A 138,740-nucleotide genomic window follows, 5' to 3' on the forward strand; every position below is an offset into this window, starting at 1 on the left:
GGACGCCACCTCCTCACCACGAGGAAGGACGGCTCGGCTGCAGCCTGGTGGGTCTCTCCCCGTCCTCTACCCGCGGCTTAGGCAGGCAGCGGGCCCCATTCTGAGGACGACAGCGACACCTGCTGGGCTTTGGGGGGACGTGTCCCACGTCCTGGGTGACTGCGGTCAGGGAGGACGGCGGGCCCCGGGGGTCCCAGCAGAGGCGCTCTGTGTCACGGCCTGGCCCGCGCGCTGTCCTGGATGACGGCGAATCACACCGGAAACGCCCTGCTCTGAGGCGGGAGAGAGGCTCGTCCTGCTCTGGAATTTTCCCTGCGGAGGAAGGAACGGATTCGGGCCATGTTTTCCACATCGCCCCAAATGACAGGTGTTGATATGGTGAATCCATTTTTTCTGTGTCCAAAGAAAGAGAGGGAACGAAAAAGAAATTGGTATTTTGGGCTGAAAAGACCAGGGTGGGCGTCTGAGGGGGCCGGCGCCGGTGCAGACCTGGACACCCTCCTGGGTGCTTGGGCCGTGCTTACGGGGGTCCCTGGGTGGGGGGGCCGCTATGCATGTGGGAGAGTGACGGGAAACACGGGGTCCCCAAGCATGGAAAGGACCCCCCGCTCTGCGCTGAGGAGGAGCTTCAGCATGGCGGCCGGCCTGTCGCTGCCCCCTCCGGGCCCCTACCTGCAGGACCAGGCGGCCAGGTCCCAGCCCCCCGCCGGGCGACGCTGTGCCCTGAGCACCGCGTGCCACGTGCCCTTGGGGCTGTCGTCTTGTCGCTGTCCCGGGGACCCTCCATGGGTGACAGAAGCCACATGCGCAGTCAGGGCACCTGCACTTGGTGCAGACCTCTCGGGGGACGGGGACGGCGGCCGGTGGCAGTGGGCGTCACACGCGGCCCCTCCGCTGTGGCCACCCCTGAAAGGACAGAGCTGCCCCTACAGACCACCCTGCAGGGGCTCCGCTTGTCAACGCCCCTGTGCCTGGCGGCCAAGGTCACCCTTCCTTGGGGGTCGGTGGGCATGACGCGCCATGGAGGCCACACTCGGCCCCACGCTGGCATCTCCGGGAGCCCACTCCGCGCGGGCCCCCCTGCAGGCCTCGTGGGGGGCCTTCTGGGAGGCCTGAGGGCGGGGAGTCAGGGGTGGGGGCGGGGCCGGGAGCTGGGGGGCGGGGGGTGCCTTCTCACCCAAACCCACACCATGTCGGGCGGAGGGGCGGGGGGCGCTGCGCACCTGCGCACTGTGGCTACCGGGCGCGTAGTCGGGGGGCAGGGTCGGCGCCGGGCACCCGGAGACCGTCCCTCTGCCCAGTCCTGAAGCCGGGGCCTGACCGCCACCACCCCCCCCACCCCCCCGCCAGCAGCAGGTGTCGGGGGGCGAGCCTGAGCGAGCGAGCGAGGGGACGATGCAGCCAGGGACGAACGGACAGACGAGCACAGGAACGGACAGACAGACGAACAAACGAAAGGAAAGCGTGCGCGAGCGAACGCGGGACCGGACGGGCGGATGTTCCCGCGCGGAGCCTCCGTCCCCGGGCGCCCCGCCCTGGCGTCCCCCACACCCCCCACCCCCCCCCCCCCCCGGGGCCCTGCCACCCCGCCCCCCACCTCGGCGCCCCCCCCAAGCAGAAGCTCCGGCGTCGCCATGAAGTGGAGGCGGCAGAGGGGTCTCGGGGGTCGGGTGCGCCCCAAGCGTGACACTCGGCCCTCGGGGGCACGTCAGACACAAAACTCAGCCATCGAGGTAACGGCGTGCTAACGCCGTAGTTAAAAACATCAGAATCCGTGCAAAAGCCCTGCCGACTAACGGACGTTTTTCAAGAAGGCGGGATCTCCATCCTGATGTCCCCCGGCCCCGGCCGGAGGCCTGTGTCCTGCGGCGACCTCCTCGGCGTTCATCTCCATGTTCCCACGGGTTGCGTCAGGGTCGAGTTGTCTCGGTTCCGGAGGGTTGTGTTAGTTTGGCGCCTCCTCGAGCTTCACTCCAAGGGGCCGCCCGGCCTCTGATGAGCGAGCGCGTCCCCTGCACCGGGGGCTCCCGCCCCCGCCTGTCCCTTCGCTCTCCGCCTGGAAAGTAATCGAGGCCGAACGAACGGCCATTTTGCCTTTTCTCTCTTTTCCCGAGCGCGCGCATTCCGTCGGTTTTCACGAAATCTTAACCATCAGGGAACGGTTCGTCCCTCCGCTTTCGCCTTGCCCCAGACCGGCCACCTTGCCGGTCACCTGCCCCCGGCTCGGTCGGCATGCCCCCACCTGGGCTCCTTCGCTGCCCCTGCCCGCATTCCCGCCCTCCGGCCTCCTGGTGGACCAGCTCAGACCTGACCGCACGGAGTTTCCCTTCAAACGGTCCCCACTGCGCGTCCACAGCACGAGCAAGGGCTGCGTCCCTAACGACCAGACCCCAGCCCACCCCCACGGGCACGTCATCCCGGCGGACACGGAGACCTTCTGTCCCCCGAGTGAAGACACGGCACGAAGGCCGGAAAGCTGAGCCTCCCACGAGCCGCTTCCTGGGGACGGAGCTCTTCGTAGAACACATGGCGGACGTCGGGCCCCCCATGGGACAGAAACGGGCTCCTGCTCACCCTCGGCCTCTGCGCCGAACCCCGCAAGTCTCAGAGCAGATGTTGTTAAGCTCGGAAAAGGAATGACGGATCTTGGCTTTCCAGAAACGGCGTGCTGTTCTGAAAAACCGCCCCGCACTGTCACTCTCCTGACTCTGGAGCATCCCTGGGGAAGATGAGTCAGCGTCACCGTGACGGTCACTGCGGGCGAGGAGCTGGGGACTCCAAACAGGCAGCATGAACGTTTTCTGTGCGCGGCGAAGGGCGCATGCCGTGCACGTGCTAGTGAGCAGCCCCAGGGGACGGAGGGAGGGACGGGGAGGGGGCCGCGGACGGGGCAGCATCGGCCGAGGGCTGACAGCGCGAAGACCCGGCTGGCGAAGACCCGGCTGGCGAAGACCCGGCTGGCGAAGACCGGCTGGCGAAGACGGGCTCGGCTTGCCGTCCGCGTGTGCGCCTGGCTGAGATCTTCCGTACGAACGCTTCTCTTTTCTTCCACATCTGTCTCTGGAGTCGCGCCAGCAACTCCCTCCCCTGTGGCAGAAGCAGATCCCATCTGTCGTCCTCGGGACTCGCGAGAACCAACCTTCAGGCTGCTGTGTTCGTCTGATTCCAGAAACAGGGCTGCACCTTGACCGCGCTGCGCCTGGGGTCGTTGGGCAATCACGGCCGTGCGCACGTGTCCAGGGCCGTTTAGGAGCGTGGGAAGCGAGCCAGAGCAGAGAGAATCTCTCCGCTTACCGACATCAACTCTACGTGGTTGGTCCCAAACCCATGTATTTATGAGCAAACTGTCCGAGACTCACGATATTCATGTCCAGGGGCAGAATGTCTTGTCTTAGCCCAGCGGAGAGGAGGAGAGAGAAGGAGAGATGGGCAGGGAGGAGAGGACGTTCCCGGCGGGGTGACCGTGAGCCGCTCGCCAGCCTGACCTCAGGCGGCCGCCGCAGGGTGCAGAGTCATAACGGCAGAGCCCGCGGGTCTCTGGGGAGGGCCCGGCTCACGGGGGAACAGAGCCAGGCAGACGTGCCCCGGGCGGCGAGGGGCGGGCTCCACGCAGCCGGGTCCACGCAGCGGGGTCCACGCAGCGGGGTCCACGCAGCGGCGCCGTCAGCCGAAAGGCCGGGAGGCCGCAGCGTTCGAGCAGGGGCCGCGCTGCTTCCGGCTCGTCCCTCCCTCCGCGTTCCTGCCGGCACCGCGGTCTCGGCCAGGAATTATCCCCTCAGGGTTCGTCTCTTGCAAGAAGAGTCTAAAGGCGCTTGCAAAAATACGTGGACTTTGACAAGGATGACGCGAACGGTGAAACCCGCCTGAGGGGAAAGGAGGCAGCGGCAGCAGCGTCCCTGGCTCTCCGGACGCGCGCCGAGGCCCCTGCGTGCCCGAGGGGCGGGCCGCGGTGGGCCCCGAGCCGCCCCAGGCACTCCGAGGAGGGAGGCTCGCCAGCCACAGGCCGCGGAGGGCCCAGGAGACGCATCTGAACCGCCTGCTGGGGGCCGGCAGGGCGCCTGGCGCGGCCCGCTCTCGGAGAGGGGGGGCGCGCTCGTCTCTCACGGGTGCGTGCGCGGTGGGCACGAGGAAGGAGTTCATGGCGCAGACGTTCCAAACGCAAAGCGACTGTGGCGATCACAACTGCTCTTCGGAGAGTGGGGTTTACGAGCAGCAGCATGCACAGGGCATCATGGGCTCTGCCACCCTTAGCCACGTGCCGACCGCTGGAGTCCTGTGGAGCGCGTGCGTGGGCAGCCGGCCTTCTCCGCTCCCGGCGTTGTTTTGTGAAATGGCCTGGGCCAGGGGTCCCCAACCTCAGGGCCATGGACTGGTACCGGTACCAAGAGGCGCAGCAGAAGGTGACCAGTGGGTGATCGCGCGAAGCTTCATCTGTACCTGCAGCCGCAGCTCCGCCTCGGACCCTCAGGCGGTCGGTTCTCAGCGGTCCCTGGTGCCACAGAGGTTGGGGACTGCCCGCCTAGGCCCCAGGGCCTGGTGCTAACCCATCACCAATGACATCACCATGGAGACCGGCCCGACTCGGCGTGGCCGCGCCCCTTGCTGCCCTTTGCCGTCGGGAAGCCCGGCTTGGAGAGCCGGCCTCGCCCACGCGAGCGCCGGGGTGCGCTTCCCGTCCCGTCTCAGCGAGCAAGGCTTATTTAAGTTGTTTGCAGTGTCTGACTCTGTTTAAAGGAAAAACGTCAAATGCGATTGCAGTCGCAGCAGAGCTGACCTATTTTAAACTTGATTTCATTTAAAAGTGATCCGTTTTCTCCCAAACTGTTGGTATCTTAGAGTGAATCGAGTTCCGCGACCCTTTCGGTAATGCGCTGAGCGCCGAAAAATCTACATACACATGTCGAGCCCCACGAACTGAAGTTTGTACACGGACAGATTTTGAGAAAATGTATTTAATCAAATGCCCCTCGCGTGATTATATACATTCTGTCATCGAGCTGCAGCTATTACCACAGCTACGGCCAAAAGTCTCAGTAAAAATTCGGATGCGCATGATTTTTTAAAATCTACCTTAACAGAAAAAAAAAGGGCCTGGGGCGAGGGGTGGACAGGCGGCACTCGGGGACGTTGAGGACGGTGGCACCGTAGTGGTGGACACGCGACGTCACGCGCCGTGCCCGACCCACGGAAGGGTCCCCGCCGAGAGGGACCCCGGTGTCCGCTGCGGACTCCGGGTGGTGGCGCCGAGTCGGCACAGGGTCATGGGGGGTCACCAACGTGCCACCTGGCGGGACCTCGAAGGCAGGAGGCTGTGAGTGTGGGGGAACCTCTGTTTTGCTGGGAACATAAAACTGCTCCCAAAAAAGAGAGCCCTGTTCTCCCATCGAAAGCACCCTAACATGGAACCGAATCCTAGGGTGTCTCGCGTTTGAGGGCGGCACGGTTAGAAGGTGCAAAGGGACAGAGCGAAAATGCTCCCTAGCTCTGATCTATACACAGCTATCGAGACATACAATACAGCGATTCTTTTCTGCGGAAAAGCCCGCGGGTCAGACGCTCTGGCTGGGGAGAGTCGCCCCACCCAGTTCTCTCAAAGCCCCCTGGAGCCGGGGCTGTCGCCCGCCTGTTCAAACGGGTTTTGCTTTCGCAAGGTGACTCTTTGTGGGCCCGTCGCTGGCCGTCTCCGGCCGTGGGTGGCAGAGGCCGCACCGCCGGCCACCTGTAACCCGAAGGGGCCAGGCTCACGGGGCTCTCGTCCAGGAGCCCCGGGACCACGGGCTCTATCCCCACTGCAGCCCACATTTTTGACTGACCGTCGTTTTTTGCGTCTGTCGATAATGAGGAAAATGGGCAGAGCGTGCATACACCGGGCGCCGAGTAGGGACTAATTAGCCGTCGGCTCGTGCTGGTTCCGCGGCGCCCACCGGTGGGAGCCCGCGGGCCTCCGCCGTGGCCCTTCGAGTTGCCGGGCGTCACCTCGCGGGCGCTGGCCGTTTCTGCCCTCGCCGGGCCTGCCGAGTGTCGCCTCTTCCTCTTCCTCCTTCGCCCCTTTGTCTTCACACCGTCGTTATAGATCCCAAGCTCGCTCTTTTCATGTTACACCCATCTTTACTGAAGGGAGTCTTTCCGGAACAGCTACTTACACAGGATAGAAATGGGACCAGGTCAGTCCCCCCTGGTTAGAAATGAAGCTCCCTGTGACTCGAGGCTGTGTGTGTGTGTGTGCGCGCGCACACGTGCACATGTGAGCATGCGTGTGCACGTGTGTGCGTATTAGTTTAGTTGTGACTTCTCCTCAGCTAACAGAATGAGGGCCGTGGCTGCTCCCAGTCCGGAGTCCCTGTCCCCTGAGCTCCCTGCAGCGGTCACTTGGTGGAGTCGTATCTCCAGGGCCTGGCACCGTGCCTGGCACAGGGCGAGCTCCCCAGCAGCGCCGTCGTGACCCCTTTTCTCGGCTTGGTCTCTCCCACCCCTCCACGGCTTGCGGGGAGGTTTCTGCAGCTCCCGCCTCAGACCCCACCCTTCGGGACAGGGGTCCTCGTCCTCCCTTGGAGGCCGAGGCTGCAGAGACCTGTGGGAAAGCCAGGGGCTGCCGGGCGCGCACGGGCGCCCTCCCGCGGGGCTGGGGCGCCTCGCACGTGCTCTGCGGCTTGCGCGTGGCTCACGGCCACGCTGTCTCATGGAAGACAGAGCGCGCTTCCTGACTTCCGTCCTTCTCATTCTTGGGGGTAATGAGGAAATAAAGGCGTCTTTACTGAGCTGTCGTAAAGCAGACGCAGCATGTTGTTCTGGTTTTTGTTTTTACGAAGTGAAAAAGACCAGCTCTTACAAGACATTCGTGTATTCATCCACCATGCAAGGAAAGTCGATCTTGTGTCGACGCTGGTGGCTTTGGTCAGCGCTAGGCATACAAAGAAATAAGACCCCAAAGAATCAAGAGCAGGGGCTTGGGCCGACGTCTGCGCTCCACGTTCCCAGCAGCACCCTTCACAGTCGCCCGGAGGCGGGGGGGGGGGGGGGGGGGGCTCCAGCATCCGCCAGCAGATGGCGGCGCACACAGCGTGTGAACACACGACGGGCCGTGACTCGGCCTTAAGAAGGAGGACGTGGTGACCCAGGTGCCGCGTGGCGGGTCCCGGAGGACGCTGTGAGCTCGGTGAGCCCGATGCGAAGGGACAGGCGCCGTGGGATCCGCTCGCCGGAGTCCCCGGAGGTCAGGTTCATAGAGGAAGTGGGAGGGCGGGAGCCGGGCGGGAGTTGGGGGGCACGGGGAGGGGAGGGAGTCATCGTCCGGTGATGCCGTTTCGGTCCGAGGTGACGAGTGTGCCCGACGCCCCCGAAATGGGGCCGGGGCGGTCGCTGTCGTGCTGTGTGTCTTTCACACAGTTAAAAATGAGTAAACGAAGCTGAGTAAGCGAATAGGACGCAGGTCCAGGCCCCGGGGCGAGACCCCCTCGGACTTGCCCCATGCGAGCCCCAGCTCGGCCGCCGCGCCCCGGGTCCCCCGGTATTCTGTGCATCACTTCTTCGCCCCCTAGAAGGACTGTCAATCTGACCAAGTCCTGACTGTGAAACTTCCGGAGGGCGCGTCATCAGGCCGGCCGGTCTCAGAGGGCCGCACCTGCTAACCGCGCTGTCGCAGCTTCTCCGCACCTGCACCGCCACCAAAGCCCCCCAGGGGCCCCCGTCACCGCCCGGAGGAAGCACTCTCATCGTAGTGCCTAGACCGGGACACCGAAGGAGAAGATGTCCCCAAAAGGAGGAAATCCAGGAGACACGCGTCTCTTTCGCGCTTTCATTGCACAACCGTCTAGCGGACGTGCCGCACCATGAGCCGCCCACGGAGCGGGGGTCCAGGGGTCCAAGGGGGAGGAGCCCCGAGAAGCAGAGGAGGAGGGTCTTTGGGAGCAGAGCGCGCGGCTGGGGCGGAGCTGTGGATGTGCGCCCCGGGGCTCATGTGCGTCCCCCCCCCGCCCCGCCCCCATCACACGCGATTCCCTGCAGACACCCCTAGTCACGGGGTTCCCCTGGAGCGCTCTGAGACCGCAGCGTTACCGCCTTGCGGACCTCGCGGCAAACTTTTCCAAACGCTCGCGGAGGCTGGTTCACCCGCGTTTCCCTGTCGCACGCGTCACCCCCGTGTTGGCTGGAAGCGCGTCACTGCGGCTGGGGGTCTGCAGCAAAGGGTGTACTCGGGTGCCCGGCGGCGTGGTGACCAGTCGCCAAGGCCGCACCCTGACGGTGGGCTCCCAGAAAGCGTGGGGCCGCCGCAGCCTGGGGGTGGGGGGCCAGCAGGAGCCTGCGGGCCGCACGCCGGGGCCCGGCAGAGAGCCCACCGCCCTCACGCGAGCGGCCGGAGCGGCCGGAGCGGCCGGCCACCTCGGGGGTGACCACTTCCCGGATGTCGCGGCGCCCCGCGGCTCTTCTGGAAACTGGCCGTCCCGCCCCAGACGGCAGGGGCCGCGCGGGCCTTTACATCGCGCTCAGGTACCGAAGAATGAACGGGAAATGCAATATTTAAAGGGAAAACAAAGTTTGAATCATGTCCATGGCCCACGAGCAGCTGATCGATGGACTGGATTTTCACGCTCGCGAATAGCTGGTGCCTGCGCACAGTAGGCGGCGCCCCGCGCACAGTAGGGACCCGGAGCCGCCTTCGGGGGGTCGCGTGGCCAGCGCCCGGGGCGGCGTCTGCGCCGTTCGATCCGCAGTCGACACGCGCCCCCCGGGCGCGGGATTCGGCCCAGGCCCCCCGCCGGCGGAGCGACCCCATCCGGAGGGCGCGTCCCGCCTCTTCTCCAGGGACGGCAGGCACAGACCTTTGTCCCTGGTAAGCCTGGTTAGTCGTCTCCGGGCTGCGGGAGGGTCCCCGGGGAGACCGCGCCGCGGCGCCCCCCTTCGTGGGGCGTCCCCTGCCGCGGTGCGCGCGGCGCTAACGGGGCGCGTGAGCCCGGGGCGCGGCCCGCGCGCGGCTCCCGGCCGGTCCGCTGGGCCTTGCTGCCCCCTAGTGGCCCTTGGCTGGGAGCTCCGGGGACACCTGCCGCCGGGGGCCGCGGCCGCAACACCGGGTCCGAGCCGCTGGGCTCCGGGACCGGGTCAGGCTCCTGCGCCCCAGGGCCGGGGCTGGCGACGCGGACGCCCGGGGGGTGCGGCGGAGACGCCGGGGGGCGGCGGCGGGGACGCCGGGGGGCGGCGGCGGGGACGCCGGGGGGCGGCGGGGGGGACGCCCGGGGGCGGCGGCGGGGGGGGGACGCCGGGGGGTGCGGCGGGGGGGACGCCGGGGGGTGCGGCGGGGGCGCCCGGGGGCGGCGGCGGGGCGCCCCTGTCGGCCGCTCGCGGCGCTGCGGGGACGGGAACGCGGGGTCCCGAGGAAGCGCGGGCACTATAAAGCACAGGCATGGTGTCGCCCCTGTGAGGAAAGCCACGATCTGGCCCGAAGCAGTGAGGGGATTCAGGGACGCCACAGCCGTGCAGGAGCTATGCTCAGGTGCTCCCCGGAAACCCCCCCCCCCCCCCGCCCCGGCCCTCTGCGGGGGGCTGCGAGCCCCAGCGTGTGACTGCCCGGTCCCCAGGGCCCGCATTTCCGGTTCTGACAGGTGCACGTCTCATTCGCATTCACGGACCCAGTAAGGCAACCGCCGGTTTGGCTTTGCCAGCCAACACGGGTAAGTCTCAGTAATGCAACACTAGTGCCAAGGACAAGCCCCCAAAAGCTATCCGCCGTGGGCTATTGCTATAAGATTAAAACCAACTAATGTGAGAAGCACCTGTACTTTAGGATGGCGCACAGATGTAATGAAAATTTGTGAAAAGAAAGTAAGGAAAGAGTTTTCTTGGGTCAAGGAGGGAGGGGGCATTATCAGGGAACAAAATCATCGCTGTCAGGATTTTAAAATAAATATACAGAACGTACTTGTACGATAGAGGTGTCTCGGCGCGGTCTGTTTCTCGGCAGAATTCACGTCGTGTCTGGCGCTAAGCCTGGTCCGAGCTGCTTCGGGAGGGTTCGGGAGGGTTCAGGAGGACAGGAGGGTGCGCGGTTCCTTTCCCGCCAAAGGTTTGGAAGGAAAGAACGGCGCTTGTTACACGTTGGGGTTCTCGCCAGGCTAATCACGGCCGCATAGTGAACTCCTATGGTTAGAACAGAAAGGGACCTTAGAGGCCTGCGTGGACCTCTTTAGTTCCCAGAATGGGACGCTGGAGCCCAGAGAGGGTGTGTGCACTTCCCAAAGCCACACAGCGGGGCAGGAGCGGTGCTTGTGGAAGCCACCTGCCGACTACCATTCAAGATCTGAATCGTGTCCGTGACCTTGTTGACATTCACTTGACACTTACAAAATGCCTGCCAAAAACCTAGGAGAGAAGTTTGTGGAATCACAAACAGCACACATGCTATTTGTGGACCAGCGTGATTTTGGGGGTAATCGAATGGAATTGACTCCTTTTCCTTGCAACAGGCTTCGTTAAAATATTTCCACTTGCAGACCCGTTTGGATTAGATTGCCTACCTTCGATTTCTATGTGAACTGCTGTGGATCGACTGTCGCGTGATATGTTTAAATAGTTGTCATTGAAACGTGAGGAAAATGTCCGTCTTCAGAAAAGAGGGAAAACAATCTGTGACAGTCAATATTTGTGGAAAATAAAATAAAATGATACCAAACATAAGGATCCGGGTAACATACGATCGATATCAACATGGACCCGGCACCTATGTTTTTACATAGCATTCGGCTTTGCATTTTGTTGTTAAAGGCAGCCAAGGATTTCACAAAGGAGAGGGCGTTAATGATTCGTGTCGCCTTGGTTTTGGAAAGCCTGCAGCACGATTCATCCACAGCCAGAACGGTCCAGCCAGAACGGTCCAGCCCGCCTTGCCCCGGCCTGACTCAGCGCTGCCCTCTGGTGGCCTGCTGGCTGGATCCGCTCACATCAGTCACGAGGGATAAATAGGGATGAGAAGTACAAATTAGTAGTTACAAAACAGTCTTGGCGATTCAGAGCATAGAACGGGGTATAAAATTTATTTATTTTTTTTTAAAAAAGGAAGGTAGATCCATCGTAAGCATTGCTTTTTTATGAGGCAGGAAAGAGTGAATCTCAGAGATATGTTTTTAAAGCCATATGCGGGCCAGCCCGCATGGAAGGCAGCTGTATGGTGGTCCGGGGAGGGACCCTGGGCCTGCGCCCTGTCCGACGGAGTCCAGGTGCTCTGCCCATTCTCACACGCCCTTCCTCACTCCCTCCTGGCTTAGTCTCTCTGATTTCCAATATCGCCGTTAGGAGAGGCCTTCTGCCAGGCTAAGCTCATAACTGTCAGTTAATAACCTTTGGGCGGAGGCTTGGGCATCCGGTCACATCACAGACGTGAGGCCAGCCTGCGGAGGGACGGTCACTGGTTCCAGGGCCCGCTTCTAAATCCGCGACGAGGCCTATCGAATGAACATAAATCAGTCTTTTGAAACCCAGTCCCATTTTACGCAATGATTGATCATGGACAAGCAAGTGAATTCTAACCAGGTTTTGCAATGAAATAAATTGATCTGTAAAGTCACCACATACTGGTTTGGAGGCTGAGTCTTTACAATGCAGTCAAGGAGCTCTGCTGGGATTCACTTAGAACAGTGGTCCCCAACCTTTGTGGCACCAGGGACTGGTGCTCCTGTGAGCATCTGATACCTGAGGCGGTGATGCTGGCGCTGGGGAGCGGCTGCAGATACAGAAGAAGCTTCGCTCCCTCCCCTGCTTGCTGCTGCTCACCTTCCACTGTGTGGCCCGGGTCCTAACAGGCCATGGACCGGTACCAGTACCACGGCCTGGGAATTGGGGACCCCTGATTCAGAAGATCCCAAGGCAATGAATCCCATCACAGGTGGTTCATCCAGATCATTTGTGATGACAACCAGGAGAGCTCAACAATTTCTCTGATTACACATATACTTTCCCTGAAGATTGGGTTTCATGTCCTTCTTCGCAATACTCTAAGACTTTGAATATTTAAGATGTCTCCTAAAAACCAGAATATGTGTTTAAATAGTTTATATGTAATTTATATTGAAGGAGACAAAAATCTAAATGAGATGTATCAATTCGATGATTAGATTAATACAAATGCATTTAAAACATGCTCAACAGCGAGCACAGTGCGAATTAGCGGAAGTTATCATGGGGGCTACATATTTATACCTCATGGGAAAACAATTTATCAAATCTGGATAATTTCCTAAATGTATCCATCTGTATGTTAACATTGTAACTGAAGTGTCAGGAACTGTTTCACAAGCCTTGCTGAAGCCCGCCCCGGGCAGGACGGCCTGGAGAGTGGCATTCTAGAAATGCCAAGGACTGCGGTGGGCTCCAACAAGGGAACGAGTAAAGCGTTATCACAAGAGCTGTTCTGTGGCCCTGTGGTTAGCCCTCCGGACACATTACCTCCTTAAATTCTAGCAAAACCCGATGGGGAGGGTTCCGTGATGGCTGGCCCCACTCCATTTTACAAAGGAGAGAGCGTTTTGGGGTTTAAAAGGTGATCATCTGTCTCGAAAAGTCCGCAGTAATCTCTTCTTCAGGGTTAATTGAAACTACCTCTAGCATATGAAGATCTAATTTAAATTTTCATGAGAGAAGAAACTTCTTGTTTATCCAAGTTACAAAGAAACAGTGGATTAGAAGAAACTGTTGTGTTCTGTTCCCAGAGCGGAGTCCGCACGGAGTCTGAGTTAGATTGAAATCCTGATGGTGGGAGTCGTGAACATCAGCTCTCCAGCTCTTAAAGTACCATTTATCCAGTTCCCACTGTCCAAACGACACTGCGCTGAATACTTCCGATTTTCTATCAGTAGCATGGAATTGGTAAAGGAGTGATTTTAACGATCAGTATGTCGAGAGGTCGATGAAACGAATCTCCTGAAATGATGACGAGTCCTCTGCATTTAAAACAAAATCGATCGGGAGATAACAAGGGCAGCTTCTCTGCCGAGCGCTATGCTGCGGAAATACGCTGTTACTCTGGCTTCCGCCAGTAAAGCACTTCGCGAGTGCGTCTTTATCTACTGCCACAAACGATGATGCATCGAATGCTGAGTAAGTGACGTCGCGGACGTTTTTCCCGTCCTCTGTCCTCTGATATGCACCCAGTTATTCTTTCTCTGACTGACAGGTATTTGTTTCAAAGCTCCAAAAAGTGATGTTTGAAAATTCAACCACAGTATTCATTTCCTTCTGTTTCTGGCATGTTAAAATTCCTCCTTCACGCACGTCAGCTAGACTCTTTGTAGAACGTTTTGCTGAAAAGACCAACCGTTGGCAATAGAACTTCATATTTATCCTGTGAGATAATGGTTTTGGCCAGTAAATGAAACTCAGGAACAAAGCTCAGGGAAAAAGCTAGGCGGGGTAGTGAATGCATAACAATGGATACCTCGTTTTAGGAACATACCTAAAATTTTATTCTAAACTATTATCAACGGAGTAGGAGGACATTAATTTTAACAAGTAAGTATTTTATTTTTGAAGACTCCTCCAGCATGTCGCAACACAGACGGAAGATTTATTTCCACGTTGCAGTGGACAGCACAGTGGCCCCGAACATGCCACACGCGAGCACCCAGGCCTGTGACGTGTTGGGATATGAGGCAAGGAGGGACTGAGCCGCCAATCGGATGAGCTTCAAGTACAGAGACGACCTCGGGCCACCTGGCCGGGCTGTCTGTAAGCACCGGGGGCCTTAAGCAGGGAAGCCCAGGCTAGAGCCAGTGACCCATCGCTGTCCGGCCGGGCCTCGCCTCCAGCGCCCGCCTGTCGAGCCGGTCTCTCAACTCCTCCTCGAATCTCAGCAGCAGCTAAAGCATGTGGCCCATCCCGGGAGCTTGATGCGAATTGATCCGAACCAGAGGGATTCTGAACACGTCGCACGCCTGCTTTGGAAACCAATGACGAAAGCACTCTAACGTGTTACAAGTTGGAAAATGGCTGGTCACGCGGAGGACGGGACCCACGGCCGCAGAGCGCAACAAGTCCGAACACAGCAGTGCCGTGTCGCAGCCACCCGGGTGACGTCGGGCCGGTCACACCAGCCTCCGAGGCAGTCTCGCGGCAGCAGGGGCCTCTGAGCCGCCAAGACGCCGGAACCGCACGACACGTTTGGAACTGCAGTGGCGGCCGGCCTGAGAAAAGGAACGTTGGAAGCAAATGTTGTTGTCTTGGGGAATTTCCACGGTTTGCTCCTTCCTCTTCGTTTTATCCTCTATTCTTGTTATCTATCTCTTTTCCCTGTAATTTCCCTTACGACATCATTCAGAGTCGTTCGCTCTCGACGAGAACTTAAGAAAACTGGTATTTGCATTTCAAGCGTCTTGCTCAGTTCAAAACACTGCTAAACTAGGCCGGCCATCGGCACCTGCCTGCCAGGGGCGAAGTGTGGGTGGACATCCTTCCTCTGCCTCGACGTCAAGCCTGGACTCGCCCCGTGAGTCGAGAATGCGACCTAACGACTTATTCCGAGGTCATCGTATCCCTGAGGGTTTTTCTATTACAGGAAGTAGAAACAGAACTCGGACCATGTGCCTCGGCCAGAAGAGCAAGGTTTCCAAGTCCTCAGAGCACACGGCACGTCGCCGTGGCCAGAGCAGCAGCGGAGTGATTCGAAGCCGCCGTTCAATTGCGTTTTCCACAGAAATGACGAGGTGGTTGCCTCTGTCCTCCAGCGACCGACTTCTAGGTGTCCGCTCCTGGCTTTTTCTGTGTTCAGCTTCTTTGCCTCAACCTCTGTGCTAATATGCACTGCCTTATCTGCTGTAGTTTTAAGACTTCCTAAGTCTGAGCGTTCTTAATAACGAGATGTGTCTTAATTTCTGCTAAAGATGAGCTTCCCACGTGGTTCTTCTTCAGAACCACCTTAGCTGCTCTCGACTCTTTTCCCGTTCAGCTGTATCGTGGGGTCCCTTCATGCCCCCAACCTGATGGGCTTCTCGTCAGAATCGAAGCGCATCGTTTTGGTGAGAAATGACGTCTTCGTCATACTGAGCTTCCTCCCTATGAACATGGAATGTCTCGGTCTCGCCGTTTATTTAGATCTTCCCAAATGCCTGTCATTTAAGCACTATGTTAAGGTTTGAAATCTAATCTCCTTTCGGCTTGCTCTGCTCAAATGGAAGTACGTTTTTCTCACTCAGCTGAGAGCGTCAGCCTGTATCTGGCTTGTTTTTATCTTTTGCTTACTTTTTTTTTTTCTTACTCATATATATACCTGCACACACACATATTTATATGTTTCGCCACCCCGAAATGTGCCTTTTGGCACATTAATTTTAAGCTGGTTATTTAGAAACAAAAGACTCAGAAAGAAGCTCGGACCCTCCCCTTTCTGGCCCGAGAGAGTTAGGTGACAGGACCTGCTCCAGGAAGGGTCCCTCAGCACAGCCTCTGAGAGTGTTCACTGCAGCGGATCTGAACCGGGTTCGGTGAGCAGGAAGGACCCACGAGGGGGCCCGTGCCCTGGACTGCCGTCTCCTGTCTCCGGGCGGCCTGGCGGGAACTCGCTTGCTCCTTTCTCTTTCTCATCCACTGGTGACTTGCTTACTTCTCCTTCGAAATCTCAAGCACCCCCCTCCACCTTTGTCCAAAACGGCATGTAGACCTCAGCGCTCACTGCCTCTGCGGGCCTCATGTTACGGATCCCCAATCTACATCCATAGTAATAAACCGTGGACATTTTCTCCAGTTCATCTATGTGAATGCAATCATTAGCCCAGCTAGAAGAATTTAGAAGATGGGAAGAAAAAAATGACCTTTTGAACCTCCATCACACACACACACACACACACACACACATACATATAACAATGACGTGTATCGCTATTTTTTAGTGTCTGGATAGTATTTAGTTGTATGTGTTGTGGAGACGGTTTAGAAGAAGAGCCGGAGTCTGGAAATGCTTTTACTCACGTGGGTAAGGGAGACGAGGGATGGCCAGGAACGGCAATGCCAGCAGCCCCCACCCCTGTCTCCACGGCTTTTTAGTCTCCCTCACAAAGCCGGCCCTGTAATTTATAATTAGTTACTATCAGGTTAGTAATTACAAACTACAGCCCATTCCCAGACTCGGCCTCAAGGCCACGACCGGGTTTTCAGCTATTTCTTCTCAGGTATCTTCTTCCCATCCTTGTCCCTAGAGCGAGAAGTCCCAGAATGGGTCAGGCCTGTGCGCCCTCCCTGGAATGTGTCCTTGTGTGCAAGTCCACATCTGCTCTGATGACCTCGTTGCTCCGAGCCCTAGGCATCGCGCCAGGACTGCAGGCATCTCTCACAACGACGTGGACATGTAACATTTTACTTAGGAAAACTCCTCTTTGGTAGACTTCCTGTTGTTCGATACTTGTCATAGTCAAAGTGATGAAGGAGACGATGCCATTGACGCAGCACTGCGCCCCGAGAGAGCACAGCTGTGGGGGCGTCTTCATGACACCGCCAACAAAAGAACGTCCCGCCGAAAAACGTCTTAGGAGTTTGTGTGAGCCAAACACTGACAACAATGCCCGGGAAGCAAAACCTCAACGGGCTGAGGAAACACTCCGGAGAGCGGTCCTCCTGTAGCTTGTTTCACGCACTAGAGTCAGAGGAGGAGCCGTGAGGGGGTCCGTGACGTCCACTGGTGGCAGATCAGGGGGCTGGGAGAAAGCAAGGCGGGGCCGTCGCCGGGACTGGGTGAGAAGCCAACGCAGAGAGCCAGCCGGGAGAGCCAGCCGGGAGAGCTGCTTGATGTTCGCGGCGCGTGGAGCTAGTGGGCAGGGGACGGGGTTGGAGGGACGTGGGGGGGGGGGGGCTCCGTGGTCTCGGCTCTGGTGCACGGCTGTGCCCCCGGAGGTCACGCTGACACTTCAGAGGCATGCATGTGATCTCCAAGGCACAAAGACGACAGGCAGGCTCACTTCGGGCGAAGACCGACCTTTGCCGGGAGAGCCTCAGGCCCGGGACGTGCCTGCCCGCCGCGGCCCGCTTTCCTTAGGGATTTTATGTTCGGACTGTCCCGTGGGATTGCTTTCGGTCTCTGAGTTTGTAGGGTCTGTCATGTGGGCCTCCCCTGGGCTTGTCAGGTTTAATATGTGGCCCCTTTTTCGTCCGCAAAGTGAAGTTTCAGGTGAAAGAGCGCGCGCATTTAAAACTTGTATGAATATGCCGTATCCTTGTATAAATGAGTCCTAAACCAGGAAGCTTAAAACAGAACCTTGCTGTCTCGCAGCCCCGAGGCCGAGATCGAGGCGTTGGCAGCCTGCGTCCTGGCGAGGCGACGAGGGTCCCTCCGGCCGCGCCCCTCCCCCAGCCCCCGGCCTCGCCAGCGACCGTGGTGTGCAGGTTTGGTGTGCGGCCGCATGCCCCGCCTGCGCCTCCATCCTCACGCGTGGGCACCGGCGCGCCCGAACACCCCCTTTTTATGAAGAGAGTAGCCATACTGGATCAGGGCCCCCCTCAAGGCCTCATTCTACCTCCATCAGCTCTACAAGACCGTTTCTAAATGAGGTCACACTCAGAGGTCCTGGGGACTAGGACCCCAGAATAGCTTTGGGGGGGGGTACACAATTCAACCCACAACTCTCCAGTATTCACTCAAATGCCTTTCTAAGTCCCAGTCCCGTCGCTTCTGACCAATGCTTGCTTGCCGATCCCCCTGAAGCAATGAGTCTCATTACAGCGCAGGATGTGTTTTTGTAATGTAGAATATTATGGCGGTGACAATTTTTTAATTTCACATTGCAATGATTTGTGTTAATATAAATCAATATTACATAGGAGCGGAAAAGTTATATTGGGCGCTGCTCAAAATAATCATTTATAAACTCTTATTCTGTGGGTGTGTGTGTAGGCCAGCCCTCAGGGAGGCTGCGCGCTGTGGGAACGCGCTCATAAGTGGCAATTACTGGATTTATACAGCATCTGTTTTTCAGAGAGATCAAAACGTTCTACTCCCCCCGCTGCCTCAGTTTCCTGCAATCTCAGTAGGGTTAATAACACCCCAAGGTCACAGAGCTGCGAGGTGACGCATCTGTCACACCGACTCCCAGCAGAAGGGTCTGGCCGAGGGTACTGGTATCAGCATCTCGCCATGGCCCTTGCTCGTTCTGGTTCAGCTGGCTGTCCTCGGAATGGAGCGTTTGGGTGCCTGCAGACTCTGTTGCGCTGCTGCGAGTGTTTGGCGGTCCCTGGTGGCTTTCCCTCAGGGTGTTACACTCTACGTCGCTGCTGAAGCTTTTAGGGGTCCAGGCCCCGCATACCTGGCTACTTGGCCTTCTTCCTTTAGAACCTGGAAGAAGGGGCAGGGAGATTCGGGTCCGTTAGCTTAGTGAGCGAGAGGGAAGCAAACAGGGAGCCAGAGAAGGAGGTGAGAGTTCTGAGAGCTGGGGTCGGTGGGTTCCCCCTTCCTCACACCTCATTCCGGAGGGCCCAGGTGTGGTTCATCCTAGATGGCCCTCTCAGCCCATAGGGCAGTGCAGGGCACCCCCGCCTGTTCCGCCTTCCTTAAGGCTCTTCTCTGGTTCAAGAAGGGCACATGGGTGCTTTGGAAATCTTTAAAATCACGTGCTTAGTCTCCCCAATGTAGTGGGGAGAACAGTGGGCTAACACACATCTGTGCTTTGAGCTGTTCTGCGGGGTCACTGAGGACTTGTGGGCGGGGCCATCTGTAAAGAGCGAGACCCCGTGGAATCGTGGCCTTGGAAACCGTGTGGCCTGGCCCTCAACGTTATGCACGAGGCCACCCAGCTGGGCTAAGGCACCTGCCAGGGGCCTCCAACTGGATGCCCTTTACTCTGACCTCGATGCGCGAGCCCACAGATGGACGCGTGAGCATCAGAGATGCAGGCGCACAACGTCCACCCGGGAGCCCAACGCCCACACCCAGCCGGGGGCCTACGGCGCTCGCCGCGCCCAGCCCGAGCCCGCCGGTCGCCCCGCCGCGTCCACCCAGCTGGGGCCGCCGTCCGCACCGGCCTTGCGCCGCGCCCCGCCCGCGCGTGCGCCCCGCCCCGCCCACAGCGGGGCCACGAGGCCCCGCCCACCTCGTGCGCAGGGCGGTGCGCGGCCCGCAGCCCCGCCCCGTTCCTCGCCAGCCTATGGGAGGGGGCGTCGCCGCGCGCGCTGGCCAATGGGGTCGCGGCCTCGTGCCACGCCCCCGCGCGGGGCGTCGGGATAAGTGGCAGCAGTTGCCGGCCCTTCTCCGGTCACACGCCATGTGGCGCTGCAGTCGGCCTGTTCCTGTCGCGCTGCGGCGGCTGAGCGGCCGGTGAGACGCGGGCGGGAGCGTGGAAGGAAGGAGGGGAGGAGGAGAAGGGGGCGACGGCGGGCTGCGGGCCGCGCGGCGGGCTTCAGGGTCCCTCTGGGCCGCGGGCGCTGCGCCACAGCTCCGTGGGCCGGGGGCTCCCGCACCCCGAGGCTCCCGCACCCCGACGCCCCTCCCGAGGCCAGCCCGAGGACCCCTCGAGCGCCTCCGCAGCCCAGCACCCGCTTCCCCAAGGGCGGGCCGCCCGGTAAGCCGGGCCGCGGAGACCAGCCGCGAGGTGCGGAGCAGCAGGACCTGCGCCCCTCTCCCGGGGGCCTCAGGCGGGGCCGCCGTGGGTGGCCCTGTGAGCAGGTCGTCAGGGCTTTGGAAGTGAAGGTGGCGGTTATGTGGGCTTTAATACGCGTGGTTAAAGTAACTGGCAGGTTACGGGTCCCATTAAGTGGTTCGTTTTTAGTTGTGGGCGGAGAGTCCGTAAGAAACCCGAGGCTCCCACACCACGTGGGTAAACTTCTGCAACTAAGTTTTTAATAAAATTGTAGCTTCCAGGATTTGAGCTTTTTTTAAAACGGCTATTTGTAGAAAAAGATTACATTTAGTTTTCAACAATGGGCGAGTTTGAAAAATGTAACATTTTACTTCTTACCGAAAGCTCAGCTGTGTCCTTTTATCCTAATTCACAAAACTTGTTTAATTTATGGTGACCTCGGCCCAGGTGAGGAAATAGTGGAGCGCGTGTTCTCGGGGCGCCCTGGGGGTGTGTTTGGTGTTGTTCATCAGGGCTGTTACCGTGTCCCTGCGGACACAGCCCTGGCTTGTCATAGACTTAAAGTGTAAGCATTCGCTTTTCGTGATAGTGTTCTTGATGATAAATAGCTTCTTGAGTTAGTGGGCTTTTTCCTTTTCTGCTCCCGTCTTCTTTAAAGGAAATGTTTCTGTGAGGTATGTTAATATAGAAAATCCTGTAAAACATAATAAATACTGCTGAGAGAAATTTTCTTTAAAAATAAGCTGTCACCATTACTCAGCATAAGATTACTCTGAACTGGTCATAACTCACCCTCCCTCTTAGATGTAATCTCTCACTTGGTTTACAGAAACGATCTTGCTTTTCTATGTATGTTCCTACAAGACAGCGTTACCTGTTTACGGTAACACTGTGTCTGTCGTCTGGTTCGGGGTTTCTGGTTCAGCGTGGCGACCCACACCTTTGTTACGTGCAGTTGCAGTTGGTTTGTTCTTATGGCTAGTTTATTGATTTACCCATTTCAGTTCTCTGTTGGTAGACATCTGGGTTGGTGGAGTCTGGGGCTCTAAGGAATGGTGCCCACACTTGACCGTGTGCGCTGGTACACCAGGCATCTACAGGTGTCCCCCACCGCCTGGAAGCAGGCGGGCTCCTGCGAAACCTTTCCCTAAGCCAAAGTGGCCTGAAGCACATGAGGCGCGCGAGCTGCCACTTAATGCCCAGTGCTGTCCCGGACCCACTGTCCCGGCTCGCACACCCAGGAGGCCGGTGAGGGTCCTGGTAGCGCCCGCGCACAGCCCGCCCGCACCCCCTTTGGCAGGTGCCTGCCGGCACTGCGTCGTAGTCTGGGCTCCCTGAGATACCGTGATGGAAGGAGCCATTTTGTCACAGCGGGGTTTTTTAATGCAGTTAAGGGAAATTAGTGTCATAATCGAATTATAGTTACAACCCTGTACAAATAAAAGGTTTTTAGCAGTTAATCATTGACATAAAGCTTTAGCTGAACTGAGATAAAAGACCATTAAAATCGAAAGAACTGTACTAGAAGTTAGTTTTCTGCAATGTGTTTGGAAGATACAAGGTTTAATTTTTCTTGGAATTAGCTTTGTCACATGACAATATTTTCATCATGTCGCTGAATTACGTGTGCCAGTTTTCCAGCGATCACCTGACCTTGATGGCTTTCTGTGCATGCAGCAGTGCCGAGCTCAGAGCATGGAGGTGGGGGAGCACCACGGCCTGCGAGAGGGCGCTGCAGTACCGAGTCGGGGAGAAGATGCACGGGTACACCGTGAGCCAGGTGCGGCGGGGCCTGGCGCGGGCGGGGTGGGGGGGGGGGTGTTGCCTGGGGGTCAGGGCGCCCACCTGACTCCTTCCAGCTGCAGAGCGCAGCAGGCCTGACGCTTTCACCTGGGCCGCAGGCTGCTTCCTCCTCCGCAGCAGGTGCTCCCCTGAATGGGGTTTAGAAGGCGGGTCAGACTCACTACCGTTTTGCCTCCAGAGTCTGAGCGTTCACACTGAGTGTGATACGCAATGACCCCGAGTGCCCCACGTCCACTGGGTCAGGCTTTACCATCGAACACACGTGCTGTGGGCCTGTGCCGTCTGGGTTTTAGAGCTGTGGAAAAGGGATGGTGATCCTGTACTCACTTGGCTCTATGTTAAAATGGATTCCATTTGCTCCTTGTTGTGCTTAAACTTTCACGTCATTTCTTCTTTAATAAGGTAAGTGAGACGCGTACTAAACATAATTGGTGGCTGGCGGCTCCCCACTGTGCGCCGCCCAGCAGAGGCCCCGGGGCTGTGATGCAGGGCGCCTGGGGGCCGGCAGGGGGAGGGGCGGGCTGCCGCCCCTCCAGGCCACGGGGGCAGGGCCAGCACGGGCGCCCTGGTGGCCTCACGTTTCTAGTACCGAGATGGTGACGAGGGCCTTCCCCAGGGGAGCCGACTCTTCCCTTTAGGTGCCTAGTTTGTTCACCAGTTTTATTGGGAACCGAGTGACATAAATCCTCGTGCGAGTTTAAGGCGCACAGCATGACGCTTTGATGTACGTCCAGTGGAATGGTTGAGGGGTTGAGCTCACATCGCCTCGCCGTGTCTTCACGCTCCGTGGAAACGCATGATAGCCAGGCTCGCTCTGGCGTGAGGCGCGGTGACGGGCAGCCCTCGCGCGTCTGCGGCCGCGGCGCTCCTCCCCCGCGGAGCACGGTGCGCTCTGCGCGAGGAGTGGCGTGCGAGCCCTAAGTCGCACAGGCCCCAGAGAGCCACTTCAGCGTGCCATCTGTGTCGGGGCCCCCCGAGTGGCTCAGGACACCCCAGCCTAGGCTCTGCCCTGCCAGCGGCTCCGCTGTATCAGCGCAGCAGACGGCTTACTTCCACGGCCTCTGAAAAGTGGGGCGGGGCGCTGCGCGTGTCCCAGGGACGTGCGCTGTGACGGGGGGGGGTGGGGGGGGGTGTCTTCAGTTCCCAGGACCGGAGACCAGGAGAGTCTGACTCCCGGAGGACTGCCCTCAGGGCTGCCGCATTCCTTTTTATTGTCCCCTCCTGGGCTCCCTGACTAGGAACAAGTCATGGCCAAGTGAGGCCAAACTGGCCCCCGAGGGCCCCAGCCGCCCGGGCCAAGGTGCGTTGCAGCATTAGCCTCCCATGAGCATCCTGACGGCCGGCGGCCTGGCGTGACCGCGGCGTCTGAAGCCCGGCTGGCCGTCGGCCGCGCCTCCGCGTTTCCATTGGTTCCTGGGGGCGAGGGCTGTTTGGTGAACGCCCAAGGACCCAAGGACGGCACGTGTCCTAGAAAGGAAGGGCCCGCCTTATCGCCAGCCCGGCTCCCTGTCCCGTGCTCATCTGAGGTCCGGGTGTCAGGCCGGCGACCCCGTGCGGTCTTCGGTAAGGCAGGTGATCTGCCGTAGCCATTCTGAGTGGCCCTCCTTCCGGCTTAGCGGCTCGTATTCGTGTCGATTAGGTAACGCCTGTCCCTGAGCTGTTCCTGACCGCCGTGAAGCTCGACCATGACGGCACGGGAGCGAGGCACCTGCACCTGGCCCGGGAAGACTCCAACAACCTGTTCAGGTACGTGCACCCCGAGAGCCCCTCGAAGCCCCTGCTCAGGGACCCGCCGAGGTTTAACGCGGTGGTGATGGCGGCGCCCACTAGTGCGGGGACAAGGTTAGGCGAGTTCACCTCCTCAGCTGTGAACGGCGACCGCGGACGGTCGGGGTCAGTGGTTGCACACGTCACAGCCAGACGTCTCCACGAGAGGCCACGAGGCTGAAATGGCGCGCGCCAGCAGCCGAGCGAGGCGGAAGCCCAGCCGAGGAGGCGCGGGCCTCACCCGGCCGCCGCCCCTCCCGGCCGCAGCGTGCAGTTCCGCACCACGCCCATGGACAGCACTGGGGTCCCCCACATCCTGGAGCACACGGTCCTGTGCGGCTCGCAGAAGTACCCGTGCCGAGATCCGTTCTTCAAGATGTTGAACCGGTCGCTGTCCACCTTCATGAACGCCTTCACCGGTAGGCGCGCGTCCGGCCCCGGGGTGCGGCGGGGCGTCTCCGGGACGGGGCGAGCACGGACTCGCACGCTGGGCACAGAGGCGTGGGGACCGGGCCTTGAGGAAGCCGGGCAGGATGGCGGGGCCGGGGCCGTGGGGGAGGGCACCGCAGGCGGCGGCTAGCATCCTGTCCTGGGGGCGGGGCAGGGGCGGGCTGCGGCGGGGCGGTGTGAGGGCAAGCCAGTCAGGGGACAGAGGATGTGGCCTCCCGCGGACAGCCGTCTCCCGGCCCGACGTCACTGCCCGGCCCGGCCCGCCAGCCGGAGCTGGGGCCGGAGCTGGGGCCGGGCGCAGCCCCACGCGCCGGCAGCAGGGCTCCCGTCAGCTGCAGCGTCGTGGCGGGGCCGTCCCCGTGGGGGCCGCCGTCTGAGAGCCGCCTGTTCGTTTGCTCCCAGCTAGCGACTACACCATGTACCCGTTCTCCACGCAAAACCCCAAGGACTTCCAGAACCTGCTGTCCGTGTACCTGGACGCGGCCTTCTTCCCCTGCCTGCGAGAGCTGGACTTCTGGTAGGTGGGCCGGGCCTGGCGTGGACTCGCCGCCAGAGGCGCTGCCGCTGCCACCGCCTGTCCTCTCTCAGGCAGGAGGGGTGGCGGCTGGAGCACGAGGACCCCACTGACCCCAAGACAGCCCTGGTCTTCAAGGGGGTCGTCTTCAACGAGATGAAGGGAGCCTTCGTGAGTGTTTTCCTCTTTGCATTGTGGGACAATGGCCTCACTCTGCAATGCTGGTGCGTGAGTAGCCCGGGACAACAGCCAGCGTTCTGGGCTCGTTACCCAGCCGAGCGGGGCAGCGCCGGGAGCGGCACCCCAGGGCCGCAGAGCCGGGCTCCTGGGTGCCCTCGAACCCACTTTTCTAGGCAAGTGGTTATAACTGGTCTGGGGACTCCTGCTTGTTACCTGCAGCAGGTCTGCAAGAGAGGGACTGTCTCCATGACGACACTGGGGCATTGCCCCCCCCCCCCCCCCGTGTACAGTGGAGCCCCCCACGGCTGCCGCGCAGAGTGAGGTCTCTGTGTCAGCACAGACGCACACGGGGTACCCACCGCCTTCTCAGAAGCCGGATGCGAGCGAGGTTCCCGAAATGTGTAAAACTGTTCTCAGTCCTTTTTTATATGAAAACTATGTCTCAAAAAATACTTAACATTGTAACAATGGTTAATGAATGAATGTAACTATTTTTACAATGTTGCAGCTAATTTTTAATACAGAGTAATTATGTACACCCCCCCATGTGACCAAGAAGCCCACGCCATCGAAAGTTCTTTAGGGACCTCACTAACGTTTAGGGGACGGAGGATCTGAGACCGGGCGAGGCTGTCCAGGGCCTTGTCCTCGTGGTCCCTTTGCAGCTAGAGGCTCGTCCTTACCTCTGATGCTCGGTTAAGGCATCATTTCTTCCAAGCGCCTTTTTTAAACTGAACTTGAGGTGACAGCGGACACCCTGGGACCCCACGTCCTGCAGCCCTGCGGTGCTGGTCACCAGCGTGCACTGTGAGGGCCGTCCCTCCTGTTCCAGGAGCCAGTCCCCGGGTCCCGCGTGCGGGTGGTGGCGGATCGAGCGGGCCATCACGCGGCGCCCGCGTGGACGTCCTCACGTGCCGTGGAGACGGCTCCCTTGCGAGGGTGCGCTTCACATCACCGTGTGCGCCTCTTTCGATTGAAGGCGGACAGCGAGAGGGTCTTCTCACAGCACCTGCAGAACCAGCTGCTCCCCGACCACACGTACGCGGCCGTGTCGGGCGGCGCCCCGCTGTGCATCCCGGACCTCACGTGGGAGCAGCTCAGGGAGTTCCACGCGAAGCACTACCACCCCAGCAACGCCAGGTGAGCTTCCGCCAGGTGAGCGCCCGCCAGGTGACCGCCCGCTCGCCGGGGCTCGGTGACGAGCTGGCGCGTGTGCGCTTTCCTGCGCTCCAGGACGCGCTGCGGACGTCGGGCCGCGCGTGTGTGCCCTCGGGGAGCGCTCTTCCAGGCCGTCTGTCTCAGCCGCCTGCACGCTCGGTCCGAGGGCCCTCGGCGACCTCCACACCCAGCGCAGTGCCGCGCCGCGCCTCGGGGCCTCCCGTGGGCCAGCGACAGGGCGCTGGGAGGTCCCGGCAGCACTCCAGGACAGCGCGCCACCAGTGCAAGCCGTCAGCCCCCTTCGCGTAGGGCAGGGCAGGGCCTCCCCGTCCCACCGTGTTCCACTGAAGTTGACGGAAGCGGGCGCCCGGGCCCCTCTGGCACTGGCGGACGTGGTCCTGTGCTTCAGAGCTGGGCTGGGCTCCCCGCGCCTGTCGCCTGCAGAGTGATGCCTGCACCCTGCTGGGCCCCGTCCAGCGCTGTGGGGCGCTGCAGCGACAGCGCCACCCCCACCCGAGAGTGCTTCTCCCGCAGACCCCGGCGCCGGCCCCTGGTCCTCACTCCCCCAGCGCTGCCGCCTGAGCGGGCCTCGGCGGGGCCTCCTCACCTCTCGCCACCCAACGCGCCTCCCTGTCTGCGGCCGGGGCATCACCCCGAGTGCGGCTCCGGTGGGGAGGGCGGGCTTATATATGTCTACGTCTGAGGTTGTGGCATCCGACAGAAGTTTTTAACTTACGTGTTAGGCTCACACCGTCTCGCTGTGGCCGAGGGGCCTGCAAGCTCAGCCCGTCTCCGCGGGTGCGAGGCTTCAGTAAGGCCCGTGTCGGTCCCTGCCACGGTCCACGCCCACCCTGTGCGAGGCTGCAGCTGGTCCAGTCCCACGGCGTCCGTGACTGGCGGGCAGGCGTGACAGACCAGTGTCTGCACAGGCGCCAGGGTGCCACGGCTTAGCGCCCTCTAAACCTCTGAGCGGGGCTTTCGCAAGTCTTTCCGATCCGAGTGCCCGCAGTGTTAATGCGGGAGTGACGAGCTCACCGCCGCCATCGTAGTCTTTCCCGGCCGGGTAAACTGTATTCGCCCGTCTTCGGTGGCTGTCGGCGCTGTGGCTAAGGTCACAGGGCTCTATCATACAGCTTCCCTGGTTTTTGTAACACCTTGACCGGACCTTTAGAGCAGAGAGCAGCTGTCGCCAGGCATATGTTAATCACCCCGTCCCGTGTGGGGCTCCAGCCAGCTAGTGTCGCACAGGAAGGAGAGCCCGTAGGGCCCGTAGGCCGGCCTGAAGCGGGCCTCCTGCGGGGCGGCCGCGCGGCAGCTGCTGGAGACACGCCGCCTCCCGCAGACGGCCATCTGTGCCCGCTCCTGGTCCTCGAAACTCGAACAGACTGCTGTACCCTCTCCACATTTCAGGTTCTTAACCTACGGCAACTTCCCGTTGGAGGAGCACCTGAGACAGATTCATGAAGAGGCGCTGAGTAAATTTCAGAGAATTGAGCCCAACACCGCGGTGCCGCCTCAGCAGCGCTGGGAGATGCCGGTGAGCGCCCGTCCCGTCCCGAGGGCCGTGCTGAGGCGCCCGCCTCTCCCGCGTGGGGAGGGGGCGCCAGCCCTGGGCTCTCCGCGCCTGGCGCAGAGGAGCCCAAGCCCGGAGGCGGTTATCTGTTTGAAAAGGAAGCTGATCAGCGAAAAGCATCTCTTGGCCCATTTTGTTGGTTTGTCTTATTTTCCCCAGCGCCCTCCGCCCTCCCCTTTGGCTACCGTCAGCTTGTCCTCCCTGCCGAGCTCTTTGGTTCTGTTTATTCGTCTCTGTCCTTGTTCTAGATTCCACATGTTAGCCAGACCCAGGAGTAGTCGCCATTGTCTGACTTATTTCCCTGGGACTATTAACCTCCAGATCCACCCATGTTGTCGCAAATGGCAAGGTTTCAGTCCTTTTTGTGGCCGAGTAATAACAGTCCGTCGTCTGGAGGTACCACGGCCTCTTTGTCCAGCCGTCCACTGACGGCCACTTAGGTTGCTTCCAGCTCTTGGCTGTTGTAAATAATACTGCAGTGAACATAAGGGTGCATGAGTCGGTGTCTGGAAATTCTTCAGGTAAATACCCCGAGGTGGAACTGCTGGGCGATCAGGCAGTTCTGCTTTCAGTTTTTTGAGACGCCTCGGGACCCTGTCCCACCGAGGCTGCAGCAGTGCGCAGTCCCCCAGCAGAGCGCGAGGGCCCCGCCCTCCCCGCCCTCCCCGCCCTCGCCGCCCTTGCCGGCACTTGCTGTCCTTTGATTCACCAATGGCGGCCATGCCGACGGGCGCGAGGTGCTGCCTCTTTGTGATGTAATTTGCGTTTTCGTGCTGATTAGTGGCCTTGAGCATCTGTTGGTCATCCGTATGTCCTCTTTGGAGAAATCCGCTTAGGTCTTTTGCCCATTTTTTAGATTTTTTTTTTTTTTTTGCTGTTAAATTGTATGAGTTCCTTATGTAGTTTGGGTATTAACCCCTTATCGGCTATGCCATTTGTGAACATCTCCCATTCTGTGGGTTCTTCGTTTTGTTGATGGTTTCCTTTGCTGTGCAAAACCTTTTTAGTTTGATGAAGTCTCTTTTGTTTCTTTTTTCTTCTGTTCCCCTGGCCCAAGGGGACACATCCAAAAAGGCCTTGCTAAGACCGATGTCAAAGGGTTTGCGGCCTAGGTTTTCTCCAGGGAGTTCTATGGTTTCCGGTCCTGCATTTAAGTCTGATCCATTCTGAGTTTATTTTCGTATATAGTGTAAGAAAGTGATCTTGTGTGCTTTTGTATGCTTCTGTCCAGTTTTCCCACCGCCACTCACTGAAGAGACTGTCCTTACCTGATTGGATGTTCTTGCCTCCTTTGTCACAGACGAATAGACCTTGTCTGTGTGAGACGCGGGCTCATTTCTGGGCTCTCCGTCCTGCTCCATTGATGTATGTGTCTGTTTTTATGCCAGTGCCGTGCTGTTTTGATTACTACAGCCTTGTAGCATAGTTTGACATCAGGGAGCTTGATACCTCCAACTCTGTTCTTCCTCAAGATTGCTTTTGCTGTTTTGGGTCGTTTGTGGTTCCAGATAAATTTTACGGTCATTTGTTTCAGTTCTGTGAAGAACGCCATCGGCGCTTTGACAGGGGTCGCATGGACTCTGTAGGTCGCTCTGGGCACTATGGCCGTTTTGACCATGCTGCTCCTTCCCGCCCCCAGGCATGGTGCACGCCTCCATTTGTTCACATCTCCTCCAGTTCCTCTCTTCGGTGCCTTACAGCTTTCTGAGTGCAGGTCTTTCCTCGCTAGTTAGGTGTGTCTTGGCGTTTGCTCCTTCGGGCACACCTGTCAGTGGGGTGCTGTCTTGATGTCTCCTGGTCACTTGGTGGTGGTGCGTAGGGTGCACCCTGTGCTGCATTGACTGTCCTACGTGGCTGAGAGCAGTTTTCAGTTCTAGTAGCTTGGGGGGGGGGTCTTTCTTGGGTCGTTTCCTGCACCCCGACCACCGCTCTGACCTGAACTTGCTCACGGCCCCCGCGTGCTGCAGAGGGAGCACCATGTCCACTGTGCGCCGGATGCGCTGGCCGCCGGGTCCCCCAGACAGACGACGGTCAGCGTCAGCTTCCTCCTGCCAGAGTGAGTGCCCCGCGCGAGCAGGCCCGGGTCGTTCGGGTCGGAGCAGGGGGGTGTGGGTGGGTGGGGTTCGGGGTAATAGGGAGTTTTTCTCCTCCGGGCGGTTTTAGAGGAAGTCGCGTTGGGTCGCTGTCCGGAGGAAAAGTCCGTCGCACGTTCACGGGCTCCGAATGGCAGCGGGTACCGTTCGGGGTCACGGGCAGCCCCGACCGTGAGGCCCTGGCCCCCGAGGGCCTGTGGCTGGGAGGCCATCGGGCTGTCGGCCCTGGGCAGTGGCACGGCTGACCTGCCGCCCCCTCTGTGCGAGTCTCCCGTCTGCTGGGCAGACTGGAAGTCACATGGCAGGGTGCTCGGCACCCCTCCCGCCACAGCCCTTGCGGTGCCCCGAGCTGACTTGCGGCCGGCGCCCCCCAGTGCGTGCGCACCGCAGTGAGCAGCAGGGGCACGTGCTCGGACACGGGCCCGCCGGAGGCGGGGCGCAGAGCGCGCGTTCCCGGGAGAACCCCCGCGCTCCTCCGGAAGTGCTTGTCAGCGCCCCCTCCCCTCCCCCCCTTCCCCCCGGCACGCAGCATCACAGACACCGCGGAAGCCTTCGCCTTGACCCTGCTGTCCACGCTCCTGGTCAGCGGGCCCAGCGCGCCCTTCTACAAGGCCTTGATCGAGTCTGGGCTCGGCTCGGATTTCTCGCCTGACGTGGGGTGAGTCCTGTCGCCGCTGGGCGCGGCTTCGGCGTGGGGCAGCGTGCGGACACATCTCTGGCTGTCGCAGCGGGCGGGGGCGGGGGGTGGGGGGGAACTGGAGTCGGGGGGCCGGGCGGGGACGTGGGGGGCCCTTCCCACGCCGGCACGGAGCTGGGTGGTAGAGCGCGGCTTCAGCACAGGCTACTCGGGTCCCCTGCGGGGCGTGCAGGGGTGCGTGGGGGGAGGATTTAAGAAAGGCGGGGCCGCACCGCTGCCCGTTTGAAAGGCCAGGCCATCAGACGGCCCTTAAGTCTTAAGCTGCTGTGGAAGTGCAGCTCCCGCCCCGGGTCCACCTGGCGCCGTCCGGACAGGCTCGAGGGCGCGGCGGCCGCAGCGGGCACCCGAGGACCCGCCCTGCGGCGCGGCTGACCTTGGCCGGAAGCGCTCGGTGTGCGCGTGGCGGGAGCCGGCCCGGCCGCAGGTGACCTGCGTCTGTGTCCCAGGTACAACGGCCACACCAGGGACGCCTACTTCAGCGTGGGCCTGCAGGGCGTCGCCGAGGCCGACGTGGCCCGGGTCCGGGACATCATCGACAGGACGCTGGACGACGTCATCGCGTGCGTGAGGCCCTGCGCTGCCCCCGCGTCCGCCCCGCCCCGCCCCGCCCCGCCCACGGGCGTCCGTGCAGACGCGCCTATCCCTGCTGGGCCGCCGGGCCGGGCGTCCGGTCCTTGGAGGCGCTGGCGGCCGGTGCAGGCCCTCAGCCCCCAGACCCCCGCGGCCCTGGCCCCGCGGCCTCCTGCGCCCCGCGGCCTCCTGCGCGTTGACGCGGCTGCGCCTTTTCCTGCCTGGGGCGCTCAGCGTCTCCTGAGCGCGGACTGGCCTGGCCCCTGTGTGCCTCGGGAGAAGCGTGTGATCACAGTCCAGTCGGCTTTTTATCGTTTCACGTGGCTTTTTTATTGTAGGATTATAAAAGTTATTTAGACGTTCCAGATGCAAGGCCCTCACTAGAGAGGTGATTCGTGAATATTCTCTCACAGGGCTTGTGTTTCCACTTTCTTGGTTGTGTCCTTCGAAGCACCAAAGGTTTTACTTTCGATGTCGTTTTACCTTTGCGCCTTGCGCTCTTGAAACCGCGGCCTGACGCAGGGCTACAGAGTTTTACTCCTGTGTTTCATCCGAGGATTTCGTGGTCCCTTTTGGTGAGCCGGTTGGGGTGACGCTGGTTGGTGACGTTGCGTGCGTTCCGTGAGGCAGCACCTGCACGTTGCGTTGCGGGCTCGCCACCCAGGCTAGCCGCCGCCTTCTCCACGGACCCGGCCCCCTCGGCCCTCATCTGCCCCCTGCCCCCTGCCCCCGTCCGCTCTGGCCGCCACCGCGCTGTCTGAGGTTGTCGGTGTGTTGCTTTCTGTTTTCTGTCCCACGTGTGAACGAAGTCGTGTGGTTCTTGCCCTTCTCGGCCTGAATCAGCACGCTTATCTCAAGGCCCATCCATGGTGTGGCCGAGTTTCCCCTTTCCTGCGGCTGAGTGATACCCCGCTGTACTCATGTGCCACCCCTCCACCCAGCCTCTTAGCGAGGGCCCTGTCCCGGCCGCCATGAGGAATGCTGCAGTGAAGTCAGGGTGCATGTACAGTTATGGACGCATGCTTTCATAGGTCCCCAGAAGAGAGAGTTCTGGGCCGTATGGTAATTCTAGGCTTCATTTGTCAAGGACCCGCCACACCGTTTCCCACGGCGGCTGCACCGGCTCGCGCACCCGGCCGCAGCGGGGGGGCCCCCTCCGCCCCACGTCCTCGCCAGCAGCTGCTGTCTTTGTGATGCTGGCCAATCGGACAGGTGTGAGGCGGCGTCTCACTGTGGGTTCGACGTGCGTTGCCCTGATGAGTAGTGATGCTGAGCGTCTCTTCGTGTGTCTGTTGTCCATCCGTGCGTCTCCTGAGAGGTGTCGGTTCAGGTGCTCGCCCGTTTTTTAATCGGAGGGTTTGTTTTGTTGTCGGGTGGGTTATTAGCCCCTTGTACTGGGGGCGTCGTTCGCAAGTACCTTCTCCCACTCCGATGGCCGTCTCTTTGCCTTGTCGAGGGTTTCTTTGGCTGTGCAGGAGCTTTTTAGTTTGATGATAATCCTGTTTATTTTTGCTTTTACATCCCTTGCCTTTGAGGTTAAATTCGTGAAATCCTTTGTAAGACCAAGGTCCATAAGGCGCTGCCTCTATTTACGTCTGTGTATTTCGTTGTTTCCGGTCTCACATTTAGGCCCTCGATCCATTTGGGGTTAGTTTTGCCGTGTGATGAGCAGTGGCCTAGTTTCTAACGTGGCTGTTCAGTTTTCCCAGCGCCTCAAGGAAGAGCCTTTTCTTCACCGTATGTTTTGGAACCTTTGTCAAAAGCCAGTTGCCCACGTGCAGGGGGTTTATCCCTGGGCCCCCAGTCCTGTCCCGTGGTCCGTGTGTCCGTCCGCCTGCCAGCGCCAGGCTGTTTTGATGACTGTAGCTTTGCAGTACAGAAAAACCTTTATTCCCTTCACCATCTGTGTTCTCGATATTTCTTCAGGAACGGATTTGAAGACGATCAAATCGAAGCTTTGCTCCACAAAATCGAAATACGGATGAAGCACCAGTCCGTCAGCTTCGGCCTCGCCCTGGCGTCTGTGCGTGACTTCCCGCCCGCCTCGCTGCTTTCTCGTCGCTTTCGTACTTAGTGGTTTCTCGAAAATGTAGAGGTTGATTCATAGCACCTTTCGTTTGAGCCTTGAAAGTTATGTCATTTCGTATCTGATATAAATTTAATTTTGTTTAGGCCAATTGGCTTTTTGATAGCTTGTGTTATGTGAAATAGATTTACGCAGAGCACTTCCAGCGGGTGGGGATATGGGAACTGTTGATCTGGGGGTGCTCACAATCTAAACACGCTTTTTTATTAGAGGAAATAGGTTTAAATGAGTTAAGTTTTCCTTCTAAATGAAAAATGACTAGATTTTTGTCAGTCACCTGGTATTTTTAAACCGAAACGGGGATCTCAGTAAAATGCCGCGACTTCGGCGTGTATCGCGCCAACGGAGCAGTAAACGCGCGACGTGCTTCACGGGTTTAAATTCCGTCGCAGCACATCGCGTCCTGCTGGAATCACGACGGGGACCCCGTGGAGCTCCTGCAGCTGGGGGCCCAGGTGGCGCAGTTCAGGCGGCGGCTTGAGGAGAACCCGGAGTTCCTGCAGGAAAAAGTGAAACAGTATTTCAAGGTAAGAAAATTGGAGAATTTAGGTCTGCACCTTCGAAGCTGAATTTTATAATAATGAAAAGAGTATTAGGAATGACACTTACATTATCTAAGTGAATTCCGTTAATGAAAAGGTGATATAACTTCTTAATTAAAAATGTAAATGCTCATGTTAAAGTAAAAATTCGATTTTCTAGATCAGATGCGAGTTAGTTTTTTCATGAGGAAGTATGTGTGTGTTTATATGTGACCGCGTGTGCGTTACCGAGCGTGCGCACATATTTTGGTCCTAGTGAGTAGGACACGAGCACCAGTCACCTGGGCGTGTGCACATTCTGGCTTCGTGAAGGACCTTCTTGTCACTCCCTTGTTCGCTTGAGTTTCTGGGCATTTTCACTGGGCGTTTGTTCCCTTGTCAAAGCCGTCAGTGGGCGAGAACTTCTTAGAAGGCCCGGCCATGGCCGGTGCGGGGCCGTGTCGCACTCTGTGCCGTTGCTTCGGCCTGGGCGTCTTTCAGCCATTCACCTGCCCTCTAAGTTATTTTGCATAAAGGTTTTGTTGTTCTAATTCTCCCTCTCCTCTATAGTGTTACATGTGAGCATTTCGTGAGTGTTTTTCGTTGTTGAAATACATTAGGGAAGCAATTAAGTCACCTAATTGTCATTACGTTAAGTCGACATCTGTTCTCTTAATGTATGGGTGTGTTGAATGAGAATGGCCGCAGTCGTCATCCCAGTGGCGACTGAGCTCACGCGAACTGCGCAGCTCCGCGTAGCAGGCGTGGCGCGTGAACGCCATCTGGCTCACGTGCCTTCTACCACGCCACCTCCACGCCGCCCTCCGTGGTCACCGCTGAGCGCGTCGGAAGGTGGCGGCCAGGGCGGAGGGCTCTGGCGGAGGCCGGCCGCGTGTCGGCCTTCGCGGAGGCTCACTGTGACGCGGGCTTTCTGGCGTTGGTTGCAGAACAATCGGCATAAGCTGACTCTGTCCATGAGACCCGATGACCAGTACTCCGAGAAGCAGATGCAGCTGGAGACGGAGAAGCTGAGGCAGAAGGTCAGCTCGCTGTCCTCGGAGGACAAGCGGCAGGTCTACGAGAAAGGTGAGTGCGCCCCGCGCCCAGTGGCCCCCAGACGTCTGCTGGGCCGTCACGTGAGAGCCAGGGCACCGGCTCAGCCCACGACGGGCTCTGTCCGCGTGCGCATGTGCGTGTGCGTGTGCGATCGCGGTGCGTGCGACGCTGGTCTCCAGCGGGCAGCACAGGGGACGTCCCGCACAGGAAGCCTAGTCAGCGTCTGTTGCCACGGTCCCCGGTCTTTTCTGACCAGGAGGACTTGTAGGGCTTACGCTCTGACCTTGGAATACGCAGCACGGCGCCGTGGCCTGGCCGTGGCACGTCCGTGTGTCGCGCCTCCGGCCCCGCCGGTCCGGGCGCGTCCTGTTGGTCTCCGAGGTCAGGATTCCACAGGCAAGCGAGCGCACACGGCGCTGGTTCTTCTCTGACTTCCCTCGCTTAGTGAGACGCCCTCCAGGTCAATCCGTGCTGTCACAAACGGCAGAACGTCGATCGTTTTAATGAATGAATGATGTCCCGTCGTATATGTGTACCACATTTTCTTCAACAGTTTTTCGCTATTTCGAAATTCGCTTTTCAGTCATAGTTGACATACAATGTTAGTTTTGGGTGCACAGCACAGTGGCTAGACGTTTACGGCCCTTACAGAGCGACCCCCACGAAGTCCGGTCGCCCCCGGCACCGCACCCAGCCGTCTCAGAGTGTCTGTCGGACCCCGCGCCCCATGGCCGTCTCCGTAGCTGGCCATTCGTACATCTCGCTCCTTCCCCTTCTTGTCTCAGCTCCCAAACCCACTTCTCATGTGACCACCGTCAAAACGTTCTCTGTACCTATGGGTTTATTTCTGGTTGTTTTGTTCATTTATTTCGTTTTTTAGATTCCGCATGTAAGTGGAATCATGGTATGTGGCTTTCTCTGACTTACGTCACTTAGCTTACTACTCTCTCGGTCCACCCGTGTTGTCACCAGGGGCAAGATCTCACGCTTTCTATGGCCGAGCGACGCTCCTCTGTGCGCGCGCCCGTTCACCCAGCCGCCGCGGACGGGCCCCGAGGCGCTTCCGTGGCCGGGCTGTCGGCAGCGCCGCCGCGGTGAACACGGTGCGCGTGTCTTTCCACACCGATGTCTTGGTTTCCTTCAGGTGCATACCCAGGAGTAGAGTTGCTAGGCCATGCTGTGGTTTAATTTTTAACTTTCCGAGGGACCTCCATCCTGTTCTCCATAGTTTCTGCACCGATTCGCAGTCCTTCCAACAGCGCAAGGGCTCCCTTTCTCCAAGTCCTTGAGAGCACTTGCTGCTGTTTGATTGTAGCCGTTCTGACGGTGAGGTGGTATCTCACTGTGGTTCGATTTTCATTTCCCTGCTGATTCGTGACCTTGAGCACCGTTTTGTGTGTCTGTTGGCCGTCTGCATTTCCTCTTCAGAGAAATGCCTATCCCATGCCTGTGTTTTAACCGGGTTGTTTGTTTTTCTGGCAGTGGTTTGTGAGTTCTTCATTCCTTTTGGATGTTAACCCCCGATCGGATATATCATTGGCGATTATCTCCCATTCGGCAGATTGTCTTTTCGTGTGGGGATGCCTTCCTTCACAGTAAAAACAAACAAAAACTTGGTTCGGTGTGGTTCCATCTGATGATTCTTGTGTTTCGCTTGCCCAGGGAGACACATTTAAGAAACATTAAGAGCGACGTCAAAGAGTCGCCGCCCGTGTCTTCTGCGTTTTGGGTCTTTTTAAGCACTTCGTCCATCTTCCGTGTGTGTGTGTGTGCGCGCGCGCGTGCGTGTAGTGTAAGAAAGCGGTCCACGTTTACTCACTTGCGAGTATCTGTCCGGTTTTCCCAGCACCTCTCACTGAAGGGAGCGTCCGCGCCCCGTCGTACGTTCCTGTGTCCTTCACCATGGCTCAAGCGACCGTGTAGATGAGGGTTTATTTCTGGGCTCTCCGTCCTGCTCCACGGAGCTGCGTGTCTGACTCGACACCAGCGCCGTGCTGTTTCGACTACTGCAGCCTTGCAGTATAGTTCGGTATCAGGGAGCATGATCCCTCCAGCTTCGTTGTTCTTTCTCAGGATTGCTTTTACTCTTCAGGGTCTTTTTTGTGGTTTCATATAAATTTTAGTACTCTTCATTGTAGTTCTGGGAAAAACGCCGTTGGTACTTTGACGGGCCACGCGGGCTCTGCAGATCCCTTGGGCGACGCGGCCGTTTCAGCGCTGCCGCTTGTGTCTGTAGGCACGGCGCGTGTTACGGCTTTCCGAGTACAGGTCGTGGTTACATGTAGTCTTAGGTATGTGTTTGATGCAACTATAAAATGGAATTATTCTTGATTTTCATTTCAGATAGTCACTAGTGTATGCAAATGCAACCAATTTCTGGAGTCATTTTTTTCTAATAGTTTTTTGTGGAATCTCTAGAGTTCTCTGTGTGTAGAAGCGTGTCATCTGCAGACGTGACAGTTTTACCCCTTCCTCTCCTATTGCGATTCATTTCATGTCCTGTCTGATTGCTGTGCCAGGGCTGGAAGTGGTGATGATGAGCGTCTCTGTCCTGTCCTGATCCTAAGGAACAATCTTTCCCTTTCCGTCTTGGAGAGTGCTGGCAGCTGCAGGCTCGTCATAGCGTGGCCGCGATCATTCTGAGCCGCGCTCCTTCCGCCCCCTCTGCGCCGAGAGTTCTTGTCGCACGCGGACGCTGCATTTCGCCACGCGCGCGTGCCGCATGCGTCGCTGTGCCCAGGACGCGTCCCCTGCGTTCCGGGTGTGCGGTGCATCACGTGACGAGGTCCGAGGGTGTCGCACCAGCCCTGCACCCCTGGAGTAACCCCCGCCTGGGCACGGGCACGGTCTTTCTGATGTGCTACTGGGTTCAGTTCGCTAATGTTTTGTTGACTATTTTTGCATCTATGTTCATCAGAAATATTGGCCTATAATTTTTGTTTTTCTTTTTTTCCTTCTTTTTTCCTTTTTTTGGTAGTGTCTTTGGTTTCAGAGTCAGTGTAACACTGGCCTCTTAAAGCGAGATTGGGAGGCTTCCCTTCGCTTCGGTTTTCTGGAATAGTTTGAGGATAGGCATTAGTTCTTATGTGCATGTTCGGTAAAGCTCACCGGTGACAGCATCCGGTCCCGGACTTCAGTGTGTGGGGGGTTTTGATTACTGGTTTGATGTCACTGGTAGCAATCAGGCTGTTCCGGTTTTCTGTTCTTCCTGATTCAGCCTTGGAAGATTGTCTTTTTCCAGGAATTTACCCATTCTTCCCAGAGCGTCTGATTGATGGCCACACGACAGCCCATAGTATTCCCTGATATTCTGTGGTGTTTCCGTGGTGTCGGTTGCCACTTCTCTTTCATTTTTTATTTTACTTATTTGGGCCTGTTTTTTTCCTTGATGAGTCTGGCTAAGGTTTATCGATTTTGTTCATCTTTTCAAAGAACCATTTCTTGGTTTTAATAATGATTTCTATTGTTTTTTCTTTAAATTTCTACTCTGATCTTGATTTTCTTTCTTTTCTCTTTGGACTGTGTTTGTTCTTTTCCTTCCAGTCCCTTTGGGTTTAGGGTTAGATGGTTTGAGATTTTTCTTGTATCTTGAGGTCGGCCTGCATTGCTGCGAATTTCCCCCTTAGAACTGCTTTGGCCGTGTTCCATGTTTTGGGGTCACTGTGTTTCCATTTTCGTTTGTCTCAAGGTCTCTTTTGATTTCTTCCTCGATCTCATTGTTTACCCATTCGCTGTTCCTCCATGTGTTTGTGTGGTTTTCCAGTTTCCTTCTTATGACCGATTTCTAGTTTCAAACCATTGTGATCAGAGAAGTTGCCTGATATGATGTCAGCCTTTTTGAGTTTACTGAGCCTTGTTTTGTGGCCTGATGTGGTCTGTCCTTGAGAGTACCCTGTGTGCACTTGAAAAGAGTATGTCTTCTGCTGCTTTGTGCGAAACGCCCTGAGCACATCCGCTAAGTCAGTCTGATGGGACGTGTCACTGAGGCCACTGTGTCCCCGTCGCTGTTCTGTCGGGGCGACCTGCCACTGCCGCCAGTGGCCCTCAGCCCCCCCCGCGGACTCTGGGCCTGTCGCTGTCCCCCAGGTCCCTCAGCATGTGCTTCCCATACCCGGGTGCTCCTGCGCGGGGCGCGCAGTCGTGTGATAAGGGCTGTAGCCGCTCGTTGGGTTGATTCCTTTATCGTTGCGAAGCGCCTTGCTTCATCACTACAGGCTTAGTTTCAAAGTCCGCTTTGCCGGATGACAGTAGCGCTGCTACCCCAGCTCTCTCTTCGTTTCCATTCGTATAAACGACCTTTTTCCACCTCTTTTCTCCCGGGCTGCATGTCCCCTGGCTGAAAGCGGGTCTCCGGTGGGCAGGCGCGCGTGGGCGGCGCTTCGTATTTTTGTCCCTCAGCCGCCCCGTGTCGTAATCGGAGCGTTTAGTCCCTTCACAGTCACAGGGGTCACCGCCGTGTCGCCGTCCCTGACCGCGGCGCCCCCCGCGGCCCTCGGATCCCCGCCCGGCGCCGCCCGGCTCGCCCGTCTCACGCGGCTCACTGCCGTCCTCATCTCCACGTGGCTCCAGTACGTCGACAGTCTCTGGAACCGGATGGCACCATTCTGCCTACAGCGCTCTGCGTTTGGCCGTCTGAGCGCCGGAAGTGTCAAATCCCTGGGAAACCGGACCTCTGGAATTTCCAGGGTTCCTACGCTCCACGTTACATGAGCGCTGGCGGCGAGCTGCACCCCGTTTTCCTACGGGGGAAGAAACGTTTTTCTCGGCGCCGTTCCGATTGGGCCTTTCCCGCCCCCCGGTCCCCCAGATCACGCTTAGCCCCAGGCCTCTCCGCGGCTGTTCCCGCCGGAGCACCCCTCGGCGCAGCTTCCCTGCTCCTTTCTGACCGAGTCTCCGCTTTCCGCCTCCGTTTCCTGCCTCCTGTCCCCTAGTCGGTCTCACCCAGATCCCCTCCGCCCCCCCCCCGCGTCGCCGCGTTTTCCCCGGAGTCGTGTCCTCGTCTTACTCTGGGGCAGGCGCCTTTGTCCCCCCACACGGCCGCCTCCTTGTGCCTGTTTCTGTGTGCGAGGTGGGGTGCCACGCCTCCCGGGCGCGGAAGGGTGGCCCTGCGTGGCGGGCATCCGGGGGGCCCGGGGCACGGGCTCCAGGGTGGGCCTCGTGTGGGTCGCGTGTCCTCCTGGCGGCCCGCCAGGGGGTGGGGCTGACCGTGGGAGCTGGCTGTGACTGCGGGGGACAGGCCGCTGTGTGGGGGCTGACACCAGGGCGCACTGGTCACTTTAGCGGGGGTCTGGTGCCTGGCGCGTCGCCCCCGGGGTGCGTCACTTGCGAGGCTGGGTGGGCAGCGCTCTGCTGTGGGCTGAAGCCAGCCCCCGGGTGTGTTGGTTCTGGAGTCTCTCGGGATGGGCTCCAGGGCAGGCCAAGGTCAGCGCCATTCGCGCCCAGCCTGGGGCCACCTGGTGGGGGCTGCGAAGTTATCTGTGGTTGGCTGCCACTTGTGCTGGCCTCGGAGGTGCTTGGGAGAGGCCACCCTGGGAGCCGAGGCCGCTGTCACTCACGCCGGGTGGGGACCTTGGCGGGCACCACGGTGCGAGCCCCATCACCACCTCTTGCGCCAGGTTTGTGGCTACTTAGTTGAAGCTACATCCCAGGCCAACACTGGCCACAGCTTATGCCAGGACGGGGGCCACCTGATAGGAGTCAAATGCAAGCTAAGACTGGTTGCCACTTGCACTGGGCTCGGGGCCACTTAGCGAGAGGTACGGGACAAAGCCAGACACTCCTCGTCAGGAGCTTGTGGACCTTTGAGAGCTCTTGGTAAGTCTAAAGCATGCGCCGAGGCCGGCTGTTTCTGTGGAAAAGCCCCTGGAAGCAGCTTGGGCCGGGCACGTGAGTTGGGAGGGACAAGGCCTCAGGGCATCACCAGAGTGGGGCGGATGGTGGCAGTCAGGTCAGGAGAGGCGCAGGTTAGGCGCCCGCCCGCCAGCTGGGTGGGGGGAAGACTCCACGAAGGAGCAGTGGCGCCGGCCAGCACACGTCCGTCCCCGAGAGAGCTGCCGGCCCTGCCCCTCCAGCCCTCGCCTGGAGCCAGACAGTCCGGCTCCTCCTCGTCTGTCCCTGGCGCTCGTCGGGCTGGTGCCCCGCATGGAGCCCAGAGCCAGTGCGTCTGTGGGAGAGAGAGGCTGCGCACGGCCCCTCGAGGGGACACCCCGGGCCCCCCAGCCCCCAGCTCACCGGGACAGAGTCCCCGCTGGTTTCACAGCCAGGTGTTGTGGGGACTCCTCTTCCTGGCCCTGAGCCCTGAGTGGGGGGCCTGATGTGGGGCTGGGACCCCTCATTCTGGGGGCCTTCCTCAGCCATAACGTCCCTCCCGATTCTCGATCACTGCACACGGTGTGACGTGGGACCTGCCTTCTCTGCGTCTCTGTCGCTCCTGCCAGTCTCGACGTGGCTGCTTCTGTGTGTCCTTAGTTCTAGGGCTTCTGTTCAGCGAGTCTTCAGGGGGTTCTCAAGGGTGGTGGTTCTGTGGGTTGGCTGTGATTTTGGCATGACCACATACCATATTTCCTTCATTCGTGAAGTGATGGATATTTATGTTGCTTCCACATCTTGTCTGTAGTAGATAATGCTGTGACGGACATAGGCGTGCACGTTTTTCAAGTCAGTATTTCCATTTTATTCAGATAACGATCCTGAAGATAAGTTGCCGGGTCATAAAGTAGTTGTGATTTTAACCTTCAAGGACCCTCCGTACCGTCTCCCAGCCGCACACGGCTTCGCTCACGCCAGCAGTGCCCGAGCGCCCCCTTTTCTCCACGCCTCCACCAGCACCTGCTCGTCGGGTTACGACGCCCCATCCGGCAGGTGTGAGGTGGTGTCTCATTGCGATTTTGATTTGCATTTCCCTGGTGATGCGTGATGTTGAGCATCTTTTCATGTCCGTTGGCTGTCTGTGTGTCCTCTTTGGAGAAATGTCTATTCAGGTGCTCTGTCCATTTTTTAAGTGGAAGGTTTGTTTTTTGGTATTAAGTTGTGAGAATTCTTAGTTTGGATAGTAATCCCTTCTATGATAGATGATTTGTAAATATGTCCTCTCGTTCTGTAAGTTGCTTTTTCATCTCGTTGACGATTTTCTTTACTGTGTACAAGCTTTTTAGTGTGACGGAACCCCACTATTTTCCGTTGGGCTGGCTCGGGGTTTATTTTGCTATTGTTACAGAGACATTTTTAAATTAAACGTATCGAGACACACCGGTGAATAGCATTGCACAAGTGTGAGGGGCACAGCCGGTCCATCACGCGCTCGCCCCCCAAGTCTAGTTTCCATCCGTTACTATATATCTGACCCCCTCTCCCTGCTCTGTTCCCCCCCGAGCTCCCATCCCTGGAAACCACCAATCTTTGTGTCTGTGTCTTTTTGTTCATTCATTACTTTTTATATTCCGCAAACGCGTGAAATCGCACGGTTTTCGTCCTGTCCTGACTTACGTTAGTGACAGGACGATGCTCACAGGACCCGTCCTTATCGTTGCCAGTGGCGATTAGACTGCGGCAGCCAGTATGGAAACCGCGGCCGAGGGTCCCTGACACTCAGCACCGGAGCCACCATGTCTTCCGGGAATTCACCCAGCGAACAGCAGACTGGTTTATAGACGCGTGCGCCCCGTGTGCGGGCACCCTGTTCGCAGCAGCCCGGGCACAGCCATGGCCAGCTCCCCCACTAGGTGGCGCCACCAGTGCAGGAGATGGTGCCACGCTCAAGCCCTCGCTCCCCGGGCGACCAGGCCGCACCGCAAGCGACCAGCCGGAGGGCGCCAGGGAGGTGTTTTCCGTGGGCGGGACACAGGGCTATGTGTTGGTGGCTCCCGCAGGCCTCGGAGGGAACCAGAGTCCAGAGCTCAGGGCGGCTCCAGGGGGAGCAGGCGGGGGTTTCTAGCACATTCCACGCCCCAGAGTACCTCCCCGTTGGGGTCAGTGGCGGGGGACTGTGGCCCTGCCATCCGGAGGCCACCGCCTGGCTGGGGAGGAGACGATGCTGGGTTCCTGTGCATTCACAGAGGGATGGGGCGTTGCAGAGGGCGAAGGGGGGTGGCCCCGTGGACTGTCACCAGGCCCTGACCGGTGCAGGGGCACGAGGCCCCGGCGTCTTCAGGTCACACAGCACTAGGAAGTGTCTGTAAGGGGCAAGGGTCGGCGCACGTGGGGCTGACGACCAGGTGACGAGGGCTGTGAGCGCCAGAGGCGTGCGCGCGACGTGCACTGGGCCCAGCTCAGCCCGCCCTGAGTCCCCCGTGCGTGTGGGGGCCAGGCCCATGGTCGCCCGGGGACTGGCGTGCGGTCGGGGAGCCTGTCGTGTGCGGTGACACAGGTGTGTGCTTGACGGCGCTTTGGCCTGCATGCCGCCCGGCTGTGGCTGGTCCCCGGGGCCGTGGGCCCTGCCGAGGGGGCGGTCTGCACGGAGGCGGACATGGGGTCCCTCCCCCTCCAGTCACACCAGTGGAGGAGGAAGCCCTAAACATGGGCACGCAAGCATTTTTATAACTTGTGAAACATGGTGATTATGTAAGCATTTTGTCAAGGTTAGTGAATATGAAATAAGTAGTAACACAAGTTGCTAAACTTCAGTCCAGCGAGAGAAGGTTTGAGAGCCCTAAAAGTGAGTCCCATCTCCCCACGGCAGCTGGGGCAGGAGCTGACCACTCCGTGGTCACTGGGGGGCGCTGGGAGGGCCCCCGAGCGGGCGCTTACGTGTGCCCTGTACTGTACCTGCGCCCCGGTGACAGGAGGTGACGGGGTGACATGCCCTGAGCCTCCCCCTTCCCGCCCCCGTCCTCCTAGGGCTGCAGCTGCAGACTCAGCAGAGCGAGGCTCAGGACGCGTCGTGTCTGCCGGCGCTGAAGGTGTCGGACATTGAGCCCAGCATGCCCTGCACGGAGCTGGCGGTGGCCCTGGCGGGTCAGTGCTGAGCGGCCGCGACCACGCGGGTTCAGGCGCCACAGGGAGCACCCCGCTTCCCACATCTGCCCGCCCTCAACGATGCCTGAGATGGCTCAGTGACAGCGGGCTTCTCCCCGGGGGCGCGGGGGTGTGTCCTCTGCTCCGAACACTGTGACCGGCCCTGCGACCCCCACTCTGGAGTCAGGGCCTGGGTGCTGCTGCGGCTGCATGGGGTGCAGCTGGCTCTCAAAGGATAACGAGCCTTTCTGCATCATCACTGGGGCAGGTGACACACCTGGACGGGCCCGGGAAGGCTGCACGGCACTCTCTGCTGAGGCGGGGGGCGGCAGGCGCCGGCATCGCGTGTTAGGTCCCCGAGGCCCCCCCAGCGTCACGGCTGCTGCTGGCTTCTGGTGCGAGGCACAGGGTCTCAGGGGACAGGGTCCTCGTCCGGGCGTGTGCATCCCCACAGGGCTGGCTGGCGGCACAGCGGGGCCCGTCCAGATCTGGGTGCCTAGTGCCACTCGGGGGTGCTGAGCAGCTCGCTGCCCCGAGCGGCGCCCCTCTCCCACTCCTGGGTCGGGGTGTCCCCTCGCCTCAGCTAGGGCGAGTCCCGCTGACCCTTGGACCTGCCAGGCGGGGTCTGTCCGTGGCCGTTAGTGTCCGTGACGGGACTCGTAAGGGCGGTTCACCGGGCCACGCAGATGCAGCGCACAGAGCGCCCTCCGAGGCGGCCGGTGTGCCCTACCGCAGACACCCCGTGCTGGGCCGTCGGGACCTGGGGCCTTGTCGGGGCCCGTGAGTGGCATCGGGTGGGGTGACGCCTGGGGTCACCTGTCTCAGGGCAGGGCGCACACAGCAGCCTGCACGGCGGGCCCTGGGCCCTCAGCGCCGGGACTGTCCCCCTGCCCGGGGCCAGGGGCGCGGGCGGGATGTGTAAGGCGCAGCGACCGGAAACGTGAAGCCTCCGCCCGCAGAGCGGCCGCCCCGCTAACCCCTGCCGGGGAGCGTCTGAGGCCCTGCCCTGTCCCCGCAGCCGGCAACGTCGCGCTGCAGTCCTGCGGGCAGCCCACCAACGGCGTGACCTACGTCCGGGCCTTCTGCAGCCTGCCCGCCCTGCCCGCCGCGCTGCGGCCCTACGTGCCGCTCTTCTGCAGCGTCCTCACCAAGTAAGGCCGCCGGGGCGCAGGGGCGGGGCGGGGCGCGGGGGCGGGGCGGGCGCGGGGCGCAGGGGGGCGGGGGGGCGCGGGGGCGGGGCACGGGGCGCGGGGGGGGGGGGGCGGGGGGGCGGGGCACCGAGGTGTTCCCTGTGACAGCCGGGCTTTCTCACGGGGATGCGGAGCTGCGCGGCGCTCGGAGCCCCGAGTGTGCGGTGGGGGAGGCGCGTCCCCCGGAGGCGGGTCTCCGTTCTGCGTCGGGTCACCTGAGCACGGGGCCTGCCCCGTGGGCCTGGGGCGGCTCGTGGGTTCCGGCTGGTGCCCGCCCGGCCTGAATCGGTTCTCACGGGGAGCTGCGGGAGACCCTACGGAAGCCTCGTCCGCGGTGGCGTGACTTCGGGCTTTCTTAATGCAGAAAGGCTCGTCATCCAAATGTCCCCGCGAGACGCCCAAATAAGCGGGCAGGTGGCCGGTGCCGGCCGCTCTGACCGGGCGGACGCGGGGCGTCTCCGCAGGCAGCTGACAGGCGGCCCTGGGGCCGCGGCTCCGGGTCGGGGCGTGCTGGGGAGCCCTGGGCAGGGTCCCCGGTCCCCGGGGCGGGCCGGGCAGACGGCCTGCCGTGTGCATGGGGGCAGGGGGCGGGCCGTGCGCCCCGTGACGGGGAGCCCGCTCTGCTGCCCCCAGGCTGGGCTGCGGCATCCTCGACTACCGGCAGCAGGCGCAGCAGATAGAGCTGAAGACGGGCGGGATCGCGGTGACCCCGCAAGTGCTCCCCGACAGCTCGCACCTGGACACCTACGAGCAGGTGGCGCTCCCGCGCGGGCCGGCGGCTCCCCCTGGTGTCCGCGGTTCCCCTTCGAGCGGCCCTGACGCGTGTCGTCCGCCTTCTCCCCGGGCCCAGGGTGTGCTGTTCTCGTCGTTCTGCCTCGAGCGCAACCTGCAGGACATGATGCACCTGTGGGGCGAGATCTTCAACAGGTGACTAGGGGCGCGGGGCGCGGCCCTGGGCGCGAGCCGGGCGGGCGGCCGGCTTCGGAGCCCGACTGCCTGGCATTCCTTGGCTCGCGGCATCTGACGAGCCTTCCACGACATGCAGGGGTCTGGGATCTGGGGCGGGGTCCAGAGGGGTGTCCGGGGGCTCAGCGCGCTCCGCATCCATAGCCCGCGCTTCGAAGAAGAGCAGCACTTCAGGGTCCTGGTCAAGATGGCCGCTCAGGAGCTGGCCAACGGGGTCCCAGACTCGGGACACCTGTACGCGTCCATCCGCGCGAACAAGACCCTGACGCCCGCGGGGGACCTGCAGGAGACCTTCAGCGGGATGGAGCAGGTGCCTGGGCGGCCGGGGTCACTCGGGCCTCCCAGGGTGGCTGGCATTCTCCCTGAGGGACCACGTTTCGCGGGAAGCCAACGTTTTGGACGAGCACCCTCACTCCTCCTCCAGCCCCCCACATGCAGCAGAGCACGGCCCTGGGCGGGGCGGGACGCGGGGCCCCCTGCCCCGGGGTGTCCGTCACTATGCGTCGGTCCCCTGGCCCAGGTGAGGCTGATGAAGAGCATCGCGGAAATGGCGGACGTCAAGCCCGTGCTGAGCCAGCTCCTGCTCATCAAGGACCACATGCTGGACCGCGAGAACATGAGGTAGGCCGCGTGGGCTCCGGCACGCCCGCCGCCCGGCCCCTCGCCACAGGCGTGTGCCAGTGCCAGCACGCGGGGCCCAAGCGTCCCGGGATCCGTCAGTGTGGGGGGCTGACCGCACGCCCCGTGGCCGGCCCAGGGGGAGGCGCGGGCCGGCGGCCGCCTGAGTTCACAGCTGACAGCTGGTGGGCTCCGGCACGCCCCTCGCGACGCGGTGTTGGGCTCGCTCGGGGCGGTACGTGGGGAGTCCCCACCTCCCGGCCATCCTCGGGGACCACCAGTAGGGGCCCTGACATCTGGTGCAAGGAGGGGTGTCCGCCGGCTCCCGCGGCGCCTAGGGGTGCAGCCAGGGGCCCCTCGCCGTCCCCCGTGAAGCGCTGCCGGGCACGCGGCGTGGCTTCGCGTTGCCGCCGTCAGCTCCCTCGAAGCGAACTCGGAGTCGGCAGAGCAGGGGCGCCCCGCGCTGGCCGCAGCCACGTGGGCTGTGCCGTGGGGGCCTCCGGTGGCAGCTCGGCTTCCGATCACTGGGGCGACCACGTCCCGCGTGCGCGCTGCGGCCGTCCCTCGGGGCCGGGGAGCGGCGCGTCGGTCGGGGCGGCGTCGGCGGACATTCTCCTTGCGTCCTCACAGCGGAGTTTAGCGCGAACGCCACCTGCGTCTGGAGGCCGCGGGGCGATGGCAGGGCTCGGACGGGAGGCTCCAGGCCGGGCTTCTCAGCGGCGCCTGCTGCGTCGCTGCACACGGAGGCCGCGGCGAGGCGCTGAGCCGTCCCCGCTTCTCCCAACAGGTGCGCGGTGAACGCAGCGCCCGGGCAGCTGTCGTGGGTGCAGCAGGTGGTAGGGGACTTCCTGGCAGGCCTGGGGCAGAGGACGAGGGAGAGGAAGCCGGAGCATCCGCACGTGGTGGAGGTGAGGGCCGCGGGGGCCTGGGCTGCGCTGCTGCCTGCGCTCCTGTTGTCGCCGGCGCCCAGGCATGCGGTCACCTGACGGGGAAGGACGCGAGGGCCGGGACACGGCCCTGCGACAGCCGGAAGGGTGGCCCGGCGGCGCAAGGCCGTCCGTGAGCAGGGGCTCAGCCGTGTCTCGGGGTCGCACCAGCGCGTAGCGGGCACGGCGCCGTGCTGCTCGCGGGCAGGCCGACACTGCCATCTTCTGTCACGGCCACGCGCCCTTCTCCCCCATGGACCGCCCCGGCCTGCAGAGCCACGTCCGTGGCGGGCGACCACGTGGGAGGGGCAGGCTGCAGGGCCGGAGCCGTCTGGAAACCCACGAGCAGAGCCCGGGCCTGAGCGCACCTGCCGGACGCTCGGACGAGCGCCCTCGTCCGCGGCCGGCCGTCCCCGGAGCTGGGGGCTGTGTCACCTCTCCTGGAAATGCTTCGTTTTCAGAAACCTGTGCCTAACGGTCCCGGGGACAGCGCATGCCTTAGCGGCTCCCACATCACCAGGAAGCTGATCACGGTGAGTTCACGCAGCCGCTGTCACTGCAGAGCAGGCCGTCCCCAGCTGGTCCGTGCCCGCGGGTGGCCAGCCAGGCGCCAGGACAGCGGAGGCCCGGCGCTCGTGCTGGTGCCATGAGGCCCTCGGTCCCTCTGCCCCCCACTTGACGTGCTGTGTCAGCGTCGCCTCCAGGGGGGCAGTGCCCTCTGCTCGCCTGGCCGGTCGGGGCATTCGGTGTGGCCCACCGCGGGCGGCGTCACATTGCTGGAGGAAAGGGCACACTGAGGTCCCTTGTCACTCCGTGACCGACCGCCACCATGGGGCGGGGCGGAGCGCGTGCACCGCACGAGGCTGCCCCGCGAAGCCCCGGCGGGGGCCGGACGTCTGCGTGCAGCGTGTGGAGAGACGTGTCCTCCATGACCCCTCGGGACCGTGACGGGCCGCACCCCCCCTCCCCAGGCCCCCACGTTCAAGCCGTACCCGATGAAGACGCACCTGGTGCTCCCCTTCCCGGTCAGCTACGTCGGCGACTGTGTGCGCACCGCCCCGTACACGCACCCGGACCACGCCAGGTACGGGGCCAGCGCACGCGGGGCGGAAGCCGACCGCCGCGGGGCCTCCGCGCTGCGCGTCTGGGAACTTGCCAGCAGCGTGCGCCTCAGGCAGCACGGCGGGCCTTCCGGGGGGCACGCACACCACGCCCACTTGGCGCCCGGCCCGGGCCCGCCGAGGGCACAGAGCCACCGTTCGGGACACACGTGCTCACGCCACCAGGCGCTGCTCCCGGAAACACGCTGTTCCCCCCGGGGCGCCAGGGACACTCGGCCCGACAGTGAGGCGGGCTCTAGGGAGGAGCGCCCCACGCACGGACGGGCACTCGGCGGCGCCCGGCGCAGAAGCTCGTGTCGCAGGACACGCAGCCGGAGGCCGTGACGGGGGCCTGTCCCCGCGGCCCCCGCCCCGGCCCTGTGACCCGCTTCCTCTCCTGGGGGCCCCGACGCGCTCGTCACTGAGCTTCGTTTTCACTTTTTCGCCCGGCGTCTCTCTGGACCGCGTGACGTCGCGTACAGGACTTGCCTGCCGGCCACGCTGTCTGTGACGTGGCAGTTCTGCTCTGTCGTTTCAGTCTTAGGATCCTGGCACGTCTGATGACGGCGAAGTTCTTGCACACCCAGATTCGAGAGAAGGGAGGCGCGTACGGCGGGGGCGCCAAGCTCAGCCACAGCGGGGTCTTCACTTTCTACTCGTACCGGTGAGTGTCCTCCGGCCGCTCGGTCGTGCGGACAGCGCCTCGTGCCCCTGGCTCTGGCGAGTCGGCAGCGACCTCCAGGGTCGTCCACCTCTCCGGCGCTCAGCCACACCAGCAGTGTGGCCTCCGCGTCAGGGGCGGCAGGACACAGGAGACGTCTGGCCTTGAGTGAGCCCCGGCGTCAGCGAGGAGTGTTTCCGGGGCCCTGCGCCCCTCGCCTGAGTCCAGGCCCCCAGGCAGGGCGGCTGCTGCTCCCCGGCTCCTCCGCGTCCACCCCCGGTGCGCCCAGCGCCGTCTGGGGTGAGGACAGAGGGCTCAGGGGCCGGCCCCGTCACAGCGACTACACGTCTCCGGGGCGCGCTCACGCACGTGGCGGTTTTCGTGGTCACCGTCTGTGCTCAGCATTTCTCCGCGCGTCTCCAGTGACGTCGCACAGGCCCGTGGCCCACGCCGGCACGAGGCTGGGCGGGCGGCCTCCCCCGCAGGGGCCCGGCTGGGGCGCATGTCCAGCGCGCTGGCTTGTTCGCTGAAGTGGCACTGGGGGCGGTGAGGACGTGCCGAGGCTGTGCCTTCCGGCCGGGTGTCGCTCACTGTCCACCGGCACGCGGCTCGCTGATTCTCGGGTCCCCTAGGGACCCGCGCCCAGCCGAAACGCTGCAGGCCTTCGCGGAGGCCGCGGACTGGGCCCAGGCCGGGCGGTTCTCACAGCAGGACGTCGACGAGGCCAAGCTCGCCGTGTTCTCCGTGGTGGACGCACCCGTGGCGCCCTCGGACAAAGGTATGGGCGGTGAGGACGGGCTTGGTGCTGCACTCCTGGGTCCCGTCACCTCTCCCGCCGGTGACACACCCACGTCCACCCCAGCTGAGTCTCGGTGTCTGCCACACGGAGGGGGTCGCATCCCGCGCCCTGAGCCCGCGTGTGCGCCGTGAGGGCCCCCGGCTGTGTGGTGGCCGAGACTGTCCTGCCCTGGCCCACGGGGGGTTGGGGGGAGAGGCTTATGGGAAGGCGCCTGTCAGGGAGGGGACGGGTCCACAGTGGAGGCGGCCCCCGTCACCGCTGTCCCCTAGGCCTGGACCACTTCCTCTACGGCCTCACGGACGAGATGGGGCAGGCGCAGCGGGAGCAGCTCTTTGCTGTGCACCGCGGGGTGCTCATCGACGTGGCCCACAGGTGAGTGCAACCTGCGGCACCCTGATGTCCTGTGGCCCCGCCGCTGCCTCCTGTGGCCCCGCCCTGACCCCCGCCCACCTTCCAGGTACCTGAGTGACGGCAGGAGCGCTCACAGCCTGGCTCTGCTGGGGCCCGAGAACGCGAGGACCACCAGCGACCCCTCGTGGGTGATACAGTGACCGGCAGATCCTGCCGGGCCCGGGCTCGCTCACCGGCCCCCGAGCAGCAAACTGGAGCCAGATTTACTTAGGTCAGAAAAGAGAGGGGTCTTTTTCGAATATCTTGATTGGTTGCCACTCTGGAAGTTTTGCGAGCCACGCGCTGCCCAGCAGAGCAGGGGCCTGGTGTGAGCGGGACAGAGGCGTGGGCCTCAGCGCGAGATGCGCCATGGACTTTCTAATCACGGACGCTCGTTCTACTCATCCTAGAATATTTATTTAAAAATAAAAGGCAACGCTGACCTAACCTGTGCTTTAGTCGTTTTAAGTGGCACTTTGCTCATTTATTTACGTTCCTCATTTTTTAGTAAAAATCCCAAGAATTGCTCTAACAAAGGTTCCTCCAGCATCTGCCTGTGAAAGTGTGATCACCAAGGACCCAGGAGGCCTCTGGCGGGGCGCGGGGCACGCGGAAGGAAGCCTGGGTGCTGGGGGCAGGGCTGCCTCGCCCGTCCCCGCCGGAGGCCGCCTTGTCCGGTACTCACTCTGCGTTGTTCTCAGGCAGGGAGCTGGTCAGTGCCGGCCCCTCTGTGCCCGGCTCCCCAGTCCCTGCGCGGCCGAGGAGCGGACCAGGCCGCCGGCCCCGTCCGGCACGTTCAGGCTCACGGCCTCGCACACCACACCTCTGGCTGCAGTGCGCGGCGGGGTCTGGAACCCAGCCCGCCCGCCTTCCCCGCAGGACCCCGTCCCCGTGGCTGGTGGACAGGCTGGTCCCTTTCTCGTCTCACACCTGAGAGCAGAGACTGGACAAGGAAACAGAAAAGCTCTTCACTCCAGACGCCAAGGAGCTCGTCTCACCTGGGACCTCGGGGCGGCCGCTGCCCCGCCACACCTGGCTGCAGGTGGGTCGGCTCACTGCTTCCTGTGCACTCGACATGTCCCACACCCGTGTCACGGGGCGGCCCGTCTTCCTTTGTCCCCGCATGTAGCCTGGGGCACAGTCCCTGCGAAAACGCCCCCCGCCCCTGCCCACGGACCCGCCCCACAGAGCCTGAGGTTTGAACGCCAACTTAAAAAGACGAAGGCAGTTTCGTACTGCGGCTGGAGTATGAGCCAAACGTTTAATTGCACTGTCTGTGCAGCTTACAGCAGGAGATGGCCCGCCAAGTCCCCAGGTACGAGGGCGTGAGGGGCAGGGGACGGGCCTCACACACGGTGCGGGTAAATAACTTAACGTTGCAAAGGTTGCAAAGACGGGTGGGGACCAGGAAGTCCAAGCGTCGAGGGGGGCGTGCTCGGCGGTGTCTAGATGGCCGCTGGCTCGCTGTGGCCGGACACAGGCTCCGGCTGGCCCAAGTCCGACACCTCGAGGCTGGCCTTGTACTTGGCCAGGATCTTCATGAGGGGCCGCAGCTTCAGCCACCACTGCTCGCGGGGGATCCTGTGCCTGTGGAGCAGACGGAGCACGCGGCCGGTGAGGCCCGCGCCCACGGGGGCCAGACAGGGCCTGGTTCCCACAGGGCTCGCGCCTGCCGCCATGGCTCCCTTGGGACGCCCAGCCGCCCCGCTCCCGCAGTGCTGCGGCTCCTTGCGGGGAGGACGACAGCACCGCCCCCGTCGCTCAGGACGCCTCGCGCCATGCCCACGGCACGAAGGCGTCGACGTGCGAGGCTTCATTTACTTACTCGAAGTCTGTCTCCTTCTTCAGCTCTACCACGGGCCGAAACACAAGGTTTCTCTTGGAAATGCCCAGCACGCAGATGGACTCATCGGTCACGAACCTCTTCCCTGTAAAAGACGTGACCTGAGGCTGGAGGCCAGAGGAAGGAGCGCGGTGAGGCCCACTGCGGCAGGGGGCAGGGGGGACAATGACAGTTCGTCCTCCTCACACCTCTCCAGGCGGACGCCAGATGCCCGGCTCCCCGCGGCTGTGACAAGGGGGCGGAGAGCCACCTGGGAGTCCCCTTAGGCCTGGGGGGGGGCAGAGATGGTGGGCGGGCTGCCCTCACTCCACACTCACCCCCAGAGGGACGGCTCCCTGCGCCCAGGACAGGAGAACGGGCCGGGCCGGGCCACTGCAGCACAGTGGCAACGGGAGGCCAGCCGGCCGCACGGCAGGGGCAGCTGCCAGTGACGGGCAGGCGCCCCTCACACGGACCGGGAAAGAAGTCCACAGAGCAGGAAGAAATTTAGAAGCAGCAGCTAACGCAGAAAACAAACTAGACAGCATCCAAGTCCGTTTTTTGAAGAGGAAAATCAGGCTGAAACTACATCAGTGTTTTTGTGTATGTCAAAAGCTGGAAATGAAATTAACGAACACCCAGGTCAGGTAAGGCTGAGGGAGAAAACTGCGGGGTGAAACGCAGAGCAGCGTAAGTGACTGAGCCCGGGAAGAGTGGGGGCATCGAAAAGGGAGGAGGCGACTAGGAAAATTTTCACGCCAAACTTTTTGAAAATTGAGATGAACTTGAAAATTGAACTTACACAAATGATGTCAAAAAACAAACTGGGCAGGTGCATGAACAGTGCAGGGCGTGGGGGCTTTAGCAAACGCCCAGAAACCGAAACACCCGTCTCTCGGATTATTTCCAAGGCGAACCCCCAAGACCCTTCCAGACGTCTTAGCTGGAACAAGCCCGACCCAGCAGCTGACAAGGACAGGAGCCGCGGGCAGTGGCCGCAGCAGGACGGCAGTGAGTACAGAGCGGCACGAGGGGTGCGGGCCCCCCAGGGAGGCCAGGGGGCCGCAACACCCGGGAACCCGTGACGGAGGCCTGGACGGCTGTCTGGTCCACGGCAAACACTTAGATCCCCAGGCCTGAAACGCTGTGGTGGACGTCGGGGGCAGCAGCCCGCAGACGCCTGCGGCCACAAGCTCCCGGGCCCCGGCCACCCCCACGTCCATCCAGGACGTGTCCGCAGGACTCGACAGACGCAAAACGCAGCAGGAAAAAAACAAAACTCACATACAGATGCGGACATATGTGAACACAGAACCCAAAACACAGGACATATCTCTAAATAATCACTATGATTAACACACACAGGAAGTTGCTGATTGAAAAATCACCTTACAAAAACTAGCAATATTCCTGTATGCTACTTAATATGTACGTTTTTAAAAAGGTCAAGAACTAAACGTCTAAGCTCAAGGAGATGCGACGATCACGCATTAGGGATGCAGTGTTTTAAAGATGTCAATTCCTTCTCCCAACGACGTAGTAAGTGTAATCCCCAGACCCAGCGGCGTCCCTGGTGTGCATGGGAACAGCTCCGGCCGGACACACACGGGGCACCCGCCCCACCAGGCGGCACGGAACCTGGAGCCCTGGCCAGGACTGAGAGCTACGAGCCAGAACCGAACCAGATGACCCAGACGCAACCCCGCAAGCTCACAGACAACTGGTCCACGATGGAGCTTATACTGCGAGGGCGGAGATGGATTTTTCAATAAATGGCACAGAAACACTTCATGACGCATGTGGTCGTGACACAAGCTCGGAGCGCCCAGGGGGGTCAGAGCGCCGCCACACACAGGCGGACGGAAACCACACCTGCTGGAGCGGAATGCTGGAACTCGCCGTCGAGTGACAGGAACAAAGCACAGCACAAACGGGGCCGGGCAGCAGGCGCACAGCGCTCAGGGCCCAGAGCGCGAGGCGGTCCCACGAGCACGAAGGACCCGCGAAGGCGCAGCGCAGGCCAGGCGTCCGGGACGGGCTCGGGCTGGCTCACCCTGCAGGGCACAGGCCAGCAGAGGGCCTGGGGGACCCCACCCTCCCCGGGAGCAGGCTCGGCGCCCCTACCTGTGCCCCGCGCCTCCTTCAGCTTGGTGCTGATCCACTGCATGGCCCGGGCCGAGATCTTGGTCCCAAAGTTCCTGTCAAACGGGGACGGCGCTCCGCCCTGTGGAACGAGGGGGTCGTGGTTACCCGCAGAGTGCCAAGGTGAACGGCAGTCTGCTCGAGAAAGCGTGCAGCGTGCTTTCTAAGAGACTCAGATTTGATACCGGATCTCCTCCTGTGTCTTCAGGACCCTGCGACCGCACAGGCCCGTGGGGCGCACAGCACGGCGCCGTCCCCCGGGTCTGCCCCGCGCCGGAGCCCCAGCTTCCTCTGAGAACTACCAGCTCTGTGGGCTCAGTTTTATAAAACGTGCCATTTCCAGAGACGGGGGGACCCTCTGGCGTGAACGCTGGCCCGAGGTGAGGCGTCCTGCGGGCACAGGGGGCGGTGGGGTGGACGAAGGCACCGGCCACCCACTCCGGCTCCAGGGCGTGCACCAGTCACCGGCGCCCGAGGTGCCGACCCTGCTGTGACTGGCCCACCTGACGCCTCGCTGGGGGAGGCGGGCGGGGCCAGCACTGAACCAGCCACCCGGTGTCACTGCCAGACACCGCCTGAGGCCCGCCCCTCGGCGGACCACACTGCCTGGCTCCACGACACACCCGCAGTCGCCTGCACGTCTGCCTGTAGCACGAGCCCCGGGCAGCCCACCTGCTGCATGTGGCCCAGCACGTTCTTCCTGCAGTCGAAGACGCCCTTGCCCTCCTCCGAGTACAGCTGGTAGATGAAGTCGGTGGTGTAGTTCTCGCTGCAGCTCTCGTTCCTGCGACACGGACGGCCTGGGCTCAGGGCGCGGGCAGAGGGCGCACGGCCGCGTCACCCCCCCCCCGCCCGCCCCCCCGCACTGTCCCCACCGCCGTCAGCACCCTGACCAAAGCGGCGGCCTGGAGACAGCCCCGTCCCCGCCCCGCCCCAGGCGGCGCTCACCTGAGCACGAGCCCCCTCTGGATGCTGGTCTTCATCTTCCGGGTCAGGTGCTCCACGTTGCTCTGCGGGAGAACACCCGTTGGCAGGCAGGACCCGGCGAGCGCTGCCGCCCTCGGACTTAGCACCGTGGCGGCGAGGACGGTGCGCGCACCGGGCAGAGGCGAGTCCCACGGGACGACGGCCAGCGCACGCTGCCCGCACGCACTTAGTGAGTGGGACTCGGCTTCGTGGGGAAACACTTCAAATTAAACAGGTTTTCCTCTAGAGACGTCTATTCCCACGCTCGGTGCAGCGGCCTGAGCAAGCGCACGCCCCAGCATTTCGGGGCCAACGGACGCCCCACAGACTCGGTTTTGCACAAACTCCCCGAGGAAAGGAACCCTCACCTTCGGAGAAAACGTGCAGAACAGGAGACACTGGCATGCGGGGGCCCGGGCCGCAAGGCCACCTCCTGTCTGCTGCGCCAGGCGCCAGCCGGGAGCCACGCTCTCGCCGGGGGTGGCCGCAGTGACAATTCACACGCAACAACACCCAGTGCCTCCCGCCTGCGTTAGCTTCGTTCGGGCACGTGGCGAAACCGTGACCTTCGTGTTGCGGTTAGTTCAGTAACGTACAGTCTGCCTGCCAACACCTGTGCTGAGCGGGCCGCCCCGGCGCCGTCCTCAGCCACCGGGGGTCCGGCCGACGCAGCTCGCCTGCCCTCACTCTCCCCTGACAGCCGGGGGCCCCAGACACCCGTGTGGCACTGGAAGTGACATCTGCCGGGAGAACCCGCCGGTGGCAGACTGCGCGTGGGCCTGGCCGTGGGGGGACCGTGGGGGGACCGCGGGGGTGGGGGCCGTGAACCACCCTGAGAAATAAAACCTGTTGCCAACGAACCGTTTTTCTGCAGGGGGGGCGCTGCAGGGGAGCCGGGCGCGCGGCCATGCCTCCCCTCACGCGGCAAGCCCACGGGGCAGGGCTGCAGCTGCCCCACACAAGAAGGGGGTCCCCTACCCCGCTGCTGCGTCCGCACTCCGGAAACTCGGAGGGCCGGGGGCGGGGGGGCCCGCCCTGTCGCCCTGCAGAGCCGGGCTCAGCGTGAGGCACTGGCTGTGGCCCATGTCTCTGGACGCCCGCCGCAGCCCAGACCCGGGGCTGCGGCCGAGGACGCACCTGCAGGTCCCGGATGTCGAAGGGCTCCTCGAAGATGTAGGCGGCGTCGGCGCCGGCCGCCAGCGCCCCCATGTTGGCCAGGTAGCCGCAGAAGCCGCCCATGGTCTCGATGATGAACACGCGCCGCTTGGTCCCGCTGGCCGACTGCTTGATGCGGTCGCACGTCTGGCCACAGAGAAAGACGTGGTCATGCCGTGCAGGCCTGAGCGGCCACCATGGCGAAGCCGGTGCCGCACGGCACAGAGCCTGCCAGCCTGAGCCCCAACCCAAGTCCCCGCAAAACCGTGTGGCTGCCTCCCGAAACACGCCCGTCACCTCGGTCTGGTCACCCTCCACCCACCCCTGCACGTGACCACACGTGGGGGCCTCTCCTCACACAGACGGTGGCCCCTACGCCAGGGCCCCAGACACAGACAGCCGGCTCCTGAGGCCACACCAGCCGTCGACCCCCCTGGGGGTACACGCAAACCCAGCCGCCACGTGCAGACGGCCACCCTCCCTCAGGCCCTGCAGGCCTGTGACCGGCTCCGGCCTGGCCCGCCCCCAGGAACACCGTCCCCCCAGCACCACAAAGCCAGGTGCACGCCCGCCCCCCGCGCCCCCTTCCGCTCGGTCCTCCCGGACCTGCCCATCCTCCCAGACTCGCAGCCACCGCTGTGACGAGGACCGTGTGTGGCTTCAGCGCTCAGGCCTCTGGCTGTCCCGGCAGCACAAGTGGGGGGGCCCGTCCCACCTCCAGACACTGAGCCAGACCGAAGTGGCCCCTCGGGAGCCCCCGTCACGGGGACTGGACGGTCCCCACTGCCGGGCCCCCACGGCCTCCCGCCCAGGCCCGGCTCTGCAGCCTCCATCATGGCTGCGTCTGGGGCGTGCCCCGCACTGGGCTGCGGGTCTGTCTGCAGGCGTCCAGCTCGGGCTCGCTGCCCGCCCGGAGCGGTCTGCGCCGGGCCACTGGCCGTGATGGAGCGTGCCGTCATGCTCAGCTGTCCCCCGCCACCCGGGTGACGCTGATGACCACGCCAAGGCCACGCGTCTCCGTAAGCCGCTGGGGGTCGGCAGTGCCAGCTGGCCGCACCCCGGCCTGTGCTTCTAAACACCGGACGCCGGTTCAGCCGCGTCTCGCTCAGTCTCTAGAAGCAGCACTGACCAGCGAGCGGCCTAGGCAGCCGGCGGCACGTGGTGGGGAGGGGGCCGCGGCTCTGGCTGAGCGAGGCACTGGAGGGCAGAGGCCCTGCCTGGCCGGCCTGCCGGCCCCCTTCTCCCGCGGGGGGCGCGCTGGCGCCCTCCAGTGGCCAGCAGGCGGTTCTCCGACCCCCGCTCCCCCCCCCCCGCCCCCCGGAAAACCTCCCGCTCCGGGGCTGCTCTCCACGGCACTGGCGTCCAGGACAGCCAGACGTGAAGAGGGGCGTCAAGCTCAAAACGGCGTCACGGCAGAAAGGCCCGTGGACCCGGGCACGGGGGGGCAGGCCTGCCCCGTTACCAGGCTGGGATTCCCAGGAGGTGGGGTGTCAGCTAAACTCAGGGTGCCGGACGTGGCTGGGCAGGGCCGGGGGGGCCCCTTCCACAAAGCGCAGGCAGCTGGCGGGGGCAGGGTGCACGCGGGGGGCAGGCCGGGGGCAAAGGCAGGTGGGCGGTGGGTGCTGCGGACGGGGCCTGCGGGGCCCCGACTCGCGACCAAGGCCCACGCCGCCGGCAGTGCCAGAGCGAACAGGCGGGGCGCCGAGCCCAGGAGCGGCGTCCACCGCCGAGGGGAGCTGCGCACCTGACGGCCGGCCCGAGGGCCACGCTGCCGCCGCGGCGCCTGCTGGGCACTGGCCCTCCGTGGGGGACGCAGGCGGGCCAGGCTCGAGCAGAGCAGGGGCGGCCACCAGGGCCCAGCCCCAGAACAGCACGTCCAGTCCCGCAGCTCCACCCACGGCACAGAGGAGTGTCCACTGCCCCTGATGGCCCTGGCCCACGTCTGCCCGCCCCAAGGCCTCCAACGGGCCCGCTGGCACGGCCCAAAGGCCACGTGGAGCCTGGCTGGCGCCTCGCTGTGCACCGGTGGGGACCGCCATCCTGCTGTGCCGAGCGCAGCACGACCCCGTGGTGGCCCTGGACCCTGCTTCCCAACTGGCCGGGGCCCCTCGGCTTCCACACGAGGGCAAGAGACAGACCCTCAGGGTCCCCCGCGCCAGGGCCCCGGGGCGGGCGGCGGAAGCCGGCACGCGGGGACAGCGTCCTTACCTCTACGATGGCGTTCAGGGAGGTGTCGGAGCCCAGGCTCAGGTCTGTGCCAGGGACATTGTTGCTAATGGTGGCGGGCAGTACGCAAATAGGGACGCAGAACTCCTGGTGGTCGCCACGCGCCTCGGCAAACGTGGCCGAGCTCTCGAAGGCCTGAAGCGGGTGCGGGGGTCAGCGGGCGCCGGCCCCGCCCCTGCCGTCGCCAGGCGGGGCGGAGCGCCCCGTGAGCCGGTGGGCGAGGAGGCCGCGAGCATGGGGTGACCGGACGGGGCCCTGGGAGCGGGCCGGGGCAGGGGGCCCTCCCGTGTGCGGGACCAGGGCGCGGGCCTCGGCGGGGGCGCTCGCCGCCCAGCGCGAGGGCACGCAAGCCGGGGGCAGCAAAGCAGGCCCGGAGGCGGCTTCGGGGTTAGTGGGGGCCGAGCGGCTGGCCTTCCGGGCGGCCCGGAGGCGGGGCGCAGCGGCCGAGCGACGTCCTGCCCTGCGCGGCACGGGCCCTGCCCGCCGGGGCCCCATCGGGCAGCCCCAGGGCCCGTGCGTCCACATGTCAGGAGAACCTGTGCCCTGCACGTCGCTCTGCAGCTCTCACACAAAGTGGCACGGAGAACGCAGAACCCCAACGTTCTTTGGGACCCCTAAGTGAAACTGTTTTGGCTCCAACGTCCGAAAAGCCAGCTGCTGGCGAGCGCGCGGCAAGTCGTCTGCCTCGAGTGTTACCCCCGACAGTCTGTTAGTGACGCAGGCCCACCGTCCCCCGAGCACACGGCACGCCGAACACAGCCAGCCTTCGGTGACTTCTGTGGGCAAACGGCCCGCGTGTGACCGCCGCGTCTCCTGCTGCGGGGTCCCGTGGGAGCAAGGCTGGGCCCGCCTCCCCTGGGGCACGCGCCCGCCCCCCGCTGCCCCGTGCTCCAAAACGTGCCGGCTCTGAGGGCGCCGTGGCCTGGGGACTGCAGGTGGTGGACCTGCGGCGGGTTAGTCCAGGGCACCAGGAGGTGAGGCGCGGGCGCCACTCACCTGCCTGACGGCCGCTCTGCCACCGCCCCCCGCCCCCCGACTCCTGCTTCCGAGCAGAGTCCTGTCACAGAATCATGAAGCCACCCTGGACACCGGCGCCGTGCACGCTGCAGACGGACCCAGGTTCTCGGCGGGCGGTCCCTCTACCGTCACGGCTCCGGCCCTCGGCGCCTCTGGCACGCTCCGGGCCAACAGCTCCCACCCCGCGTCTAACATCCTGGGGGCGTCGGCAGCACCGCGGCTCCGGCCACCGGATGTGGCACCCCCACACCCAGTGCCTGGACTCCACAGATGTCCCCCGGGGGCGGAGCCGCCACCGGGTGAGAACCACCCAGCTGTCGGGCCAGAGGGGCCCCTGGTGCTGAAGACGCCCCCGGGCTGCCCCGGCGTGCGATGCACCACTGTCCCAGGGCATCTGGACGTGGCCGCAGGTGGCCCGCCCGCTCGGAGCGCCCGGCGAGGCGGACTGACCGACGCTGCACTGGCTCCAGGCCTGGGTCTTCCGCGTACGTCAGAAAGGTCACAGGGCACCCGCGTCCAGGCAGCTCGGGTCCCTGCCCCCGCATGGCCCCTTCCTCCTCGGGGCCAGCCCAGCGGCGTTCCAGCCTGATCCCAGCCCTCCCGACAAGGACTCCACTCTCTTTAGGGTTCGGCACGGAGCTCGGCAGACGCCACGCGCGTACCCGCGGCCTCGGTGCGCTGGGCGGGCCCACGAGCCGGTCATCCCACCCGCCCCGATCACCACCGAGCGCCAGGCCTGGCCCACCCCGCAGGGGCGGCCCGGCCCGTCACCAAGGGAACACTGCCTACCACGTGACCGCTCAGCCTGGCCGTGAGAAACCGGGCGACCACGGCGGTGACCCTACGGGGCCACCTAGCGCGCCCCAGAGGCCCCAGGAGTGGGCAGGTAGCCACTGGAAGGGCTTTCCCTGGATGTTTCGGTTTTCAAATTTTGAACACCCCACACAAGCTCTAGAGCTTTGTAAACTGGAAAAAGACACTCTGCAGCAGAGGGTCCTGGGACTGCAGGGTGGGGGGCCCGTCCCCGCACCCCAAATCGCGGGCTAAATGACATAGGGGAGAAGCACCAGCCTGGGGGACCTTCAGAAGTCCGGCCGCCCGCGTCTCATCAGGCCACACGGGGGGCGGGAGCCTCGGCTGCTTCGACGGCAACAGGGCGCACACGGGCCGCGGCTCGCCGGGGCAGACAGTGCCTTCCCACTCAGCCCGCGCTTCCGCCGGGAGGACCAGTCCAGGAGCAGCAAGAGCGGGGGCGACAGGCACCAGGACAGTGGGGACAGCGGCCCAGCAAGCGGACAGGGGTGCACGCGGGACGGATGCTCTAGCGAGGGACACAGGTGACAAAGGACAAGGCTTTTTAGTAAAAAAGTTAGAGTTAGGAAGCTCGGAAAAGCAACAAGCAAGCGGTGAGCATGACTTACCATTTGGATTTTACTTTAAAAGCGTTTTTTTTTATTTACCAGCACCAGACACAACGCTGATACCATGGGTTTGAGAAAAATGCCTCAGAGAAACATGAGCTCTCGGTCTCACAAAGAAAAAAAAAGAGTTTACTGGAAAATTTTAGACACCGAATTTGAAAAACTAATGCATCTGCATTAGATACTGGTCTTCAAACTCTCGTGTGATTTGGAAGCGTGACTTACAAATACGACAAAGATGTGTTCTGTTTATCGATTTCCAATTAAAAAAAAAATTGCCCCAAATGTCACTAACGCCGTTTCAGAGGCGATTCGCCGTCCCCGATCCCCGAGAGGGAGACAGCGTGGCGGCTGCGGCCTGGATGAGGCGCTTGGGCGGACTCGGGTCAATCACTGAGCTCGCAGCTCAGGTGCTGACCTCAAACAGCGAAGCAGGCCCATCGGACTCGGGCTTCGCCACTATAAGGTGACGAAAGCGACGATAAATTTGGCTCAGCCAAAAACAAGAAAACGAGGCGAAACTAATTTAACGACTGTCCAAATCACAAAACACCGTGACCCAGGACCGGCCGGGCTGCGGCACGGGGCGTGAGCGGCCCCGCTCTGGGCCTCTGGCGGCGGGTCAGGCGTTCACCCTGCCCTGGCAGCAAAGGCGCCGCACGGCCGGGCCCGCGTCTGGTGCGTGGCAGATAAAACGGGCTGCGCCCGCGGTCAGTGCGCGGTCGGTGTGCGGTCGGCGCCTGCTTTGCTGGCCACAGACTTACGTCGGTGATGGTGTTGAGGGCGGTGTCGGCGCCGATGCTGAAATCGGACCCCGGCACGTTGTTGGAGACAGTGGCGGGGACCATGACCACGGGGACGCACAGCTCCTCGTGCCGCTCCCGGGCGGCGGACAGCTCCAGCAGACCCAGATAGGCCTGTGGGGCAAGCGTGGCCGTTGGGGGCGGTGGGGAAGGCCAGGGGGTGCCGAGGGCCCGCCCGAAGGCAGCGTGGGAGCGTGCAACGTCACGCCACGGGCGACGAGGACCCACGGGACCTCATCACGGTGACGCACGGCACGTTCCCTGCTGGCTGTGCCCACGCAGCGGGGACGGCTGCCCTCCATCCAGAGTCGAGCACGGGGTGTCACGGCCGGGCTGGCTCGACAGACGCACGTGAGGCCTGCGGCCCCGCCACGTGGGGCCAAGCCACGACCCGGCCACTGAGCCCCCTTCCTCTCCGAAGGGCCAGTGGGCTCCCGGGTCAGGGGAGAACCAGTTCTGGTGACTTAAAGACACTGCAATGCCCTGGACAGACGAACCCTGACCAAGGGGTCGCATGCCACTTCCTGCGGGCCAGTCTCGCCACCCCGAAGCTTGGCGCGGCAGCTGTCCAAGGTGCTGGGGGACGGGGATCAAGGTCCTCAAGTCGTGAGGTGCGCGGTGGAGCCACTGCAGGCCACCACCCGGCCTGCGGCGCCGCCTCACCGGCCGGCGCCCAGGGCCAGGGACGTACCTCGAAGCCGCCGATGATCAGCAGCGCGTTGAGGCTGTGCGCGCGCATCTGGGCGGCGATCTGCTCCAGGTGCTTCCCCGGGAGCGTCCTGAACATCAGGGCTGAGGTCAGGCACGTCCCCCCCACGCCCCGACCCCGCCCCGCCCGCCCACCCAGCCGCGTGGCACTGAGCCTGCCCCAGCGGGCGGACGGCAGCGGTCACGTCTCAAAGGGCCTTTGCGAAAGAAAGCGGGAAGCAGCTTCACAGCTGCCCCAAGACGCCCCGGCCTCGCTGGAGACCGAGGCGATGAGCGGGGCGGCTCGCACGCGGGCCAAGTGGGACGGAAAGGGCCGCCCCCAGGCCCGCGCCCGGCCCTCGACCTCCCGTGACGTCACGCCCGCGCATGCGGGCCGGCCTCCCACTTCGGCACCTCGGCGGACACAGCCGACCAGGGCGATCGCGCCGACGGCAGCTGCCCCGACTGCCCGCTGCCCGCGTGGGGCCTGCAGGAGGCGGCGTCTGCGCCATGGGCGGGCGGACAAGAAACCGCGGGGCAAGCGTGGTCAGGGACAGGTGGTCAAGCACACGAGTGGGCGTGACGTCAAGGACAGGTCCCTGCCGGAGTCCGCAGTGAGCTCGGCAGCATCGTCAGGGGGCGTTAGCCCGCCCAGGGCCTCCTGGGCGCTCATAAGCGAACGGTGCCTGGGCCGTCGCCGTGGGCTGCAGGGGCTGGGAGGCGCCCCGGCAGGTGTCCTCGCCTCTGGTCGGGGCACCCCCACCCGGAACCCCACGGGCGCTCGGGGACTGGACAGCGCACTGCTGGGGAGAACTGGCCACGCCCCGAGGAAGCCACCAGCAACTGGGGACAAGCAGAGTGCAGAGCGCAGCGGCTTCCTGGGACCGGCTCACGCCTGCGCAGAAGCCGACACCGACTGGACCCACGTGTGAGCAACACGCCTGCCCTGCGTAACCTGACGACGGTGGCCGCCGACCAACCCGCACCCTGCGGCGAAGGGGAGCGAGCTGGGCTGCAGGAAGGTCGCACGGGCTGGTTCCAGCGCCACCCCGGCCACGCGGGAAGCGGGCGCTCCTGTGCACTCTGAGCATGACGCGCTCTGCCCCTCCTCCGGCCGCTGGAACCTGGGCCCCCAGCCCTGGGGCTGCTCGGGACGAGCCCGGGGGCGGCAGGACCCCGGGCCCACTATCAAGGACGCACTGATTCTGGCTGACAGGATGGTCACCGCGGCTCAGTGACGTCCCTCACCTCTGTCGCCTCAAAGGAGACACAGGGCTTCTGCCCACCGTTTGATTCTCCAAATCGACCAACAGACAGAACTCTTGGAGGAAGCAGGTCACGCGTCATCGGCCTCCTGCAGGGGGCGTGGCCTGGCCACCCTCCTGCGGGCCCCCGGCGCCCGACACCCCTGGGAAACGATTTCTGTTGCTCCCGAGAGCAGGTCAGAATCGAGGTGGAAATTACCGTTTTGTCCCAAGAATAGAACCGCCTTGCCCGGTCCAGCCTCCGACATCCGACCAGCCGATTTCTTTTATCTAACGAACAAGCAGAGAACCAGACGGTTGATGTGGAGCAAGGAGGGACTGCTGGGCTCTACGAACGGCCGCGACCCAGGCCTCCGGGCGGCGTGAGGTGTGACGTGGGAGACTGAGGTCTGGCCGCTCACGGAGCCAAGCCCCGCTGCCCGGTGCGGTCCGTGCACCCGCCCCGCCCCGGCCAAGAGTGGACGCTTCAGTCAGCCTCACGCTACCGCTGGGAAGGAAAAAACAATCACGATCACTTTTATTTTTAAACGACGTAAGGTCGAAAGAGAACGTCTTTAATTGAAACCTGAAAAAAACCTAGCGGCGCAGACGCTGCTGGCCACGTGCCTGCACCCCGCACCTCCTGGGCCGGCTCTCCTCACCTGTACTCTCGGGGACTCTGCACGTCACCCTCTCACGCACCACCTGGCCACTGACACCTCCCCAAATGCGTCCTTCACCCGCACCCCGTGAAGACCTGGCACACGACCCGTCTGCTCACAGGCCCCTTCCCTCAGACGCCCCCGACACCCCACTAAACATCCCCAAACCTCAGCACCGGCCACATTCCCCACGTCCGCCGGCTGCGACTCGGGCCACACGTGGCTCGTTCTCGACTCCCTCGGTCACCTCCGCGTGTGCTCAGCAAGCGAATCTCGTTGGCCCCGCCTTCGCCACACCCCCACGGACCCCGGGCCTCTCAGCACCTCCACCGCTGCTCCTGAACCGGGCCCCACACTGCGGCCTCTGCTACCGGGGTCCTGTGCCCCGCCGGCCTCTGGCCTCGCCTCGTGTCTGCATGGCCAGGCTCCTGCTTGAAACCCGTCTTCTCGGAGAGAGCGCCAAGCCCCTCACGACTGCCTTCGGGGGACCTGGCGTATCTGTCCCACCCCCCTCCCTCCACTGCGGTCATGTGAACCCCGCAACCCCTGAACACCTCAGGCCTTTGCCCTGCCTTCTGTCTACCTGGGAGTATCCGACGTGCCCCAGGCCACTTGCCCATCCCCTCGACCTTGAGTCTGAGGACGCCTTCCCGCAGCACCTGTCCCCAGCGCCTCAGCACAGGCCCCCCCGAGACACCAGCCCCTCCACGCGCCCCCAGCACCCCTCGCGTGCTGTAGCCACGCAGCGCTCTGCGCTCGCTGCCCCTCCCTGAGGTGCGGCCTCTCGGAGGCCACGCTTCGCTGCCTCGTCACTAACGAAGGCCCAGAGAGTGGCCACCAGGTGCTCGGGAATGGCCCACTCGGTCACACGTGTGGGACCGGCAGCGGCACCTCGCAGTCCGAGACCTTGCAGAGGGGACCTTGGTCCGGGCAACGTCTGCGCCCGGTTTTCCCGCCGGGAAGGTGGGGTGCCGCCTCAGGCTTGCCCTGTCTTAACTGGGTTCACAGACGGCGCCCCCGCGAGCACAGTCACAGCCGTCCCCGGGACGCGGCCCTGAGCAGCCGCCGCCGTGCGCCCCCCCCCCCACTGGGCCGCGCCCCCCCCCCCCACCAGCGCCTCCTCGGGGCCCCACCTGGCCTCTGGCGAAGCCCTCGAAGCCGTCGTAAATGGCGAACACCTTGTGCCCCTCAGAGATGCCAACGCGCACGGCCGCGCGCACGGCTGCGTTCATCCCGGCGGCTGGCGCGCCCACGTTGATGACGCCCACGTGGCAGCCGCTCTGCAAGACAGGGGCAGGCGCCGTGGCACTCCACACACACGCGGCGGGGCCGCCCGCCCGGGGCCACGCAGGACCGGGGCACGCGCAGCGCCGCCGCGCACCTTGGGGATCTGGGAGTCCGGCGTCTTGCTGGCGAGCCGCTTGTAGATGTTGAGGTTGCCCTCGAAGCTCCTGGAAGAAGACGCAGTGGGCCGGGGTCACAGCGTGGACGGGGACCCCGGGCAGGGACCACACGGTGCCAGGTCCCACCAGCCCTCGTGAGGACACGGCGCGGGACGCACCCCGAGTCAGGGGGCCGAGACGAGGATGTCCGGTTCGCCCCGGCTAGCCGTGGGCCGCTTCCTATCTGAACGTCGCCAGGTCTGGCACCCTCCCCCAAACAGACAAACTGCGGCCTCTCACAGGGACGGACGCACAGCCAGGCCACGGGCACACGTTCCCGCGACAGCCCCGTCAGTCACCTTCCTCGGAGCTGCACGGCGTCCTTGAACCTCCTCTCGTCCATCGCCTTCTGCACGTCCTGGGTCTGTGCGGGCGACAAGAGGCGGCGTCGCGGTCACGTGCTCACGCCTGGGGCAGACGCGGCGCCGCTCCGGCCTCCACCCGGCCCCACGTCCCGGCCCACGGGCCAGCAGCCTGCGGCCGGCGCGTCTGCACCAGGCTGCCCCCGGCCTGCCTGCACCGGCACGGAGGGACGTGCCTGTCGCCGCCCGGCGTGGGCCGCTCCGCACCTCGGGACAGGGTGACCCCACCGGCCGCACCAGGCCGGACTGAGATCTAGGGGCTGTGCTCCAGGAAACCAGAGACAGCAGGAAAGGCACGTCGCAGACACAGCTCTGACAAACCCCGGCTTGACCCTGCTGAGAATAAAGCAACCAAGACAGCCACCCAGGAGCTACGGGGCCGCGTGGGGTCACGGCGGGCGGAGGGCAGTGGCCTGGAGGCGACGTCCCTGCGACCTGCGGGTCTCCAGAAGCTGGACTGTGCCTGCGTGTTTGCCTCTGGAGGAAGAGACACCCCCAGCCACGCACACAGAGACGCAGGCACACACAGACACAGACACACAGTCAGGCACACGGACGCTACCACAAACACGTGTGCACAGCCACGCACGTGCAGACACAAAAGCACAGTCACACACAGACACACGCACACACAAACACGTGTGCAGCCACACACACGCAGCCGTGCGCGCGGAGGCTCCGCCCTTCGTGGGCTCTCAGCGGCGGCGCGTGCAGGCCCTTCCGCCGGCCCGTGGCTCCGTGGCCTGACTGCCTCGCGGCAGGTGTCACCACACACACGCGCTTCAGGGCCACGGGCGAGGGCGGGGAGGCGACAGGCAAGGAGCCGCTGACGCACACAAGTGCGAGTCCCGCTCCATCCCCGGCACGGCGCCAGGAGCCCTCACGGGTCCCACAGGCGGGACTCGCTTTCAGCGGTGGCCACACGAGGCGCCACAGAACCGAGACAGGGCCGGGGTCAGAGGCTGCGGCCGCGCCCACGGGCAGCTCCTTGCGCCCTGGGAAAGGGCGTGAGCCCCGGAGCCGCCCAGGGCCACCGTCAGCAGCAGCCGAGGGGACGAGGGACCCCGTCTCACCATCTGCACGCACTCCATCAGGGGCAGGCGCATGGCCTGGTTCCCGCTCAGCGACACCACACACGCCGGGGTCTCCGGGGTGGCCTGCAGGAGGGCGACGACGGCCTCCACCCCCATGCGGCTGGCCTATGAACGAAGCGCCAGAGGGTAGGACAGAGCCCGCGCTCCCGCCCGAGACCCCCGGCGGCCCCGGGCAGAGGCGTCCGGGGCCCTTGTCCCCCGGGACAGAACCCCGGGCCACCCTCCCCACGACGACCTGCAATGGGGGCCTCGCCCGGGAAGGGCGGCCGGGCGCGGGGCGGGGGGGGATGGGGGCGCGGGCGCTGCCGGCTCCTTGGCACTCCCCGGACGTGCCTTCCGGTGCCCGCGGCCCCCGCCCGCACTCACCAGGATCCTGTCGAAGGCCGAGGGCGTCCCGCCCCTCTGCACGTGGCCCAGGATGGTCACGCGTGTGTCGTAGCCCAGCTGCTTCACCACCAGCTGCGGGGACACAGGTGGGCAGGTCGGCGCCCGCGGGGGCTGGGGGCCGGCAGAGGGGTCCCCACTCCCCTCAGATCTATGTGCGACAAGTCCCGATGCTTAAATTTCTCCGCCTGAAGGAATGCTCGGTTTAATGGCTAGCTAAATTTTTTTTAAAAACCACCTTTTATCAGATAAAATCTTTATTTCTACCAGCTCGCAAATAAACATAAATAATGTGGTGTTTAAGGAAAAACACTTTCTACAGATGGTATTTGAAACATGAATACTTTGCAAACACGCTAACACTTCCAGGTCACTCTGCCTTTGTGCGGCTGCATGTGAAGAGCAGGACGCAGTCGGTCAAGGTGTCCCCCACGGCCAGGACCCGTGACCGGCTGGGCGCCCGGGACCTCGCTGACCGCTCTGCAAACGACAGAGCCCTCAGGGAGCCAACAGCACGTGATTCAGTCCCAGCTGCGACTCCGGCCTTACTGCTTCCCGGGAACACTGGCCTGCACCTTGCACGGCTCTCTCCCAGGTACACGGCCAGGACAGGGGCAAAGAAGGTAAAGCACAGAAACCGACTCGCAAGGCCAAGCTGATGACACTCTTTGCCCCGAGTTTGTCGATCTGCGTCCCTGGTGTTGTGTCCAGAACGAGCCCGTCACAGGCCTGACAGCCAGCACCATGGCCCGGCCGCTGGCATAGGACAGCCGTGTGGCAGTGACTCACACCCAACAGCATGGCTTCCTCAGCTCCGGCTCCGGGGGAGGGGAAAGGGCTCGTTGCTGGGGTTTCCTCCTCCTGGCTCTCAGGGAGGCTGGTGCCCAGAGCTGGGCCCTCCCAGTCCTGCTCCGCCCCATTTCCTCCCTCTGTGTATGTGTCGGGGGGGTTCGGGGGGCAGGAGGAGACTCCAGCCCTTGGTAAATACCGATGCCTCCCCAGAAGCTGGGAGCTGCATGATGCTCACGTCACTGATGTAATGAGTCACTGTGAAAATGTTTTTAACTATTAGAAAACATGGAAACATGTTTCAAAATAATAATGCAGTGTGCCAAATCCAACCCCTGCCAGTCACGTCGCCTCCCCCGGGTTCCAGGCAGGTAACAGAAGAGACGTGGGAGTCGAACACACTCACCTCCTTGATCTGCTCCGAGGTGATAGGCTTATTTTGGTTATCGATCGCTCCCTCAGCCACGATGATGATGTTTAGCCTTTTCTTCCGGGCTCGGTTCTAGGCAAACAGAAAAGGAAAACTGGGGAGTGCCTAAACTGTCCACGACAGCGGACCTGCAGCAGTGTGCCCGGCTGAGCTGGCCTCTGGCCTGGCACAAACTGTCACCTACTTTCACAATGGTACAGAAAGAAGGTGAGGTGCTCTGGATGAGTGGGTGCAGGAAGGCAGGAAGGGGCCTGCGGGATGCGGTGATGTCGCCACACCTGCGGTCAGCACCCGGGCCGCCCCTCAGATGGTGGTGAGCCCAGAGGCTGGCTCCCCCGGCCAGTGTCCACTGCAGGCCAGGCAGGCCCTGCTGGGACACCCAGGGCTACTGCTGTCCTCACAGGCTCAGGGCAGTCACCCGAGGACGCCCTGACATCACTTGGTGCCAGAGCCACCCTGCCAGGATCCCAGAGGACGTCACCCATGGTGAGCTGTTCTCATGAGGTCACGTCATGTGTGTCTGGGGTCACAAACACGTGTGTTGTTTGACTTGGGGTTTTTTTTGACAGATATTAACAGGTGTGCTACACTCTGAAGACTACACAATCCAGAAATCTTCTAAAAGGTGCAAAGTTGAGACAAGAGTAATTCCTGCAGCACCACTTGAAAACACAGAAACATACGTAACGGCACGTCCAGGAGCACGGCTCAGCCAAACAGCCACGCTCCCACAGGAGGCGCAACACCCTGCGGCCACCCTGCCTGCGCGGGTCGCTGGACGCCTCTGGGTGCCCACCTGGACTGATGCACACACTCACCGACGATCACACAGCCACTAAGGCACCGCCCAGCTGCACCCGACAGTGAGGGACGTCGCCCGGGGTGGCCAAGCCGGGACCAGCCCCAGGCCTAATGCCAGAGTCCTTCGCGGTCCTACATGGAAACACCTGTGAGGTCTGGGGTGCCCCGGGCTTGCTTCCTAGGCCAATTCATCCAGCAACACATCTAGAAAATGCCAGCATGTGTTGCATTAACAACGGATAAAGAACTCCCACAGGTATGAGAGTATCAAGCGTTTCCACGCGCAGGGGTGGCGTGCTCAGACCCGGGTCTTGGCTGACAGGGCAGCTTTCCAAGCATGGACCCCAGGGAGCTGGCAGATCGGGCCACACAGCCACAGAAACAGTGGACAAACCTAGAGTCTGTGCCTAAAGCCAGCACGGCCACCTCAGTGCTGGCCTCCACCAGCCGCGAGGGGTTTCGGCTCTGCGGGTGACAGCAGTGGCCTCGCTCAGGCAGGGACTGTCAGGGAGGACGACGGCTGGCAGGGACGGGCACGCCCTCGGTGTCCTGAGAGACGGTAAGTGACCGGACGCCCACAGCAGCACAAGGAACTGCCCGCCGCCGAGGGCCACCGAGTTCTCACGCAACCTGTCACACGTGTCCTATCGCCAACCAGCCAACAGAGGGCGCCTGGGTCAGACCAGGAAACAGCGAGCTCATGTGCCAAGTCCCTGAAGGTCTCGTCCTTGGGGCAGGTCCGAGGCCACGAGCTCCAGCCTCACCCCGGCAAGGTGCCCTCCCCTGGGTTCTGACGGACAAGGGCCTTAGGTCAGCAAAAACCGCCTGGTGCCGCCTGCACTGCTGTCTCTGAATCTGTTACCGTGAAGGTGGCTGTGACCCCTTGATTGCAGGAGCGTCTTGGCCACGTGCCTGGAAGGAGCCTGTGCCACAGCCTTTCCTCCACCTGCAGGCTAGCGACGAGGCAAGGCTGGGAAGGCAGGCGCGGGAGGCCCCCCCGCACGGTGGGGCCCCTCCTGAAAGCTAGCGGTGGCTTTGCGTGAGACCCCACCTGCCTGTTAAAAGGGTGTGCGCCTCCCACGAACCCCCTGCGGCGTGAAGCGCGACCACGCCACAAACTGCGGCCAGGACGGAAACGCCTGCTTCAGAGAAGGTCGCCGAGCGTCCTAAGCGGGGCGCTGGGGACACGCAGCTGACAGAACCGCCTGACGGAGGGCGAGCGGGGAGCCAGAGTGCACCCGGCCCTGCTCCCGCATGCGCACAGAACGGGAGCGGCTCCTCCTTCCACAGCTCCCGCACCTAAGACGCCGGCCTCCACCTTGCAGAGACAGGGCACTGTCGCCGTGTCACCGGCGCGTTCCCGCCCGCGGGGACTGGTGACCCGCCCACACACGCAGCTGGGTCCCCGCAACTGCAGGACTTCGCGCTAGGAGCCTGTGCGCCCCAACGAGCGGCACCACTGGAACGAGTCCCCTTACCTCCGACAGCTTGGCACACATGGTCTCCTGCCAGCCCTCTTCCGGGGGCGACTCCGGGATGAACACCCAGTCTGCCCCACACGCCAAGGCGCTCACCAGCGCGAGGTACCTGCGGGGGCGCAGCGTCGGTCCCGTGAAGCGGCCGTGGGCGCACGGGCCCAGACTGCGCCTGCGCGTAGGGCAGGCAGGCCCAGACTGCGCCTGCGCGTGAGGCAGGCTGGCCCAGAGTGCGCCTGCGCGTGGGGGGGGGCACGACACACTGGAGCAGCGTGTGCCTGCACGTGGGGGCCACGGACACACACACTGGACCGGGGCGCGCCTGCGCATGGGGCGGACAGGCCTGGAACCCGCCTGCGCATGGAGGCCGTAGGCAGACACGACTGGAACCCGCCCCTGGAACGTGGGGCAAGCCTTTCCCCCCACGCGCCTGCGCCCTTGCACATACCCACAGTGTCTCCCCATGACCTCGAGAACGAAGGTCCTCTGGTGGCTGCAAAAGACAGAGGAAACATCACCTAGCGCCGCGGGGAAGAGCCCGGGCCGCGGGGGGCCGCAGGGTCACGCGCACTGGCGGAGAGGCAGCTCTGTAATTGCGGCACGCGCCCTGGCCTCCAAAGGGGACCGTTTCCTGAAGCAAACGCTCTTACGAGTAAAGGGGCTCGAGCAGCTCCATGCTCTGTAACGTGGTCGCTGGGCCCCTGACATACCGATCCTCTAGGACACTGCCACCCTCCCCCCAGGGACTGGCTCTCCTGGGTGGTCAGCCACTCTCCGGCCAGGTGCCGTGATGGGACATGGCCCCCAGCACGCTCGCGATGGACGGCTTGGGTGGCACCCGTGACGCGCAAAATCTACGTGCTGTGGGGAACCCTGGAGGGATGACGTGGCCTGCACGTGGCCCTGGGTCCCCAGGCCCTGGGCTGAGCTGGGAGGCTCCTGCTGACTCCCGCAGGACTCTTGAAGAGCGCTTCGGGAACCAGCGCCACCTAGGGGGCTGCTGCAAGGGTTCTGCTGAGAGTCTGTCACCGAGGACGACACGTCACCCGCACTTGGGCATACGGCAGGCTAGGAACGGAACAGTGCGGTGACGCTGCCTCTGTCACTGACAGGGCATGTGGTGACATTCGCAGGCACATCTGCTTTCCACTATTCCTGCAGGAGACCCCGGGGGGCAGGACTTGAGATAATGTCCTCATCCGTTTTCTAAGTTCTCCCCAATGATCACATTTCTAGTCTATAACTGGGGGATGAAAGTAACTTCATAAAATTGAAAATGAGAAGTAAACCAGAGGACAACTTTCCTGCACTAGTTTCAAACACTCAAGTGACCAGACTTGCACCAGAAACCCGTCTGTGGAACCTCCAGAAGCATCACTAGCATCTACACCGCAGCTCGCCATGGGCCCCATGCCACCTGCCCCCCCGCCCTCCGGTTCGGTAGGCTTCCTGTCTACCTCTGGGCAGTCGTCATGATGGCGTCCACGACCTCGATTATCCGGTGCAAAGCTGAGTCGGTGCCGATGGTCATGTCGGTCCCGCAGAAGTCGTTGTCGATGGAGCCCACCATCCCCACCACGTTGAGGTGCGCATGCTTCTCCACCGCCTCCTTGTCAATCTTGCCTGCGGACGACACAAGCCACACTGCCCGTCACTGGGAGCCGCCCATCAGCCCCCTGGACACACAAGCTGGGGACGGGACGGCCGTGGGCAGGAAACACGGGATCCTGAACACACTGTCTATCCATTGCTTTGTTTCCTCAGAACTCTGCCTGACCTAATTCCATATGCTCGGAACAAAAGCTGGACGGTGGTGGAGGTGGTAACAGGGAGGGCGCTGTCCTAGCACATGGGAGTACAGAAATACGGGAAGGGGCCACGGTACCAGTGACTCGAACCTGACTCCCAGGGGTAGCGGCAGGGAGAAGGGCGTGGCTCAGAGTGAGGGCACGTCCCACTCCCGGAATTAAGCGCTTCAGAGTGTTATATCAAGTTGAATGGATTTCCCAAGGCCCCGGGGCTGTGGGCCAGGGGTCTACCGGGTGCTCTCAGGAAAGGCCACCGAGGTGGGCAGACCTGCCTGAGCGGAGTCAGGATGAGCAGGGCTGGGGGCGGCTACTGCCAGCACCACCAGCCTGCATCGGACCGGAATGCACCGGACAGAGGCTGCTGCCTGATGTGCCAGCCGCTCTGCTGCCCAGTGGCATTTAAGAGCTGGGGGCGAGCGCCCCACGCCTCTCCCGAAGCGGCTGTCTACACGGGGAGACGCCTCCGCTGGTCGTGTTCCTTGTCACCTTGGAACCACGCAACAGCACTCTTAGCGCAGTACAGAAAAGTATCGTCATCACCCTTATTATCGCTGTAATTCAAGGCCCAATTTACGTGGTGACTGAGACCTGGAACACCATGGACACTTATGTGACAGTTAACAGGCGGAGTGTGTGAAGGGAGGGGGGCCCAGTGGGGGACAGGAGGGCAGTGCACAGGGACGCGGAGACGGACCGTTGCGGGCCAGCTCCTCCAGCAGCCCGCTCCACTCCTCCCGGAAGATGTTGGCCCCGGTGAGGCTCCCGTCCCCGCCGATCACACACAGGTTGGTGATGCCGCGCTGGACCAGGTTGCAGGCGGCGCTCAGGCGGCCCTCGCGGGTGCGGAAGGCCTTGCAGCGGGCGCTGCCGATGATGGTCCCTCCCTGGAAAAGAAACGGCACCTGTCGCGTCTCCTCCCAGCTGGACCGGAAGCTGGGTGGGCACCTGTCCCGCTCATGCACACGCGGGGCTCTCCAAAGGCATGTGTCGGTCCCCTGTGAGAGCCGTGTCTTTCCCATTTGTAGCTCCATCCTGGAATTCGATGGATGGAGACTCAGGCGTTACAGCCAGGGGAGCTAGGAAGGACCAATGGCGGCCGTCAACAACACACGCAGAGCGGGGAAAAGTCTGCAGCAGAACCAGGAGGCCCGTGTGAGGCTGTGCAGCAGGGTGGGCTCGACCCCGTGCTGCCCGAGCCTAACAGGCCCTGGCTGGCCATCAGCCTCAGCCAGAGAGTGCGTATCCAGCAGCCCCGGGTCACGAGGCCCCTCGCCCATTGGTCCACGCTCGGCCTATGTGCAGGCAGAGCAGACAGCAGCCTGCGAGGCGGAGATTTATTTCCCCTACGTCTCTCCCCCCCGCCCGCCCCCCCCCACTCCTTCCTAACAGCCAAAACTTGGGAAAACAAGTTGGGTCATCCAGCCTCCTGGGAGAGATACTCAGATCTGCCCCACGTGGTGTTTCAGAACTGAAGGGCTCTGAGCTGTTTAGAAAGTGCAGGGCTCCTTGGCAGACCTGATGGGTCACTCATTAAACTGGAATGTGCATGCGATTCTTCGGAATCGCTAGCTGCAGTCACCACGCTGTCATTAGAGTTCCAGAACTTCTCTCTGACTGGAAGTCTGTGCCCATCCCCCTGCCCTGCGGCCCCTGCGGGTCCCATCCGACTTTCAGCTCCTGAGCCGGGTATTTCAGACCCGCATGAGTGACGTCGCATGGCGTGTGTCCTCTGCCTGCCTGACCTCGCGCAGCACGTGCCGGCAAGGCCGCCGCATTGCCCCACCTTGCGGGACTGCCTTCCTTTCTAGGGCTGAAAATGCTGCTGTCCCTTCCTCCGCCGCACTAGCGCCTTCAGAGGAAATGTGCCGATTTGGTTCTTTCTACTGAAAAGCATTCGGCAGGGGCCACGGCCTGACACCCCCGCGCCAGAGCTCGGCACGGGAGCTGCCGCGAGTCCGCTCTCCCCACGTGACGCTCCGTCCAGTTCTCAGCTGTGCGGAGCCGTCCCTAAGCGTCGGGGTTCCAGGAACGTACCAGGCGTGATACGATATGAACGTAAAGCACTCGGGCAGGTTTAAGTTCAAAGTAACTGTTTTTCTGCCCAGAGTGGCAACTGCCTCATCCCCCGGCGCCCGGTCGGGAGTCCAGGACGGGGTGCCACGTCCCTCCACGCCCACGCCAGCTGACCTCTCCCCGGCTTCGTCACCCTGACGCCAGGCGCGTCAAAAACCCAGTGGGCACAGGGACGTGGCGCTGAACACACAGCACCAACCAGCCAGAGCAGCCTCGACACCATCCTGGCATTGCGAGAACGCAGACCCGCTGCGTGCGCCATGGCGCCGCGCTGCCGCCCGGGGCTGCCCGCAGGTGCGACCCCACCGCCTGCGTGGCGGGAAGCCCCGCGCGCAGCGTAACCGGGTGGCGCGGCGAGGGCGGCCTCTGCCCGCGCGAGGAGAACGAGGCCGGCAGCACGCGAAGCTGCTCTGGGTCGGCCCGGGCCCGAGCGAGGCAGCTTCCAGAGCAGGTCGCCGGCTCGCACGCGGCACGCACCACTTGCAGGATGCTGGAGACGCTCTCCCAGTCTGCCTCCACGATGTTGCTGCCGCCGTCCACCATGCCTTGGTACCCCTGGGGAGAAACGTGGGAGGCTCCGTTAAACACGCTGCTGCAGCATCGCCTGACCCCGAAGGACACGAGCCGGACACACGACGCCGAGCGCGGCTCGCAGCGCAGTCTCCCGTGTGGGGGCCGCCCGCCCAGGCGCGTCTGGGGCCCCGCGGGCAATCGGCCCGGAGACCGGAAAGGGACCAAAGGGACGCCGCGCACTCGCCCTGAAACTGTTCGTAATCGAACACCACCTCACGTGACACTTCCCTGTGAGGGCCCCCACCTGCCCAGCAAATCCTGCTTTCCGTAAAAATAAAACGCTTTTTTAAAGTGCAGCCGAATGTTACCCCAATAATTCAGTCTGCCTGCCTTCCGATCTGTGACGTCACACTGTGCTGAGTGACTTAGGGGGCCAGGGCGCACTTCTGTCTGGGACCCCAAAACAGCCACCTTCCGGTGCCATCTGTGTCTCCCCCTGCCCCCGCCCCCAGAACAGACAGGGGTGAGGAACGCAGACACGTTCAGCTGCCTTTCAGTCCCCACGGCCCCCTTTGCAGGACATTTGCCCTCAAGGAGAACAGGTATGAACCATTCCGGGGAGCTCGTGCCAGGCGGCTATCATGGGCTCACGCCCCTCCCAGGGCCAAGAGGAGGGGAACAGGAAGAAAGACTCCCCGTGATGAGATGTGGTGGCCTCGGCGCCCTGTGCATACATCAGTGACAGCGTAGCACCTCTGTGGTGGCCCGAACTGTACTTGTAGAAGTGAAATTCCCACCGAACACGTTTATATAGGCAAGTACTATTGTATATAACGCTACATTATATGTACACATGTGTATATTTATGTTATACAATGTAAAGTATTATGTAATTATATTTAATTACTGATCATGCACATAAAACATAATCACAATGCATAACATGTATATCCGTGATTACACATATATGCTACACGGTGTAATGATACATTATATTCTATATAACACAAACGTGTTTTACACACGTGCTGTGCTCAGTCCAGTGTGACATACACACACGTGCCACACGTGTGAGCGCAGGGGAGGGAAGCCAGCAGGAGCGGCCTGGGACAGCGCCGCTGCGCACTGGCCTCAGGGCCCCCACCCCGGCCCCCGCGGCTTGCTGCCTCGGCCCCCGACAGTCGGGTGAGCTCAGGGGCGCCCGCCGTCTCCACGGAGCCCCCGCCTGCCCCCCAGCACCCCTCTCCACGCGGGCCTTGTGAGGTGCACATCTTCAGCCCCTTCGAGTGTGGCGCCCCACGTGGCTGTCGCCGTGGACAAAGGCGTGAGGAGCACAGGCAGGAGGGGAGCACCTCTTAGAGGCGCCACTTCCGCTGCGTCCTGGGACGGGACGGCCTCGGGGGCGGAGGCCGCACCAGGCACGAATCAGCCCGCTGCCCCAGGGCCTGGTGCAGAGCCGAGCCCCTCCTCCCAAGGCTCCCGCAGGGCCCGCGTTTCAACAGAACTTAAAAACAGGGAGGTATGCAGATAGGTAGGTAATAGGGTAATAGATGACGGGTGACAGACGGCTGTATGGTCGAGATGATGGATGGATACTAGAGGATCGACAGGTGACAGGTGCGGTGACGACAGATGAAAAACAGAGAAGGAATGATTCCGGTCACCAGTGGCCCTCGGTGACCTCTGCCACCCTCGAATGCTCAGCTTGTGGTTGAGAATGAGCTGTCACGGCCGGCACGGCACAGCACGCCAGTCCTGAGGCAGGAGGCCGACGGGGACGGGCCGCCCGGGGGGCGGTGCCAGCTTTCCAGCCTGGGCACCCTGGTCACGGGCTGCAGGGCACACGTGAGCAGGCCTGTGGCCGGGGCCAGGCTCCCGCCGCTCGGCCAGTGCTGACGTGGGCCAGCACGGAGGACGACGTTCCAGTGTCCAAACCCACGACTCCCGAGAATGGAAGAGACGCGCCGTCAGCGGGTGAAGGGCCGGCACCCTGGGGCCCTCGCAGCCGGGCAGGGCGGAGAACTGCCTCCCCACGGGCCTGGGCAAGGACAGCGCAGGCCCGCCGCCCGGCCCGACGGCCCCGTAGTGCGTTCTGCGCACTCGGGCGCTAGGTAACCACCCGGAGCCATCCAGCCACGGTGTCGCCTAGAGAGAGATGACGCTGAGGGGGCGGACGGGTCCCGGGACTGTCCCAGCCGTGCAGGCCAACAGCACCAATGCCCGATCGTTCCGAAAACACGTGCTCCCCCGTCAGACGCCACGAGCCGAGCCGGGGAGGGGGGAAGCTCCTGTCCCTTCCCCACCTCTCAGAATTTAAACGGCGCACACGTGGGCCAGCTCGTAGGATGTGGCTCAGGCTTTGACAGGCTGAGTCACGAACCTCACGCAACGTCTGAAAGATAACGACCAGCCGCAGTCTGCGCTGCCTGCCACAGGAAGACGCGACACAGTTCGGAGGCGGCTTTACACAACGCACCGTCACCTGCAGATCCAGGTGAGCATTTCCACTGAAGGCCAAGCACCTGCCAAATACCCCCGAAGCCCGGAGCAGTCTCTCAAATCCTCCTTTGGAATTTGGCTCGAGAACCAGTTCTGTGACTCACGCAAGGAAAACAGGCCATGAACATGTTAAAGCCGTGCTCGGTCACTGAGCCGAAGGACCACTCCCGCCCTTGTGGCCCTCACTCGCGGGGGGCACCCGAGCGCCCCTGGCCAGACGCATCGGACCCATCATCCAGCCAGTTTTTACAGGCAGTCCTTCGACTGCATCGAGGGTTCATGGTGACCCCTTTTCTTAGGCATTTGTGTAAGAATAAGGGCTCATCCATGTGTGGGTGACATTCTCACCTAAGAGATCTGTGGCTTTCAAAACTGAAGACCCAGAGGGAGCAGGCAGCCAACACCCACCGAGAGGCAAGCACGCCGCCCAGCAGAGGGAGCCGCGAGCGAGAACGCACTTCACGGCTGTTTCCTGGCCCAGCGGCCCCCAGCCCCGGGCTGCGGACCGGTGCCAGCCTGGCCTGGCAGGAGCCGGGCCGCACAGCAGCTGAGCAGCAGGGAAGGGGGGTGCTGAAGCTTCGTCCGTTTCTGCAGCCGCTCCCGGGCGCTGCTCACCGCCTCCACTCCGCCTCAGATCCTCAGGCATCATCAGATTCTCACGGGAGCGCTGCCCTGGTGCCACAGAGGCTGGGGACCGCCGGTCTAGAAGCCATCTTCACCGGTGTTCAGACTTCTCTGGAGCTTTGGCTGCTTCTACGTAAATACACATCTCTGTTTCCTATAGGATCACGGTTTTCTCAGTTTGTTCCCTAATAACTCGCAGCGTTGGGCTCGCAGAGCTCCAGCGAGCACGCGGCGGAGCGGTCGGCTCTGAACCACTCGAGGGTGAAATTGAGTACAGGCCGCCCAGCGAAACGAGGTGTGTGTGAGAAAGAGGCGGGCCAAGGTTCTCTGCGGACGGGCATTCACGGAAAACCCCCAGGACGACCTCCCATCATGCACTGCCCCGCCCACCAGGTCCTAAGGAAGTCACCGTGCTCACTGATTCGTGGCTCTGGGGACAATGCCTGTGTCTCACTGCATGTGTCCTTGGCGAGATTCGGTCAGCTCCACAGCTCTAGAACAGGCTGGAGCACGAGGCCTGCGCCTCCTGCCCGGGAAAACCGAGACGAACCCACAGGGTTTGTTTACCCCGCCGGCATGACTCGCCTTCCAGCCACACCTGGCTACGCAGTTCCAGGAACGGCAGTAAAACCGAAAGCCACGGCAGGGCAAAGCCGGTCCCTGACCTCCCCGCCAGGGAGCCCGCCGCCTGGCGGTAAACCGTTTTGTGAGTCCCACGGTGACGGTGGTGGCGGGGGGCAAAGGCAGGGGACAGAGGCCACCACTTCTGCAACTTGAACACTAAAATGTTGACTGTCACTAGGTTTGTCGGGTGGTGTGAGGCCAAGCCAGGAGTCACGGATCCCACAGGAAGCTTTCAGCCAGGTGCTCAGTGCCTTGGCCATTCCTGTCACAAGCTCCCTGTGCCGGCCGATGCTCCCACGGATTTGGAGGGACTGCACAGGCCCCGGTCACCTGCCTTTGGGGAATTAACTTAAGGAAGCGCCTAACCTGGCCTTGTGCCTGATGGCTGGGCCGGGCCCGGCCGCGTCGGTGCAGACTACACCCCAACTGCAGAGAGAGGTGGCTCACGGGACACGTGGGCGTCGCCGTGACTGTTTTCAGGCAGACACTTAGTGGTTAAGCAGCTTTGCTTTTAAGGAAGTTGAAACTCAGGAACAGTTCAATGTAAAACCTCCAGGAGATGAGGCAGTGATTCCAGTCACTGAAGCTCAGAAAAGCGAGCCACTCAGGGGCCCCCTGGGAGGGCAAGGCCCTGGGCCCCTGGGCATCGCCTGAGCCTTAGCGAGGCTGCTCCCTGCCCCGCCCCCGTCCCCGGCAAGTCCTGACTATCACGTGGCTAGTTTCGAACCACAGAAAGGTTGGGCGCTGCCCCCCCCCCCCCGTCCTCCCATGAGCGTCCCCAACAGACGAGGCGCCAGTGCCCGAGCTGCACCCGACTGTCCAGCTTACGGACGGAAGGATCAAGGCAGTCCTGTCCCGGGAGCCATGACCATAATGATCTCCTGTAAGTGCAGAAAAGCGCCTGCGGCCGATGGGGTTCTGAACCCGCCTCAGTATCAAACCGCGGCCGGCTCTGCAGCGGCAGCTGACTGGGGGCCCCACGCCCTGCGCCCGTCTGACTCGCCCCCACACAGGGGCAGGCCAGGCCAGCCTGGCCATGTCTTTTGCAAAAGCCTGTCATGTAGTGCTGGCACTGTTCCCAAAAAACTGAAGGCACATGCAAGCTTCTAAGGAAAAAGATGCCCTAGCCTAAAAGGAAAACGAACGCCCCCCCCCTCCAAAAAAAAAAAACAAGGCCTGGCTCAGTAAGAGGAAAGAACAGCTTAACCGCACCCAGCCAGCCAGGCCCAGACGGCGCCCCAGGGCTCAGCTACAAGCCAGGCCAGACAGAGCCACCTGGGGCCGGTGCAAACACGGGCACTTTCCGACCTGTACGCGCCCCACGCTCTCTCCGCTGGAGAAGAAAACCCCCAAACCCCTTCATTTCAGTAATTAACACCAGCCTGCTTCACCTTGAAAACTCCAGGTGAACTTGGAAACTAGACTGTACGTGGACAAACATGTTGGATAAGATACCGAATGTTGCTTTAAAAAATTAAACCAAACTCTTCTAAATTTGATCCCAGCTAGGTCTGGGACTGTGGTCTACATGGAGGGGGAGTGTGCTCCCCGGGAACGCGGCCAATGTCTGCAGACACTGCTGTCCCCGCTGCGGGGGAGGGGCGGTCCTGGCTCCTGGTGGGCAAAGGGGGGGATGCCAGACGCATCCTGCACTGCCAGGGACACCCCCACACCCCTGCGAATGCCACCGCGCTGCAGTGGAGGAGGAGCCCTCCTGTCAGGGGGGGAACCAGGCAGCAGATGGGGCTGGACGGGGACGTCCACTGTCCTGAGAAGCAGGTTCAGTTTGGCGTGCCACGCCTCCGCCCCCCCCCCCCCGCCCCCCGCCCCCCACCTGCTTCTGCACCTGGAGAGAAGCAGCGCCATCGAAGGCACCGGCGGCGGCGCGGCCCCCTCAGCAGCCCCGGAGCCCCTCGCCCGGCTCGCGCCCAGAGCTTCCCAAGCGCAGGAAGGAGGATGAGGGTCTCATTGCGGGGGGCGGGGGCGGCGGGGAGCAGTGGGAGGGGGGAAGAGGAGGGCGAACAGGGCCAGGGGAGGGGGCGGGGAGCAGGGCCTCGGTGCGCCAGGTTCCCGGCCCCCTCCCCAGACCCTTGGGGCGGGCCGAGCGCCAGAATTCCCGCCAGAATTCCCAGAAGCGCCACGACGGGCAGCACAGGTGACCCGCCTCCTCCCACCTGCGGGGTGGTCGCCCTGGGCGAGTGAGAAAGGGCCACACGCAGCTCACTGAGGCTGCCGCCCAAATAACTCACGGAAGAAATGAGATTTTAGAGATTTCTGGATTTTAGAACTACATCAGTCACGGAGAGAACACGACACCCCAAATGATTTTAATTCGATTAGTGCCAAGACCCACGGGCATGAGGGGGGCCTGGGCGAGCCCCGAAGTGGGGTGGGTGCCGAGGACCCTCTTCCACTCACTAGAATTCCTCTTTTGGGAGTGCGAGGAAGGGGGTCATGAGACAGGTGACTTTAGTCCAAATGCCTCTGTCCACAGGCTCGTCCCTTTTTCCTCCAGATCTAAGGCTGTCAAAGGCAATTCACACTCACACACGCGCGAAGTAAAAAATAATGACGGAAACGCACGTGGGCGGGGTGAGCAAAGCCGTAGTGCGTTTACGGCGCGCTGGAGCTGGCGCTCCGAGCAGCCACGCGAAAGCCTGCGGCGGACGCAGCGGCCCCGGGGAGCACGCGGCCGGCCCGGCCAACACGCCCGCGGCCAGAGCCAGCGAGCCGGGCGGCGCCGGGCGGGGATCCGAGGGCCGCGGGGGGCGCCGCGGTCAGGGACGGCGACACGGCGGTGACCCCTGTGACTGTAAAGGGACTAAACGCTCCGATTACGACACGGGGCGGCTGAGGGACAAAAATACGAAGCGCCGCCCACGCGCGCCTGCCCACCGGAGACCCGCTGCAGATCGAAAGACGCGCGGAGACTGAAAGGGGCAGGAAAAGGCATTTCATGAAAGTAAAAATGACGAAAAAGCTGGTGCGGCAATTCTTGTATCAGACAAAACAGACTATAAACGAAGACCACGTTAAGAGACAAAGGAGCACATGCCCCTTGTAAACATCTGCATACCCCGTGAAGAAGCACCTCGCTGTATAAACCGAATGCTGATGATGGACATAAAGGGAGAGACGGGCAGTGACAGACTCTTTTTAGGGGAGTTTATCAGCCATCGACACCAACGGGCAGCTCTTCCAGACGGAAAATCAACAAGGGAACAGTGGCCTTAAATGACCCATTAGACCAGATGGGCTTAATATTTTTAGGAGATTTCATCCCAAAGCAGCAGACTACACATTCTTCTCACGTACACACGGAATATTTTCCAAGATAGACTACAGGTTAGGCCACAAAACAGGTCTCAATAAATTTAAGAAGACTGAAATCATATTAAGCACCTTCTCCGACCACAGTGGTATAAAACTAGAAATCAATACAAGAAAAAAAAACTGAAAAACACACAAATACGTGGAAGCCAAACAACAAACAACATGCTCCTAAATAATGAATGGATAAACAATGAGATCGAGGAAGAAACTGAAAGATCCCTTGAGACAAATGAAAATGAAAATACAGTGACCCCAAAATATGGAACACAGCCAAAGCAGTTCTTAGGGGGAAATTCATAGCAATGCAGGCCAACCTCAAGATACAAGAAAAATCTCAAATAAACAATCTAACCCTAAACCTAAAGGGACTGGAAGAAGAACAAAGCCCAATGTGAGTAGAAAAGGGGAAATAATAAAGATTAGAGCGGAAATGAAATAGTCAAAAAAAAAAATAGAAAAGATTAATTAAAGAAAGAGCTGGTTCTTTGAAAAGATCAACAAAACTGATAAAGGTTTAGTCAAACACACCTGAGAGTGAGGGCCCAAATAAAACCAGAAACAACCCAGAAGTGACAACAGACACCACGACAATACAAAGGATTATCAGGAAATACTGTAAGCAATTTCATAGCAACAAATTGGGCCACCTGGAAGACATGGATAAATATCCAGAAACATACACTCTTCTAAGGGTGAATCAGGAACAAACGGAAAATCTGAACAGACTGATAATTACTAACAAAATTGAAACAGTAATCGAAAACTCCCAGCAAACTAAAGTCCTGAACCAGAGGGTGTCACAAGTGGATTTTACCAATATTCAAAGAAGCATTAACAATTTCTCAAACTATTCCCAAAAACTGAAGAGGATGGAAGGCCCAAACTCATTTTATAAGGCCAGCATCACTTTGATACCAAAAACAGACACACAAAAAAGAAAATTATAGGCCAATATCCCTGATGAACACAGGGAGAAAAATCTCGACAAATATTAGCAAACTGAATTCAGCAATACATTCGAAAGATCATACCCCATGATCAAGAGGGATTTATTCCTGGAATGCAAGGTTGATTCAGAATCTGAAAGTCAATTAATTTTATACACCACATAAACAAAGTGAAGGATAAAAATCATATGATCATATCAATAGATCCAGGATAAGCATTTGAGAAAATTCAACATCCATTCTTGGTAGAAACTCTCAGCAAAGTGGGAACAGAGGAAAGCTATGTCGACACAATAAAGGCCACATATGTCAAGCCCACAGCTAACGTACTCATTGGTGAAAAGCTGACAGCTTTGTCTTTAAGATCGGTAACAAGGATGTTCATTTTCAACATGCTGATCCAACACAGTAGTGGAAGCCGCACTTACAGCCGTCATACAAGAAATAAAAAGGCATCTGAATTTAAAAAGAAGTAAAACTATCATTATTTGCAGATAACATATTACATGTCATGAACCCTAAAGAATCCACTAAAAAAAAAAAAAAAACTGTTGGAACTGATAAATGAATGCAGTAAATTAGCAAGACGCAAAATTAATATTAAGAAGTTATTTGTGTTTTTGGATCCCAATAGCAAACTGCAGAAAGAGAAATTAAGAAAACAATCCCATTTATGTTTACGTCAAAAATAAGATACCTAGGAATAGATATGCTCAAGCAGGTAAAAGACCTGTGCTCAGAAAACTACGCAGACACTGCAGAAAGAAACTGAAGGTGGAGGCATGTCCGGTGCCCGTGGGCAGGAAGGAGCAACACCAGCAAAATGTCCATAATGCCCAGAGCGACCTACAGATTCGATGCGACCCCCATCAAAACACCAAGGGCATTGTTCACAGAACTAGAACAAATAGTCATAAAGTGTATATGGAACCACAAAAGACCCAAACAGCCAAAGCAATTTCGAGAAAGAATAGAATTAGCGGTATCATGCACCCTGATGTCAAACTATGCTACAAGGCTGTAGTAATCAAAACAGCACGGCACTGGCATAAAAACAGACACATAGATCAGTGGAGCAGGACGGAGAGCCCAGAAATAAGCCCGCGTCTCACACAGACAAGGTCTATTCGTCTGTGACAAAGGAGGCGTGAACATCCAATCGGGTAAGGACAGTTTCTTCAGCGAGTGGTGTCGGAGAACTGGATCCACGCAAAAGAATTAAACTAGACCACTTTCATACACCACGTACGAGAACGCAGAATGGATTAAAGACTTAAATGCAGGACCCGAAACCATAAAACTCCCTGGATAAAACCTAGGCCGCAAATCCTTTGACATCGGTCTTAGCAATACCTTTTTGGATGTGTTCCCTTGGGCCAGGGGAACAGAAGAAAAAAGAAGCAAAAGAGACTTCATCGAACTAAAAAGGTTTTTCACAGCAAAGAAAACCATCAACAAAATGAAAAACCCACGGAATGGGAGAAGATGTTCACGAATGGCATAGCCGATAAGGGGTTAATACCCAAACTATATAAGGAACTCATACTTAGACATTTCTCCAAAGAGGACATACAGAAGGCCAACGGACGTATAAAAAGATGCTCAACATCACAACCATCAGGGAAATGCAAACCACAAGGAGACATCACCTCACACCTGTCGCAAAGGCCACCATCAATAAATCAACAAACCCTCGGGCACTGTTCGGATTGTAAACTGGTGCAGCCATGATGGAAAACAGTATGGAGGTTCCTCAAAAAATTAAAAATAGAACCAGCATATGACCCAGCAATCCCACATCTGGGTATTTATCTGAAGAAAACAAAAAAACGATAATTCCAAAAGCTATAGTCACCCTTAAGTTCATTGCTTCATTATTTTCAATAGCCCAGATATGAAAGTCACACATGCGTCCATCAACAGACAAACGGATAAAGATGTGATGTGTGTGTACACACACACACATATACATATATATGAAATACACAGCCATGAAAAATAAAAAAAAAAATCTTTTAAAGAACCATTTGTGACAATATGGTGGACCTAGAAGGTATTATGCTGAGTGAAATAAGTCAGACACCTAGACCCAAACACCACGCGATCTTGCTTATAGGTGGAACCTAAGAAAAGTACATGTGCAAATAAAATAGAAACAGACTCGCAGGCAGGGAACTGACGGCTGCCAGGCGGGAAGGGGTGGAGGACTGGGTGAGAAAGAGGGGATGAAGAGGCGCACGGCGGCGGGCCCAGCCACGGGGCTGTGACGCACGGCGCAGCAATACGGCCCGCAGCACTGCGATGACTAGTCCCAGGTGGGTGCGAGACTAACCCGGGCATCACTCTGTAAATCACATCAACGTCTAACGGTTGTGCCGGTCACCTGAAACCCACGTAAAGTAATACTGCATGTCGACGGTAATGGGAAAAAAAATTTAAATTAAAAAACATATACAACAAAAGTCTTAAATCTGAGGAGTTCACGTTGACCAGTCACCGTGTCAGTTTCAACCCCAGAGCGGGACAGGCGCCCCCAGCCCCCAGGTACCCCCCTTCCCCGAGGCCACTGCCCTTTTCTCCAAGTACAGATTCGGCACTTGGCTTAGTGCAGCCTTCTGGACCTCAGCCCTATTGACACTGGGGGCCGGGTAGCTCCTGGCTGGGGTCGTCCTGTGCTCTGAGGGATGCCGAGCAGCACCCTGGCCCACCCACGAGGCCACAGAACCACCCCACATGACGGAACAGGTCCCTGACACTCACATCCCCGGTGCTGACACACAGCCCCTCACGCGTCTGACACGGGACGGGCGTGCCCTCCCCAGCCCTGCCCGTGACAAGCAGGGGCATGGAGAAGGTTCCTCTGACTACGCAATCACCGAGAGGACTTCCTTCCCTCCCTCCCCGCACCGCGGTTATGGTGAAAGCCAGCGCCCCTGCAGGGAGGGGCCGTCGGCTGGCTAAGGCTGCAGCACAGCCAGCGCCACAGGAGGTGCGTGTGTCTTTGTGTGTGTGGGGGGGGGGGGGGCGGTGATAGACACCAGGAGTCTAAGTGGGTCCCACTTCGCAGAAGTTGAGACGTTCTGTTCCTTACATGGGAAGAACCCGGCCTGAGGGTGCTCCAACCCGCAACCAATTTTTTAAAATCACGTCACACCTCAGGAACGGTCATCAGGCGAGGCGCGGTGTCTCAAGCTGTAAGGCAGAATGCAACGCTCTCTCAAACACGCACTTCAAGCAGCACGGTGAGGGGCGGGGAGGCCGTGTGTGTGTGTGTGTGTGTGCGTGTGTGCGTGTGTGCGTGCGTGCGTGCGTGCGTGCGTGCTCTCCGTCGGGGCCCAGGGCCGTGTGCGCGCATGCGTGCTCTCCGGCGGGCGCAGGGCCGTGTGCGCGCATGCGTGCTCTCCAGCGGGCGCTTGCTTGCTCTCCGGTGGGCGCTGGGCCGTGTGCACGCGTGCATGCTCTTCGGCGGGAGCAGGGAAAACTGTGTGCAAAAGCATCCAAGGGAGGGGAGAAGCAACAGGGGAAGCGGGGAGCGTGCTCGCTCCACGTCAGTGAGCAGGGCACAGCGGCGGGCCCAAGGGCAAACTGGACCTACAGACATGCGAGTGGGAAAGGACAGAACAGCAGCCCAGGGGGGCGGCGACTGGGCCAGCAGCACTGACGTCACCCGAAGCAGAGAGGGGCCGCCCCAAACCCACCGAACTGAAACGCACCCTTCCCGCAAACGGTAAACACGGTTACTGGGACCAATGAGCCAAGGCCACGAGCAGCCACGCCACAGAAGAGAAGGACTTCGGCAAACAGCCTAGAACCGGGGCAAGCCCTGGCATGTGGGTGGAGGGGAGACACCCAGAGCCAGTGGGTGTGCGGCTCTTCTGGGCACAGCACGGGGGTGGGGTGGGCTGGAAGTCATGTTGGCAAGACACGCAGAGACCCCTTATTAAAAAGGGCCACCTCTTCTGACTGTCACTGCCACATGCTGGGGTCCCCGTATCGACACAAAGCATAGGAGAACCTCCCCTGTCAGCACGGTCTTCTGTGCTACAAAAGATGGAAAACAGGGAGTGACCCAAGTGGCCCGGTGGCTGGGGATGGAATGACCCCGTAAATAAAAGGCCAAAGGACGAGACATCAGTTTAACGAAATATCACAGCTTCTCCTCTTTTAAACCCATGGCTGCACAACGCAGGTAGCACACAGAAAACCACGGGACACAGGTAGAAACGCGCTACACAAAACATTTGCTGCAATTTCAATAGCGCGCCCGTGCCCTCCAGTGTGAGATGTGTGTACTATGTATACAAATCATACTGGGAGGAATCAGAATAAAATACTAACAGTGACCTTGAAGCAAGCGAGCCATCTAAAAAGTATCTTTTAAAGCTTTATGTTTACAAACTTAAAAGCGAAACACTGTTTTTCCTCCTAGCTTTGAAGTAACCCCCACAGCTCACTCTGAGCCGCCAGGACCTGCGAGGCGGGAGCAAAGGGGCCTGGGCTGCCCCAGGGTTCTGGGCTCCTCGCTGGGAAGTGAGCGCGTGAACAGGTGCTAGGGAGGCTGTCCGCGCTCCAAATGGCTGCTTTTCCCCACTCCTCTTATCGTTTATTCAGAGCCGGCCCCATTTCCAGTGAATCCATCAGACTTGAAAGCTGCAAACACACCTGGCGCGCAGTGGGCAGCCCCGCGGACCGATGCTGCATCTTGCGCCCCAGCCGCCCTCCCCCACCCCCTGCCGGGACAAATCTCGCGGGGCGCGCCGGGACCAGGGGGCACACCTCACCGGGCTCTCCCAGGACCTAGGCTGCCCTGCAGCCGCCCGAGCATGCTGTCACCGCCCACCCTCGGCAGGGCCCCACACGCCACTCACCTCGTAGATGAAGTACACCTTGGCGCCCACGTAGATCCCCATGCGCACGACGGCGCGTACCGCGGCGTTCATGCCTGCAAGGAAGGACAGCAGGGCCGTGAGTGCGGCGAGTAGGCGGCCACTGGCCAAGGGGGCTGCGTCCCCGCCAAGGGCTCCTCTGACAGCCACCGGGCGTGCCCCGTGCGCCCCTGACGCCCCGGACCAGCACCCATGGAGAGAAAGTGCAGGGCGGGCGCCAGGTTGGTCACCTGGGACCCACACCTTGGGGAACAGTGGACCCGAGTTCTCGTCACCCTGCCACAGGTTCCACTGCCCCTGGTTTGCAGGTGACAGCCCTCCAGCGGAGGGCAGAGGTTCATCTGCAGTCAGCCAAGTTCAAAGGACCATGCATGGGTCAGTGATCTGAGAAGGTGAAAAATAATTTTGTCGCCGGAGACCAGCGTGAAAAAAAGAAATGAGTCAATGACCTTAAATACGAAAAAAAGGGATGCGATTTTACAAAAAGAAAAGTTAAATTAAACCCAAACACTCTCAGTAATATGTGACCAAGATAAAGCCGGGCGGGGTCCCACACCTTCCCGGAGGACTCGGGGAGAACAAGCAGCAGCTCGTGCCCCGCTTGGGCCTGCCTCGAAAGGCGACAATTTTGAAAGGCGACACTATTCACGGAGCTGGAAAAGCTTGGAAGTAAACCGGGTTTGATCTCTCCCTCACACCCACGTCCGTGTGCACGTTTGCATGTGTCTGGTAGAGCCGCGACGTCACGTCCAAACCCAGTTCGTCACATGAAGTTAGACAAACGACTCCTGCACTGGTGGCCGCCCCTCGTCCGTCCACAAGCTCGAGCTCACTCGTCCCGCCCTCGGCGCCCCCTCCCCGCCCGCCGGCAGCAAGGCCTTCTTCTCTGCCCCTCAAGCTGGGCGCCGCTGACCCCCTCGGCGGCTCCTGCCCGCGGAGCTGGCATCCCCCCTGCCTCTCCCCAAGTCCCGACTCCCTCCCAACTCCTCGCTGCGGCCGGAAGGGTGAGAACAGCTTCTCCTCTTCTGTTTGTCACTGTACTGTGCTTTTCTCTTGGTCGAAAACAATCTCAGAACCCGAACAAGGCAAAACCCTGGGCACAGTACACAGATGGTGGTTGCCAGGGGTTACGGGGTGGGGGGTGTTCGGGCAGAGAGGCCACTCTGTGTGACACATGACGGGTACGTGTCATGATGCATTTGTCCAAACCCTCAGAAGGGACGACGCCGAGGGTGGCCCTGACGTCACTATGGACGGGTGTCCATTCACGCATGACGGAGGTGCCAAGGGGGGGGTGACGGGCAGCCGTGCGTGGGGGGACGGCGGTGCGTGAGGCATGCCTGCGCCTTCCCCTCAACCTGGCTGTGAACCTAAAACTGCCCTAAAAATGAGGTCTTAAAACGACAATTACAGATCAGGCAGAAGGTGCCCCGCGTGCTTCTTCCCAGGCCCACCGCCCCCAGGGAGACGGGGCACGAGCCCCGCGGAGGACAAGGGCGCGGAAGACAGGGTGACGCCGCTGAGCTGCCCCCGAGCCGTCTGCGCCTCCGCACTTTTCTGGGATGCTCGTCTGTGTCGGCTCTGATGTTCTTTCGCGGTAGCGTGAGCATACCCACATCCCTCCCGAGTCCCCAGGGCCTGGGCACGCAGGACCAGACTCCCCAGGGAGTGTCCTGCACCTTGGGGCCTCCCCACACCTGCTGGGCCCACCTGGACATAGGCCTTGAACCTCAGGCTCCCCCTACGTAGCCTGACCCCCAGCGCCCCCAGCACCAACGCCCTCTCTGCACCCCGGGGAGGCATCCTGGCGCTCAGGGCTCCCGGCCACCTGGCGGGCACAGCCGGCCCCTCCCTCCTGCTCACACCTGTGCATGTTTGCGCTCGGCGGCTGACGCCACATCTCCCAGTCAGAACAGGTAAACCAGAGCCCCCACCCCCCATTCCTCCCCGTGACTCGATTCTGGTAAGTTAACCACCAGCGCTGAGGCGCACTCAGGCCTTGGAGAGGGAGGGGGGCACGCCTGATGCCCCCCTCCCCCCCCGCCGCCCTCGTCCCCGGGGGGCCTTCACAGAGGCAGGATAAACACGTGGGAGAGTTTAGTAAAGGGAGCAATGGCAGCAGCAGTGACAGTGTGACAAGCGGGACGTGCTGCTGAGGGGCCCCCAGCAGACCCCTGGGGAGTAAACGCCCCGACTCCCGCCTGGCCCGGGGGTCTGCTCACCTTCACACCAGCCCCTCGGCCTCAGTCCCGTCCCGCCTCCTGAGGTGACGCCGTACCACCTGGGAAGTGGCCTGTCACCCCCAGTCTGCAGCGGCCCCCAGCCTCCCGCGAGGCGAGTCTCCTCTGAGCCCTGCGGCCGGCCGCAGGCTTCATGGGCTTGATGGTTCCAGTAAGTCAGTGAAGGCAGCTGGCTTCCCCCCCAGCTGGGGCCGAGGCGCCCTAATTGGGCACGGGGCCTTGTGCTCACAGCAAGCGCCAGACGGCCGGGTCCCCCAGCACCCGGGGTCCAGGCCGACAGACTGATGGCCGAGAGGGCCAGTCAGAGGACGGCAACGCCGCAGCTAAGCCCCGGCCTCAGTTTTGCATTACTGTCAGAGCGTCCCAATTCCTTCTGGCGAGTCTGGGCGGCTGGAGCCCCGGGGGGGGGGGGGGGCTTTGAGAAAATGACGCCTGCGGCTCCTCGCCCCCGCTTGGTTGTTGGGGTGGGCCTGCCTGTGGGTCAGGGCTCCTCCCTCTGAAGCCAGCACACAGCTGGGACCAACCGCTGCTGCTGCGGGCTGGGGGCTGGCCCTGGCCGCCTTCCGAGGGAGGGACCCCGGAGAACAAAGCCCAAGGAGCAGAGAAAAGGCTGATGGCCAGCAGTGGCCTCCTGCAGGTGACGGGGCTCACAGCCTGGGGGGGGGGGGCGCTGTCGTAGGGAATGCAGGGCTGTTTGGGCTGTTTTTGGTAAAGCTTAGACTATTCGTTTTGCTTTTAGTAGCCAGACCTGCGAGATAAAACAACTTTTGTACTTATTTCCACAGGAAAATGTAATCCTGCTGCCAATTAAAAATTGCAGTCCTTGGAAAGCAACCACTGTACCTTTCGCAAAAACCCAGGGCCTCCTCAGGGGACATGAATGCAAAAGTAAACAAACCTTGGAGGAACTGGGAAGGAGCAGAGTGGGCAGAGTGTGGTAATCACCCCAGATACATTGTTAAGTTGTCTTCTTGAGGTTACACGTTAACAGCTTTTTGCTACAACGTCATGTCATGCACTTAAGCTAGTCACTGAGATAATGTCTTCCTTTAAGTGGGGGAGTGAGCCGAACCTCCAGTTTCCAAATGCTTCCTGAGATTCTGCTCTGATAATATTTATACTTGTCCTAATTTGTAAGAAACAAGAAATACCCTGATTCTAATCAAATAACTGGGGTCTGTCCTTTTATTTCCTATGTGAGCTGGAGTGTGACAAACCTGACAGAGCCCTTGGCAGCCGCGAGCCTCACTCCCTGCCCTCACTCCCTGCCCGCAGCTCAGCGCTCAGAACCGCCCCCCCGCCCCACCCCCACCCTCCCCACCCCACCCCCAATCTCAACATTTAAACTCCTTTTCGAAAAACAAAGTCGGGCTGCTCAGCTCCCCTCCCAGCTTCCCCCTGAATTCCCGTCATGTCCATCTTTGTGCCAAAGCAAAGATGGGGAGCGTGAGAAAGCGAACTTGAACGCCCCCCAACGCGCACGCGCCACTGACGTTCTCGGCGAAGCGTCCCCTTCGGATAATTCAGGAATGGGCGGGGAGGAAAAACCCCTAAGGAGGGCTGTGTCAGGGTGCTGGCGCCCCGCGAATCAAAGTTACCAGGGGGAGCGTCCCCGCCCCACGCACGGCCCAAACTGCAGGTCTCGTGTTCAAAGTCAGCGAGAATCTTGAGAAAAACCTTTAAGGGGATTTCCATCCCTCTATCCATCTGTCCGTCCATCCGTCCGTCCATCCTCCCATCCATCCATTCGTCCATCCATCCGTCCATCCATCCATCCGTCCGTCCATCCATCCGTCCATCCATCCATCCGTCCATCCATCCGTTCGTCCATCCATCCGTTCGTCCGTCCATCCATCCGTCTATCCATCCGTTTGTCCATCCGTCCGTCCATCCACCCATCCATCCATTCGTCCATCCATCCGTCCATCCATCCATCCGTCCGTCCATCCGCCCATCCATCCATCCGTCCATCCATCCATTCGTCCATCCATCCGTCCATCCATCCGTTCGTCCGTCCGTCCGTCCGTCTATCCATCCGTTTGTCCATCCGTCCGTCCATCCATCCATCCGTCTATTCATCCGTCCATCCATCTGTCCATCTGTCCGTCCGTCCGTCCATCCATCCAAAAATCCATCCATTTATCTGTCCGTCCATCCATCCGTCCGTCCGTCCATCCTTCCATCCGTCCGTCCGTCCATCCATCCATCCGTCCGTCCGTCCATCCATCCATCCATCCATCCGTCTATTCATCCGTCCATCCATCCGTCCATCCGTCCATCCATCCATCCAATGCACACGCATGGGTGTCATTGCCGAGCCCTTGGGCCACTGCACTGAGAAATCGGGGGTGCCTGGCCCTGGGGGCTCATCCCAGCCAGCGAATAACAACACGACACACGTACACGTGACTCCGGGGGCGGGCGAAGTCGGGGGAAGGACAAGATGCAGGGCAGGGTGCGGGGACGGGAGGGCGGGGGTGCGGAGCGGGGCCGCAACCGTCCGCCCGTCCGTCCGCCCATCCGTCCGTCAGGAGCTGGCCCTGGGTGCTGCACAGGCGCTCTTTGAGGGAGGCTGGAGGAAGGCGACAGAGGCCAGCCAAGTAGACATCTGGAAAACCGCAGTCCCTGCTGGCCACGCGCCACGTCCCGGCCGCCACCACACGCGTGAGGCCACGGCCCGTCACTCCCCCAGTGACCTCTGACCGGGGCAGCACCGTGCCAGAGCAGCACCCTGTCACCGGGACGGCGGCCGCCACGAGCCGCGCTGGACGCAGAGGCCCGGCGTGGGAAAAACAGCGGAATGCCTTAACACGCTTTATAGTCAAGACGAACTGGAATATTGGGTTGAATGAAACACACAGTTACAATTAATTTCACCCACTTCTTCCTCATTTTTCTTTTTTTTTTTAATGTGGTGACCAGGCAGCTTACCGCCTCGGCCGCAGGCCCCACCGGGCTGCACAGCGCCCAGGCTGGGACCCGGTCCTCACCGCCTGTGCCCTGCAGGACGCTCGCCATGCGAGGGGCCCCGAGGGGCGCGAACACCTATCCCTGCTGCCGGACGTGGCCCATTTCCCCTCCCTGGGTCTCCCCTCAGTCACTGGGATAAGCTCCACTGTGAGGAATGTCCTTTGCCCAACCCACCTGCCGCACCCAGCTCACTCCACACTGGCCTTTCCTCCTGCTGCTTGGAGGGCCCCACCAGAGGTCAGACCCCCCCACATTCACACAGCCCGCCCCGCCCCTGGGTCCTGCGGGCGCCCAGCTCCACCCTGACACCTTCCAGATCCTACTCCTCAGCTGCCCAGGGACCCTGAACCTGGCCTCTCAGGCCTTCCCCTTCTCCCTCCATAAAACCAGCCTTGTCAGAGGCAGCCCACGCCTCCAGGTGGCTTCCCGGTGTCACAGGTGAAAGCAAAGTCCTCCTGCCAGCTCCTCCCGGAACCCCGCCTCTGTGGCCTCGCCTGGTCCTGGCCTCTCTGCTCGCTCCCTGCCGGGGCTGCCCTGGGCTCCCAGGTGGCTTCCTTCCCCAGGCCATCCCACCCAGGGTGGACGGTGACGCTCCCCAAGAGAAGGGGCCTCGACCCGCCTTCGCCAGGAGGCCCCGCTGTGTGAGGGACAGGGAGCTGTGACATTGAACAGCCGGAGCATGAGGCAGGCCACACGGCCACCCCGCACCTGGGAGGGGATACTTCGGAGCAGGTCACTTACACCCGCCTTTCTCAGACAGGGTCCTAGGTTGCAACCCCCTCAAAGTCTTCCTCACGGCCAGGGCGCCACCCGGCAAAGTGCCGGAGGGTCCGGACGAGGCCCAGCAGCACGGGTGGGCCTTCAGGCCTGCTCTCGGCCTTCAAGATCAGTCGCGCCTCAGCAAGGCCTGGGGTGGAGGGGGGTGTGGGTCAGGACAGGGACGGCGGACACTGTGAGCCCGCGGGCGGCAGGGCCAGGAGGGGCCCGGCGCAGGGTCCTGCCCTCCTCGCGCCCCCGTGGCCTGAGGCCCGGAGAGGTCGGAGGGCAGGGGGAGATGGAGTAGGATGGTTTCACTTCCTTCATTTCACAAATGACGAACTCAGGGGCTGCCCCGTGCCCTGGTGGAGAGGGAACCGAGACCAGCACTCCCCGGGGCTCGCCGCCTGTCCCTCCCCACAAGCTCGGTGACTGTGACCCCCACACGCCCAGCGCATGGTGGGGGGCAGGCGCCTGCTGGCGACTCGGCAGCGACAGAGACGCGGCCGCCCAGGACGGTAACTGGCCGCGACTCCTGCTGTCCTAACATGCAGCCAGCGCCTGCCCTCCACCCGAAGACAGCTGTCGAGCGAGCGCAGTCACGGCCGTAGCGGGCGGACGACTGGGTGTTCCGGGGTCCGCCTGCAGCACGGCGCTGCTCCCGACGGTGGCTGCGCCGGGCCGCCTGGCAGACGGGCACCGCCTGCCCCCCCCCCCCCGACGAGAGGTCTGGGTTCCACATCAAAGCTTCCGGCTTTACTGTGACCAAAGGGGAAACCCCTCTTTTTCTCATTCTTTGGAAAGATGACAAGATGTTTAGCTCCTAAGGGTCGCCTGAGGAAGGTCGCATTTGCAGATACCTGAACGCCTGCACAGACTTCCCACGGGCACACCGGGCTAACACCGTCACCCTGACACACGGCCTCCTACACCCAGGAGTGTCCCTAAACCGTCACACTGTCCAGGGAGGAGACCGCATGAGCAGTAGGGCAGGGGGGCCCGGGTCCCTGCGAGGCGAGACGCCCTCCATTCTGTCGCCCTTCGCGTCTACCTGGGCCTCAAAGCCGGCAGAGCCTGGGGCGGACGCCGAAGGAGCCCACACAGGCAGGGCCCAGGGGAGACACGGTCAGCGCAGGACCGGCCTGGCGCCCGGGCTCCGGCCACTGGCCCTCACAATTCTGGGTCTGGCTTTAAAGTTCTAATCTCAGGTGGTCTCATTCCCGGACGCGGCAGATCGAAAAGGTGCTTGAGGCTCGGTGGCGTGTACCACATCCACATGACTCCATCAGTGGACGACCAGAACCCCGCCCCCCCATGGCAGTCGAGTGGTCCACACTCCTCGGTGAGGTGGCCACAGGGGCCACGCCCCGTGCCCGCGGCAGAAACTCACGGGGGAACCACTCCCGCCTCCCGCCTCCGGGCCCTGGGCCGGGGGCGCAAAGTTCTGGAACACGGCTGGTGTCTCCCAGGATGGCACAATCGTCCCGGTGTGTGGCACAATCTCGCTGGAGGGTGGCCACTGAGTCATGAGTAAGTCTGTCCCTTTGGCAATGCGGCACTTACTTTAGGTTAAAGTGAAAACCAGTTTAAATCTGCAGCCTCCTTGTGACAACAGACGGAGCCCGGAGAATGAGAAAAACAGCCTTGGAAACACTTTTCCTTTAATGGGCGTGGCTAGGGCTGTCCGCATACAGCTGGGAGAGTATGTATTTTTTTAAAATACATACACAACATAAATTCCATGGGAGAAACAAGCCTTTTGTCATGATGGGATCCAGTGTCATGTCACTAAATTCAGCCACTGTGTTTTAAAGTGGTTTTTGTATTTTGAAGTGATTGCTAGGAATGTAAAAAAAGCATTTTCTGTTCCACTAACAAAGCGCTGTAAAAATTGTTCGATTTTGAGCAAGTTGGGCTCTGCACGACCCGGGGCACTGAGCAGACCGCTCAGCCTCGCCTGAGAAGGGCCCCTCGGGGCCACGGCCCACTGCGGCATCTGGATGGGGCTCTTGTACGGCCCCCGTGAGCTGCGGAGCCTCAGCTAAGTCCCGCGTCTCACTGGGGTCTTTGTCCTCACCTCCGAACTGAAGACACACGTGTCTGGGAGCACGCCAGCGGGCCCCGCACAGAACATGGGCAGGTGCAGGCAGCCACCGTCACCTGGGCTTGGAACTTGACCGTAGTTTCACGGCCGATGGCGTAAGTCCCGGGAAGTGAAGATGGGAAGATCCTCGCCCTGATGTGCAGCTGTGAGTGAAACACTCCCACCTCGGGGGAGAGCTGGCCCGAGGTAATTCAGAATCGCGATAAAATGGGGAAAGGATGGAGGGCAACAGACAGCCCACCCTGAGGGGCTGTGCGTCTGCTGCTGCCGTGGCCGGACCCTGCGAGCACACCTCAGGGTGCGCCTTCTGGAAGAAATGCATCGCACGCTCAGACAGGCATGCGGTGACCTCAGAGCAGGTCTGGCGTGCTGCGTGCAGTCCGAGCAGAAGACGGTCAGCAGCCTCGGCCCTGCCGGGGGGACACGCCCAGGCGCCCGGCCGTGCTGAGCCGTCAGGAGTGGACGACAGCCCTGACCACCCAGCAGGGGGCATGAGGCCATCAAATGAGAAGATCCCGCGGAGGCGACAACTGCCACCTCCCATTAACCTGACGGGCCGCGCACCCAGCAAGCGTCCGCCCGGACAGTGTTGACTCTCAGAGCGCCCTTTCCCACGGAGAAGAGGCGAGGACCTCCGTCTCCGGATCGGCTCACGAGCGGCAGGGCCGAGATGAGTAACGGAGGAGGCTGATTCTGCCTGCTGCACGTTCTCTGAGTGGCTGCAGGTGGTCAAGCAAACTTTTGGACAAGAATTCAAAAGAACAGTCCATCGTTTTTTTTTTTTTTAGCAGACATAGAACCTTAATTGTAAAATAACCTTGAAACTCTGACCTTGAAGCCTGGAGGCTTAAGACCAGGCTCCCCTTTCCTTCAGAGGCGGGGGTGGGCCGGTCACGGAGCTTCCTCATCACCGCAGCGTGGCCAGGCGCGCGCTGCTCTTGAAGCCTTTGACAGGAAAGCCACCCTGGGCCCCACGGCCGCTCCACCGGGCGCACCTCCCAGTGTTCCCTTAAGTGACCTGGGCGCTGTCGTCTGCTTCACTCTGTCATCTCCCCAGTCCTGGCCTCCGCTACTCATATTTTCTTTCCCTGAAATGTTTGCACCCTGAGTCACTTCATTAGAATTCCGAATCAGGGCAGCCCCGCGTCCCTCCGGCGCAGAGGCCGGCGCGGCGCGATCGCTGCCTTCGATAGGCCGATGGGCCGGGGAGGGTCTCGCGGGCGATCCGCGCTCCCGAGCGCCCGGGCACCGAGCCGCGCGCCAGGTGCTCAGGGTCAAGGGCGTAAGGGCAGCGACGGGCGACGGGCTCAGCATCACGTAGGCGCGCGCCGCGGGCGGGGCGGCGGTCACAGCGCCCCAACCTGCCGCGCCCATCCCGCCCCGCTCAAGGGCAAAGGGAAGGTCACCCCGCAGGGGGGGCGCTGGAGAGCGCGCCGGGCGCAGCACCCAAGCATCCCTCCACCGTGTGTGGTCCCGAAATAGGTGAAAAAGAGGCGTCGGGGCCTTTTAACTTCTCCGGCGGCGGGGGAGTGGGGACCATAAAGACGGAACGCGAGCGCGGGGACGCGTCTCCAGCCCGGGAGCCCCAGGGCCCAAGGGCGCACGCGTTCGCCCGGAAAGCGCCGCGCAGGGCCTGGCTCGCCTCGGGAAAACCCGGCGCCCGGGACCCCCGCACCCTCACGTGCGCCCAGCGCGCCGGCCCGGGCGTGGCTGGGTCGCCCCGCCCCCACTTAATTGAAACATTCTCTTGGTGCGTCCTCGGGCCTCGGGTCCCATCTCCCCGAAATCCGCCTCCGCGTTGGGAGTGGGGAGCCCGGAGTCCGCGCCGGGAGCCGGTGGCTTCCCGGGGGGCCCCGCTTCCTGCTGCTCTTCCCCATATAGGGCGCCTGGCGGGGAGGCCTCGCGACTCATTGTAGTTTTCGGTTTGGTTCCGAGCCGGAAGGGGCCAAGAGATGAGGGCGACGGAAAGCCTTATTTTAAAATCTGCCAGCGGAAACGAGGGGCAGGGCCGGGCTCCCGCCGGCGTGGAACCCCGCGCGCCCCGACCCCGCCCGCGCCGCGTGGGCAGCGTGCGTGCTCGGGGCGCTGCGGGGCCGCGGCCGTTGCCTCCACGACGTTGGGCGGGGGGAGGGGCGTGGCATCGGCGGCGGCCGCGCCGGACCCTGCGCCGGAGGGCGCCCGGCCCCATCCCGCGCCCCGGCCCCAACCCTCCTAGTGACCTAGGAGGGCGGCCCAGGCGACCCCACCGCCAGTCTCAATTTTTAAAAAAAAAAATTAAAAAAATAAACGTGGAGGTGGAAAATTAATCAATCTTCCTGGAAAAGGACCCGGCGGCCAGACCCCTCCCACCCGCCCGCGGCGTGACTCCGGGCTGCACGCCCGCTGCGTCCGCGGAAGGTCCCCTCGCGGTCCGCGGGCGCCGCGGCTGCTCCCGCACCCCTCTCTTCGCGCCGGCACCCCTCGCTCGCCTCGGGCCCCTCATGCGCTCTCGCCGGTGCCCCGTCCCTCCTCCCCGGCGCTCCCTTCCGCCCCAGCCCCGGAGGGCGGCCGCGCACCTTGGGCATCGCCGCCGCTGGTCAGCACGCCGATGGCTTTGCCGGCCCCAGAGAGGTGCTCCAGGAACCGTCGCAAGGAGGCCTTGGGGGTCGCGGACACATTATCTCGGTCCATGGCGAGCAGGCCGGAGACCGCTCTCAGCAGGGTGCTCGGCAGCCAGTGCGCCCCGCCCGCGTCGCCGCCGCTCGGACCCGCCGGCCCCGCCCGCGCGGCGCGCGCCAATCCGCGGCCGGGGGCGGGCGCGCAGGGCGGGGGCTGCGGCGGGGCGGGGCGCCGCGGGCGGGCGGGGAGGCCCTGCGCCGGGGGGCGCGCCGCTCGCGGGGGTCCTCGCAGGTGCAGGAGCCTCGCCTGCGGGGAGAGCGGCAGGCTGAGGGCGGGGCGGGGGGGCCTACGCGGGGCGCACCGCAGGGGAAGGCAGCATCGCAGTGGTGCGAGCATCACCGGTGAGGGGTGCCCTGCTGGGGGCGGGGGGCCGGCGGCTGCGGGGAAGCCCCGCGCCCGCGGAGCGCAGCAGGGGGAGGAGCGCCGCGAGGCGGGGACCCCGCTGGGCAGGAAACGCCGCGGGAGGAGCGGGCGGAGGAGAGCGCCACATGCGGAGGAGCGCGGCGGGGGCGCGCGGCCCGCGGCGGTTGGGGGCCCGAACCCCAGAGGCGGCACGCGCCCCGCTCCCGCAGGGTTCCTTCCCCGGTGGCGCATGGAGCCGCGGCGCCCCAGCCATCCCTTCGGCTCCCCCGTGTGTACCCCCCCCCTGGCCTGAGGCAGGCAGGAAGGACGCGGAGCGGATGCTCGAGTAGACGGGCAAACGTGGGCGTCGCTGCCGCAGAGGACGAAGCCCTGTCCCCCCGCCCCCACGGGGGCCCTGGCGCGCCCTGGCTCCGCCTGCACGGGAGCACGGGAAGGAACTGGAACTCAGAGGCCACTCTAGGGACACCCTGAGCCTGACCTGGGCGCCGAGCACGGGACCGGGCTGGAGGAGGGCTGGGAGGGCTGGCGCGGGAGGTGACCCGGGCGATAACCCAGGTTCTTACCTATGGAAGCCCAGGTGCTGCTCTGGCGCCCAGATGCTCCCGCAGCCCGGACACACGTGCAGTGAGGACGTGATCGATTAACACGCCGACCGTGGAGCTTACCCTGGAGCCAGTTACCCAGCACAGTCAGGAGCCACTGTGCTGGGGTGCAGGCACCCCAAGAAAGAGTTTCATACTCAGCCCCACTAGACCCGCCATCCATACGTTTGCCAGTGGAGACGAGGGTGACGGGCCTCCGGAAGTCCTTGCCTGTCAACCCAGAGGAGCCCTGATAGTGACTTGCTGTGGGGCCCCAGCAAGCGGAAGGCGGGGTGCACAGGCCTGGCCCGGGTACCCGCACCATCTCCCCAGCACCTCCCCAGGCACACTGAAAAGGACACTGGGCATTCTGAATGCGGCAGGCGGGGGGCCTTTTCTCTCCACAGACAGGCCAGGGGCTAGGTGGGCTTCGCGCCCCTCCGCCCCGAGGCCTCCGAGCCCCCTCCCTAGGATCCGTGCTCTAGAACCATCCGTCCTTTTCTAGAGCACCCCACGCTTCCAAGAGTTGGTGCACACTGAATGCTATCTTAGCCCAGAGACCTTTATCTCCTATAAAACTGATATTTTTATGACTTAGAGGATTGCTGATTTGTCATCGAATTGTCCATCATATAGAAAATGATTGCTATGAACTAAGAGTCCAAAGCCGGCGGGTCATGTAAGTTAGGTTGAAAGTACAGACAGTTGTTGATGGCCATTCCGGGGCGAGGCTGGGAATCCTGGGGGCCCGTGTGCGTGTGCACGTGTCTGTAAGTGAACCAGACATTTGCCTCTTCCAGGTGGCACCTTTTCCTCCGATGAACTAGCATGGTTTGGGGAATAAAAATAAAAGCAGGCGTTTAGAGTGGCCAGGCCCTCACGGTCGCGTATGCTTTGCAGAGGCTCGGATAGAAGCAGCGCCGCGGGCAGGCAGGAAGCCGCCTCTCTGCCCACGTGCGCGGCGCCCCGGGGCCAGCTTCCCGGGACGATGCCCGGGGGAAGTGCTCTCCGGGCATCCGGGCAGGACTGGACCGGAGGGGGGGCCTCAGCGTCCCCGCCGCAGGCTCTGTCTCTGTCCCCCGTCTCACCATTCCCTAGGTTCCAACCGGAAGCCACCTTGGTACCAGTCCACCACCGCCCACCACCCTTTCCTCCGCCCGCCCTCCCCTCTCCCAGCCCCTCCCTAGGTTCCCAGGTTTCTGAACATCCAGGGAAAAGTGAAACCCTTGGCTAACCCAGGGGCGGGACACGTGCCCGCGAAACACAGGTGATGCCCACCTGCTTCTTGCTTCTCCATGCCTACCTTCTCTGGTTTCTTTCTTTCTATTTTTATTTATTTATTTTTTTAGGCGAAGCAATTCTTGGTTCACCTCACAGATTGCAAGGGCCTTGTCAGCTTACAATCCCTTCTTATTATTATTATTTTTATTTTTTTTACACCTACAGCACCTGGTCTTCCTACGTGGTCTCCCATCCAAGTACTAGCCAGGCCTGACCCTGCTTAGCTTCCGAGATCGGATGGGATCGGGCGTGTTCAGAGTGCCATGGCCATAGACTCTCTGGTTCGTTTTTGATTTGGCAAAAGTGTCTGCCCACAGTAAAAAATGAAATCTTTTATTAACACCCCCCCCGCCCCGATTAATAGCACGCCTGGCGGGGAACGGGAGAGGCCTGGGGTTCTGGTGGCAAGGCCTGAGTTTGAACCTCTCTCTGCTGGTCGGAGGCGGACGCCCTGGCCAGTCCTTGAGCTGGAATGTCTCTCGCTGTGTCTCCTGCTGTCCGGCACCTCCGTCTGTGGTCCCGCGTCCCCTGCCGGGTGACGACGGCCGTCGCTTCGTCCCGGCTTACGGTGCTTCCGTCATGCGGCCTCCCGTCTGCCGTTCAGATCCTCGAGCTCGGACCCAGCAGGAGCACAGGAAGCAGACAGAGGGAGCGTATGCCGCTAGCAAGGAGGCAGGCTCGTCCTGGGGGCGACGCTGTGTTCCATCCAGCCGGGGGAGGGGAGTTACGGAGGCCCCGGCGAGGTGGCAATGTGCAGTAGCGTCATCAACAGCTCGGACACCCGCCTCCCGATGGCCCCGGTCCTCATGGATGGGGCGGGGTGGGGGGTCCACTCTGCAGGTGCGGAGCTTCCGCCCTCCCATGAGAGGGGCTGATGGACCCCAGCCCCCACTCCCCCTCCCATGAGCCTCGAACCCACCCCCAGAGGCGGGGGAGGAGGAAGCCTCGCCCATGCTGCTGCAGTACTGGGTCCCTGCCTCTTCGGCTAAAATCCACAGCTTCCGAGGCTCTTGCCAGGGGAGCCACACATAGGAGCCTTTATCCCCCGCCGGGCCCCCGGGGCCTGGCCAGGAGGCCGCCCCCGCCCCCAGCCGCTTGGCCACTGGTCCTCTGCCTCCACGCCAAGACCGAGCACAGCGGAGGGTCAGAAGCTTGCTTTCCCAGCTCATTCTCAGACGTTTTAAAAGTGGGACAACCAAAATAAAATAAAATAAAATAATAATAATAATAAAAATGAAGGCCACATCTACCATAAGGGGAACCAAAGGCGAGGAGGAGGTGTAGCTGACGAGACGAGGGTCACACTCGTCTGCCCTCGGCATGGCCGGGCACGGCCCTCACCTCCCGGCACCCAAACCAAAGACGGGGGCGGGGGGGTGGGGGGGAAGGACGGAGATGCCCTGAGATGCCCCGTAAGGTCCTGCTCTCGGGCGAGTGGCTTTTGCAGACTTTCTTCTTAACTCCTCGTGATTTGCAATCACAGAAATAACAGGAGTGTGGTCTTCCCTAGCGGGGCCGGGTCACAGGGAATGACACAGGGATCAGAGGTCAGCCCCCTGGGTGTGGCGGGGATGGGAAGGGTGTAGGATTGTCTTCTAGGGAAGTGTTAAATGGGGAAGGGTGGGGGAAGAGAGGGAGGAGAGGGCGGGAGGGGGCGGGAGGGGGAGGGAGAGGACTGGCCGCTTCTGCCCAGAGCCCTGGCCGACTGCTCAGGACGTCCCCTTGCGCATTTCGGGGGCGCTCGGCCGCAGGGGAGGCAGCGTCTTTTCCGAGGACCCTCACCGGCCTCGGTTCCGTTCTTCACATCCATTTCTAGACGAGGCTCTTCTGATTCACACTTCTCTCCCATGTTGTTATCTTTGCCCGGGTGACATTCCGGAAATGGCTTTGATTTTATCAGCCAACGGGGCCTCATTTCTTTCTCTGACATGCTTTAGAGTCCCCCCTGGGGGTGGTCGATTTCAGATAGCGTTGATGAATTCCTGAATCTGGTCCCGGCTAATTCTCTCCCCCCCACCCCCCCGCTGGTCACTGTCCTCTGTGCCACCACGTGGGTATGCAGATACGTGCACACACTCTGCGGCACTCGGCGGGAGTCATTGGCATCGGCCTTTGTGGGGCCAGGCGGCGGGGCCCGGTCAGCACCAGCCGCCGCCACAGACAAGCCTGCGCCCCAGGACCCGGGACGGCCTCAAAGGACTGCCGCCCGCTCCCGGGCCTGGCCGCCTCCGCCTCGCACGGTCTCCTCTTGTACGTTTGTCGAGCCAGCTTCCTGCCGCCATCCCCGGCCGGCGTGGGCCTGGGTCTAACGGCCGCACCCTCAGAGAGGGAGCCCGTTTGAGGGGGTCAGCGTAAGTCCCCTGGGGCTTAAAGTCCAATTCCAGAAATATGCAGGTGACTGTGACTAGAGGGACAGGCTAGGTTCGGAGGGAAGGATGTGGGGGGCGGGGGAAAGAGAGGCGTGGTGGGCCCAGTGCTGGGGAGAAGCTGCAGCAGAGAGGTGGGGAGAGAGCGGGGGGGGGGGGGACGGAGAGGGCAGGGGCGGCAGGTGCGGGACGAGTTGGGCCCTGTGTATTTGAAGTTCCAACTTGTCACGAGTCCCTAGGGGCCTGCAGTTAGGGAGGGCTGTGGTCCCGGCCTGCACCCCGTGGAGGAAGGGCCCGCTCCCCAAGGCCGGGTTGTCCCCATGCCCTGTTGGGGGGTGCAGGGTCTGGACAGGGCTGGACTCAACTCCTCAGTGCTGAAACCCATCCACGGCCCTGCCCCTAGCCCCGCACTCGGCCTCGGGGAGGGCGGACACCTGCGGTCACCTGGTGAGGACCCGCACCCCCAGCAGGGACGTGTCAGCGAGCACGGGTGTGCGGACGGGCAGGCTTAGTCATCTGGCTGCAGCGGACTTCCTTGTACGGCCAAGCCCTGCAGTGGGAGGCGTGGGCTGAGGGCCCGGCTGGCCCTGGACTTCCCGGGCATCCGCCGGGGGCCGTTGGCCTCGCTCCAAAGGCCGGGCAGCGGGGAGGGCCTGGAGCGCTCACAGGGGCCGGGCGGCAGTCCGCTCGGCCACAGAGCGGGCCACCGTGGGTCCTCTCAGCAGGGGCCAACAAGCCCAGGGCAGGTCTTGGTGGTGACGCCGGCCTTGCAGGCGGTGACCAGAGCGTTTCGGCGCACGCAGTGTGAATGCAAACGTCCGCACGCGTCGCGTTGAGCCTGCGAGCCTGGTCCGGGTCAGGTGCCGCACCGGAGCGACTCGCATCAGTGGTCGTTGGAGTGAGCTGTATTTCGCCAAAGCTGTCAGGAGACGGTTTGCTCGGGCCGTCTCCCTAGCCGGCTAACGTCGGCATTTGGAAAAGATGCACACGAGTGAAGAGAACTGTCAAACAAATAAGATGTGCGTCATCGTTGCCATGGCCGCTCCGCCGAGGAGGCGGAGTCCTGCCTTGAGCAGACTTGGGGTTTTGTTCATTTCTGACGAGCCACAGACAGGAGCTAAATAGCCCTGTCCCCAGTCAGAGTTTCTTCCCCAGACCGAGGAGAGAGGCGAGCACGTGAGACCCGCCCTCAGGCGCCTCCAAGTGCAAGGACGGCATCCCGGGCGGAGTCACCGCGCGCTCAGGTCCTTGGGACTGACCGACAGCCCAGAACTCGCGCCCTTCGACCAACGTCTCTGTCCGTCGTACCTCGATAAATAAAATTAGGAGACGATGAATCGTTTCCAGGCAGACCAGATCTGGGCGTGTGTCCAGGGAGGCTCCTTTGCCCGTGGCTAACCATCGGCAGGGGATGCAGGGGACGCGGCCTTGCTCCCCGTCCACGCCGCGCACCTTCTCAGAGTCGCGCGTGAGGATGTTGTTCCAATCGTAACCCACGCCGAGGACCCGCTCCCTTTCTAGGACCGTGACTTGCCGAGCAGCCCGTCTGGCTCGGAAGTGGACCGCCTCCTGGCACAGACGGTGCCAACCGTGGGGACCCAGCCGTGTGCAGCCTGGGCTGGCGGCAGGCGGGTGCCGTGAAGTCACGCCCAGGCCTCGGTCGAAGGCTCCCTGTTCTCCGGCCGGTCAGCAGCAGATCACCTTAATCACCACGTTAGCCCACAGGACGTAGGGCTTGAGGTGACGGATAGATACGTGCTCTCCCTGGGGAGCGCTGGCGTGTGCGTGTGCGTGTGCGTGTGTGCGTGTGTGACAGCCAGAGAGACGGCGTCTAACGTTGTCGCAGAGGCGGGGCCCCAGCGCTCCCGAAACCAATGACTCACTTTCGATTCCTCTTCTAGGTAGGATGTGGTCTGCCCAGAAAAGTGACCCTAAAACCCCACCCTCGTGGCCGCCGCAGGAAGAAGAAAACGGATTCCCTGCAGGTATCAGAGGGAGTGCGGGAGGCGGGAGGCGGGCCGGTCCTGGACGCCGGGGCCCGGCCCCCCAGAACGGATGGACGCCGAGCACCATTGAGCAGAAACCCACCGGGCGGACGGACAGCACGTGGACCGAGCTTGCAGCAAAGCCTAGCTTTGGACCAAAAGCCTCGAAAACGGAAGCGGACGTCTCCGCGGGGATGGGGCCCGAGGGGGAGGGCGACAGAGAACGGGGTCCCAGCCAGCAGGGGGTGCCCCCCCAGGAGCAGCAGAGAGCCGTGGCGGGGGCTCCTTACCGGGAACCGAAGCCCCCGGTGCGTCCGCGGCCTGGGCTCTCCTGAGGACTCAGGGGAACGTCTCGTCGCTCATCATCGTCGTGCCGTTGTAGGTAAGCGAATGGCCGTGGCTGAGCCGGGCTGACACCATCCGGGAGTAAAGGACCCAGTGCCAGAGAAGATCAAACATCAGGTTAGCGTCCCCCAATCCAGAAAGACACGTGCACCCCTCTGTCCACTGCAGTGTGGCTCACAACAGCCAAGATGTGGAGGCTCCCTAGGTGTGCCCGGACGGACGACTGCCCAGAAGTTGTGGGACGTACAGACAGTGGAATAGTACTCAGCCATGAAAAAGAATGAGATCTTGCCATTTGTGACAACATGGACGGACCTAGAGGGTATCGTGATGAGTGAGACAAGTCAGACAGAGGACACTTGCCGCATGGGTTCACATATACATAGACTCTAAAAGAACAAAACAAAATGCACAAATGAACAAATAAGACAAAACCAGGCTCAGAGAATCGCAGACCAAAGGCACGTTTGCCGGAGGGTGAAGGAGGTGGGATCATGGTCAGCGGCATCGTGACGGGTGTGCACGTTGGCAGGCGGTTACTGGACTTGGCGGGGTGACCACAGTATAACGTGTAAAAACGTTTCATCACCGCATTGGACCCCGGACGCTAATAGAGCCCGTCTAAGACTGTAAGCCAACTATACTTAGATGTAAAAAAAAGAAAAGAAAAAAGGAATTAAAAGAAGAATGTGTGCACCAGGAGGCGCTTCCTTGTCCAGCTGCTGGGACTCAGCCCCCGGTGTCCCTGTGGCCCTCGGGAGGGCCATGTCTGCTTTCAGAGAGCGATGAATGCCTTATCGCTCGGGGCCTTCTCAGTGGGCTCTTCGAGATGGCGCTGCCTCACGGCCCCTGTTCTGCGCTGAGCGCTCTCTCTCTGGACGCGAAGGTCCCACGTTGACGGAAAAGTTCGGCCTGTTAAATATTAACATGGGGAAGGGGCAAAAAAAAAAAAATCCCTGAAGATTCCTAAAGGGCGACGTGATTTAAAGCCACGCACCCACGAAGCGTCGGGAGCCTCAGGAACCAGCCGTGCGGCGGCCGAAGGCGTGGTCTGGCCCCGTGCCGCCCTTCAGGACACGGGGGCCTTCGCCGCGTAGCAATTTTAGGTTGTCGTGTCCTCGCAGGAAGGGAAGTCGGGAAAGTCGTCCAACCTCACGTCCAAGCTTGGCTATTTCACTCGTAGCAAGGAAGCGGAATTCACAGCCGCTCCGGAAGGATCCAGAAGCAGCCTCTCCACGGGGCTGTTTTGACCCACTCACCCGACCCCTTCTGGCGCCTCGAAGTTTCTCACTAAAACGAGGTTATTTTTAAAACTGCAGGGAACCGAGAGGACCTTCCGGCTACAGCTATCAACTGTGTCTCAGTTTCCACTGTGTTGAGCAGAGATGCCCCCTGCCTTTGACCTTGAGATAATTGACATTCTTTCCTGAATATCTGTCCTGCTTACTTGATCCAGGAAGGAATTTAAATCCCTAAAACATCTTTTCGGCAGGGATCACGGGTGCACTCAGAACAATGGCGTTTTATCTGTTACAGAGGAAGAAGAAACTAACCTGGGAGTTCACGCTCCTGGGTGCATGTATGAGTTATCTGTATAAGTCCCCGCCGACAGACGCTATGCAGACCCTGCTGCAGTATCATTCGGAGTGACGCCGGTCAGTGTGGGGGGCATGGTGCTGGCCACAGGCTCAGCGACAGGGTGTCGGTTTGAGCATGTTTTTTTGTTCGTGTTTTTTTTTCTTTTTCTTTTTCTTTTTTTTTAGGTGAGGCAACCCTTGGTTGACCTCACGGATTGCACGGACCTTGTCAGTTTACAATCCCTTATTTTTTAAATTTTTTACGCCTACAGCACCTGATCTCCCTAGGTGGTCTCCCATCCAAGGACTAGCCAGGCCCGACCCTGCTTAGCTTCTGAGATCAGACGGGCTCGGCTTGTTCATGGCCATAGACTTCTTCCCCTCCTCCCCCCATTGAAATCCGCCCTTCATGCTGACAGGACGTCCTGTGCGGGCCGCGCTGTGTGCCGGCCGCTGTCCTAAGCCCTCCTGCTGGCCGACGGGGGCGTGGGTGGCACTGCGCACAAAGAGACGCGCCTTCGGGAGGATTGGCGGGAACCTGCCAGGCCGTGTCTGACAAAATGCGGTTTTTCAAGGATCGGGAGCGAGAACCGTATTCGATGGCGCCCTTGCCGTCGGTGTCTATGGCCCCGGAAGGACTATTTCGCAGGTGTGGGCTCGTGCCCCGGGAACCAAGCGGCCTGGCGCACTGAGCACTGGATGACGTCGCCTGAATTTGCTTGAGCTCACGCGGTTCTCGCGGGATAGCGGTAAGCTGCCATAACTCGCATCCAAGACCGGGGAGAGTTTTTAAAACTAAAAATCATCCATGAGTGACCACCCAGAACATTATAACAGGTTTCCGATGTCTGTTAAGGGAGCGACATGATTAACTCGACGCACTCGAAAACAAACCCAAGTAAAAAACGGGAGAAGACATTTAACGAACGTTTCTCGAAGAAGACACACGAACGGCCAACGAGCACGTGGAAAGGTGCTCGGCATCGCCGATCAGCCGGGCGACGCAAACCAGAAGCCCCGTGACGGACCACCAACACGCGTCGAGATGGCTGCCATGAAAAAGAACCCGGAAAATTACAAGCGTTGGGGGACGCGGAGAAGTCGGGGCCCTCGTGCAGGGCTGGTGGGCGTGTAAGCTGACGCAGCCACTGCGGAAAACAGGGTGGCGGCTCCTCAAAAATTAAAAAAATAATACTAATAATGCCACGAGGTAATCCAGCAATTCAGCTTCCGGGTATCCAGCCACAGGAACTCAGCGCGGAGACTCAGACGGACGTTCACACGGCCACGGTCACAGCGGCATCGGGCACAAGGGCCAAGACGCGGACGCCATGCAGGGGGTGTTCTCGGCGGGCGGATGAGCGGAATGCGGCCCATGCAGGCAGCGGGCTGTTCGTTATTCGGCCTCGGGAAGGGAAACTCTGACACCGGCTACGACGCGGACGAACCTGGGGGACACATCGCACCGGGCGAAGTAAGCCAGTCACGGAAGGACGAACGCTTTGACTCCACCGCCCGGGCGCCCGGAGTGGTCAGACACATGCAGATGGGAAGCCGGACGGCGGTTGCCGTGGCCCGGGCATAGGGCGAGGGGTAGTGTTCGATGGGGACGGAGTTTCAGTTTGGGGAAAACGAGAACATTGCGGAGACAATGTCAACGTCCCCACTTAAACATGGGTGAAATGGAAAATTCCATGTCTTGCATATTTTGCTAGTCTAACATGCTCGGTGCCTGGCCCCTGGTCGCATCCAATCAACGACTGGTGAATGAATTCTTGAACAGCCTTTCAGAGTCGCTTCTGGGTGGATTCCTCTTGAAAACGCCTTGAATTCATTCTAAGCCTGGGCGCTAAGTCAGCTGGACAGGCAGCGTGGACCCGGGACAGGTGCCCACCCCCCAGGGAACGGCCTGTCACTGCGTCTCTGCGGTCCATCCCGGGGGGTCTCGCTCAGAGCATCAGGGTCCTCGGCTGTAACTCCGGGGGAGCAGGGTCCTGGCTCCTGTGTCCATCTGACAGCCCTGTGCTGTTTAACGGGGAGTAACCGGGAGGCCTCGGACCTCACTGTCAGAACAAGAACTCACACCACCACGACGTTCGAGACCCGGCTCCACGCGCCGTCGCAGTGCGGTGGGCTGGTCCCCGGCGGTGGCCGTGCGCGTCCCCAAGACCGATCCAGCGGGCCCCTTAAGTTGACCGGTTCCTTCGGGGTTCGGGCCTGCCCTGCAGCCCTGGGGGGACAGGGCCCCTCCGGGTCAGAGGGCCCGTCTCCCACCGGGAGGGGGCAGGGCCGTGCCACCGTTTCGAGGCGTCTGAGACAAACGGCGATGCATCTCGGGAGCAGCACCCCGCTTGGCGGGGTCAGCAGAGGGGCGGGGCCGGCCCCTCTCCGGCCCTCCTCTGTTGGCGATGAGGCGGTCGGCACGCGCCAGGCGCACGGGGACCTGAGCAAAGGCAGCGGGTACGTTTGCACCCGGGGGTGCCCGCACGCCCACAGCCGTCTCCCTTGGCCCCTCCCTCCCGCCAGGGCCTTGGTGCGTCTCCACCACGAGGAGGCGTGACGGAGGCGATGGGCCCGTCTCGCATCCCGGGACCGCAGCGCCATCAGCCGGTTCCGTGTGAGAGACGGGCAGACGACCCCATCCTGGCCGGTGACCCCGTAGATGGTTGGTAAGGAAAGATTTTCTCGTGAGATGAAGGAGAAGAACATTCAGGAACTGCTGGCCTCCTCTCCGGGCAAGGAGACATTGTTCGAAGGCGTGACATCTGGAGCCTCGCCTGCCACGTCGCGACCTTGAGCCACAGCCGAGGGCGTCTCAGGACACCAACGCAGAGGCGGAGCTCCGGGCGGCCGTCCGGAGCGGCCGGCCTCGGAGCGTTTCGGTACGTGCCCTTGCCATCGGGGACACTCACCCAGGCATTTCATTTTCTGCTGCAACAAAACAAAAGCAAATGTCACCTGGCTGGCTCAGTGCCTGGAAGGTCACCGCTTACCACCTGACACACCTCCTAGCATTAACGTGACCCGAAGAACTCGAAGCAGAGGTTTCAGAAGAAAGTCAGTGTGTCTGTAAGGCCCAAGCAGCCGCTTCGAAAGCGGGACGTCCACCGACTATCCAGGCGTGAGTTTGTCTACAAGGTGCAGAAAAACCAGGGGCGCAGCCCCGGCCACCGGCAGCTGGGTCCTGCCTGCACCTGCCGGCCGAGCAGCCTCGGCCAGGCGTCGGGGCCTGAAGACCGGCTTCCGAGGCCACTTCCGGCCCCAGAGGTCACACCTGGGTTTCCTCTGGAGGTCTCAAGGCGAACCACATGTGCACACACACACGTGCATGCACAGGTGCACACATGTACACTCACACACGTGAGTGCACACACATGCACACGGATGAACACACAGGAACACAGCGCACTCACATATCTGTACACAAGCACACATGCACACACATATCCGCACATTTGCACACATGTGCACACACATGTGCATGTACATGCACATAACACACATGCACATTTGCACACATGAATGCACACACATGAACACATGAGCGCAGTGCATTCACATATCTGCACACATGCACACACATGCACACACATGTGCATGCCCACACATGTACTTACGCATGCACATGAATGCGCTCATGCGCACACACAGTTTGTTCCTTTCGATGGCCCTGAAATAGCCTCTCAGATGCTCAGACCCAACTCCATTTTCCATCATTTCTGCTGCGTTTGGTTTTCAAGGCGTTTCCACTCTTTCAGTCTCGGGAGCGCTGCTCCGGTGGATCCCCGCGGCTGCGGCCGTTCCGGGGCCTGAGTGGCTGCTCCGGCGAGCGGGCACTCACACCCTCTCCTTAAGCAACGCCGAAATAAACCGGGCCACTCTCAGGCGGGGACAAACCCAGGTGCTGCTACTTCTGTCCCGCGATGCGAGCGCTCAGGACAGAGCAGTGGTGGGTCAAGCGGCCATTAGACCACGACGGATAAAGTCCTCCTCGTATCCCCACTCGAGCTGCACCTGGGACCGGCGGGGGCGGCCGCGCGGTCGTGGGCCCGCGGGGAGCGTCCGTCCAGGCCCAGCGACCGCGGGGCCTACGGGACGGGAGAGACAAACTGCAAACACATAGGAAAGCTCCGTGTGCAAGGAGGTAAGCTGCTGGTTCTCGGGGGGCCGGGCAGGTCTGTGCGACCCCACCACCGCAGGGGCACGAGAGGACCCGCACCGCCCAGGACGCACCGTGCGGGAGCCGGAGGCCGGCCTGAGCGGAGCCTCCCGGTCGGCCGCGGGCCAGGTCGTCGCTTCGCGAGTTTCCGGTTTTCCCAGTACCCCTCAAAACAGCTGTGGCTCCCCGCGTGCCCTCGCCGCAGCCTGAGCTGGGCGCAGCCGGCGGTGGGGACGGGCGCCCTGCGGGAGGCCGCCCGGCTCGAAGGCAGGCACGGCCGCCTGTCTGCTCGGCGGCTCGTGTCACATCGGTAAACGGGGCAGAGGCCAGCGTCCCTGTCCCCCGAAGCTGCGTGAGCACGGAACGGCCCGACGTCAGGCCGCGTGTGGACCGCAGACGCCCCCGCGCACACGGAGGGGACCGGGCGGGGCCGGGACGGACACGACCCACGTCCCTCCTGGCGCCGATGCCAGCGCCGCCCTCTCGTCCCCGGTGGCGGCGGGGTCTCAGGCGCAGACTGGGACGCCCGCCCCCAAACCCTTCCACTTCCCGTCGCCGCGGGAGCGTGAGGGGAGCCATCACGGCGTCCTCCTGGTGACAGACAGGACAACCAGAGTGTTTCTCCGAGTCTGCCACGCGGACCTGCGTGGAGCCCAGAGGCCACCAGAGGGAGACAGGGCGCTTTGCAGTGGAGCAGGAGCCACCTCGAGGCGTCTGCGCCCTCGGCAGGCCCTGGCCCAGGTCTCAGCCTCCGAGCAGCGCAGCGTGAAGGGCTCGTCAGGAAATGCAAACGAACGGTGGGCAGGAGCCGCAGGTGCGTGACCTGGTATCGGGGAGCACGCTTCCACTGCGAGCGCACAGACCCGCAGGGTCACGCCTGGCCCTGCCACCCCCGAGCTTAACACCCCAAACGTGTTTACGCATTTTTGAAACGGCGGACGATTGCCTGGTGCTGATGAGCCAAGCGCAGGTCCCAGAGGGGCGCACACGGGGCTGGGAGGCCTCCCGGGCACCTTCCGGTCAGCCTTGCTGGGTGTGCACGGCTGTGGGACCGCAGGGTGGCGAGGCCATCGCCGGTTTACACACGACGGCAGAGGGTCCCCCAGGGAGTCCCAGCCCCAGAGTGTCTGCAGACAACGAGGCTGGCCGAGAGCTCACGCGCCTCCGTCCCCACTGAGACGATGACCCCTGCAGGGCTGGACGGAGGGCCAGGGCTCTGCGCGGCAGGGCCGGGCGGGGAGGCGCATGCAGGCACGGCCCCCACGGCAGCGACCGCGCTGGGCTGTGGGCAGAGGCGCAGGCCCTGGAAATGAGCTTCACGGTCCCGTGCGCTGATCTCGGGGGGACGGGCCGTGGCTTCCTTCTCTGCGGAGCGAGGATAAAAATAATCCTGTCTCAGAGGGCCGTGGCGAGGATTAAACCGGCCCATATGTGCAGAGAGCTTAAAACGGTGCCTGGTAAACAGGATACATGGCAGGAAGCCGCGTTCGGATCGGAAGATAATAAAAATCAATGGTTGGTATATAGAAAATCCTAGGGAGGCCACTAAAAAATTATTAGAAGTAATAAATGTGCTCAGAGAAGGTGCCGGATGCGAGATCAATGTTTAAAAATCAATTGGGTTTGTAGGCACTGGCAAGAACAGTGTGAAAATGAAATTAAGAAAACGATTTTGCCCACAATAACATCAAAATAATAAACTGCTTCGGAAGATACTTAACAATGACAAAAAAAAAAAACCACAAAACTCACGGTTCGACAAACGATGCCGAAAGAAAGTCAAGGAAACGTTGGTGAGCGGACAAGGCTCCCACGGTCCTGACATTGCCGCGGCGACGCTCCCCGGGATGATTGGCAGGTGGGGTGCGGTCTCATCAGAACCCCGCTCTCCTCTCTGCCAACTGACGAGCTGGTTCTGAATTTCACGTGGACTCGAAAGATGCCCGGAACAGCCAAGGGGACCCCGAAAAAGGGATAGAAGGACTCGCGTCCCCCGCTTTCCAAGTTACCAAGAAGCCGTCGCAAACAAGACTCGGATCTCGGGAGCAGGGAAGACAGAGCCATCAGCCGAACGGAATGCGGCCAAAGGAGGACAAGCGAGTAAATGACGCTTCGCCAAAACGAAGAAAAGCGCGGGCTTCCCAGCTCCGTTCCAGAGCCGCCGCCGCCGCCGCGCCCGAGCCCAGTGCGGGCGCGTGGCAGGGCTCCCGGCCGGCGAGGCCCGCGGGGTCCCACCTGGGTGCGCAGGCGCCGGACGCCACCAGGGGCCACTTGGAGATTCTCACGGTTGTGCCAGCAACACCATCGTCTGCGGAACTGTGCCGTCGTCCTCAGCCGACGCTGGGTCCCCGCGGACCTGACGGCTGTGGGGACTTCGCTGAGGGGTGCCGCCCGGTCTGGGGCCCATGTCACTGGCTAACTTCGCTCAGCATAAGGTCCTCGAGGCTCATGCAAACCGAGGTTTTATTACTTTTATGCTTTCACTCCTTTATTTTAAAAAGAGCTTAGTGTGAACTAAATCAAAGAAACCCCTACTTTCTCCAAGAACGCACAGCAAAAGCGCCTGTCGGAGGCTTCGTTCACACGTGGGCAGGGGCTTAGAGCCAGCGGGCCCTCAGCGGTCACCAACCCCTTCGCCCCAGGGTGTGGGAAACCCAGCCGCCCCAGGGTGGTGGGCAGGGGGGCGACTCCGGGCCGGTCGCCCGGGTGCCCGAGGGGTGGCCCGGTCGTGCGCACGCAATGCCATGGGACATGCTAAGACCTCACCTTCCACAGGACAAGACCCCTCGAAGTAACTCAGATTTAATTCCGAGCACATGCGATTTTCCGCATCTGGTCTAAACTCCCCCTCCCGCCTGCGAATCGCCTCTGGTCCTGGACGCGGCGGGGAGGGGGTGACATCCGACTCGTGAATTCCCGCGGCCGCGTTCCCGTCTGACCCGGTCTTTTCCACGGAGGCCGTGCTGTGGGGCCCGGGGCACGTCTCCTGCAGAACGCGGCCAGGGTCCGCGGCGGGGACGTGGTGTGCCTGCCGCGGGAGACGGCGCACGAGGCCCCAAATACCGCAGCGTTTTCTGAGGTGTGATTCCTAGAGCGGGACTGCACCCCGGGGCCACTTCGATGCCTTCTGGGAAATCAGTGGAAAGGGGTCTCTGGCCGGGTCCCTCGCCCTGAGGCCTGGGACCGGGGGCTCTTTCCTGCCGAACAGAGGTTCACTCTGGCCACCTTGGAACAAACCGTCGCGCAGCTGATTAAAATATAATAAAATTGTGAACCAGCTAAAAAAAATAACTAAGGTCGCGCGTCCCCTCTGTCTGTCCTTCCTACTTCATCACCCGAGGAGAGCCGTGCCTTTCCATCCACGTGCCCTCCTCCCAGCAACCTTCACGGCCGGAAACAGGGGAGCGGGGCCCCCTCAGGATGTCCCTGACACCAGGGGGCCCGCCCTTGGAGAGCCGGTGAGCTTTGCCGGACCGGATAAAGGATAGTGAGTGGCGAGAGGGGAAATCAAGTCACAGCAGAGCGAGACGCTGAGAAAGGGTAAGAGGCCAGTGTCACAAACAGATGGCTGTCCCCGAAAGCCGGGCGGATGGGAGCACCGGGCTGGAGGCGGAGGAGGGAAGGCCCGTGGCGTCACTCACCCTCTGGCCAGGTCGGACGACCTTCCCGCTCATCCCTTCCTCTTTTTCGTATTTTGATTCCCTTTTGAAGAGCGTTCGAAGTATTTAAACACATTGGACGCCTTCTTTGTCCATTTTGAAAAGCGTGTTTCCTCGTGGACGAGATTCCCGTGAAAACCTGTCACGAGGGCTTTCTGTCGTCCGACTTCAGAGACAATTGGAGGCCCTCACAGCGATGAGCCGTACTTTAGGGGTTTCATGATCAGGGTGATTTTACTTTCAGGTGTTACTGCTGGTGAGACTCGCGGTTATTGCGACCTGACTCCCAAGGAGGTGAGCGCAGTGCAGATCGAACAGGAAACACGGGTCGGAGGGCAACGCGGAGAAGGTGGGCGTTTCGAGAGGCGCCCCGCTTTCCAACCCCACCCGTTCGCGGAGCGTCCTGCTCCGTTCCGCTCAGAAGGGAATCGCTAAAGCCGACGCCCCACTTCCCAGCGGACGCGGGCATCGCCGGGGGCCTGCGTCCCAGCGTTTGGAGAAGCGGCAAACCACGCAGCAATAAATAGTCAAGTCCTAGGATTAAAAATCACTCATCCTCATTCCCAAATTGATTTAAAAAAAACAACGGGAGTTATTATTTATGCAACGATCGGGCAAAACTCAAAGTTCATTAAAATGTCTCTCTGAGTCTTTCGTTTATTTTTTTTTTTCAACCAGATCCTCAAATATTTGCAAACAGTCTCGGTTAAAACAAAACAGGTAGGCACAGGGAACAGCTCCGAGCTAAACACACTGTTCGCGGGAGGAAGTGGTTTCTTCATTACGAACGTCCTGTCCGCCAGGAAGTCGCAGAGTCGTGTGCCCTCGCACGGTTGTTTTATAGTTACTGCCAACTGGAATTCAGAAAAACTATGGCTCGCTTCTTCTTCTTTTTTTTTTTTTCCGGTGGAGGCCTCACTCCAACAGTCTGCCAGGCCCCTGGGCCCTCTGACACACCGCGTGGACGCCTCGGGGACAGCTCCGTGAGTGGCCGTCTTGCCTCCAACGGCCTCGTCCCGCCTCGCAGTGTCTCTGGCCGACACTTAGTCCGCAGATCAGGGGCAGCCTTTGGGGCCGTTAGCGCTGCCGGTCCCGCAGACCCGCGGTAGGACCCGGCAATGCTGCACGCTGACCTGTCGTCTGCTCCTGCTTGGCTGACGTGACATTCATCGCAAAGCTGGTCGTCGCGGCGGCTCCGTTCAGTGATGTGGACGGTTCGGAAATGGGAGGCGACGTCCTCATCGAGACGCAGACGCGGCTGAAGCTCTGTCATGTTTCCCGGGTCGCACGGTCTCCCGTTTCGTTCCAGCTTAAACCTCCACTTGTAATTGTTTCCTAGACAGGAAGAATTCAGGTTTATCAAGTGAGAATTACAGCTAAATTGGGGTGAAAAATAAAAATCTAACCGAAACAACCAACTGACCACGCGAACGATGGAGCCAGGCGTTGGCGGAATCGGCTCAGAAGTGCCCAGGACGGCGCCTCCTGCAGGCGGAGCCCAGAGAGTCTGCGACGGTCCAGTTTCCTTCCGGAGCTGTTCTGGGCCGCTGGGGTTTAAACCGCTCGGGAAAAGAGGAGGATCATCCACAATTTGCCAGGATGCAAGTAAGACTGATAACTCCTTTCCTCCTGTGATTTTTTTTCTAGACCATCATCGAGATGGTTTGTGTCTGGTGGGTTCTCGGCCGTCGTGGAATGGGATTTACGGGGCTTTGTTCATTTTTCCGGTGTGGCCTCTGCAGTCTGTGTTTTGGACACTAGAGGGCAGCACCAGACTGAGCCAAGCGTCCTCAAGTCTCAAGGACGGGAGACGCGACCCAGGACGCAGAGGAAGGACCCTCCGGGAGATGCCGGTCCCCGCCCCGTTTCCCTGCCCTTCCCCGTGCGCCGTCGCCGACGCCGTCGTGCTGAGCCTTGAACCGCAGCGTCTGGTCGGGGTGCCGGGCAGCGCGCAGCACGTGTGGTGCGTGAGTTGAGGGTGCTTCCCAGGGGCTGTGCTCCCTGTCCGCGCCCCCCGCACCCCCCGCCCCGTGTACTCTGTCCTTCTCACGGGACGTTTCTCGCTATAGTCACTCGGCAGCACAGCCCGCCCGGAGCCCCGTCCCCCGGACGCGCGGCCCCCTGAAACCTCGATGGAGAGGGGCCTCTGGTGGCCGGGCCGCGGTTCTGAGGTCCCCCGCCCCACGTGGACCCCACGCCGCCCCATGTGGGCCGCGAGGTGGCGGGTGGGCTGTGGCCTGGGCCCCCACGCAAGACACACGTTTCTCCGCGTCTCAGCCGCTTTCCTTAAACTTCAAAGTCCCGGCAGTGTTCGTTTCGGGGTCCCGTGTGGCTCGGCCGGCCGCGGCACCCGGCATGCAGAAGGCGCTCAGCGTTGCACTGTGAACTTCCGTCGTTCGCGCGTCTGGCGCTGTGGGTCACCTCCGCGACCTCTGAACAGCGTGCCTTTGCCAAGGCTCTTCTCCCTGCTGCTCCGCTCTCCTGAAAAGGCCGAGTCTGTGCGGATCGTGGGCGACCCCATCGGACCCGGGAGTGTGGGCTCCGTTGGCAGAACCCCTTCGCGTCCTGCTGCTCGGCGCCGGCCGGCGGCTCTGGCGCCCTGGGGACGGACACCCCCGTGCTCCTCGCGTTTGGGGGCCCCTCGACCCAGCCCGCTCGCTCGGACCAGGACCCCCCTCCCTGAGAAACTCAGGCACTTGCTCCCGAAGTCACTTCATTGCGTTTCGGGCTGAAGGACCCCACCACGGCACATTTTTTCCTCCCTTTAAGCGACATTGTGAAACGTGTGCAGCGTCTGAAACTTGGCTCTCAGGCCAGGAAGCTCTGCCCTCGCTCTCGGCGGGATGAGGCGGCTGCGACCGAGGCCACCACTCTCACGCGCTGCCCTGCGCCCCGCGCCCCGTTCCAATCAGATTTACTGTCCCCACCAGGCCAGGGCTGTCCGCTTCTCAGTCCCACTGCTGGTGGCACCCCCCCCCCCCGTGTTTTCACGCGGCTTCACGCTTTCCTTAGTGAAGGACAAATGCCACTTCGGGGGGTTACGTCGCGGGCGTTTGCATAAACCCGCGGGTCTGGGCCCCCCTCCGTCCGACAGGCCCATCCACCCCGGGGGGCCAGGACGTGCTGTCGCCCAGACCCAGCGGGCTGTAGCGGTGACCGAGGTGCCCGTGGGACCGCGCCAGCTCCGGGTTTGGGTCTAAAGCACGGGGTCCGCCCCGTTTTCAGACAAGAGAGGCCGCGTCGGAGCGCCAAGCCCCAGGGGCCGGAGGCGCCGGCTGCCGCTCCCCGGCCGTGGGCCGCGGTTTCCTCGTCTGCAGGGAGGGTGCTGAGGGCAGGCGGGGTGCGGCGGCCCCCGCGGCCCCAACGGCTTTCGTTTCCCACGGGCTGGAGGTACGCGAGGCCCCCGCGCCTGGTCCGCCCGCTTGGGCCGAGTCACAGCGCCATAGCGTCCCGCCGAGAAGCTTCGCTGCGCTAAAGCAGCCTGCGCCCCGCCTGGCCGCCCCTCAGGGCCGAGCTGTGGATTTGTACCCAGGGTTTGACGTCTCGGCTTGACCTGCTCCTCGCTGGAACTCTGCGGGGATTCAGCCCCCACGACTCTGCCTCTGCCGTGGTGACGACGGCAGCATTCGGAGGGGCGCCTGGCGAGGAACGGGAGGGGGGGTTGGCCTCCCCACCTGCTGGGGCGCGGGGTCCCCACCCCATCTGGCGACCCTCCCACGGTGCCATTTTTCTCACGGCGGCTTCCTCCCCGGCCTTTAGAATGCAAGGAAAACGGTACCTAAGCCATCAGCACTTTTCCTGTGTGGGAGGCTGTTTCCAGCTGACTTTCAGTCGTGTCCTTTTTTTTTTTTTCTTTTTTCACGATGACACCTTTCGGATACCAGCCCAAGGTTAGCAGCTATTATCCTGGACCTCCCGTTTTTTTCCCTCAAGTCTGTCTTCGAGTGAATTAAAAGTTCTGATTTATTTCCCGGGTCTTAAAAAAAAAAAGTTTCCCCTAAGCAAATGCTATTTGTAGTGGTGACAGGCAATTAACAAAGCATTTAGATTTATTATAAACCACCCCGGAGGGCGGCATTTCATTGTGCTCTTACGGGAGTCTTAAAAATTCAGGTAACGGGCGAGGCTGCTCCCCTCCCAGACCGGGCTTGGCCCTGCGTGTGACATGCACGTCCCCATTGCTGGGACGGCCTCCTCTCCTCCTGCCTAGCGTTTCTTCCTAATAAAATCCCATTTTAACTTCTTACTAGGACTTTATTTACTCCTCCTGTAATTTCCTCCGTGTGTAAAATCGATTTCAAATAATGGTTGATGTCGGATGCCAGGAGCGGTTTGCGTCTCCTTAATCGGGATGGACCCGTTTGTTAGTCTCTTCCTTTTGGAGACAGGAAAGCAGAGGTTCGGACTGAGGGAGGAGGAGTCCTCGGGGACAGGCCTGGGTCGGCGCTGCCCAGGGGCCCCCTGCTTCTCTGCCTCAGCCTCTCAGTTTCCTGCCCATAAATTCATTCCCGTGGAGTTTCTTTCAGGCTCTGCCCCTCCTCATTTGTATCTTTCTCCAAAACGTCACCCGTCACCATTTATCCCCAGACCGCCTCGGATGGAAACAGTTCACTGTCCCCTGAGGTGCCCCCCGAGCTCGACCCCAGTGGACATGGAGCCAACAGAGCAGCAACATGGATGGAAAACCCACGACGACTTCTCCCGGACCACCTCCTCCTCTGCAGTCAGAAACGGCTCCTGTGTTTGCTCAAAACTAGTTCTCCTGAAGACTCTATGTAATACATGCACACACACATGCACACACATGCACACATGCACACACATGCACACGTGCGCGCACACACGCACACATGCGCACACATGCACATCCACACATATGCACACACAGACATGCACACGCACACACATATGCACACATGCACACACATGCACACACTCATGCACATGCACACACAGACACACACATGCACACGTGCACACATGCACACACACCCACACATATATGCGCGCACACACGCACACACATGCACATGTGCACACACATATGTACACACAGACGTGCACACACGCATGCACACACACACAAATCCACACGCGCACACGCGCACACGCATGCGCACACGCACACATCCACGCATGCATGCATGTGCACACATGCATGCATGTGCATACATGCATGCACACATGCATGCACACACATGCGCACACGTGCACGCACACACACATGCACGCACACCCAGACATGCACATGCATGAAGGTAAATGCGTTTGATCAAGTCTTGAGCACGGGAATGCCAATTCGTGTCCCGTACAATCCCACTGATAGAGAGCCCCGCGAACGCTGACCACGCGGCACGCCGTCCGTGAGAGCGGCCCCCCGCCTGCCTCCGCGCACTCACGTTGCTCACAGTCCCACGTCGAAGGCACAGTTAGCTGCAGGAACTGTGCTCTCGCTGCGTTGGGGTGTGCCCCTGGTCTCCTGGGGGGCGTGGTGTGTGAGAGCGTGCATCAGCGTGCCCTGAGCACCTCTGTGCGTGGCTCTGTCCTGGCCGCCCCTTGCCCCCTCGCCAACCGCCCCCCGCTCTGTGTAAAGCACTGTTTTGCAATCGGATCTCACGCCGAGCAACCGCGGGAACCCTAAATACACACGGAACCCTAAATTTCGCAGAAGCTGCATATCTTTGTGCAGACGCAATGTCACGTGTCACGGGCGACATTACAATGTCCACACCCGTGCCGGGTTAAAGTGATCAAATCTTCCCCAACGGTCAGCGGAGCCTGAATGTCTGGAGTCCGGCCCCGCCTCGCTCGAACGCCACCCCGGAGGGTTGTCCATACGTTGCAGAGTCCTGTCATCTCCTCCGCAGCCCCGACGAGGGCTCTGCCATGAAGAGGCGGCACACGAACTCTTTAGCGTGTGTGGAGCGCCTCGGTTTAGGAGAAGGAGCAATAAAAATGTTGTCGTCGAAACGCGGGGCTGGTGCAGATGCAGCGCGCTGTGGATAGACGCTCCCACGTTTTCAGGGTTTCACAAAGGATTTTATGAAGAGTCTTTAATGACACTGGAAAACGGGACGCACGCGGAATTAATTAAAAAGGAACGTATCAAATTTGTGAGCAGCGCGGTCTCAAATACGGTGGATTATGAACACGTAATTAAAAAAAAAAAAAAAAGACTAGAAAATACCCAAATGGTAAAAGCTACGAATAGCTATCATCTCTGGGTCTTGGGATCTTAAATAATCGTGGTTCATTTTCAAGTGTTTCTGCAGCGGTCACGTGCGTCCTGTGTAATTTATGAGACAGTGTTTTTAAACCGGGAAGGACCGCGGTGGTGGAGTGAGGTGCCCCGGGGATGCTGTGGCCTCGGCCGAAGCTGCCCCTCGCTGCAGCGCGTCCTGGGCGCCTTGCGAAGCCCCTTCCCGGAAGTCAGAAGCTTCTCTGGCCGCGGCCTTAGCAGGAAAACCCCCCTCTCTCCTGTCCACTCTGGTTGGAAACCGGCATTAGAAAAGACGCTTGCAGGGAAATTTTTTTTTTTTTCTGGCGGTGATTTTTTTCATGACCATTAATTTTCCACTTGCTTCAAATTTCCCTTTGACTCCGGGAAATTTGGTTTTTATTGTCCTCCTAGGAGGCCTGAGGGCACTGGGTGTTCACGCTCTCCCATTTCCCCTTGTAGACTCTTATTTAAATTTAGATTATGACCACAAGAAAAATTTGTTGAGGAAACTAATCAGCAGGGCCATATGTTACGATTTCAAAAATCACCCTAATTTCCATTTAACGCACATCATAAAAGTCGCCCTCCCTCTCCATCTGACGATTATGAGGTGTTTTAGATGAGTGATGTGGGGAAATGCCTTCGAGGGGAAGCTCACGGCGGGGCCTCGGTCTCCTGGACAAGCTATTAATAATTGTCACACACACACACACACACACACACGCCGATCAAAGCGAGCCATAAAAAAGAGAGCTCTTGAGAGTACATAAAAGTGTAAGACTTCACATTTTATGTTTACTCACTAGGAGTTTACGGAGCAGAAGCCGAGGCCCCCTCGTGAGGTGCAGCCCACACCCCATCGCGCCTGGCGGGCCCTCGGCCCTGGCGCCTCCGAGGGCCTGGTCCTCGCTGGAGTGGGAGGCGCGGTGGGCAGGACAGGGGGCGGTTCTTGCGTGTCCGAGGACCGCGGACCAACGCGCGTTCCGACGGCTTTTGCTTTCGTGTATATTGTCATGATATTTAATAAGTCTCTGTGTGACCCACCCACGTCCCTTGCGGGAACACATCATCGCCAGCTCGGCGATTCTGAGATGCCGTCCATTCAACGCGCCCGATGAGTCACGTTTAATCCTAATGGCCCACGCGGGCCAGGATGACCGCGTATGGCATGGCGGTGGTTTTCAAAGCAGAGCTCATGGCATGACAGAAGAGATAGCCGTGATTTCTCCATCTGCCTGTGGCGTCTGATGGGGGCTGGCCCCCTAGCATCGGCTGGGGAGACAGACCTGCCCCCCGATGCTGGGAAGAGGCTGCTGATGTCCACCCCTCGGGGCGTAAGGCCGCGACCGCGGTGTGGCTGGCTGTGTCCCTCCAAACGGAACATGAGGGAGGCGCGTCCCGGTCACCGCCAGAGGCTGCCCGCTACGTGCAAACATCGGCCGGCCGGTCGGCCACACTTGCAGCTGGGCGTCGAGTGCATGTCGCCAGTTGCGAAAACTGGCCTGATAAAACACGATCGGCGTTTTAAAAACCCGCGACGTGGGAGGAGCACATCCGGGGGGCGAAAGACTTGCTCCTTCCCGGTTCTGCACGCGAGCCCGCGGACTTGCACGTCGCCTGGCTTCGGGCGTGAGCTCCGCCGGGCCGAAGAACGGACTTCCGCCCGTGGCAGACAGCGAGGGCTGCACAGAACTCGTGCCGCAGGACCCAGGGTGTCGGCGGGTCGGTGTGAATTTATGTGAACACGTAACCCGCCCCCAGGAGTGGGGGGCTCTGATCTCACTCCCTCACACACCCCGAATTGCACATTGAACCCTGCAGTGGTGGGGGTGGGAGGGGTGGGGAGCAGACCCCCCACGAGCACCCCTGAGGCCGGCAAGGGGACGGGATCCGCTGCTCGGATCCGCACTGCAGCAACATGGCAAGCGATTTGTGTGCGTTGGTACTCACCGCCCCGCGTGCAAACTGCCGGCTCCGACGTGGCTGCAGATGGCGCTGCCGCCCTCGGCTGAGCAGGCGGACGGGGACCTTCTGTCTCCCGCGTCTCGCGGGGCCAGCTCTGCAGTTCCAGCGTTTCCGACACTGCCGTGCGGGACGGACGAGAGTCCCTCTGACTCCCAAATGCAGGTGCAGCCTGACCCCCTGCCCTAGAAATCACCCCAGACAAGACGCCTCACTGCTGAATTCTGGCTCTGTGGATACGGGATTTTTTTTTTTTTTTTTTTTTTGCCCTACTGTGGTGTTTTTTAGACTGATTTAATTATTCCTTGCCAACAGCACGGGACATCTTCCTTTCAGTAAGATTTAAAAAAAAAAAACAAAACTGTTTTATTTCTTTTCAAGAGAAACCCTACTGAGTTCTAAAGTGAAAATTTATGACTGAGAAAAGTCTTTAATTTTAAAAAGAGAAAATCAATTTTTTCCCCCTTTAGAGCATTAGAAAACATTTAAAAACTGCATACATAAATTAAGGGTTTGGAAATACTCAGGCCCATAACCGCAAAACCTCATTTAGAAGTGTTAGAATACGGTTGTTGTTTTTTTGTTTTTGTTTTTTTTTTGGCGTGCTCTTCCGACAATAATTTGCTGTGTTCCCGACTCCACGTGAACTCATAGAACTGTCACTTTCTCTTCAGATTTCCAACGTAACCGCGCATTCGGGGAAAGTATGGAGTGATCTAGGATTTACATGCTATTGCTGTTTTTTTTTTTTTTTTTTTCCCCTAGGAGTTCTGAATAAAATACAAATTAAGATAAAAATCTCTCCGGACCAGACGTGTCTCAGCCGAACCGACCAGCCGTGCGCCTGCCGTTAACGTGCTTTCAAACACTCCTCTCGCACGCCGCCGCCGCCGCCTGGTGTTTCGCTAATATTTAGAAATACTCTCACAGTGGGAATGTGCAAATGGTCTCCTCGAACTTGGGTAAACGGTATTAACATAATTCCAAATCCGGCCGCCTTTGTTCGCTTTCGTGTGCTGAGAGATAGAAAGCAGTTTTGCTATTTTCGGTCATGAATTCGAACAGGGAGAAGGGATGCTGAGAGCATCCAGGAAGATGTTTACAAAATAGCGAGAGTGTAGCAAATATGTTTACGCTCAGTGTGGTACCCTCTGCCACACGACGGCAGACAACACTCCTTCGAATTGCCTTCTGAGAACCTGTTATATAAATGTCCGGATATTCCCCGCGCAGCGAGAAGGGCTCCAGGCATCTCCAAATCCCAACCGAGACCCAGGCTTTGCTGCAGGGGCTCCATTTACCCGGTTTCCTGTTTTGTTTTGTTTTGTTTTGTTTTGTTTTCCTTATGGGATTATTCTAATGCAGCTCCCATGACAGGCCGTGTCAACCCAACACACTTGGCCGTGCATCTTTGAGCCATGTGGACCTCTTCCCACGAGCCATCACCCTACTCACCACGGTTAAGCGTGCGTCTTGTTACCCCCAACGCCCAGCCCCCCACCAGGGCCCCCTCCGGTCCCAGCAGGGCCAGCCTGCAGCCCGGGTCGTGTTCGGGCTCTCTGCACCCCCAGCTCGGCCTCCCCTCACACCACCCTTTGCCTCCCGCCATTGACGTGATGGCTAATTTCATGTGTCGATTTGCCAGGGCCGCAGTGCCCAGATACTTGGCCAAACATTATTCTAGATGTGTCTCTAAATGTGCATTTTTTTTTTTAGCAGATCATCCTTTAAATCAAAAAACTTTGAGCAAAGCAGATTGCTCTTCCTAATCTGGGTGGGCCTCGTCTGAGCAGGTGAAGGCCAGGAAAAAACCGGGCCTTCCTGAGCAAGGTGGGTGCAGCCAAAGAGGCGGACTTTGGCCTCGAAGTGTGATATCGGCCCTTCCCTGGGCCCCCAGCCTGCTGCCTGCCCTGTAGATTTTGGACTTGCCAGCCTCCGAAATTAAAGGGGCCGGTTTCTTAAACTACTCCTTTCTCCTACGTGCACGTAGCCTACAGGTTCTCTCTCTCTGGAGAAGCCTTGTGTGTCTGCAGTCTGGATGCATCTCTTTTCCTCTTCGTGGTGCCTTTAACGAGCCCTGTCCTCGAGGCCCCAGAGGACCAGCCCCTCGGGGGCTGGATGCAGGACTTGCCTCCTCTGGCGCTGCCGGGGAGAGCAAACGCCCGACATGTTGAGCCTCACGTGTCCGGAAGTTCGTTATGGCGTCTGGGGAACAAACGCAGCAGCTTAAAAGAACAGGCTTTTCAGTTCCCCGCAGGGGTCCCAGGGGTCTCTTTCACCTGTGGGTCGCGGGGCACGGAATTGCACTATTAGAGATTCATTCCTTAGCCTGTGAAAAGCACGTCTGTTATATCAGGAGGTGGGGGGGGGGAGGGACGCACCAAGTCTGCAACGTTGCAGAGGGAGTTCGGGTGCCCTGCGGGTGTGCTGCGTTCGCCGGGGAGAGAATCTCGCGTTGCGTGAGACCCTGGGCGCCGAGGAGGGACCGGCTGGGGCGGAGCGGGAGGGAGAGGGGCCTGCGGGCGGGGGGCCCCCGGGCCCCTCGTGCCCCGCACACCGTGCTGGGTGTGCCAGGACGTCAGGGCCCTGACCACTCCGTCATCTAGGCCTTGCCGGGGTCGTCTCTGCAGCGGCCACCTTGACGGTGACGGCGATGACGCCTCCGCCCCTGCAGACAGCAGCAGGCGTCCCCGCTGCTTGCTGCGAAATCCACAGACCCCGCCCCCACGCGGGATTCCCGAGCTCCGATGCAGACCCACTGTGTGTCCCCCCCACGCATTCCCGAGCTCCGATGCAGACCCACTGTGTGTCCCCCCCACGCGGGATTCCCGAGCTCCGATGCAGACCCACTGCGCGTGCTGCCCACGCGGCCCCGGGCCTGGGCGTGGTCTTCGCCTCCGCCCCTGGCATCTCCTCCTTCCGGAAGCATCCGCGAAGCAGCCAGGCTGACTCATTCCCCGGCAAGACGGTGGCATCAGACCTCAGCCCTGACAAGTGTGTGCGGCTGACAGGTGATTAAGCCCGAGAAAGCTTGCTGCCGACACTTTTACCCAGAACCGTGGTAATAAGACTTACATGGAGCTCTCCATGCACTCTGTGTGTGTGTGTGTGTGTGTGTGTGTGTGTGTGTGTGTGTGTGAGTTCGTTTCACTCTCAGAGCAGCCCTGGGAGGCAGATGTTATATTTTAACGATGTGGAAACTGGGGCACAGAGCCTCACGCAGCTCACCCAGGGCCACAGAGCAGAGAAGTGGCCGGGAGCCACCAGCCAGGAGGCCTGGCTCGCCCGGGCACGGCCTTCTCACCGAGCGAGAGGGACGGAAACCGGAGGCTGTGCCCCAGGCCCTTCTCCTCCGCGGCCTGCAGATTCGAGGCCGGCAGGGGAAAGGAGAGGCTGAGGGCGGGGCCAAGGGACCGAACGCCTGGGCCCTGGAGTGTGGGCTGCTGAGAGGGGCATCGGCGTGGTCGCCTGGGACCTCCGGGGAACCGAGGCCGCCAGCACTGCTGGTGACGGCGGGTGACACCATCCTGGAGCCTGAGGCCGAGGACAAAATGTGCTTGCCTGTGTACGTTTCACGCATTTCCTTTTTATGGTTAATTTTTCCCAAAACGTTAAAGGAGGTGAAAAAGCCATTGAAAATGAATGGTATTAAAAAATCACAACATTATATTTTAAATTTAAATATTTTATTTACACCAAAAGCAGGATTTATCATAGCTTCACCTCCTTGGCCTGATGGACGTAAACTGATCAATAATAGTTCCATCCCTGACCTCTTTGCTTCCCTCGTTTTTATTAACCACTGTGAATTGAACCAAATGAGACAGCGTGACTCTGAAAATACGCTCGATGAACTTAAAACTTTAGCCAAAAATACGAATAGTCTCTCTGAGTTTGAAAAATACATTGTAGAGGCAAGGAAAAGAAATTGGAACTGTGCGAGTCATCAGACGAGTATCAATGATTACGTGAAAAGTGGGTACAAAATTGAAATTCAGGAGATTACAAATGTCCTAATTTCGCATTCGGCACGGAGAGGTGCAGAATTAAGCACACCGTCTGCAGATTTTGAATTCGCTAAACATAATTTATTCTACACGAATACATCTGGGTCTGAAAATGCAGCCACCGTCTCGGAAGCCAGGCGTGAGCTGCCCAGGTAGGCCTTTGCCGTCAGACCACGTGCGAGGTCACTTTCTCCTCCACGCGGGTGACTTTCTCTTCAGGACGGTGCCACATGTGCTCGGCACAGCGGGCGCGGCAGGACGTGGCTCGCTCTGTCCCCTCCGACAGACCTCCCCCCACTCCCGCCCCCGCCTGGCTCCTGAAACTCCTGAGACGCTTCGGGCCACTGCTGACCTCGAGAAAGCCGTTGTCCCAGTTAGGGTTTTAATGAGAGCATGGCCTCATTTTTCACTGTCTGGAAGGAAATGTGGAAAATTGACCAGGGAGATTTCACGCTGTTAGCCTGCATTTTCCAGAAATATGGTTTCTCTCATGTGGCCATTTGCTTTCATCTCATACGGGAGAGGTGTGGGAAGAAGCCGGCAGGTAGGCGACTTCGGTCCAGGGTTATTTACTGCCTTACCTCTGTCTTTTGTTCCTGTCGAGCAGATGCTTGTACAGTTTCTAGCGGCTTGCAAACATTCTCAAGTATATTTCATCTGAGCCTGAAAGAACCTCTGTGAGCCAGGCGAGGGACACAGCAGCCCTTGGGACGGACACCCGGAGGGATCACACGACCCCCACAATATTACGTGGGTAGTATGCGTGCCCCCCAAGTTCCCACGTTGCAGCCATCACCCCCGGAGCATTGCATTTGCAGGCGGGGCCTCCAGGGAGGGGACTGAGGTTGAACGAGGTCAGAAGCCTGGGCCCCTGATCCGATGGGATTGGTGTCCTTATAAGAGGAGGAGGAGCCCCCAGAGATCGCTGACTTTCCTAGGAAAGGCCCGGTGAGGACGCAGCGAGACAGCGCCACCTGCAGGCCAGCAAGATAGGCCCCGCCGGGGACCAAACCTGTCGGCACCCTGACCTCGGACTGCGGCCTCTGGGCGGTGCGGATGCCCACGCCTGCTGTTTCCACGGCCCGCCGACCCGCTCGCACCCGACCCCATCTGGGTCGCACGCACCTTTCTGCTTTTTCGCTGTTTTCATGAGACTGCGAGCGTGGGACCGAGGCTTGATCTCAAGGCCTGCGGAATCCCGTCCGAGTCGTTTGAGTCGGCCGCGCGTGTGAGCGCACGCCAGCCTCCCCCAGCGATGCCAGGGGAAGCAGCGGCCCCGCGGCCCTGGGTCTTCGGTTTAGGTCCGTAACGGGATCTCATGGAGCCTCGACGCTCGGCAACGAGTCGGGAAAACGTGTGCGAGGCGGGAGGTGGCAGGAGTTTCGCTCGGGTCCCTCGTGGTTGGGCCGTTCGGCCGCGTCGCGCAGCGGGTGGCAGTTTCCGGAGAGAGTCGGCGTCCGTGGTGGGCCAGACGCCGTCCAGGAGGCGCGTCTGCCCGTCGCGCGGGGGACGCTGGCTGTGCGCCAGGCCGCTGGAGTCTCCGCTCCTCGAGGCAGGACGCGTCCCCACCTCTGAGGTGCGGAGGTTGGTCCCCCGCACGGCCTTGCTCCTCCAGCAGCCAGGAGCGGCCAGCACACCCCGGCGGTCGGCACAGTCAGACTCGCAACGGACAGCGAGTGGCGCCCCGTCAAAGAGCCGTCGGGCCGGCCGCGCCCTCGCTGCCCGCGTCGCCGGGCTCAGCCACAGTCACCGCCGGGCACACGCCTTTCCCGGATGTCATCATCCGACAAGTCGCGTGAGCGCGCGTGCGTGTGAGCGAATTTAATCTCCTCCGTGTAGATCCCCCGTCTGCTGCTGCCTCCAAGTGACCTGGAGTTTTAGCCAGTTTTAGTCCACGTCTCTGGGACAGCATCCCGGTGGCCGGATCTTCGCAGAAGGCTGGCGGGCGGTGTCAGACCCTCTGCCCCCTCGCCTGGCGCCCCATCCTCAGACCCTCCTATGGACAGCACCTCCCACCAGGCAGAGTCCCCCCCCCTCCCATCAGGCAGGAGGCAGAAAGTTCCAGTCCTGTTGCTGCACAAATGGCCTTGTGCCTCGCGGTTAAAAGCATGCAGGACATCCGTGGATTCCAGCAGCAGAGCCAGTCTCTCGTCTCAGAGGCCGGCCGTGCATGACCGTGTTTGCCGGGAGCCCAGCCCCTACGTGACAGGACTTGGGGGGACGTTTCCTTTCTCTCCTTCCCTCCTTCTTCTCCTCTCCTCTCTTCCCTCCCTCCTTCCCTTACCTAAAACCTTCTGTCTCTCCTTCCTTCCTTCCTTCCTTCCTTCCTTCCTTCCTTCCTTCCTTCCTTTCTTTCTTTCTTTCTTTCTTTCTTTCTTTCTTATTACAGCTTGCTATACTTAATTTCTGAGATTAGAGTCCAGTTTTTGCTACTTCAGAAAAAGCCTCAAACTCATGTGCCTAACAGTATGGAAAGGAAATTATTTTCAGCAGGGAAGAGACACCCCCCTCCCCACGAACTGTTTGACAAAGTGCGGTCTCAGAAGGGGCCACATTGAATTTTGTAAATCGAAACGAGCATGAGAGGTGGAAAATGTATCCAGAAAAAGCAACATGGGAGAACATTAAAGACTTTAGTAAAATTTCCATTCAGCGTTCCAGCAACATGCGGGGTGTGCATGTGCACACGTGTGTGTGCGCACATGCATGTGGGTGTGTGAGTGTGCATGTGTGTGTGAGCGCGCATGTGTGAAGACTGTGCGGCCAAGATTTTATCTGGCCAGACTGGTCCAGCCACACACACAAAAATATTCTTTGGGAATCCTATGCAGTTTGGGAAGAGAACACAGATAATGCGGTGAATTTTTCTTTCTTTGACCTTGGTCATATGTAGCACCTCAAGGTCTTCAGAGCGAATGTTCTCGAAAGCCGACGGTGCTTGGCAGGTCGTGTGCACACAGCGATCAGACACACGGATGCAGGGGATGGACACAGAGTCCCTGCCCTGTAGCCTTGAAACTCGGTTTGGTGAGCGGTTTCCAGTTAAAATAGATGTGAGTCTCAGAATCAAATGAAAACTCAGTTCTATAAGTATATATACCATTTTTTTTTCTATTTTTTTCCTCCCCACGCTGTTCTCGGCTTCCTGCCCACCCACCTCTGAAGAACCCTTCGCCGCCCCCTTTGAAGGTGGCCGCGAATCTCGGGGGTCCCCCAGCTCTGATACAGAGGTGACCCCAGTTATCAATCACTCACTAGAATCAGAGGGTGACTGTCCTCAGTACTGTAACCGTGAGCCTGAGCTCTGCACCTGCAGGGCTTTGAAGCTCGCCTCCCCCGAGACCCAGGGAGCGAGGCGGCCTGAGGCACTTGCAGGCCTGCCCTGTTCTCGGTTCTCTGTGGCTGACGGGGCCTCCCTCACAGCCCCTCCCCACCCCTCCCCCCCCCCCCCCGCCCCGCTCCCGCCCCCACCCCCAGGACCAGGCTCAGGGCTCTGCCGACGGCCCCCACACCCACGGGATCACAGCGCTGCCCTTGGCTGTCCCGTCTCCCCTCTGTGACGCGGGACGCTGCAGGGACAGTGATCCAAGCCGCCCCCCCCCCCCGTGCCCCGCGGGGCTGTGACGCAGCGCGGGGCCCTCGCTCCCCGTGTGACGGTGACGGGCGCACATTTATTCTCAATGAGCCGGCGTCCGAGAACGTGCCAGAGCTCAGCTCGGTCCCCTCCCTGCTGCCGCGTGCGCGCCTCGGCCCGCCCGCTCCCGCGACGCCTCCGGATGTCGCTGGCCTTGCTGCGTGAAGTCCACGACTTAGCTGCAGGGTCAGCCTCGCTGACCCGAGCAGCAGGGACAAGCGCGCTCCCCGGCTCCGTGACGGCTTCCTGTCCCGAGGGAGACGCTCCCAGGGCGGCTGGCGCCTGCATCTGATTCGCCTCTGCTCGGGGTCTCTCCGCAAGTGATGCTGTCGCCACGCAGCACAGACGCCTGCGGAACCCCCTGCGGTGGGAGCAGCGCTGTCGGGGAGGCGGAGTTCTGCTTTAGGGGTGCCCGGTGCGCCTGCACACACGCACGCACACACTCACACACGCTTGCACACATGTGTGTGCACATGCACGCTCACACACGCATGCACACGCATGCACGCACACACGCGCGCATACACAGCAGTATAACGATTAACAGAGTGCAGAAGAATTTTCAGGTCGGTGTATTTTCTGTACACGCAGAGCCATAGTTTCTTGGAAAACAGTCTTTAAACCTCGATTTCCTTCCCCCACGTCTACAGATTCACATTGTTTGGGGTTCGTTTCCACAGAGACGCTCATTTCTAGTTCATTTCCCCTGCGCTCCCGCCAGTCCAGGAGATCATTGCTGGCTAATGGGGTGTGACGCTCGCTGCTTGTCGCTGAGTCTACAAAGAGGCCGCATGAGGGGGTCGTGACGGTCAGCCTTGGGAGCGGGCGGCAAGTGTGGAAGACGGGGCCCCAGGGGCCGCGGCGCTCAGGTGTGACGTGCGCTCGGCGGCCAGGTCCCTCCCCCCACCCCCGCCCCGCCCCTCACCTGCCACATCCCCTGGTCGGCAACGGACGTGCCGCTCACCTCCATTCGAATTCCAGTCCCCAGCTGAGGCCGGGACCACAGGACCACTCATTTAGTCAGGAAATATTTTCCAGGCGCATCCACAGATGACACGTCTCTGCAGAAAATCCTCCGGAATCTACAAAAAGCTACTGGAGCTAATAACGCATGATGCTAATCGCAACAGTGATGATACTGACTCACTAAGAAGTGAGCATGTCAAGGTCGCAGGATAGACGATCCATGCGCAAGCATCAATTGTATTTCAGTATAGTCACAACCGATAATTGGAAATACAATTTTAGAAACAATAGCATTCACGACAGCATCAGAAAAAAAATAAAATAAAATACCTAAGAATAAACCAGACAAGATCTGTGCACTGAAAACTATGAAGCATCGCTGGGCGAAATTAAGTAAGAACTCAGTAAACGGAGCTTGGGGGACGCCCCCGCCTGGCCGGCGCGCAGTGTGTGGGCTGTCGCGGCTCCCGCCCCGGCCGGGACCCCGGACCGGAGGCCGAGACCTGCAGGCAAAGCGGGCAGCGGTGGAATGGGCGACGAGGCCTCCGCGGACGCCCCTTGGTGCGCGGTCAGCCGAGTCGTGAGGGGTGCTGGGGGCTTCTGCAAGCCGCGCTCGGACCCGTGGAGCCCTCGACCGTTTCCCTGCGGCTTCTCTCCGCCTGGCCGCGGCGGTGCTGGCCAGCGGCCGTGGGAGGAAGCCTTGCGGCCCGGTCCACACCGCCTCGAAATCCTTCACGCTGTTTCTGTTTTTGCAGAGTAAGTTCCCGTTCACGCAATCCCTGAGATCTTCTCAGCCAGCGCAGCAATGGCTGGCCGGAGTTCAAAATTCCGACTCTAAAACGCCCGGTTCTCGGATGCCAGCGCCGAATACTAATAAAGGTGGCTTCGGGGGACGGCAGGTGCGTCTCGGCTCAGCGAGGAGACATGCTGCAGCGGGTCCTCGCCCCGCATCGCCCAGGGGTGAGGACCCACCTTAGGCGGCCGGCTCTCAGGGAGGCGGGCTCCGTGGGGGCCGTCTGGGCACGGCAGTGTCCCCAAACTCCTGAGTAAAGACCTGACATGCGACCAACAGCGGAGGGTGACCCCCAGGAGGCAAGAGGGTCACCGGGGCCCCCCAGAGGCCGCCCCTCACTTACACAGTTTTCGAGATGAGGCTGTCGGAGCCGGGGCGGGGGCGGGCGCCTGGGGGACAGGTTCTGGGCTGTGGGATGCTGTGGCCCGTGGGGTGTGGGTGGGGACGTGCCTTTCGGGTGATGTTTGCTGACAGAGCATCCGGCATGGAAGGGGCCTGTGGCCCTGCCCGGCTTCCGGAACCAGCACGAAGGGCGGGAGCACACACGGGGGACGCAGACGCGCCCCACGCTACCTGAGCTCGGGCCGCACGCGTCTCTTCCTGGGCACTTCGAGGAGGCAGTTTTGGGCTTCCTGTGAACCCCTCAATCCGTCGACATCGACAAAATCGTAGAGCTTTGATGAACAAGCAAGCACGCCGCCTGCTCTTCAAACGCAGACACTAGTCTGTACTCGGGGATTCTCTCCTTTTCAAAAAGAGTCTTACAAAAGCTTTCTGCGCGTTCGCGTGAGTGTCGGAAACACACATCCGTACGCGGCCCCTGTGGTGAGGTGTTCACAGAAGACGAACCGACATGCGTTTCTAGAATTTTCTTTCCTTTTACATACCGATGTCGGCACCCGTCCTTCTCAACTTAGCAAATGCAAGTGGGAAAAAAAAGACCCGAAAAGGGATGAGAATGCCATAATATTCGGGGACAATTAAATAGGCTCCCTCTGCCCGATCGTTCAATATTGTTATCTCCGATATTTCTGATCACTACTATTTCGCATGGCCAGTGCAGAATAATCTTTTCTGGAGGGGGGGGGGGTCTTATTTACTTCGACTTCTTTCCTTTCCTTCCTAGATTTTTGAGGCAAGGAAATATAATTTTCTCGGCAGTGGAAGCAGTTAGTCTCTTTCTCCCGGGCTGCAGGCCCCTGTCACTCAGTGTCACCGGGCGCCCCTGCCATGGGGCTGGAGCCGAGCAAGGTGCCAGGCGGAGCCCGCGCCGTGTGCTCGCTGAGTCGCGATGCCTCCACCTACGCTCCACGGAAGGTGTTTCATCCCGTCCATCAGAGATTCTTCCTGGCAGCATGCTGGCTGACCTAGGAAGCTTATCCTTGTCTAGCTTCCCGTTAACCTACTTTTTTAAAAAAATGTGCGTTTCTGCTCAGAGCTTGTGCACACATACCTATTCTAGTGGGTAGATGAAAGATTTACTTGTCTACGAAATACGGATGAACCCCAGTCGTACGCTCGCTGCTCCCTGCGTCCCGGAACCCCTTAGCATGGGATGTCAGAGACAACGGTTTGTATTTCAAGGGTGTGAAATGCATGGGGACGCTTCTAAGAGAGCTCTCAGGACTGAAAAAGACAGCTGTGCTGGGAAAAATCGGGCCCCCTGGAGATCTGTGCTGGAAAATACCCTCTCGGACCCCGCACGGTGGGCAGCCACCTCCCCGGGAGAGGCCGGGCCCTTCCGGCCGCCTCTGCCCGGCTCTCCGTGCACCGAACCCATGTCCGGCACCGTCGAAATGCAGCCAGGCGACATTCTCCGGCAAGGGGTCCCTAAGCGGGCGGCGACGTGGTTAGTGTCTCCAGGTCACCGGGCTAACCCCATTTTAAGGACCCTTGGAAAGAGCGTGGGGCGGGGCTTGTGAATCAGATTTAATTCTCTGCTTCCAGTGGAAGGAGGAAACGCTTTGTCCGGCTTAGCCAAGCCGACCGAGGTCCTTGAGACGGGTCAGCGTGGGATTATTTCACACCCCCGCCCCCCCGCCCCGAGCCCCCGTGGAGAGAGCGTGACATGCCGCCCGCGGTCGACTCCGTGTCCTCATCTTTATTTCCTGTCATGTGTCAGGCGGCGCACACACAATTCCAGTCCCGCACAATGATTTTAATTTGACGAAAATCTTAGTGTTAATTCAGGTGTGATGAACACTCCTAATTTGGAGTGTCATTTCTTTCAGCAAAACTGAATTAAAGAGGTGACTAGGCCAGCTATCAGCGGTCCCCCGGCTGGACCGGTGGGGCTGAGAGGGACAGAAAGGGGACCCTCCCTGCCTCCCTCCCTCCCTCCCTCTCCCCCTCAGTCTCTCCCTCCTCTCTCTGTCTCTCTCTCTCTCTCTCTCTCTCCCCCTCCTTCTTCTGCAATGAGCATGATTTATTCCTTAAATCTGAACCAAGCAATGCTCAAGGAGGAAGGGTGCCCAGAAAGCCGTCTGGGGGGGCACTCTCCCCCACACCCCTGCACCAGCTAGAGACTCGGGAAATGTCCGAGGGGCGCGCTTGCCCCCCACAGCAGTGTCCCCAGAGGTCTGTGGCTGAGTCGGACCTGGGGCCCGGGAAGGAGCCTAACAGTGGCTGATTCAAATCCAGACAAACCCTGGCGGCTCCGCCCCCTCAAACGCAGGCGAGCCCCACCTAGCAGCCCAGGGCTGAGCGGAGGTGACTTTTTATGATCGGGTGTGAGTTTTGCGTCAGGCTGAGGGGAGTCCGGCCCTGCCCCCCACCCCCAGGCAGAGTGCATCTGCTTCCCACCCCCTCAGACAAACCAAACCTCTGGTTCCCCAGGCCCCGGCTCGGCCTCCTCCTGTTCTCACCAGGGCACAGGAATGTACTAAGAAGCCTGAATTCTAAGTGGGGGTGAACCTCCCCTGCCCCAGGCGAGGCCCCCCACCACTGGGCGGTGGTTCCGATCTTCTGTCCACAGCTGCTCCTCACCGGCCCTGGAGGGAGACGCTGTCCACCGCGTGAGCTCCGGCTGGAGCTGGCCGTGTCCCCACGTCCCACAGAGAAGAGCTGGGTGCGCCCCGGGGCCCTCGCGTGGAGTCTCCTCCCAGAGACGGGCCCTTCCCCCCCTGAGCGGGACGTCTGCAGCTGCTTGGTCATTTTCCCGGCAAAGCCGAGGACTTTGGGGCCGATCTCGTCGCTTCGCGTGCACAGGACCCTGGGGGAAATCTCGGCCCCCGCAGGTGGGGAGGGCAGGCAGCAAGTCCACGGGGAGCATGCGCAGAACCTCCTGGATCCGAGCGGAGCCTTCTGAGTCCCACGTGCCGGGGTTCAGGGCGCGGCTCTCCCCCGTGCTAGCACTGCGCTTAGAAACCCCGGGGAGGCACATGGCAACCCAGACGGCCTCGGGGTGTGGACTGGGACGGACCTTCGTCACCGCCGCTCACCTGCCGGCCTGGGGACGATGCCATTCCCACCCCCGTGCGTCATCCGCGCAGGGACAGGGGCGGAACTCACCCTGTCACGTGCGATAATGCGCGTTAAACGCTCAGCCTGTTGCCGGCCACGTACGTGCCCTGCGACGGTTTTAAGTGACGCCCAAGGCCCTGGCCTGGTGTCCTCCACAAAGGATGCCACGTGGGACACAGATTCTCTATCGTGGGTCTCCGAACCCCAAAAATCCTAACGAAAACTCGAAGACGTTTCAATCATCTAAAGAGCCTCTTGGAGACGCGTCCCTTTCGTCACTCGAGCCGTCACTGCAGGGACAGACAAATCGGGTCTCTGTTTCTCCTGGTCATCTGCGGCCGCCTCTCAGTGCCCACGCCCAGGCGTGCTCAGCCCTGCGCGAGGAAAACCAGAGAGTGAAAAGGCAGCGTCTGCGGGCAGTTGCCGGGGACGCGCGCCCGGGACTGGGTCGCTAGATTCACCTCGTGCCTGCAGGGCGTCCGAGGTCGCGTCCGCCTGGTGGCAGGCTCTCGAAGACGGGCGAGCTGGACAGTGGGGGCGATGTTCCCGTCACAGGAAACCCTTCTAGGGACCTCAGGACCTGGGTCTCAACTCCCACCTGGTGCCTGGGTAGAGGAAAAAAAAAAGACTTAAAAACGCACTTAACGCTCACGCATGGAGACGATGAGAGTTAAGCTGAGCACTTCTGAAGGTAGGGAGCCAGCTGGGGTGCCGGGAAGTCGGGGTGCTGGGACTTCGACCCTCTCTGCATCTTGCCTTTGAACTTCTCACAGCTTCTTAGGGAACAAACGAATCACGGGGTCTTGATAAAGAAAAGTCGCTCCACTTTTCCTCATAAATTAAAATGATTTGACGCAGGAGGAAGGGAGAATTCAGTTATTTGGGGTGGAATTGCAGTCGAATCCGTAATTTGCTCCATCTTGTTGCAAAACGACGTGAAGAGCACTGCGCAGCAGACGGTCCTCGGGTTCGTGGGGTTCCTGCCTCATGGGGGTTCCTGCCTCGTGGGGGTTCCTGCCGCGTCCTGAGCCAGCCCTGGGCTCCCTGTCCACTCCCAGCGCACTGGCTGGGACGACCATGCCACCCCAAGAGGCCTCTTTGAAGACGTCCCCCGGCGATACCGGCGAGGTCCACAAGGGGGTGCTCAGGACATGCTGGAGAACCTCAGCGCGGCTTCAAGGGGCGTCCGGCAGCAGTAGGGGGGTGGGGGGTGCACCTCGGCAGGAACCAAACGCGGCTTCAGGCTCTGGTCCTTTCTCGTTCCCGATGACCAGGTGAAAGCCTCCTTCGCTAGCATCTGCCCTTTCATTCTCTCTTTTCCTTACAAAAACCCTCGCACGTGGTGACGGAAGCGAGCGGAGGAGGTTCGTGTTTTCAGGCTGCGCTGTCCGAGCCGCGCAGCGCCCGGCCCGCGGGGAGCACGGGGTGGGGCGCTGTGGCGCGCGCCACTCGGCCCGTTTCTCAGCTTCTGCCCGAGGGTCCGCGTCCTCGATCCGGATCCCCGCCGCGAGATGGCTGCGCGCCTGCCAGTGCAGACCGCCGCGCGTCAACCACGCACGTGCCGCAGCCCCGAGGCCGTGCGGAGCGCGGGGCCCTGGCCGGGGACCGCCGGGTCTGTGGGGTCTGCGGTCGCACGCAGATGGCGGGGCCCGCCCTGGGGTTTGGCAGGTCTGTGCAGGCACACACGCGCACACACGTGCATAAGCACACACAATGCATAGCCACACACGTGCACACACACAATACGCACATGCACACACACACATGCGCATGTACATCACATGCCCACACTCACACAGGCACACAGGCACAGGCACACATGCACACGTACACACACACACACACACACACACACACAGGCACACGCGCATGCGCACACGCACACGTCCGCACTTCCCCGGAGACGCTGACACACAGCCGGACTCGGGAGCCCCTCCTTTTTGCTGCCGCAGGACGAGGCTCAGCGGGGCCGTCGCGCCCAGTGCGGAGTGCGTCACCCCACGGGGGCGTCGGAGCGGCGGTGGCACAGAAGCCGCGGGAGGTGGAAGGGGTCGGGACCCGCGTCCCTCAGTGCCCTGGGGAACCCCAGGGTCTGTTGTATCGTTCCGAGCAGCTCCCCCCGTGTCCTCTGCAAACTAGACTTCGCGGACTCCATCACCGTTTCCCCAGGCCCTGGGGTGGAACGAGAGGATTATGTAAGGTCGGGGGGCCAGGCTTGCCGGGCGGAGGCCGCTCGCACCATGCCAACCCTCTTCCTCCCATCTTAAAAACTGGTCTTCTCCGTGGGAAAGCAGGAAATGCTCAGAATCTCTGGATGAAAGGTACTGCGGGGTTCGCTCGCTTTAGACCAGTTCTTAAAATCATCTCAGAGCTGTTCTGCTCTTCTTTTTAATGACACGAGGTCAGAGTCTCGTATTATAAACGAAAACAGAACCGGCTTCAGCCAGCGACAGCTGTGAGAAGCTTTGCTCTGCACCCAGGTGCTGACGTCCAAACGCTCTTCATGTTAATATTGCCGAAGCATTTAATTTGATCTACATTTTTTCCTACTTTATTCACGGCCGACTAACATGTCAGAGACTTTTTAATTTGTTCGTTCCTTCCGCATATCCCCTCGACTCGTTAGCCCGAGACGGCCCATCAAAAATGGGAAGCATTTTTCTTCATCTAACCCATTTCTTTTTCCCCTCCAAAGAAGCCCGGGGCGAAATGGAATCTTTGCAGTGGACATGTGAACTGCTTTCTAGAATTAAACTGCTCTCCCGCTATGAATCACGCCTACCTTCGAGGAATCGCTTGCCTTTTGTGAAAAGAG

At 61.0% G+C, this 138,740-nt stretch overlaps 2 protein-coding genes, 1 long non-coding RNA gene and 1 pseudogene across 8 annotated transcripts; 2 read left to right on the top strand and 2 right to left on the bottom strand.

Moving 5' to 3' along the window:
* Nucleotides 1-19,179: 19,179 nt before the first annotated feature.
* PITRM1 (pitrilysin metallopeptidase 1) lies at nucleotides 19,180-50,055 on the top strand. Of its 4 annotated transcripts, none has more exons than XM_036228226.1 (27): nucleotides 19,180-19,276; nucleotides 21,216-21,318; nucleotides 22,981-23,087; nucleotides 23,376-23,527; nucleotides 23,961-24,075; nucleotides 24,147-24,243; nucleotides 25,232-25,392; nucleotides 26,821-26,947; nucleotides 28,951-29,039; nucleotides 29,606-29,734; nucleotides 30,220-30,333; nucleotides 32,270-32,366; nucleotides 32,822-32,956; nucleotides 33,898-34,036; nucleotides 42,842-42,958; nucleotides 43,977-44,109; nucleotides 44,782-44,902; nucleotides 44,999-45,075; nucleotides 45,259-45,424; nucleotides 45,635-45,735; nucleotides 46,520-46,640; nucleotides 47,120-47,191; nucleotides 47,630-47,742; nucleotides 48,297-48,422; nucleotides 49,043-49,197; nucleotides 49,488-49,590; nucleotides 49,676-50,055. In XM_036228226.1, the coding sequence occupies exons 1-27, from the start codon at nucleotides 19,224-19,226 to the stop codon at nucleotides 49,767-49,769; spliced, it is 3,117 nt and encodes a 1,038-aa protein (XP_036084119.1). In that variant the 5' UTR covers nucleotides 19,180-19,223; the 3' UTR covers nucleotides 49,770-50,055. The 4 variants fall into 4 exon arrangements, with proteins under 4 accessions (XP_036084119.1, XP_016017687.2, XP_036084121.1 ...); XM_016162201.2 differs by having other exon boundaries at nucleotides 49,052-49,197; XM_036228228.1 differs by having other exon boundaries at nucleotides 19,190-19,276; nucleotides 21,219-21,318.
* A 784-nt stretch (nucleotides 50,056-50,839) lies between these two features.
* Nucleotides 50,840-98,641, bottom strand: LOC107519463 (phosphofructokinase, platelet). 2 transcript variants are annotated; one of them, XM_016162203.2, is made up of 23 exons: nucleotides 98,463-98,641; nucleotides 87,820-87,893; nucleotides 74,889-74,966; nucleotides 73,033-73,222; nucleotides 71,988-72,153; nucleotides 70,979-71,023; nucleotides 70,534-70,642; nucleotides 68,231-68,326; nucleotides 67,018-67,110; nucleotides 66,631-66,756; nucleotides 65,495-65,559; nucleotides 65,135-65,204; nucleotides 64,887-65,033; nucleotides 63,312-63,382; nucleotides 61,852-61,939; nucleotides 61,122-61,274; nucleotides 57,902-58,054; nucleotides 55,676-55,840; nucleotides 54,521-54,582; nucleotides 54,245-54,356; nucleotides 53,555-53,654; nucleotides 51,434-51,536; nucleotides 50,840-51,195 (listed from the first exon to the last, which is right to left on the bottom strand). In XM_016162203.2, exons 1-23 carry the CDS (start codon nucleotides 98,575-98,577, stop codon nucleotides 51,054-51,056), a joined length of 2,523 nt encoding a protein of 840 aa, XP_016017689.2. In that variant the 5' UTR covers nucleotides 98,578-98,641; the 3' UTR covers nucleotides 50,840-51,053. The 2 variants fall into 2 exon arrangements, with proteins under 2 accessions (XP_016017689.2, XP_016017688.2); XM_016162202.2 differs by lacking the exon at nucleotides 57,902-58,054 and having other exon boundaries at nucleotides 98,463-98,640.
* Nucleotides 98,642-98,813: 172 nt separating this feature from the next.
* LOC118608361 lies at nucleotides 98,814-100,106 on the top strand. 2 transcript variants are annotated; one of them, XR_004952996.1, is made up of 2 exons: nucleotides 98,814-98,906; nucleotides 99,501-100,106. It is a non-coding gene; the product is annotated as an uncharacterized LOC118608361 (long non-coding RNA). The 2 variants fall into 2 exon arrangements; XR_004952995.1 differs by having other exon boundaries at nucleotides 98,850-98,906; nucleotides 99,506-100,106.
* Nucleotides 100,107-100,946: 840 nt separating this feature from the next.
* LOC118609122 lies at nucleotides 100,947-101,065 on the bottom strand (annotated as a pseudogene).
* Nucleotides 101,066-138,740: the final 37,675 nt, after the last annotated feature.

This window comes from Rousettus aegyptiacus, unplaced genomic scaffold (assembly GCF_014176215.1).
Source record: "Rousettus aegyptiacus isolate mRouAeg1 unplaced genomic scaffold, mRouAeg1.p scaffold_m13_p_10, whole genome shotgun sequence".
Classification (NCBI taxonomy): Eukaryota; Metazoa; Chordata; class Mammalia; order Chiroptera; family Pteropodidae; genus Rousettus; species Rousettus aegyptiacus.

Excerpts from the sequence above, each read along its gene's own strand:
- PITRM1 (XM_036228226.1), top strand. The coding sequence starts at position 19,224 with ATGTGGCGCTGCAGTCGGCCTGTTCCTGTCGCGCTGCGGCGGCTGAGC. Across the intron at positions 23,528-23,960 it reads CTTCATGAACGCCTTCACCG|CTAGCGACTACACCATGTAC; the intron begins GTAGGCGCGCGT and ends GTTTGCTCCCAG. Across the intron at positions 30,334-32,269 it reads ACGCTGGACGACGTCATCGC|GAACGGATTTGAAGACGATC; the intron begins GTGCGTGAGGCC and ends ATATTTCTTCAG.
- LOC107519463 (XM_016162203.2), bottom strand. The coding sequence starts at position 98,577 with ATGGACCGAGATAATGTGTCCGCGACCCCCAAGGCCTCCTTGCGACGG. Across the intron at positions 58,055-61,121 it reads CCCTCAACACCATCACCGAC|GCCTTCGAGAGCTCGGCCAC; the intron begins GTAAGTCTGTGG and ends CACCCGCTTCAG. Across the intron at positions 51,537-53,554 it reads GAAGGAGGCGCGGGGCACAG|GGAAGAGGTTCGTGACCGAT; the intron begins GTAGGGGCGCCG and ends CGTCTTTTACAG.